This window comes from Mustela nigripes, chromosome 4, assembly GCF_022355385.1.
Source record: "Mustela nigripes isolate SB6536 chromosome 4, MUSNIG.SB6536, whole genome shotgun sequence".
In the NCBI taxonomy this organism is placed as follows: Eukaryota; Metazoa; Chordata; class Mammalia; order Carnivora; family Mustelidae; genus Mustela; species Mustela nigripes.
This window is the reverse complement of record NC_081560.1, coordinates 94,326-236,504: the sequence shown is the minus strand read 5'-3', so window position 1 is coordinate 236,504 and position 142,179 is coordinate 94,326. Positions and strand designations below refer to the sequence as shown.

General features: G+C 52.4%; 1 protein-coding gene across 1 annotated transcript; it reads right to left on the bottom strand.

Moving 5' to 3' along the window:
* Window positions 1-51,439: 51,439 nt before the first annotated feature.
* Window positions 51,440-105,371, bottom strand: VIPR2 (vasoactive intestinal peptide receptor 2). Its single transcript, XM_059395987.1, has 13 exons — window positions 105,229-105,371; window positions 102,768-102,867; window positions 83,103-83,210; window positions 79,912-80,009; window positions 64,262-64,359; window positions 63,206-63,347; window positions 59,257-59,407; window positions 58,512-58,572; window positions 56,864-56,933; window positions 56,275-56,366; window positions 53,192-53,321; window positions 53,080-53,121; window positions 51,440-52,454 (listed from the first exon to the last, which is right to left on the bottom strand). Exons 1-13 carry the CDS (start codon window positions 105,289-105,291, stop codon window positions 52,281-52,283), a joined length of 1,329 nt encoding a protein of 442 aa, XP_059251970.1. The 5' UTR covers window positions 105,292-105,371; the 3' UTR covers window positions 51,440-52,280.
* Window positions 105,372-142,179: the final 36,808 nt, after the last annotated feature.

The window sequence follows — 142,179 nt, the reverse complement described above, 5'->3', positions numbered from 1 at the left end:
ACAAGTGAGTCCCCGTCGTGTGACAGGGAGATCCAGGCCCTCCGCCCCTGTGTGCGGGGGGCATAGAGTCAGGCCCAGCAGGGCTGCTGGGGAGGGTGAGGTGGGCTTGCCGAGGAGACGGGGGGTGGCTGCGGTGGGACCTGGAAGTAGACTGCGGTGCTGCGTTTGTAAGACTGATTCAAAGGGGACCATTCCCACAGAGACAGGGGACCCACCGGACCTGCCACACAATATCCTGTTCTTTTACAAGCAAAGGTGTATGGACGTGTGCCGGGCGCTGTGCTAGGCCCCCGGCCGCAGGACGGAAACCTGTAAGGAGTAAGCTGTGTGCTCTGTTGGCCGATCCTGAAGCTCTCTTCGGGTCACCTGGCCACAGACCCCAGAAGCATTAGCTGCTTTCCCACCAGGTGGCCCGGGTGTCCGGGTAAGTCCTGGGGTGGTGGCCTATGGAGCCTCAGACTGCGATGCCTAAGCCGGGGCGTTCACTCTGCGGGTTTTATCATCACAAGGATGAGACGCGCTTCCGGGAAGTGCGGATGCTGCCATCCTGCCGTGGGGAAGCCAGTCTCGGGCATGGGGGTGCAGAGGGCCTGTGGGGGGCTCTGTCTTGGGGTCAGGAGCCTGTTCCTGCTGGTGGGAACTTCTGAGACGGTGCCCAGGATGAGGGCAGGTGCGTGAGCCACAGCCGGAGCGTGAGGAACCATGAGCTGTGGGGACAGGAGAGGGGGCAGGGGCAGACAGGAGGACCTGTGTGCAGGCCTGAGGGCCTGGTGTCACCCCGCTGATGACAGGAGCCTCAGGGGTAGCTAACGGTGAGGCTGTGGGAGATGAGGATTTCCCAAGCTTTCTAGAGGTGGACGCAGCCCAGGCCCACCCCGTCCCAGTGGAAAGCCCTGGGGAGAAGGTTGTGAGGTTTGCTCTGAGGAGAAAGCTGTAGGCTGACACCTGTGTCCCCCATCTACTGCCCCCCCGCCCCCAGACCAACACGGGGAGATGCTCAGCTGGCATGCCAGTGATCACCTGACAAGAGGGTCTGGCTGTGCTGGCTGTGCCCTGGGGTCTGGGGTCTGTGGGGAAGTCATGGGGCCACGGCTGGCATTTAGAGGGGAGGGGCTGGCTCTGTGTTTGCCCGACCAGGCTGGTCTTCCTGGTATGCAGCCGAAGCTCCGTGTGGTCCCACTGCTTTCAGGACCTGAAGGGTGACCCGGGGACAGCCCTCAGGACCTGAAGGGCGAGCCCTCTGTTCAGAGGGAGTCTGTGTGTGGATGTTCTGAGCCAGCCAACTGGATCATGAACTTTCTGCAAGAAATTCCCTGCAAAGTTTGTCTGGCAGATCTAAGGGTGCATACACCCTATCCACGAAAACCCTTTCTCAGACCATCAGCCCCAGATTTTGTGGAAGTTTTTTTTTTTTTTTTTAAGATTTTATTTATTTATTTGACAGAGAGAGATCACAAATAGATGGAGAGGCAGGCAGAGAGAGAGAGAGGAGGAAGCAGGATCCCCACTGAGCAGAGAGCCCGACTCGGGACTCGATCCCAGGACCCCGAGATCATGACCCGAGCCGAAGGCAGCAGCCCAACCCACTGAGCCACCCAGGCACACAGATTCTGTGGAAATTTTGAGGAAAAGTAATTTTCCTCAAGAAATGAGGAAATGTGGGGATGCCTGGGTGGCTCAGTGGGTTAAGCAGCTGCCTTCGGCTCAGGTCATGATCCCAGCGTCCTGGGATCGAGTCCCACATCGGGCTCCTTGCTCGGCAGGGAGCCTGCTTCTCCGTCTGACTCTGCCTGCCTCTCTGCCTGTGCTCGCTCTCTCTCTCTCTCTCTCTCTGATAAATTAAAAAAAAAAAAAAAAGAAATGAGGAAATGTGGATTTTTCCACAAGTTCCCCAGACTTTGTGGAAATTTTGAGGAAAATTAATTTTCTAATTAATTAGAAAAGGCGCGGCAGAGTCCTGACCCCAGACCGCCAGCCCGAGGCCGTTCAGCGGTTCGGTCTCACTTGCTGATTCTTCTAGCTGAGGGTGCTAAAGCCAGACTGGGCACCTTGAGGCAGGCCCCAGCTGCACTGGAGGCCTTCTGGCGCTGGGCGCCACCACACCACTTCCTTACTCCAGATGATGCTGGGACGGAGTCTGCGTGGAAGATCTTTGCAAGAACCCACGGCTTGAAGTGGCAAATGGAACAGGTGACATGGGCTGGGCCGCAGCCCCACCCAGGTGTCTTAGCCCCAGTTCCCAAACCATCACTGCCCTCCTAGAGGGAGCCAGGAGAAGCTGGAAGGGAGAGGAAAGGACCTGGAGTGCACGTCCCCATGGGAAGAGATTGTTTCCTCACCACGCTTGTCCCTTTAGCATCTGAGCTGCTCCCAGGCCATACAACGGACCCACACCCACTTCAGAGCACACGGGGCCCCGTGGCTGCAGGGTCCAGATCTGCCGGTCTCCCAGGGGTTCAGGCTGCTGGAGCATACAGTGTGCCTTCGGCTGCAGTCAATGTCTTCTCTGCACCCACTCCCACCCCCAGGCTCACTGGTCAGCATGACCAACAGCATTTCCCTCTCCATGCCTGCCCTGGACTGCTTGGGCATCATCTGCAATGTATTTTCCTCCGTGTGGCAGCTCTTTGATGGCAACTCAATTTCATTAAGATGCTAATGTTGGAAGCAGAAGGCAAGAGCACAGAGGTCAGCCCCAGAGAGAAGACAGGCTCATTAGAGAAGGGTAATGGGCCGGCCCACTGGGAGCTATCCCTGAGGTGCGGGGCAGAAAGCAGGTCTGGCTAGATACTTCTAGAAAGGTTCTTGGTTCCCTGCAAGCTGGCATCACTCCCAGGATTGCGCTGCCCTATCCCGTGAAGACGGAGCTCAGATTGCCTGTCGTCATAACTGCAGCCCGGACTGCAGTCACTCAGGGACTGTGTCCACACACATGCCCACGGAGCTGAAACTTTAATGTGTGTCTTTAAAAAATTGATGTTACAACATCAAGTGTTCATAATGAATATGTAATTCATATTACATAATGTTCATAATGAATATGTAATTGTTACATAATGTTCATAGTGTAGTGTTCATTAATGAATGTTCATAATGAATATGTAATTAGAAAATCTCCTAGAGCATTTAGGGACTTATGGCTCAAAATTCCCTGCTCTGGTACCTTCACTTTCTCTCTGGAAGATGTAAAGCAAGTGACCCAGAGTTTAGGGCCATGTGTAACATTTTTCTGTGGGGAACCCAACCGCTCTAGTTGCTTCAGAAATGACATTTTCTGAAATCCAATATATTGGAATAAAAATCCAAAGCCAATATTTATTGAGTTTTCTCAAGAAGAAATCTAATGATACTTGAATTATGGTCTTTGTTAAGTGGTTTAACTAGGCTTAAGTTCAGTAGATGACAGGTCAGAACTGACTGCAAGAAATATTCTATGTAATTACTTGGATTGTGATTTGGGAAAGAGACTTTACCTTTGGTGCAAAAGGAAGCTTAAAAATGTACATGTTGGTTTTTGTGGAGGGAGGAAGAGGAGGGTTACTCTGTCCATCCATCACTACACATCAGTCATCCATGCGCCATCGATCTATCATTCCGTCGATCTATCATTCCATCGGATCTATCATTCCATCGATCTATCAATCATTCCATCGATCTATCATACCATCGATCTATTATTCCATCGATCTATCATTCCGTCGGATCTATCATTCCATCGATCTATCATTGCATCTATCAATCATTCCATCGATCTATCATTCCATCGATCTATCATTCCGTCGGATCTATCATTCCATCGATCTATCATTCCATCGATCTATCAATCATTCCATAGATCTATCATTCCATCGATCTATCATTCCATCAGATCTATCATTCCATCGATCTATCATTGCATCGATCTATCATTCCATCGATCTATCATTGCATCGATCTATCATTCCATCGATCTATCATTCCATCGGATCTATCATTCCATCGATCTATCATTCCATCGGATCCATCATTCCGTCGGATCTATCATTGCATCGATCTATCATTCCATCGATCTATCAATCATTCCATCGATATATCATTCCATTGATCTATTATTGCATCGATCTATCATTGCATTGATCTATCATTGCATCGATCTATCATTCCGTCGATCTATCATTGCGTCGATCTATCATTCTGTCGATCTATCATTGCATCGATCTATCATTGCATCGATCTATCATTCCGTTGGATCTATCATTCCATCGATCTATCATTCCATCGATCTATCAATCATTCCATCGATCTATCATTCCGTCGGATCTATCATTCCATCAATCTATCATTCCATCGATCTATCATTCCGTTGATCTATCATTCCATCGATCTAGCAATCATTCCATTGATCTATCATTCCGTCAATCTATCAATCATTCCATCGGTCTATCATTCCGTCGGATCTATCATTCCATCGGATCTATCATTGCATCGATCTATCAATCATTCCATTGATCTATCATTCTGTCGATCTATCTTTCCATCGATCTATCAATCATTCCATCGATCTATCATTCCATCGATCTATTATTCCATCGATCTATCATTGCATCGATCTATCATTGCATCGACCTATCATTCCGTCGATCTATCATTGCATCGATCTATCAATCATTCCATCGATCTATCAATCATTCCATCGATCTGTCATTCCATTGATCTATCATTCCATCGATCTATCATTGCATCGATCTATCATTCCATCGATCTATCATTCTGTCGATCTTATCATTCCGTTGGATCTATCATTCCATCAATCTATCACCTATCTTTCATCTATCCATTCATACCGTCCCCTCCCCAGTTTCCTCACCTAAGCTCCATACCTACATTTTCTCCTGTTTGAATCCTTTATCTTGCTCGGTAACGGATTCTTGCTCTAAAATCCCTTGTCTCAATGAACGACACCCTATCCACCCAGCTGTCCAAACTCAAGATCAAGGAATCATCTAGGGCTTCTTCCGTTAGCCTACACACAAGTCCTGCTGATTCCACCTTCTCACTCTTTGAATCTGTCTCTTCTCCTCCAACCCACCTGGGTCCCTTCTCATTGGTTCTACAGATTCCCATAGGAACATCAGATGATTTTACTTTCCTTGCTTAAAATCTCTGATGGTTTTCAGCCTAAAATCCAGATTGCTTGGCTTGTAAAGCAAGTGGCCTCATGAACGTGTCCTATGCATATGTTATAGCTGCATTTTTCACCATCTGCCGCATGCCTCCTATGACCCATTCATTCAATACTCGAGAGTAAGTTTTGAGCGTCTGCTGTAAGTGAGGTTCTCTACAATGAACAGGACTGAACGAGACAGTCACTGCCCTTCAAGTCATTGTAGTTTAGAGGTCGAGCCTTTGTGGACGCCTTGAAATCTTCTCCTGCAACATCAGCCTGCAAGTGCTCGTGGGACCCTCCTCCACTTCCTCCCTCTGGACGGCCCCTTCTTGTGTTACAAGTCGTCTCAGGAGGTCGCCCAGGACCTCCGCCCTCACACCTGCAGTTCCTCTGGTCTCCTGCAGCCACAGGCACCTCCATGTCCCACAGGACATACGTGGGAAATATTGGTTTTGCAGGTTCATTATGTCACATTGAAATCTTCTCCCAAGTGGGAACTTGGTGGCCTTCTGAGAATTAACTTAGTGTGGATCAGAGCCAAGAGATGTAGAGTGACCTTATAGACAAAATGTCCCAGGCAGAGATTTGTGTGGAACTGGATTCAAGGTGAGTATAACCAAAGAGGGGGAAAGATGGTGACTAAGAAAACCATGTAAAGAGAAGAGCCCGAAGGGAGTGTGTTGTCCGTGGAGAGGGGCCGAGATCACTAAGGCAGTGCCTGGCTCTTAGACCCAGTCTGTCCCGGGAAAGGGCTGGGCTCTGCTGGCATTTGCCACCCCAGTTCCCTGCAGACTCCTGGCTTAGGTCCTTGGCTATGGATCCCCCGTCCCACCTCAGTCTGCCTTCCTGCGGGTTAGCCTAGAGAATGTATCACGGCTCTGCTCCCATTCTGACCGTGAATTAGTTCCGTGGCAAGCTAGTTTGTGTATATAAGTCTCTTGGGAATCTCATTTGGCAACTCTGGAAGGAGGGCAAAGCCAGAGGGTAAACTTGGACTATGAGATGCCATCAGAAGCTCTCAGTTTGGGAGCTGTTCACCCGTATACTCACCTGCGTCTACGTGCCTGTCTTCGCAGGGTCTTGCTCTGTTCAGGGAGAACATCCTGCAGGAAGAAGGCGATTATTCACCCGGGGTCCACGTTTTCCCAAGGCTTACCCACGTGCTTAGAATTTTCTCCATGTAATTACAGCATCTGACAGCTTCCCTGTCGTCTTTAGTGTGCACCGAGCTCCCTCTGCCCGGGACAGTCCAGTAGGGCCCTGTCTTGGGTCTTTGATGTCAGTCTCTCTCCTGTGGCCGCTGGAGCCTCCTCACGTGCAAGACTGTCCATCGGAGATCATTGTTTCCTTACATTTTTCTTGAGTTCTCCTGAAAAATGTAAGCCCTAAAACTTGGTTTTCTGCTAATAACAGAAAGAATATATTCCCCAGGTGTTTTTAGGCACAGTCAAACTTGCTTGCTGCTTGCTAACCTGAAATTGTTCAGAAATATAAATGTGGAAAGGGAGCTTTCCCTTGACTTACATCCTCAGAGCAAGTAAGCTCGCTGGCAGTGGGCAGCAGGTCAAGTGTGAGAGCTGCTTGGTGTCTGCTTGGGCCCGGCTCTGTCTCATCCGTGTGGGTCTCCAGATGCCTGCCCCAGCCGTACACAGCCTGCCTTGGAAGTCTTTGGCACTGCCGTGCCCCTCACCACGGGGTGGGGGTGACGGGAGGATGACAAACAGGATCACAAGCACTGGCTTCCATGACGCCGGAAAACCAGCGACGGGCAAGTTCTAGTCTAGCCAGCTCTCCCGACCCCTGAAACCACCCGTGGCCGATGCAGCCCCAAGTGGGCTCGTGGGTGCAGGTTTCCGGTTATTTCGGGGGACTGGATAACACTGAAGAGACGTTCCTCCCTCTACCTGGCCACCCCACGGGTCACATTTTCAAATGGTCCCCAGAGGACACAACCCTTGGGAGGTTGCTACTTGCTGACCTCGGATCTGGACTCTTTTGAGTTTAGATTTCTGATTTTAGAGTCACCGTTTTCTGACTTTCCCTTCATATTCTTTATCCTTCGGTTTTACAGATATTTGTGACCAACACTGCGTTAGACACCGTCTTGGAAATAGGGTAGCAGGATGGAACACCTGATGCCTGGAGGCGCGAGTACACAGTGGGGGTCACGGCACCCATCGGTGGCTTGGTCTTCTCAGAAAGGGCTCTGGAAGGGCTCTTTGAGCCTGCGGACCCCAGGCCAAGGCCCTCAGTGGTGCGGGTGTGGTGCAGATGCGTTCTCTAAGACTGGCTGCACAGGGTGGTTGGCTGTCGCGTGACCAGTGTGGGTGAAGGAGCACGGGGGGATGCTTGGCCCCCGTGGCCTCTGATCTTTCACATCGTTGCGGTACTGGGTTCAGAGTGGACATGCAGGGAGCTGCTTTCAAAGTGTTACCAGATAATTTGGTGCAAAAGGTTAAAGATTAAAAACAAGCTGTTAGAAGTTTTCTATTAGCCATTCGTGTAAAGAAATAAGATCCAAGCTTTAGGGTGCCCTACAGCCCCCAGATTCCCCTGGTCCCATAATTCTGAGCCCAGATGGGGAAGGGCTGGGTTCAGATCTCTGGGTCTGCTGCTCCGAGCTGCGGCGGATCCTAATCTGTACGAGGGGGTCACTCACGCACAGGCCTGTTCCGAGAGCAGAGGACATGCTGTCTTCATAACTCTCGTGAACGTCGGGCACTCATCAAAGCCCCCTGTCCTGCTTCCCGTTCAGACCCTCCTCCCCTGCTTCGGAAAGGCTGTGCGTCTTCTCACAGCCAAGCCAGAGCACTGCCCTTCTTTCCAAACACGACTGCTCCACCTCTGAAAATGTCACTTTTCCATTCTGGAGCAGATTTTTGGCATGATGATGACAGGTGTTTGTGCCGTCTGTTCTGGGCTTAGCCTGCCTGGCAGTGACTGGTAACGCCTTCCTCATGGAGACATCGAAGTGATGTCTCTACGAGGGCCTGCTGGACACCACATCCCACATTTGAGGCTTGACAGGTAGTTTCTCCCCATCATTTCCCCTGGGCGTTTCATGATGGCTGGAATAGTATCAGAATTAACTTCTCCAGGTAATGCCCTGTCCTCAGAGCACAGATCCTGGGGTTGGCTTACTGAAGTGACTTCATGCATAGTGACCCCAGGGCCCCTCTGCCTCTCTCCTGCTCCCACTGTAGAGGAGCCTGTGGAAGAGGCCCTGTCCCTGTGTGGTGGGGGCACTCTCCCTCCCCCTTGCAAGGAGAGGCTGAGCCAGGACATCCTACATCATTTCCAGGGAAGGTGGTTGATGGCCCCATGATGTCATCTGCTGACCTTCTGAATTCTGACTCAGAGTTCCCTTCTCTACGGCACCATGAGTCAAAGATTTCCATGGATATTTAAGGATTATAATTAGCGTGTAGATTGTAAGCTTTCCTCCAGAAATTGCCAAATCAGACAGATTATTAGTTAAACCAGCTTTCTTTCTTTTTTTTCTCCCCAGTAATCTTTACATCAAACATGGGGCTTGAACTCACGGCCCTGAGATCAAGACTCACATGCTCTACCTACTGAGACAGGCAGGCACCCCAAACCAGCTATTTTTGATAACTTAACGGTATGTAACGATAACGTATGGGGTTGTCCCCGGGTGGGTATTAGCACGGAATGGGTATAGACTTTGCATGTGTAAATGACAACTGCCAGACATGCAAAGGGCTGCACTTTCCTCTACGCCCCTCTTCTGGGTGCGTCTTCCCTGGAACTCTTCCATGGGAATGCAGGTGACAGAACTCTGCCTTTCTGAGGATGAGCTCGAGTGTTTGGGCCAGAAGCATGGGCAGGGAGAGAACGTAGCCCTGGCCCTGTCTGCTCTGATGGTCGGGGTACATTATTTCAGGCTTGCTTCATTCTCCAAAGTGGCGTGAATTTGACACCAGTCACCCACGTGGATTCTTCATCGTGGAGGAGGGCCCTGATTCCCTCCCGCAGGCAGGAGCTGAAAAGTGGGATTCCCAGTGCATCTGTCTGGCCAGACACTCTCTCCGAGGGGCCGTGTGCGTTCACTCAAGCCACTGGCTCAGCCAAGAGTTGGTAGCAAGGTCTGTGCACGTGACCGCTCGCTCCCCGAGATCTTCTGGACAGAGCTTCCCGAGAGAGCCCGTTTTTAGAGATGGAAGAAGTTGCCAGAAGAGCCACCCGGCACAGGGCTGAGAGAGCACAGCAGGGCCCTGTCTCCGAAGTGCGGAGCTGCCCCACTCTGACCTTCCCAGGCCGGGAGCATCCATGGAAATCCCTGGGAATCCTCCCCCGCAGGTGAGGGCTCCGGGGAGGTGGGTCCATGTGTAGACTGTTATTCTAATGCTCCAAAACCAAAAACAGAACCCGGAAAGTAACAGCATGCCTTCTGATGTGGCAGGAACGGTTTCTCATGGGCAGTCTGCAAAGAGCCTGCCCTTCAGGTCCTCCCTTTTCCTTGCCCTGTAGCACTGTGCTTCTGCCGCCCAGCACCCCGAGATTCACCCGAGAGATAGGGACAAGTCCTGCTTGCTTTGAGGCCCGGCGGGCGGGGAGAAAGCCCCCAGGACCTTTCGGTCCTTGGTCGGTGATTGCAAGCTGTCTTCAGAGAAGGGCCTCTCAGTGCGGCCCTGTGGTGGGCATGTTTCCTGCTCACGGCGCTGGGGACCAAGGCGGGCTGAACGCGGCTTCCCTACTCCCAGCAAGCTGGCGGCAGAGACCACGGGGAGCTGAGGAAGCTGTCTTCTCTTCAAGAAAAGCCCAGCGTCCCGCCCGGCTCTCTCCTGCTCAGGGAGCTTTTCTGCCTGCTCCCTGTTCCAGCGCGGACGGATGGAGTTGGAAGGGCTGACCGCTCCCTGCCTGTGTTTCAAAGTGGATTTTGGTTGTTGCATCTTCTGCTTCTGCCTACGGGTACTTCTTGTCAGGAACGGAACTTTAGAAATCTGGAGCAAAATCAGCACAAGGGGAGTTCCGGCCATAAACAGTCGTGCAGGGAGGTGATGCGGGGTCTGGGAGGTGATGCGGGGTCTGGAAGCTGAAATCGCCCTCTGCCGTTTTGCATTTGAAGGCAGTTTAGGGGCAGGTGGTCCTCGCGGTTTCCCCCGAGGTCCCTGCAGTCCAGCAGAGGTTAGGACGGGCAGCACCGGTGCGCTCGGGCTTGCATCAAGGGACTCAGGGTGGCCTTGGGCTGCGGGGGACCCAGGAACCATTATCACCGAGCGCGCCGAGAGCCTGGAGGCAGCAGACGTTAGGGGTCGCGTCACGTACGGCACGTGCCTGAGGTGGCAAATGCCCAAGCCGGTTTCCTTGTCGCCTCTGCGGCTGGAGGGCTGGAGCGCAGGGGCCACCTGCCCCGCGCCCTTCCTGCCGGCCCCGCCCCCGCCCCCGCCCGGGCCCCGCCCCCTCTCCGGGCCCCGCCCCGTCCGGGCCCCGCCCCATCTCTTGGCCCCGCCCCGCCCGGGCCCCGCCCCATCCCGGGCCCCGCCCCGTCCGGGCCCCGCCCCCTCCCCGGGTCCCCCTTGGGTCCCGCGTGGCCCGTGCGCGTCGGGGTCCGCGGACGCGCAGAGCCTGTTCCGAGCTTGCGGGGGCGCCGGGCCGTGAGCCGGGTTAGGGCGGGGCCGGCGGGGACAGCGGGGACAGCGGGGCCGGCGGGGACAGCGCCCGGCGGGTCCCTCTCGCGGCTCGAGGCCAGGCGCGGGCAGAGGCCGCGCGTGTAGGGAAGGAGGCGTCCGTGGCCCGTCCCCCGTGGCCCGTCCCCCGTGGCCGGTGCGCGCGGAAGGTCGGCGGGAACCCGGCCCCGGCCCCCCCTGGGCGCTGCGGCCGCGCGGCCGTCCTGGCACCACACGCGCGCGGGGCCGTTGCGGGACGCCGCCACCGGGGGCTCGTGGGCGACGGACGTGCGTGGCTCCGGGTCCAGGAGGCTCCCGGGTCTGGAGGCCGCCGGGCAGAAGGGGAGCGGCCCGGCCGTCGGGTCCTTCTCCCAGGCCCGGATCCCGTCCACGGGGCCCCCATGTCCTGGGCACCACCCCGTAGTCGGAGTTAACTGGACACTTGGGTGGTCAGGGCCAGGGTCCCCAACAAGAAGGCAAGAGAGCTGGGGCCGCTGAGGCAAAACCAGGCCCCCACCGTGTCGGACGGCCCAGACCAGAGCACCGGGGCATCCTATCCAGCAGCCCTGGCAGGAGTCGCTTTTGCAAAACGTCCTGAAACAGAACAGTCCACCATGAAACAGGGGTCGCCATCACAGGGGGACGCAGTTGGGCTACACAGGTCAGCCCAAGAGACCATCAACACGTGAACAACCACGTTTGGGTAGATGGGTGCGTGACCAGAGCCGACCCAAGTCAGTGGCCAGGACGCTCAACACAGTTCTACAAAAGAATTTATAAACCCCCTGGATTTAAATTCCAGAAGGGCAGCTCTCTCCGGCCCCCTCCCTCTCCAGAGGCTTTGTGTGGTCGCCTGATAAACGCTGCTTTGCTGCCCAGCACTCTGCCTGGTCTACCTCTGCATCCTTCCATCAGCGCGACCGAGGACCCCGGGTCGTGAGGGAACAAAAAGTCCTGTGACACTTACACCATCACCTTGGGATTAGGGTTTCAACACATGAATCTGGGGGAGACATAAACATTCAGTCCATGCATCCCCGCCACTTCAGTACTTACTGTCCGCAGTTCTGGGTCCCAGAGCAGAAAGTTCACATTTCATTACTCCTGAGTGTTTGAGAAAGGCCCTAATACGCTGACTTAGAGCCAACGCACCAATTTCCCGTGGACTTGCTTAGAGTTTTGTGATTTGAATTCAAACATGGTCTTACCTCCATATGTAGGTCAAAATAAATTCAATGTTGACCAAAGATTTCAATATAAAAAGTGAAACCAAACAATTACTAGAGAAAACATTTCTTGTACGCAGTAAAATCATTTCTAAGAACGACAAAAGCTGTGAAGCTCATGAAAGAGAGGAGTACATAAATTTGATGAAAGAAGAAAACTACAACACAAATGCCAAATAAAACCAAAAGGCAAAGTATAACATGAAAAACCTTTGCAACGCACAAAAGTGTATTTTCCTTAAATGTAAAGACAGCTCAGATGTATAAGAAAAGATAACAGCCCAGTCTGACGTCAGCCGACACAGAAAAGACGGTTAGGGTGGACCCATCTGATGACCAGTCAGCAGGACCGAATTCACAGCGTAGCTCGTAACTCAAGGAAGTTTTCAAAAGGACAACTGTGTACTGCTTTCCTCCATCTGACTGGCAAAAATGCTAAGCCTTCCTTCAACCCAGTGCCGGAACGTCCCTGGGAAGCAAGCTCTCCAGTAAGCCAGGGGAGGGGGCTGACGGGTCCTGCTCTTGAATGGACAAGGCATCCTGGCTTCAAGGTGCCACTCCCCTGCTGGGTTGGGTTCCAGGGCTGCACAAATGCACACACACACACACACACCTCTCTTCCCGGTGGCATCTGTGTGACAGCAGCTGCGGTGTCTGTCAGGAGGGAAACCAGTCCCGCGCTCATCATGACCATGAAACAGCGCGGTGGAGCCAGTGGGAACCACTTACCAGGAACGAGCTGAGTAGGAACCAGCAGGTTAGTTGCAGAAGTACAACACGACCTCGTGTGTTTAAACATTAACACCCTCCTGCTGTCCACAGAGGTGAGCTTGGTGGGGCGGCATTCTGGGTGGGTGGGAGGCGCTGGTGTTCTCTTCACTTACCCGTCCCCTTCATATGCATCAGTTCTAGAACTTAAAAACCTCCCGTCCTGTTTTTAAGGGATTTGAATCTTTAAACAAAGTTTAAAGCAAATACAGGAAGCTCTCCCCGCCCTTGCCAAACGGGCACCTCTCAGGGGATCAGAGGCTTGGGATGACCTTGAGGCTGGAGCTCCCGAAGGCCAATAATACCAGCTGATAAGGGTAAACTGAGCGGACACAGGCGAGCCAAAGAAACCAGGCTCTCTCTGGCTTTCTCTTTTTCTGTGTTTTTTTTTTTTTTTTGTTCTTCTGGGGGGGGGGGGGGGCAGTGTCTATAGAGTTGCGAGTTTTAAAAACGTTTGAAATAATACTAGATTTACAGAAAAGTTGTCCCAAAATGCGGCGTCATCTGCGCGTAGCTTCCTCTGATGCTGACATCTGGCACTGACATCACACAGTTGTCAAAGCAGGACATCCTGTCGGTGCAGTGCTGGTGGCTGGGCCTTGATGTTCTCTGGACTTGGGCCGTTTGGTTAGTGAGGTCCCTGCCGTGCGAGGGTCTCACCCAGGACTCCCCACCACGCAGCCGTCCTGCAGCTTCCCGTTCCTTCAGGCTGTGGCCCTCCTTACCCCCCTTGTCTTCAAGGGCCCCGAGGCTCTTTGAAGGGCTGCTCCCGGCCTCGTAGAACATCCTTCGATTCGGATGTGTCTGACATCACCCCACGATTAGTCTAACTTGGCGTCTTTGAAGAATGTCACAGAGGCGATGGCCCCGTCTCTTGACGTCCCATCGGGGACTCTATTGAGTGGATTGTGTGGTTCCTGTGGGTCTGCAGGTGGTTTCCAGTATTCTGCAACTGCAAACAGCACTTCCGCAGACACTCCATGTTGCGGCACTTTTGTATTGGGGGTGAGATGTTCTGGGGTGGGTTCCTACAAGCGGGTTTGCGGGGTCGGTCGAAGGGAAGTGGGCATGTGCTCTGTGAGAATTGCCTTATCTTCCTCGCAGAGGGTTGTACCGGTGTGCATTCCTGCCAGCAGCGTAGGAGAGAGCCTGTCTCCCCACGGCCTCACCCAAGGAATGTGTCGTCACTTCAAAATATATGCCTGAGAGCCATTTTTATGTCTTTCCCCCTGAATTGTTTCTTGCCCTTTCCCATGTTTCTATTGGACTTTTTGTCCTCTGATCCCTTATGGTTAAGAGTTCTTTATATGTGTTGTACATCAGCCCTTTATCTGTGGTATGTGCAGTGAATATTTTCTCCTGGGGTATCAGCTGCCTTTAATTTTGCTTATAGTGTTTTTAACATTTAATAAAAATTTTTTTCTTGTAGTCAAATTTATAGATCCTTTTTTTTGCATTGCCTTTGGATTTTGAGTCACAATTAGAAATTCTTCTCCTATGGTTGAAGAGGAACTTAGTGACGTTTCTTCTGGGCCTCGTATGATTTCATTGTTTGCGTTTGGTCTCCAGTCCGATTAGGAGTTTGTTCTTGTGTCTGGTGTGAGGTTTGGATCTAGTTTGTTTTCCACATGGGCGAAGCAGCCGTTCCAGCACGTTTTATGAGCAGTCGTTGTCCCAGGGGTCACTTGTGCCGTTTGGTGAATTTCCATGTGTGCTTGGGTGGTTTCTGGGATCTCTCTGTGTCCATCTCCTGATCTGTCTGTTTACATTCCAGTAGCTCTTTGAAGCACGTCTTAACGTCTGCCGGGCCGGTTCCCACTTAGAGCTGTATCTCTCTCAGCGTTTTCTTGGCTGTTTTTACATGCTTGTTTAGTAACAACTTGTCCAATTCTGTAAGTCAGTATTTTTGTTGGAACTGCATTAAATTTATAATTTTGAATCATCCATGCAAGAATGGGGTTATCTTTCTATGTAGTCCGGCTTACCATGACCTCAGCCAATAGGGCTAATTTTGCTTCTCTTTTGGGGGGGGTTCATTATTTTATTTTATTTCATTTTTTGGATTTTTAAATTTTTTTAATTTAAGTTTTTTTTCAGTGTTCCAAGATTCCTTGTGGATCTTGGAATAACTTTGCTTCTTGACTCATTTTTATGCCTCCAATTTATTTCTCTTATCTAATTGCATTGAGTAATATCTCTAGCAAGATGTTGACTGGTAGTGGAGATTGTAGGCATCGCTTCCCTGTTTTAAGAGATGAATTTTTACAGAACTGAGGTCTGTGTTCAAGATAGAATATGCTGCAAATGGCGGTAGTCACAGGAAGTCAAAATCGTCCAATAAGTTATGTGGCACTTTTTTGAACGGCCAGATAAAGCTCTATTAGGTCCCGGGAAGAAATGAGAGTTTAAAGGATGGAATGCCAGGTTTGGAAGAGAGCTTCGCACTTAGTCAGTCTGCATGTTACCTTGGGGCATGAATTCCCTTTCACCCTTCCAGGAGCAAAGACAGAAGAGGGTGTCGGCCTTTGCTCTGAGGATGCCAGACAGAAGTGTCCTGAAGAAAGATCTGACTAAGTGGGGTGGTACATTCAGGCGGGGAATCCGTGAGGCCTGGGCGAGAATCAGGCCGTCTGAGCCCTGTGAGGCAAACGGCAGCTTTTCAGAAATAATGCTCTCGATTTTCCATTTATTAAAATAGGATTTGCTAAAATTTGTCAAGTGGTACACCAAAAAGTCCATTTTACCATATGACTGTTTAGCAATTATTCAAAATATTAATTTTCAGAACTGCCTATTAATGGAATTGTTGTTAAACTCTCAGCAGTATACCCGACCCTGGGCACGAGTATCTGAGTATGAACCAGCTGGTAACGACGTTTGCTTCTCTCCGAGGACGGCTCAGGAAGGACTCAACTTGCTATTTTAAGTCTTTTTTATATGGTTTGAATTAAAAATGTGCTGCAAGGAAACTGCGAAACCGAGCAAGGACTCATGCCGGAGCAGGAGCTCCTGAGGCCACGTCACCGTGGGAGATGGGGTTGCCCATCGACCAGCTGGCTCTGAGCCTTGAGTCGAAGACATTCTCACCGCTTGTGTGCGGCGGGTTTGTGGGAGCCCACGCAAGTCTCTCGTTGTTGCCACCTGTGGGGAAGCAAAGGGTCTGGCTGCGGTTCAGGACACACGAGGCTGTGGAAGAGGCCACGAGACAATGCGGCCAAAGCTGGAGCTGCTTGGTCCTGGCACCCGTGTTTTGCTAAGTGCGACCATCTGGGCTTTTAAATGGGAAGGTTCCTGCAGGTGATTCTGTTTCTGTCCTCAAATATCTCAAATATCTCAGTTCTCTTCTGAAAACTACAATTAGTATCAAGAGCAAGGATTCGGGGAAGAGTCTGTGCTGGCTCCCTGGGGGGCAGGTGAAGGACAGAAGTCTGCCAGCCGTCCCCTTCGGCCGTGGAAAACATCTGTGTGGAGGGACATGGAGGGCCCGTGTCAGGGGAGAGCTGCACGTTTCTCTGTATGCATTCTCCTTCTCAGCTGAACCCAAACAAACAATTACAGTCATATTTGGTCCCTGAATGCCAGTAATGAAGAAAGCTAGCATTTGCGAAAGGTAGACTCTGACACCATCTACCAGCCAGACTTTGAGATATGATTATGGATTTTTCTGTGTACTGCCTGCTTCTGCTCCAAGTTCTTAAGGTGTCCTTGAATGTTATCACAGTAATCTCTGATAGCCGTCCTTCACAAGGGGGGAGGCTGGCAGCGATCATTTCTGTCCTCGTTTTTCTAGGGAGAAATGGGAAATCTGAGTTAAACACATTGTGCAAGGGAGCCTCAAGCTTGCATATCTGGGCCTGCGGGTCTGGGTCAGAGGGAGTCTGGGTCAGACTCTCACACATCAGGCTTGCCCAGGTGCCTACTCAGCAGGTGCTCGGGGTGGGCACAGGGGCCCGGTCCGTGCATACTCTGTCTGTAGGCTCTTCGTTTACAACAGGAGAGGCTGCATTGCTTGGAATGACCCTGACCACAGAGGCAAATAAATTGTGGTTGGTGTAAGCTAAAAACAATGAAATTTAAACATTTTAACCAGAAAAATGTTATTTGTATTTAAAATTGGAAACACTGGAAGCTCTTTCTGGAAAATAGAATAAATAATAAAAACTATGCTTTCTTTTTAAAAAATTTTTATTTTTAAAATTTCTTTTCAGTGTTCCAGAATTCATTGTTTATGTACCACACCCAGTGCTCCACGCAATACGTGCCCTCCATAATACCCACCACCAGGCCCTCCCAACCCCTCAACACCCCTCCCCTCTAAAACCCTCAGATTGTTTCTCGGAGTCCACAATCTCTCATGGTTCGTCTCCCCCTCCCAATTTCTCCCAAATCCCTTCTCCTCTCCATCTCCCAATGTCCTCTGTGTTATTCCTTATGCTCCATAAGTAAGTGAAACCATATGATAATTGACTCTCTCTGCTTGACTTATTTCACTCAGCAGAATCTCTTCCAGTCCCATCCATGTTGCTACAAAAGTTGGGTGTTCATCCTTTCTGATGGAGGCATCATACTCCATAGTGTATATGGACCACATCTTCCTTATCCATTCGTCCACTGAAGGGCATCTTGGTTGTTTCCACAGACTGTGGCCATTGCTGCTATGAACATTGGGGTACAGATGGCCCTTCTTTTCACTCCATCTGCATCTTTGTGATAAGTACCCAGTAGTGCAATTGCATAAGGAAGCTCTGTTTTTAATTTCTTAAGGAATCTCCACACTGTTTTCCTAAGTGGCTGCACCAACTTGCATTCCCACCAACAGCACGAGAGGGTTCCCCTTTCTCCACATCCTCTCCAAACACGGTTCCTGTCTTGTTGATTTTGGCCATTCTAACTGGTGTAAGGTGGTATCTCAATGTGGTTTTGATTTGAATCTCCCTGATGGCTAGTGATGATGAACATTTTTTCATGTGTCTGTTAGCTATTTGTATGTCTTCTTTGGAGAAGTGTCTGTTCATGTCTTCTGCACATTTTTGGATGTGATTATCTGTTTTGTGTGTGTTGAGTTTGAGGAGTTCTTTATAGATCTCAGATATCAGCCCTTTGTCTGTATTGTCATTTGTGAATATCTTCTCCCATTCCGTGGGTTGCCTCTTTGTTTTGTTGACTGCTTCCTTTGCTGTGCAGAAGTTTTTGATCTTGATGAAGTCCCAGAAGTTCATTTTTGCTTTTGTTTTCTTTGCCTTTGGAGATATGTCTTGAAAGAAGTTGCTGTGGCTGATGTCGAAGAGGTTACTGTCTATGTTCTCCTCAAGGACTTTGATAGATTCCTGCCTCACATTGAGGTCTTTTACCCGTTTTGAGTTTATCTTTGTGTATGGTGTAAGAGAATGGTCGAGTTTCATTCTTCTACCTATAGCTGTCCAGTTTTCCCAGCACCATTTACTGAAGAGACTGTCTTTTTATTGCAAAGAGAGAAAGATGGGAAAGAGAGGAGAAGTGAGACCCGCAGAGAGAAAGGACAGGGGGGTGCAACCCTCACAGAGCTCTCACCGACCTTTCAAAGGCCCTTAGATATGGGGCCATGTTGATCTTTGTAAAGCATGGGGGCAACACCTGCACAGCTGTTACATGACTACCTGGGGAGGGAGTCCAAGCCCATGACTGGTAGCTTCCAAAAGTTTCATCCTTAGCTAGCAGCCCACATGCACTGGGGCGGGTCATAACTTCGAGCCCCAGATGGAGATGGTAAGATTTCTGTGGACTGGCTTTTGGCCCAGAAACCAAGTTCCCTTAATGTTCTAGAAGTTTTTATATTAATATCAAGCCTAATTAGCCTATTGAGCCATTATTTATAATAGGAAAATGAACCCTTAATAATTTTAGTGGGAAGGAAGTAAACCCCAACTCACCCTGAAAGAACTTAAATTCTGAAGTTGATATAAAATTGCAGAATGCATAGTCCTATGGATCAGAATTCTAGGAACTCACACGCTCTGTATATGTTATGTGTGTGTGTGTGTGTGTGTGTGTGTGTGTCCGTGTTCCCAGCAATTAGGATCTGGAGGAGAGGCTCTGTAAGTACTTTTAAGCAAAGTATCTAAAAGAATAGCTGTAGTCAGGGTTGCACTCATCAGCCAAACTCGAAGCCCCAGCAGGCAGCGTGGTCCTTCCCCTCGCCATGTCCTGGGTCGGCAGGGCTCCCTCCTCGCAGTGACTCAGAGCTCCAGGTGTCCTCCATGTCCAAACACTGCACTGCAACATGTGACTTGCAAGGAAGAGAGTGGGCAGAGTGGGACACAGGCCACTGCGCCCACAGCCACTGGCCAGAGCTGGTCACGTGGCTCCAAGCCTGGAACACTGTGCCCCTGGAGTGGGTCTTGCCCGAGTGTCTGTGGAATCTGGGTCTGTGCTCTTAGGGCCGGATTCTGAGGAAGGGCGGGCAGCTGAAGACCTAGGACTGTTTTCAGTGACAGTTAAAAATGGGCACATTTTATAAATTCCTGACTTCTTACCTGTGACTCTGTTTGCTAGAAACCTGATACTGTCAAGAGTTTCTACTTACGGTTTTTTGCAAGCACACTGTTCATCCTCCTTTTAAAAGTGATTTCCAATGTGGGGTGGCAGGGCGGCTCAGTCGGCTGAGCATCTGACTCCTGGTTTTGGCTCAGGTCATGATCTCAGGGCGTGAGGTCCAGCGCTGGGTCAGGCTCCGTTCTGCTGCGGGTCCTGCTGGATCTTCTTGCTCCCTCAGCTCTGCCCCTTCCACTTGTGCTCTGTCTCTTTCTCTCCTAAAGTAAGTCGATAAATCTTAAAGAAAGTACTTCCCAGTGTATTTTCAAAACCTGGCATTGCCGTCAGTATTCCCACTGATCGGCAGCGTGGCTCTCCCGTGGAGCAAGCCGGCAGCTTTCTGATTGCAGAGTCACCCCCAGAGCCCCGGGGGCCGTGCTCCTCAACACCAGGTTCCTCGCCTGTGCTGGGTCGGACCAGCTGGACTCCCGTCTTCGCAGCGGCTCCCACACGTTAGGGAGACAGTAGCCCCTAGGCCTTGACCTGGTCCTCCCTAGGCTCAGGGCCTGGCTTTTCCAGGTTGCTTACCCTCCCAGGGCTGTGCCCCTGATGCAGAAAGGGCAGAGAACAGGTGTTCCGTTTTGAATTGTTTTTGAGCCCCTCTGCTGGAAGGGTCTGGGACAGTCCAGGCTTCTGGCTCACGGGCTGCTGGGCTACACATGCCTCCATCAACCAGAGCAACAGACCCATTTTATATATTGGGATTCTGTATTCCATTTTATTGAACAAAACGTCCCACCAGATGGAAACCACTGGGGAGGTCGCTAAGGGCCCACCCAACTCTGAGCTTCGTGTGCATCGGAAGCACAGGATGCGTTCGGTTTATGGTGCCTCTTCTTCCTGCTTTGGCTGCTCAGCTTCTGCCTTGACGTAGCTTTTCATGGGTCTCCTAGATGCCCAGGTCGTGGGGGCAGGGGCCTGAAGGACAACACAGACAGTCCTCCGGGGACCCTGAGAAGGGCTTGGAGGAAAGGAGAAGGTGACATTACGGGCACGATGAAGGCTTTGGGACATGGCAGATGCTCCAGTGTGGGCGCCTGCCGCCTGACATCTGGGAAGGAGCTCGCTCTGCCCCAGCTGCAGAGAGACCCACGAGTGTATGACTGGAGGAGCGCTCAGAAGGCCCGGCTGTCTCCCCATCCCCAGACACTTCGGATTTACAGAACTGATCTCTGACTCTTGAGACACGCCCTCTCACAGCGGCCGGCCCCGCAGCACAGAAAGCATCACTGAGATGCCCAGCGTGGATGCGTGCAGGGACCGCCCCTCTGGGGACACGAAGGGTGGAGAGGTGGAGGCAGGGCTGGGGACTGGGAAGGGCGGGTGGGCATGGCCGTTCTGGAGCCAAAGCCTGGCTCAGGCTGCTCACCAAGGGGCCCTGTGAGGATTTTAGGATGCAGGGTCAGGCACGCAGTCGCAGCTTCTGGCAGGAGAGCAGTCCACCTGGCGAAGGAAAGTCTGTGGGTCACGGGGAAGGGAAGAGTCGTTTTCGGGGAGACAGGCCCTCTGCGTGAAGGGTGAGCACAAGATGATCCTGAGTGAGTTCCTCCTTCTAGACTGCGGTCGGTTAACCACGAGTGAGTTAGTGGTAAACTACTTGTTTAATGTCTTCAAAAAATGAACATTGTTTTCTCACTGTGATGGAATCTGCGGGTTTGAAAAAGGAGTTGGCTGTGCCCCCGCGCTCGCTGGAGACCGACGTGGGGACAGGACCGCTCGGCCTCCTGGCCTCCCACGGCAGAGCGCTTCCTGCCCCTCGTCCTCCCCTTGGGGCTTCTCTTCCTCAGGCCCCCGAGCGAGTCTCCCAGGGCGTCTGCTCCTGTCTCTGCCCTGCGGCCTCTTCTCGGTCACCACCTCCGTGGTCGGATTGAAATCCCGCGTCCCCGTCGAGAGAGTCAGGCCAAGACTGCACTGTTTGCTGTTTTGTTCACAGGTGACAAGAGTCTTTGATGGGCCCATGTTTTTGCTCTGTCTTCAGAAATCAGGCAAACTCAGAAGATGTCAGCTCTGAAAGCTGACAGCGAAGGTGCGTCACGGTGCGGTGCACCAGATGCCTCAGGACTTTCCTCCCTCTGCCGGAAAGCTGAGGCTTCATAGGACCATAAGAAAGAAGTCCCAAAAGGCCAGGAATGTTTCCCAGAAAAAGTATTTGACCAGATAGAATATTCTTTCATGGTAGGAATGATCAATGAACTAGGTGTAGAAGAAGCTGGGCTAATAAAGACCGTCAATGGCAAGCCCACAGCTAAGACCACACTGAAGCTCGGGCATCAGGACCTGCAGGGAGCCGGGCGCCCACACTCACCGCCGGCTCCAGAGCTGGGAGCCCAAGCAGGACAAGCACTCACGGCAAAGACACAGGAGGCATCCAAACTGGAAAAGAAAAGTAAACTTGTCTCTGTTTGCAGATGACATAATTCTATACGTAGAAAACCCCGAGGACACCCCCAAAAGCTGTCAGAACGAGTACATGAATTCAGTGCAGTGGTCGGGCACCAGCACCAGCAAAGAACCACCTGACAAGGAGATTAAGGAAATCTCATTTACGCTAGCATCCAAAATAATAAAATACTTAGGAACCAACATCTTTATTAGAAATAGAAAAAAAACTCCTAAACTTCACATGGACCCAGGAAGGACTCAAATAGCTACAACCTTGAGAAAGGAGAACGCGGTGGGAGGCACTGCACACGAGATTTCAAACTACGTCGCACGGCTGCTGGGGCGGGCCCGTTAACCGGGGGAGCGTCGCTGGGAAGCAGCTGGCGGCTACCGCTGTGTGCAGCGCGGCGGCCGCACCATTGCCTGCGTGACCCAATCTTCCCAACACTCGACTCGGAACAGCTAATCTTCTGGATTTCTGAGAGTTTACATGTCCGTGAGCTGCCACCACGTCCCGCAATGGGTGAAGGACAGGAGCGCGTGTTGACCAAGTCTTTCCTTTGTAGCCGGAGCTTAGGGGAAAGACTCTGACCACACTGTGTTCTTCAGGCCGCCCGCAGTTAGATGCTGGCGGAGGACAGTCCCAGTCCTCCCGCAAAGGCAGCTGGAGTGCCCTGAGCAAGCCTCGCTGTCCACAGGCCCCACCGCATGTCACCTGCATCCAGACGGCACCTGTGGCTCCGCCTCTGATCTCCTCTGGGCTCGTGGCTCTAGGAGGTTTGGGGTCAGAATTAGTCATTCCTGCCTATAACTAAAGCTCCTGGGGCCTCCGTGTTCTGGAAGAGAATTCACCGGGACTAATGTGGACAGAGAGAGGAAAGGGGACGCCCGATGATTGATGAGATCCCATACTGGGATGTCTTCTCTATGAGGGTAAGGGCTTCCAAATTCTCAGTGATGAAGACCATTCTAGAACATTCTGCTGTCTGCATCTGTCTGTAGGATGTAGTACCACACAGGCCTCTCTCAACTTCTGATCAATTTTAGAGGCCTACCAGCTTTGGGTCACAGCTGCCACTGTCTAGATTGGTCTTTGATTTGTGGACTCAGGACCTGGGGCTGTGAGCCAGGGACCCTGGGGGGTGTGATACAGCCGTGAGGGCCTTTTCACTGCGCTGTGCCCCCTGGTTTCAAGCAGCTGAGACAATGGGGGCCGGCACCAGGCTCACTGCAGGCTTGTCTGGTCCTGTGGCCCCAGTAGGGGCTGACTTGTCCGTGTTGCCTCTGGGGTGGGCAGAGCAGACCTTCTGAGGCGACGTTTGTCTGTGTTTCTGCCCGGGAGTGCTTCTCTCGGGGGAGCTAGTTCACCAGACGTGCTCTGACTGATGAGCAGAAATGTCTTTAACAGAGTGTCCTTTACTTTTTAAATTTTAAATCCTTTGAAATATTAATGATGAAAGATGGTCCTTTCAATATTGAGTCCTTACTGGCCACTATTTAAAATGGGCAGCGCTTGGATGTCTCTCGAGGTCTGGAACTAGTAGGCTGGACCCAGGCCCAGGGCGGGCCTCCACGGTCCAGTCCCCAAGCTGGGTCCCTCAGAGCGAGACGCGGCTGGGGACATCTGTGCCAAGCACCGTGTGTTTGCCTGAGTAAACCTGTTGACCGTTCGCATGCAGCCAAGCCCGAGCCCACCACACAGAACATGCAGACGCGGGGTCTGGAGTGTCAGTCTACCTGTTCCAATGGCAGCAGGAGGCTTAGGAGCTGCCTACGGGGCTGACTGAGCCTTTGCCCACCAGCTTTCTGACTAAAAACTCGGTGGGACAGCAGACAGCACGCAACTGCCAGCATCTCGCGGTGGGAGTGGTGGAAGCAGACGGCCAGTCTGCGCCTGAAGGAGGCAATGCCAGTGTCCTTCGGAGAGTCTGCAGGCCTCAGAAAGGTCTCGGTGGCAGTGGGAACCCGAACCCCGGGGGGGGGGGGTGAGCAGCCCTTGGAAGGTTCGTGGACCCTTGTGGACCCGTCTGTAAGGCCAGATGCCTGTGGGGCCAACATGCTCTGAGAGAAGGTGTCTGACAGGCTGAGCCAGTTTAAGACCTTAAGGTTTATTTTAAAAAGAATAGCTCTTGAAAATGCTCCATTTCAAATTTCTTCACCCAAACAGTATGTTAAGGGATGATGACCTCATGCCCTCCATCTGCCCAGGGACTGTGGCTCTGAGGAGGACCAGGGTGATGGGTGGAGACGGGGCGGGGGGTGGCCCGCGACCAGGTCCTGCCTGGTGCTTCCGGGGCTGAGAACGGGCCTGGCCCCCTGGGGCTCAGAAGCCCTTAGCCAGTCCCTCTGCAGACCAGGGATCCCTCTCCCGGGAGGCCTCTCTGAGGCTCTCAAGAAGTGGCCGTCTGTTAAAATGATGTAATTCCCTTGATTCGGTGCCTTGCTACCCTGTCGGGAACTGCACGGACGAAAAGCTGGGTTTGCAGAACCTTCTGTGCTTCAGAGTGCCTGCAGCATGTTCCGGTCTGAGCAGGTGGATGGGGAAGTTGCTAGTGTTCCTGTTTAATGGGTCGGTAAGCCAGGCCAGGCTTCGATGATTTGCTGGGGTCGCACATGAGGTCAAGGGCAAGTCCAGAGCTTTAGCTGTACTGACCGAGTTTCCCAGCCAAAGGAGGGAAACTTGGTCTGAAGGAAACACATTTTCCTGTTCTCATTGCTTATTGAAAAAGTTCGTTGTGTTTACGAATGAAACCTCACTTGGTTATGACTTTCCTGACTCACCTTAATGACAACAGCGGTCAGAGTCCTGTGTTCTGCCAAGCCCATTCCCGGCCCACTCCAGAGTGTGCAAGGCGGGAGCCTAACCCGGGGAGGCCTCAGCTTCCTGTGGAGGGGACAGTGGCACATCAGGGTGACCAGGCGGCGGTGCCAGGCTGTCTTTCTGAGAAGATCCAACGGGGATGTTGGTTTGGGGTTTGTACCCACCCTCCCTTCCCCGGGGTGGTCACAGTGGCAGTTTCTCCTGGGACTTCCTGGCCACCTGCCTCTCTTCCTGCCACACAGATGGGACATTATTTCACCTTCTAACTGATGAGGAAGAGGACATTCCCTTTCAGTTCTGGCCTCTCTCTGGGCTCTGTGACTCGCTCGGCTCCCCCTCCTCCCCCTGCGAGCACTCCCTCCTGCTGAGGAGCTCACAGGGATGACGGTGAGGAGTCCTTGGGTTTAGCGAAGCCTCCGCACTTCCGTCCCGGAGGGCCTGCCTCTTACGTGGAGAGTGTCATGGTCTCTTGTGAGACCGGCAGAAACCTCTGAGCACGGCGGCAGAGCTGCAGAGCGGCAGAGTCTACTTCTCCCCTCCTGCCCCTTGTGTCTGAAATGTCACCAGGACGGTTTTCCTTGGTTTTATTTGGAATGATTTTATAGTTGCAAATTGCGGCTCCAGGATTTCTAGTGCTCACGTCTGCTGAGTGAAGAACGGCCTTTTTGATTCAATTAGAGACGCTTCCATTTTAGAAACTTAAGGAGAAGCTTCACCCCAAACTCCCGCCCCGCGGGAACCGGCAAGAGGTGGGGAGGGCGGCAGGTGACCGGCAGGTGTGCAGCGCGCTCGGTCCCGTGGTTCTGGGCCGGACGCTTACAGATGAGGCATCCAAACGGCGATAGCATCGGTAAACAGGCCGCGGGCCGCACGCTGGCCACACGGAGAGGGCAGACCATGACTCCCTCACTGGCGCTCGGAGGCAGATGAGGGACAAGATGCACCGCTCAGTGCCCCTGCCCAGCCTCACCTGCTCTGCAACCGGAAGCCGACGTGGAACCCTCTCGGGCTGGGGATGTGTGCTCTGCAAGGGGGCGCAGCCTGGTTTCAATGGCAAAGGTGGTACGTTTGAGTTTCCTGTGGACAAAGTAAAATTTTACGACCCATTTATTTAATGCTCTTTTGGAGTTGAGGCAGGTGCTTACTTGTCAGTTCTTCCCTGATTCTTCCCCAAGCCCTGGAAGTGATCAAGGCACCATGATCTGTCATATGCCAAAGAGACGTGTTGACAGGTGTCCCCTGACGACAGCATCAGGCTGACCCCATCCTGACCCTGGGAGTCTGGGTTTGGGTGGAAGAGGACGGGTTTTGGGAGGACAGGCCACGAAGGTAGAGGATCAGAATGGGGACGAGGTGGACGGGGGGAGAAGCCAGCCCGGCAGCTCCAGTGAGAGAGAGGGTACATGTGGCCTAGACGGGGAGACCCTTCGAAGTTAAGGCTCTACAGCCTAGAGAAGCAGGGTGATCTAAATGTCCTACCGAGGCCAGGCCAGGCTGGGCAGCTGGCCTGCCATGTGGCCATGGAGAGGGGGCCCCTCCTCCCCGGGCAAAGAAACAGGAAGGGCTGGTTGGGATCCAAGCTTCCCTCTAGATCAGAAGTGCGGGCCGTGAAGGGCAAACCATAAGTTTATCACTGCAGAAAGCTGAGAGGCTGTCTTCCTCCCAAAGCTTTCTGCTTTTCTCAACTCAGGAGCTAGGTGTCTAGGAGCTACTGTCCCAGGAGCTCACCGTGTTCTGTGTGAGATCTGTCAGTCTCTGTCCTCCATCAGGAGCACGGGGGGTTCTTCCCTAGAGAAAACAAAACCACAGAAGGAGGTATCTGCGTGCTGGAAACAGGTAGGTAAACACTGAAGTCTTTGATAGGAAATAGACGGAAATAAAACAACTAAAAATGATCCTCTGGAAAGCAAAGACAAGTCTGAGAACAGATCGATTGCTCAGAAGTTTTAAGAGCGTACTGATAAACACGAACGCCACGCCGCACGGAAAATCATCGGGGGATTAAGAAAGGCTCCTGGAAATCAGAAACATGATTTACAGAATGAAAAATTCAGTAGAAGTGTCGGGAGATAAAGTAAGGAGACAGCCAGAAAGCACAGCAAAATGACAAGACACGTAAACGAAGAATACCTAATTAGTAGGGATTATGGAAAAACGAATGGAGAAAATGAAGAGGAAAAATATCAAAGAAACGTAAGAATGATGTCCCAGAGTTAAAGGACACAGGTCTCCAGATTAACTGGGCTCTCTGAATGAATGAAGAGAGCCCCAAGCCCCAAATCCAAAGCAAAACCAAACCAAAACAACAAAAAACCCCCCAACCCAGGCAGAGATCCAGCATCATTATGTTTCAGAGCTCCAAGAGTCAAGAGAAGACCCTAACGTGTTCCAGGGAGTGGAGGGTGGCGGGAAAGCTCCAAGGAGGTGAGAACTGAGTCTGTAACAGACTTCTCAGCCCAGGATGTCGCTGGGACAAGGCTTTGCTAGTTCTAGCAGGAATGGCTTCCACCTGGAACCAAGGCAAATCACCGATAAGATAAAATAGCAGAAGTTTTACGTGGTCGCAGTCTCAGGTGATGTATTCTTTTTGAGAAAGCCACTTGAGGGTGTAACCAAAGAAAACAAGGTAGAAAATCCAAAGGAAAGAAGATGTGAAATATCCAGCCCTGGAGACAGGCCTGATGGCCCTCGGAGGTCCCCGGACATGGAGGGTCTGCAGGGGCACCTTGGGGAGGAGAAAAAGCCCCCAGCCTTACTGGAATGCTCAGCGTAGTGGAGTTTGCAGAGAGAACTAAGACACAGGCGTGGACAGAGCAACAGAGAGAAAGGCAACCAGCCTTGGAGACAAACCCTAACTGCTCAGCTCTGTAACGACCATTGCATTCTTGGAGCATCGACTCTGATCGCCTTCATTAAAGTCACGATTTAACAGCAGTAGGAGGTGTATGAAAGCCCAAGAAGGCCCATTTTAAGGAGCAGTGGGTGTTGTACACAGACAATGAATCTTGGAACATGGCATCAAAAACTAATGATGTATTTGATGGTGACTAACACAACATGATAAAACAATTAGACCATCACCCAGAAACGTGGAGCCCTAGGATCCCAGACGAGGCTTGCCAGTGTCTACTCCGGGGACTGGAGTGCCACTTGCTGACCGGACGCTCTTGGGTGAGTTGCCTGCCCTCACCGAGCTTTGTACAGTGGGGTAATAACAGCACCTAGAGCACAAGTGACAGGATGATGGATGTCTTTCCTGGTGTGTAGATGCCCTTGGTGAGTGTCACTATTGAGGTTGTCATTCTAGTGGAACCCTGCGAATAGTGGCTGGCGTGCATGTGGCTCCCATTCCCAAGGAGCCTGCAGGCCCTGGGGCTTCATACCGTCCAGGACCAGGGAGGAACAATCCACGGGCTACTGATCTGCGGTTTGTTCCCTTACCCATCCCCCCACTTCGCGCAGAAGCCTTCTGTTTGCAGAGCTCTCCTGGAGTACAGAGCGCCAGAGAGGGCGGGCAAGCTGGGGATGCCCAGGCTTTGCCTGGGAGAGCCCTGCGGCCGCCGGGAGGGGTGCAGTGTGGACGTGCCCCTGGTTCTATGTACAAATGTTGCTTGCTAGGTCCCTTGCCTTGCTTCTGCTCTGGGTCTCAGCTTCTGAACTAAGGTCTTCTAGGGCTGTGCTGAGATCCTAGCAGCAGCTTACCCTCTTCCCACAACAAACTTTCATCTTGTTTTGGGATGGAAAATTGTTTCATGCCATTCTATATTTTTCTTCACACTATGATTTATGGCACAAGCCCAAAGCTTGAGATCATCTAGTCTCTCTGCGCAGCTCAAGAAAGCTGTTCTCTCTTAAGAAACCTGCTCTTTCCATAGAAGCCTTGGATTTCGTGACCAAAAGTCTGAGAGAAGATTTAAAAAACTGATTTAGAAACCTAGCAGCTTTGGTTCTCAGCTTTATGCGAGCGCCCCATCCCCCAACCCTCGGCTAGCAAATCCCATGACTCATTCGGTTGCTGTGGGAAAACAAGAAAATTTCAAGGGTAAATAAGCCCTCTTGGTTATTTTGTCATCTCTTCCCATATTGAACCTTTGCACTTCTGTAAAGAGCTTTTGCTTTCTCCTAGGTACTTCTTCATCTAAGAATATGAGAACACGTCTCCGTTCTGAATCTCCCCCATTTTGGAATATTCCACCAGATACGTGGGTTATGGCTCTCAGAGGGAAGCCTTGTCTCTGGGGGAGGTTTAGGACTCTGCCACGGGTCAGCGGCCTCTGGCCTATCCCGAAGAAGGCAGGCACATCTTAGAAGTCAGTGTGCTCCTCCCGAGGGCTGCTCGTGAGGCAGACCCCATCTCTGTCCCTCCTCTGTGATAAAGTCCTTCTGGGATAGGTCCCAGGAACCCACAGTGCTCTCACAGGCCGCAGTGGTTCTTCTTCTGACCGATACTAATGTATCTGATGATGACTGGCAACCCCGACGGAGCTCGTCACCCATGGAGTCTGCAGGCAGCAGAGCGCCGGAGCAGAGCCGGGAGCAAGATGTAGATGTGGCCCACTGCGTAGACGAAGTGCAGCAGCCCGTCCGGCCGCAGGGCAGGCACTGAATGGGAGGAAGGGAAGCAGAGATGATGAGGCCGCACCGTGGCCGAGTTCTGGTCTTACCTGTCGGCCCCCATGGCTGCTGTGGCTCCCAGGCCCTCCTCGGGGCTGGACGGTCTACGAGGCAGGTTTGAGCTCCTGTCGCACCTGGCTGGTGGCTGCCGAGGTGGCATTTGCCCTCAACCTCCTTGTCCTTTCAACAAACCTCCTAATTCGGCCCTGAGTAGGTGTTTGTTCCTTGACACTGAGGTCACTCCGAGCTCCGAACCAGACTGAGTCTCTCCGTCAGAGCCGCTGCATCTCTTAGAAATGCTTCGGCCCCAAGGACAGGCTCTCATGCCTGGAATCGCGCTGGCTTCCTTACCGAGGGAGGAGCCCTTACCCACATGGAAAGAAGTCTGGGAGAAGGTGACCGCAGGCCCCTAGCTCAGCAACTGAATGATACCAGGGCCAAATCCCCGTCAGGTTTTCACGGTTCCCCATGCACCACATGTGATGGTCCCGGTTTTCACACACGTGGTGTAGGCGGGAAGAGGCAGGTTCAGGAGAGTATTTTGTAGACTGGCTCAACATCTCCCACCAGCAGATGAGAAGGAAATTATTCTCAGCAGTGTGGGTGGGCCTCCTCCAGTCCGTGGAAAGACCTAAAAGCAAACACTGAGGTTTCCTTGAAGAAGATCTTCCTCCGGACGGTCGCACAGATGTCTTGATTGTGTGGGCCGTCTGCCGGCCTGGCCTGTGGGTTTTGGGTTTTGGGTCCCGTTGTTGCATGAGCCGATTCCTTGAACTCCTCCCGCTGTCACTGTAGGTAGTAAACGGACAGGGTTCTCTCTCCTGGCTGGTTGGTGTTCTGCAGCTACGACCGGAAGAGTCACATGTTTCTGATTGTTTTGCCCTGATTTAAATGGCCCAGAGCCACCTCCCATAGTGATCCACCTGGAAATCCCAAGACTCCGCTTCAGGCGAGGCCACCTCCGAGCCTCCAGCCCCCATCATGTGTTTAAGGGGCCTTGGATGGAGCAAAATGACACACATTGAGGGCTGTAGAAATAGCTACCGCTCCTTGGAAGCAAGACCGGCTGCCCTTTCTGGTAAACTGCCCTCTGTGGACCCAAAGAGGTCAGACCTGTGGGGGAAGAGCAGGGCTTTTGGCATCAACGTTATGAAACGAGCTGTCCCAGAAAGTCTTCTGTAAGGCCTGTGTTGAGTGATCTCATAACTATCAGTGCAGGCCAAAACCCACTTTAGCAAATTATTTTATAATTAGTTAATTCTGTGTGATCAAAAAATGATTTATAATGCTTAGAATAGGGCACACTAATCCTAAAATCAAACCACACAATCCTAGGAAAAGTACTTAAATAATACTTGAACAGAATAGAAATCACCTACTTCTAGGGCCAAGCTTTCCTGAGATAAGAAGCATATGGGTTTGCACGGAGAGATGATAGATTGCGGTGGGTTGGGTGGACTCTGTTCCCCAGATTGTGAGCAACAGAGTAACTTAACCTCTTTCCTCTGGACTTTGTATGGTTCCCAGAAGGTCCACGCACATCGGCATTGAGATGCCCTCTCGGGAAGAGTCTGCATCTCCCAGGGGAGAGGGCACAGGCAGGGAGGAAGCTCGCAGGTAACCCTAATGACCCGTGTGCAAGGCACCCTTGCAACCAAGGCTCCCAATCCTGGAAGCACTCGGAAGTCCCTGGGGAGCTTTTGGGAACTCTGAGGCCCGCGCTGAACCTCAGCCTGACCGCCTGGACCAGTGGAGTGTGCTAAGGCCACAGGTCACTGCCTCTTGTCTCCTCCGCTGGCTGCACTCAGTAGGTGAGAGGGGGGCTGTGCTCTGCTGTGAGTCCCCAGGCTGGTGGACAAGCCTCTCTGTCTAGATCTCCGGGGGGAGTAAGGGGTACACTTGATGTCCCTCAGCACCCTCCATGGTAGAATCAAGGTAAGCTCCTTTCTACTCCCAGAACATCGCTTTCTTGCTGCTGTATCCCTGTTGGCGTTACTGTGGATATACCCAGGTTTACACTGGTAAGTGATAAATGGTTTTTGGCCTGAGAATGTAATAATTAAAAATGAAAAGTAAGTTAGGGAAAGGTATTTACTTTTAGATAATAGAATCTGAGCAGTATTTCTCAATGCGTCCTCTGAAATTTTCATTAAAATTCATTAAAATTCTGCTTAGAAGAGTCGTGTCTCTGCCAGTAGGTGGAGGTTAACCCGGACTGGGCTGACCCGTGCAGTCTTGGCCATCACGCCGTCTCGTCCTTACATAGGATCGTTTGGGGCCTTTCCTCTGAAAACTGCCCGGAGGCATCGCCCCTGTTTGCTGCAGAAACCTTCCTAACTCTCCTGCCAAATACAGCCTCTGCCAGCCTGTCAAATTCTGAAGACTCAGGAAAATGAGCCAAGGCAGGGCCAGTCCGGGCGTCGCTGGGGCCCAGGGTTTGAAGGTGCCGGCTCGGAGGTCACTACACTGGGGTGTGGATTCCTACCCTTGTTTCCATGAACGGGCTTTAGGGGATCCACGTCTCTTAAGCTGTACCCACCTACGTATCCGTTTTCCGGGGGTGCCGCGCATGGGTTGTGCCTTCCTTGTCTTCTTCAGGGATTTCTGTGTCTTCAAATGGCAGGATCTGTTGGAAACGTCCTGCCCATGACCTTAGAGAGGGAGCATGGATCCGAAGGGTGGTGATCCCTTCCGAGCGGGGGCAAGGGTGCGTGGGAAGGCAGGGCAGAGAGAACATCAGGAAACTTCAGAAAAATCATTTCTCTTCTTCCTCAGGAAGAACTCTCGAAACTTAGGGAAAAATCTTTTCCACCCAAATCTTCAACTGTTTCTTTTGCTTCAAATATTTAAATGTATAATTAGTTCAACAAATACTAACAGAGTGTCCACTGCGCGTCCGGCTCTCTTACAAATGCCGGGTAAAGAACCAAGTCCCTGCTCTCACGGAACTCAGATTTGGGTGGCTTTACCAAAAAATCACCATTATTTGATGAGTAGCCAAGTAATGAATAAGTTTTTTTTTTTTTAAGATTTTATTTATTTATTTGACAGAGAGATCACAAGTAGGCAGAGAGGCAGGCAGAGAGAGAGGAGGAAGCAGGCTCCCTGCTGAACAGAGAGCCCGATGCGGGGATCAATCCCAGGACCCTGGGATCATGACCTGAGCTGAAGGCAGAGGCTTTAGCCCACTGAGCCACCCAGGCACCCCAGAATAAGTTTTTTTTTTTTTATATGAAGGTGACAGACTTTCTTCTTTCTTTGTTTCTTTCTTTTTTCATTCCCGTTCTCCTCTTCTCTTCTTTTAGAAACTGATGAAAGGGAGAGGATCCGCCTTGAAATCTATGAAGAAACTTGAAAAAGCATTGTCTAGCTCTATTTCTTCACCAAAGCTGAGGAGTTTTTGAATCGTCTTAAAGTTTCAGGACTCTGGTGGCCGCGCTCCAGTCCAGGGAGGGGGTCACGCTGTCCTGGGAAAGGAACAGGCCAGGGAGCAGGCCCTGGGGACCGGGGGTGCTGGTGGTGGGCCAGACACTCAGGAGCTGCATTTCATTCTGGAGTGATCTGGAGGGACCTGCGTCCTCAAGACCCGCTCCTCGTTCGGTTTTGAGGGGTCTTTGAAAACACAAACCAAGGCAGACAAAGCCCGGGTTCAGGCAGCCCCAGCAGAGCTATGTTTCCCGGAGAAAGGCTTAAGTCTTGGTGCACAGACTGGTGCGGACGGCCACCAGCGGCCGCGGTGGGTGCCGGGCCTCCAGCACCGACAGTGCCCTCAAAGTCAGATTTCTGCTCCTGCTGCCATTGCAGAGTCTGGAGCGGCTCAGAGCAGGGGAGCCCCAGCCCTGCGTGGGACTGACTCCTTCTGTCTGGGTCCGTCCTGGAGCAGCGCCTGGAGCCCGACTTGGGCACAGCCGCTCACAGCACCATCTCGCTCTTCTGCCTGCTGCTCTCCGCTTTCTGGGGAAGCGGCACGGGAGCCAAAACCATCCTCTCTCCTGCTCTACAGAGAATTTACATTTGTTCAACAAAGATTTATAACCCTTAGATGCTTGGGGCGCCTGGGCGGCTTAGTCGGCTGGGCCTCCGACTCCTGAGTCCGGCTCAGGTCATGATCTCAGGGTCCTAAGGTCAAGCCCTGTGTTGGGCTCTGTATTCAGAGTGCAGTCGGCTTGGGATTCCCTCTCTGTCTTCCTCTGCCCCTCCCCCCCTCCCTCTCTCTCTCTTTTTTTATGTGACAGACAGAGATCCGAGGCAGGCAGAGAGAGAGAGAGAAGGAAGCAGGCTCCCTGCTGAGCAGAGAGCCTGATGTGGGGCTCGATCCCAGGACCCTGGGACCATGCATGACCCGAGCTGAAGGCAGTGGCTTCATCGACTGAGCCACCCAGGCGTCCCCTGCTTCCTTCTCTTAAAAAAAAAAAAAAAAAAAAAAAAAGCAGAGGCTCAAATAGAACAATCAAGTAGCAATTAATTAAGTCTCCACTTAGAAATATTTTCCCAGCCTTTCCCATCGGTGAGAAGTTGGCCGCACTCACACTCAGGAGACAAGTAGGTCAGGCACTGCCTAAAACCAAAGAGTTTGGTGCTGCTGGTGCCAACCCACCCCCTCTACTGTTCTCAGTCCCCCTAACCACCAGCCTCAGATTTGCTTCACAAGGCATGGGAGAGAGTGACTCCCCAGGGAAAGAGAGAGAGGCCCCTAGGACCACTGGACAGAAGGGGAATGTGCTTGGACATCCCTTCTGTGAAGACTTTTTGATGCTGGAGCTGGGGAGGACGGGGAGGGGTGCACTGGAACCCCAGTTTGCACCTGCAAGGAAGAGGCCCTCAGGCACCCACCGTGGGGAACTTCCCTCAGAGGCTCAGAGGTCAGTCCTGCTTCAGCCCCAGGCCCCTTCACATCCAGGAGTGTGTGTGTGTGTGGGGGGGGGGGCGCATGTCTGAGAGGTGCCTCCAGCCAGGCACAGAAACAGGGTAAATGCCTTCTTCCCCGAAGGACCAGTTCCTTCCCGGGCCCAAGGCTCCAGCAAATGTCCTTGTGCGTTCTGTCCTCTCCCCTCGCCCGAACTCCCAGCGCCTCCCTCCCTGCCGGCTGCTCCTTCACCCTGACCCTGCCTCCTCCCCGTTCTCCCAGCAGGGCTGCATCTTTGCGTGTCTGCTTCGCTTCTGCTCTGGCCTTCGTCTTCCTCTGCCGCCCAGGGGAGTGTTGGACCGGCCTGGACTCCCGCCGGGCAGGGCCTGCATGGTTGGTGGGAGGGGCTGCAACGTCCCGCATTAGTGATTCGTCTTGTCACAAATGGGCTCTTCTTAGTCCAGCCGCCGGGCAACCAGAAAGTTGCCTCATTAGCATAAGAGCGCGCGGGTTAGCTGTCCATCACGTTAGTCGTCCTCTGGCTTCCAATCCCATCCTCCTGCTCCGCCCACCTTCTTCTCTGCTCCGCCCACCGTCCTCCCCGCTCCGCCCGCCGTCCTTCCTGCTCCGCCCACCGTCCTCCCCGCTCCGCCCACCTTCTTCTCTGCTCCGCCCACCGTCCTCCCCGCTCCGCCCGCCGTCCTCCTGCTTCCACTGGTCATCCTCCCTGCATTACTTTTCATTGTTTTTGCCTGTGTTCTTTGCCAATATATAAATACGGAGATTTTTTAGTGTCATTTGTTTATTTTAGGTGTAACTTTTAAAAGTAGCAGATGGTTGGACTTTGGTTTTAGGTACAATCTGAATTTTATCTTCCAACAGAGAAATCACCCTGTAAATCATCCAGAATTAGATCTGACTTAAACAGTGTTCCATCATTTTAACAAAGACTTGCACACTGCTTCCTTCGTTCAGTGTATGAATCATGTGTTCTTTCCTTTAATTCCTCTGTCTTAGAAGCAATATTTACTATATTCAATGTTAACCAGGGATCACTTTTAGTTTTTAAAGGCTTTCTTTAGCCTGTATTTCCTAAATAGTAGAGTCAATAGTGAAATGGTGTCTTGAATCCCCTTCTGTAGAAGGTGTGAGTTTAGAACGTTCTTTCTCATCTTGGTGCACGTGCTGTCTTTATGCCTACAGCTCAGCATGTGTGGTCACATCTACTGCTTCAATGATTACTGGTGCTGTCTCATAGACTCTTATGTGATACGATTCAATATTAAGGGTTTTCTTACATCTGCATTTAACTTCAAAAGCACAGTGTGATTATTTAGATCGTCTCTATTTCAAATGATTGGTTACTGACAGTTTTTTTTTTTTTTTTTAACACCGTCACTTTCTCATTCTTGAAATTTTCCATTTTCTTCCTTTGTCCAATATTTGGCATGTGTCTTCGTAAAATAGTAAGTTACATTCCCCAGGTGACATCCGTGTTTGTATTTTCTGAATATTCATGTTGTCCAGTTCACATATGAAAAGGCTTTGGCTGGTTATAAATCTGACATAGAGTTTTGCAAAGAAATTTGAGGGTGGCTTGGTTTTTAACATTTATATGTAATTTGTTTCAATGTTTTTATAAGTTTTTTTTTAATTCAAAAAAAGATTCAGGGGGTTTAGAGGAGTAATTTGAAGTCTAATTACTACCGCTGGACATACTTTCCCTATACTTTTGTTCTGAATTATCACTAAATCCAATCGTTGTAGCCTGAATTGCATGAAGGAAATTTAATCATAACAAAATACATGATTTATAGATTTGGCACTTGTTTTTTTTTTTCTTTCCAAAATTAGTATATTCATATCCATTATTACTTAATTAAAGAAGCTTTTTTCTTTATTTAAAGCCACGTTCATAAATTATTACATGAAATTTAATGTGAAAACATAAATAAAGAGCCAAAGTAAATACCTTATTTGTTTCTTACTAAAGTCTGCAAGAGCTTGCCCTTTGCTTCCCCAGTGATCTTTCACTGTCTGTAGCTCCCTTCATGCCGAGGAGTGGATCTCGCATTCTGTGATGGGAGGAAGGGAGTGTCCAGAAGCCAAGCAGAGTCCTACATGGACGGCCATCTCCTGGTAGACACTCATTCCAGGAGAGGAAAGGAAAGACGAATTGCCATGAGAGCAAGCATACACTTGTACTTGAAGGCAAATGTCTGAAATTAGGCTTTTGGTTGGGAGTAACTTCAAAACAAATTATTTTGAACGAAATGAAAAGATTTCATTTCCACTTAAAAATTGATGATGGCACAGATTGCACGGAGCCCTGGGTCTTACATGCAAACAATGAATCGTGGAACACTGCATCCCAAACTAGTGCATACTGTGTGGTGACTGACATAACACAATAAAATAAAAAAGTATGATGATGACTGTAACTTACCAAGCGTACATTTTGGTTAATAAATTGTCTTCAGTATTTTACATTCATTGTCTCTAATCATCAAAGCCATATGCCAGACGAGGTAGGTGGTGATTCGTGGCAACATTATTCCATTGCAAATGGCAAGGACAATCACTTCTGGACAGTGTGTACATTACACGATAAGGAATTGCCTGTAAGCCAGATTTTAGAAGCTTTATTTCCATTGTGTTCATTGTATTTTCGCCTTGTCATCACAGTATCAGTGCTAAGGGACCTCACCTTCTTGTGGCCCTGATTTGTAGAGCAGATGTGGACTGTATCTGCTGTGGTCTGTTCTGACCTGCCTCTTGGCTGCTGTCTTCCCCAAATGGAATGTGGGTGCTTTGTTCTGTACACATCTGAGCTCCCAGTGCCCTAAGAACTCTGCCCGGTAAATAGAAGGCACTGTGCATGTGTTAGCTGAAAGTAAGGAAGCATGAATTTCTGAAACTGAATGCATAGTGTCTCCAAGAGTAGCCACCTTAATATCTTATGTATTTGTTTTTTAGTATTTTTAGTGTGTTTTTATATGAATGAAAGATTCTATATACAATTTAAGTGCTGGTTTTCTTTTCCACTTAGCTTCCTAAACATTATTTTTTATCATTAAAATTTCATGGATGTGCTTGGTCACAGGATACCCCAGTAAACGGGCACACTGGGATCTAGCTTTTCTGCCCAGTTCCGGCCTGTTTTCTCAGTTTTCGCTCTGTGTGCATCTTTATACATAGATATTTGCCTAGAATCGGATTTGTTTTCCTAGGATAAGAAGTGAAATTATTTCATTGAAGTTCACAAATATTTTTAAGTTAATGCTGTATTTGCTGGAATGCTTTTTTTGGTGAAAATTTGGACCAGTTTAGTTCTATTAGTAACAGTCTCTGTGGAACATTACTTATTTAACTTTACAAATTATTTTAAGTATTGGGAAATAAAAATGCATCACTTTACTTTTTTGTGACATTGAACAATTTTCATGTATTTATGAGGTATTTTTATTTATACTCTGTGACTTAGCTTTTTAAGTGATTTGCCCACTTACTCATGGAGTCTTGGCAGCTTGCTTACTGACTGAGCCTTAGGAATATTGACTCCTTTTCATAACTCTTGCAAATATTTTTCTATATTATTACTTGCCTTTTAATTCAGTGCATTGGTGTTTTTTATTTGGTAAGGAGAACTTTAAAATGTGGCACAACATAAGAACTTTTGTGCAGTAAAATGCAGGAATTTTCTTTGATATTAGGAAGAACTTTCTTAACCAATGGTGGAGAAATTCACCTATAAATTCTTTTAGCACTTTTTGGTTTTCATTTTTAGCACATTAACCCTTTCCTCCACCTGGGATTCCTATTTATCCACAGTGTGAAGCTCTAGCCCATGTTCAGTTTTCCTTTTTGGTTTTAAAGGTGAATCTGAACTCTGATTTTGATTTCCCGGAAAGGGCCCGCAAGAGCCCCCTGGTGAAACGAGCATCCGCACCTGCCTGGGGAATGCCTGACGCGGGGCTGGCGGGAGCAGGGCCGCGCGCCCGGGGAGGGTCGTCTGCAGGGATGGACCGGCCGGCGCGCGGCCCCGAGGCTCTGACCCTGAGGCCAGCGAGCCCCGCAGGGGGACCTTCTGGCCGGACAGCGCGGCCCAGCGTGCGCCCTGCCTGCCCCGGCGCGAACCACGTCGTCTGCGCTTCGAGAACGGAACGATCCGGATGGTCCCATCAAAACAAACCCAGAAACTCTTCCTCTGAAATTTCTGGACCATTTTCCATTCTGTGCAGGTTGCTATGGCAACGGGTGTCTTGCGCTGAGGCAGAGGGAAGGAGCCAAAGCGACCCGCTTGAAGAGAATGAGTCACTGGATTTTAAATTGGGCCTTTTCTCCCTTCATAGAATTAAATATTTTCAAACGTATTTCCAAGAAAATAGGCCCCAGGCTCCCGTAGTCGTGACCTAATCAAGAGCTGGACCGCGCCTGCCTGGGGTGGAACCGCCCGGAGGGGACACTTCCCTGGAGACCGTAACCCCCTCGGGATCCAAGGGCGGATGTGAAGGTTACTGACTGCGGTCACCGTTCCTGAGCAGCCGGGGCCGGAGGTCGCCATGCCCTTGCTCTGCAGCTCGTTCGCCTCGCTGCCTTGAGGAAGGATGGCTAGCGACACGCCCCCCCCCCCCCCCCGGGGCTTGGACAGGGGCGCTGCCGGCCTCTCCGACAGTCTGAGCTCCCGAGGAGGACGTCTGTCCTTCTGCCAGGCGCAGTGGCACAGCCGGTGGAGTTGCAGGTGCTGAACCTCATCCCACAGCCCTGGGGGCAGCTTGGCAGACTCGCCTTCAGGGACAGGTGCATCCGCTGCTCACCACCAGACGAGCAGGTGCAGACCAGCAGGACCAGCGCACACCGAGACTCAAAACATTCTTGAAGAACTGGCTCAAAATCCACTGGGAAGGATTCTCGGGAAAGCTCTCATGGGTTAGTCTTTAGGAACCCTATTACCAGGTAAAGGCTTTCTCTCTCTGAGTAGAGGAAAGTGTCATCCCTTCTGCACTTCCTCGGAAAGAACAGAGTAGGAGACCTGTAGGCAGTCGGTTTTTATGTATTCTGAAATAAGACCCACCGCCTGAGTTTAAGCTCCCAGGGGAGCGCAGCCGACAGCTGCTACCTTCCAACTTGGGCCAGACCCCTGCACCCTGCTGGAGCCCGCTCGCTGACCTCAACACTCACCTGCAAATCATGATGGGGCAAGTTAGCAGGGACCTGCTTTCTGCAGTGGCTTCTCAGGGTGGGGAGGCAGAGGTGACCGAAATGTCGTTCCTGTCTCAAGAACTCAAGAGTATAGGGGAAAAGGGAGACTAGAACATTCACAGGGAAACTTATCATTAAGTATGAAGGAGGTACACAGGGGACATTAGGAACAAGAGAGGCGCAGAATGGGGCTACCAAGCCGGGAGATGTGAAGAAAGACTTCCCAGGAAGGAATACCTGGTATCTCCTTGTGCAGCCGGCAGAGGAGGGTGTGCTGGTGGGGGCCACACCAGCTGTGAGGACATGGGGAGCATCAGCTGGTTGGGGTGGTGGGAGCCAAGGACCCGTGTGAGTCATTTGCAAGACTCCCACGTTTATGGTGGTGGAGGGCTACTGAAGGTGACAAGAACTCCAAGGTACGTGTTGCTGGAGGGATAGCATGATGTCAATGACATGCTGGACAGCAATTTCTGTGGCTGATTTGGGGAAGGGCTGGGGTGGTCAAGTTTGGCTGAGACCACTTAGGAGACTGCTGGTTTAGCCCCTTGCAAAATAGTGAGGCTACAAAGAGGGGAATGCGGAACCACACTGAAGAGCCAACAGGGAGACAGTGGTGGGGTAGTGATGGCAAGACCCTTGGGTGTACCGGCTGGATGAGGAAGAATTTTGGGTGCCTCCAAGGTTTCCGGCTCGACAGAACAAGAGAAAGAACAGACTGGGAAAGAAGCTGTTGATTTCTTCTTCTTCTTCTTCTTCTTCTTCTTCTTCTTCTTTTTTTAAGGTTTTATTTATTTATTTGACAGAGAGAGAGAGAGAGAGATCACAAGTAGGCAGAGAGGCAGGCAGAGAGAGAGGAAGGGAAGCAGGCTCCCTGCTGAGCAGAGAGCCCGATGCGGGGCTCGATCCCAGGACCCTCGGATCATGACCCGAGCCTGAGGCAGAGGCTTTAACCCACTGAGCCATCCAGGCGCCCCTTGATTTGTTCTTCTCATGAAGTGGAAGCAAGATCATTGATTTTTCTCATTTTCTTTGCTAATATCTATATTTTTTTATTTTAAAAATTTTTAAATTTTTAAATTCACATGTAATGTATTATTAGCCCCAGGGGTATAGGAAGTCTGTGAATCGCCAGGTTTATACTTCACAGCACTCACTATATCTATATTTTAAGTTTTAAAATTTCCATCGAGGATTTCTTTAGTTGCATTCAACAAATTTTGATACATTGCATTTTTGTTTTCATTCAGTTCAAAATATTTTATAACTTTCCTTGTGATTTCTTCTTTCATTTATTTAGACAGATGTGTTGCTTAACTTCATGTTCAGTGTTTTCTACTTGTTTTTGTTACTGATTTCTAGTTTAATTCCATTGTGATCAGAGAATCTACTGTGTATGGTTTTGTTCATTTGAAATCTATTGAGACTTGCTTCATGGCTTAACACATGGTCAAGTATCCGTGTGATCTTGGAAAGACACACATTCTGCAGTTGTTGGGTGAAGTCCTCTGCCTGTGTTCACTAGGCAAAGTTGGTTGATACTGTTCAAATTTTCTATATCCTTATTGATTTTTAGAGAAGTGGTTAAAATCTCCATTATGTGTGTGGATTTGTCTGTTCTTATTTTATTTTATTTTATTTATTTATTTATTTATTTATTTAAAAGATTTTATTTATTTATCTGTCAGAGAGAGAGCGAGCGAGAGTGAGCACAGGCAGAGTCAGAGGGAGAAGCTCCCATGACGCCGGGATGATGACCTGAGCTGAAGGCAGCTGCTCAACCAACTGAGCCACCCAGGCGTCCCTGTTCTTTTTATTTTTTATTTTTAAAAAATTTTGTCCATTCTGCTTTGTGCATCTTGATGGTCATTAGCTGCCTGCACATTTAGGGTTGTTTATATCTTCTTGACAAATCAGCTCTTCATCATTGTGAGACGGGAAGAAGATGCTGAATGTGGGATGAGCTATCAGGGAGGGTATCTGATGTACAAGTGGAGATATGAGTTGGGACCTCAGGAAGAGACACCGAGCTGTGTATGAAGATGGGTTCCATCCTTGTCGTAATCGAGACCCTGGGTTAGATGAGCTGGCTTTTCCTTTTCCAGTCCATTTGATCAAAGGTGGTTGTCTAAATTTCATCCTTGAATATTCTTGGCAGGTGAGCATTTGGATCAGATAATTTGCGTTGCACTCTTAATGGTTTGCTTGGTAGAGTTAATCATTACAGGGAGGCACAATGGTGAGTGTTTCCGGTTGAACCACCCAAGAGAGCTGTCTCAGGCAGTAAATGCCTCTCAGATTACACAGGGCAGCGACTTGTTCCTCCTGCTTACTTATGGTGACTCTTTCCCGTAATTTTGAGCTTGTTCGAGAATGTTCAGCCTGTATGTGGCTGACTCAGTGACTTTGCAAAAGATGGATTGGCACATGGCCCCACTTTCCTCATGGTACCCTTGCCCAGTGTGGACCTTCCATGTCAGAGTCTTCATCCAGTAGTCTAAATCACAGGTTATTTAATCATCCTTAAGTGACCCAACATTTTTATTGTTTTCAGTTCTCTGACATCGATATTATAAATAACATCATAATGACCATTTTTGTACATGAATCATTGTGCACAACTCTGAATATTTAATTAGGGAAAACCCCTAGAGATAAACATACTAACTGGAATGAACATTTTAAAGTTATAACAGGTTTATAGGGCACCTGGATGGTTCAGTAGCTAAGCATCTGCCTTTGGCTGAGGTCAAGATCTCAGGGTCCTGGGACTGAGCCCCGCATCCGGCTCCCTACTCAGCGGGAAGCCTGCTTCTCCCTCTCCCACTCTCCCTGCTTACGTTTCCTCTCTTGTTCTGCCTCTGTCAAATAAATAAATAAATAAATATCTTAAAAAAAAAAGATAAAGTTCTAACAGGTTTAATGTTTATAGAGGAAATAAATACAGGATAATAATATGCTTATATGGTATAATAGGTATATTGCCTTGTGGTAAAACTATGATAGATAATAAACCCCCCAAATATGAAATATATAACACTATACTACATAGTATAACTCTAACCTTGCATCATCATCACTGAATAGTGCCATTTTGGGAAATTAAGGTATCCAGTTTTTTATTTTACTTATGGGGGTGTATAACTTTTTCCTTATTACTGTTTTTATAATTTTTTGTTCTTTGATTATCTGTGTTGTTTCTGTTAGTCAGTTTTCTAAGTGTTGGACTTTTTTGTTTAATTATAAGCTCCTCATGGGAAGATCGACATCCCTTCAATTATGAAATGAGAAACTGCTAACCCTCAGTTAGCCCTTACTAAGGGTTGGGCCTGATTCCAGAGCTTCCTGCAGTTAACAAGCCCATCTTCTCAGAAGTCACGAGCTGCTCACAGGTCTGGCAGTTGGGAGGGGGTTTGGGGTTCACATCTCGATGCTCTGGACCCAAGCTGTCTGCTCACAGGGCACACTTGTAGGGCCTGTTCATCCCTTGTGGGGACTGCTGGGACATCTAGCAATAGTGTCTGCTGGAAAGTCATTAAGGCCCTCTCTGATCAGCTGCCTTTGGAGGGCTGAGAGTCAGGGAGGCTTCTGGAGCTTCTCTGATACTAGGCTTCAGGAACCTATTAGATTCCCATTCATTTGAGGGATTAGCTGTGCGTGGAGCCCACCTGAGAAAATCCCAGATCTCCCAGTCAAACCATTTCCTTTCTGCTTCAGAATGACTCCTGTTCTCTGGAGTGCATATCCTGCAAGGTTCATTTGGCTGAAACAGACTGCTTGAGGGCATTTCTGGAAGGGTTGGAAGGACAGAGGGAGCTGTAGGATAGGTGTGCCCAACCCCACAAGAGAATGTGCCTCCATAAGGCAGCACCAACAGCTCCTGATGCTGAGGCCACATGCTGGAATGGGGGCAGTGAATGTCTTCCTGGGCCTGGACCCTTGCCCCATCCAGAGGGAAGGAGAGGGGACTGGGGCTTGGATGAATTCTCAGAAACTTTATTCAGGTGAACTAAGAGTCAAATGCTTTGCTTCTCCAGTTCATTTTATAAATCAAGCAATTTTTTCAGCTTGCTCTTACATATATTTTGGGGTTTCTTTTTTAAAATTTAAATTTAATTAATTAACACATAATGTATTATTAGCTTCAGAGGTAGAGTTCAGGGATTCATCAGTCTTATAGAACGTCCAGTGCTCATCCCATCGTGTGCTCCCCTTTGTGGCTTCACCAGTTAACCCCTTCCCTTCAACAACCCTCAGTTTGTTTCCTATGCCCAAGAGTCTCGTATGGTTTGTCTCCCTCTGTGATTTCATCTTCTTTTATTCTTGCCGGGTTTGTTTCTTTTAGTAACCAGAATTGTGCTGTGTGTATCTTTGATGTGCGTGTTCTTAGCCTAGCACACTCCTTTTATCCATGATATAGTCCATAGAATTGGTGTCACTATTTGGATTGCTTCATTCTGCAGTTATAATTATGTCCACTTTTGTGCACAAACTTTAGCACAGGGGCTGCAATTTGAGGGGAAGGGTGTCAGTTTCAGTCCTCAATCTGTGGTGAAGGCATGTTGATTCGGCATTGAGCAGGCTGTGCATGTGACTTGGGGAGGAGGGAGGCTGGACTCTAGATTTCAGACTCACAGGCTGATGGCATCATTGTGATGGGAACATGGCTGGTTTTGCTCCTGGTCTTGAATTCCTTTAACTTTTGTTCTTCTGGGAAACTCTATCTCTCCTTCTATTCTAAATGAAAGCCTTGCTGGATAGATTGTTCTTGGTTGCAGATATTTTCCTTTTAGCACTTTGAGTATGTCATGCTGCTCCCTTCTGGACTGTAAAGTTTCTGCTGAAAAATCTACTTATAGTCTTATGGGGTTTCCCATGTATGTACCTGTTTTCCTTTCTCTTGCTGCTTTAAAAATTCTCTTTACCACTGCTTTTGGCCATTCTTATTTACTTTGTATCTTGGTGCAGACCTCTTTGGATTGGTTTTGTTGGGGGCTCTCTGTGCCTCCTGTATCTGGATTTCTCTTTCCTTCCCCAGATTCAGGAAGTTTTCAGCTATTCTTTCTTTCTTCTTTTTTTTTTTTTTTTTTTAAGATTTTATTTATTTGTCAGAGAGAGGGAGAGAGAGCAAGCACAGGCAGACAGAATGGCAGGCAGAGGCAGAGGGAGAAGCAGGCTCCCTGCCGAGCAAGGAGCCCGATGTGGGACTCGATCCCAGGACGCTGGGATCATGACCTGAGCCGAAGGCATCTGCTTAACCAACTGAGCCACCCAGGCGTCCCACAGCTATTATTTCTTCAAATAAACCTTTGCCACCTTTCCTTGCTCTTCTCATTCTGGGATCCCTATGATGCAACTGTTATGCTTGACTGTGTTGCTATGTTCCCTGGCACTCTTCTCATTCTGTGTATCCCCTGCCCTCTTATCTGCTCACCTTGATCACTTTCCGTGACACTGTCCTCCAGGTTCCTGATCCATCCTTCTACTTCCTCTTGTTTGTTACTTATTCCAGGTGGTCTGTTTTCATTTTCATTAAGTGAGTTCATTTTCTCTAATTGGTTCTTTTTAAGGTCTTCTATCCCTTTATGAAGGGTGTCAGGGAAGTCCTACACTCCTTTCTCAATTCTAGTGAGTACCTTTATGAGCATTGCTTTAAACTCGTTACCAGATGTATTACTCCTCTCCATTTCATTTAGATTCCTTGCTATGATTTTGTTTTGCTCATTCATTTGGGACATAGTCCTCTGTTGTCTATATCTGTTTCTATTTCTCTGTTTTAGGAGAGCCAGCGATGTCTCCCACACTTGGAAATAGTGGTTTTGTGAGGAAGAGGCCCTTTAGTGCCCCACAGGGCAACATCTCCTTTTCACCAGAAAATGGTGCTTCAGGGGTATCTCCTATGTGTGTTGCTACAGGGGTGTCCTGCCATTGTGGTGTAGCTCCATTTGCCTTCACTCTAGACTGTGATGGCTCTCTGCCTGTTGTGGGTAGACTCTGGTGCCCGTGGTGTTAGTGGGCTGGTTGGGGGCTGCCTTGGGCTTGAATTGAGTCAGAGTAGGTGTTTGCCAGAGATGCAGTAGCACCAAACTGTGGCACTTCCCCTGTGTGGTCCCTGAGAAGAGTTTGCTGCTGGGTGGGGCCTGCAGTCAGACCAGCTGCCTGCCCCCAGCCCACTGCTGAGACCGCAGTCAGACTGGTGTGTGTGGTAGTCCTCCCCTTTCCTGGGGGCAGGAATCAATTTGGAGTGATGCTGGCCCTCATCTGGGCTGCTTGTACACCACCCGCTGGTGGCACTGCTTTGATGGAACCTTGCCAAAAGTGATTAGAGGGGCTAGATCTGCGTCGTGGTGGCCTTTTGTCTATGCTTGGCTATGGAGAGTCCATGCTGCCAGGCTTTGGGTTGCTTTCTGGGTTATTTATGTGGATGTAGGTACTCTCTAGGTGGCCACATTGCAAGAGGTAAGCCCAGGGTTCTCTTACTCTGCCATCTTCCCAGCAGGATCTGCTCTTTCTTACATATATTTTTAAGAAGTTTGTTGCGATATGCTTCCCTGTGTGCTCCAGGCCCTGGGGCATCTGGAGGTTATTTTCTCTCTCAGTTCCTCTCGCATGGCCCAAAGCCCTCCCAACAGGCTGTCTGGTGCAGGTCATTTCTCCACCAGGAAAATATGCCGGGGCTTCCTTCTGAGCTCTCCCCTAGGGCCCAGCACCTTCCTGGAGTGACAGGCTCCTTTCTGTGGCTTCCCCAGGGAGCTCTCTCTCAGGTCTGCCAGCCACCATCTCCAGACAGGTGTGTTTGTTGGAGCAGGAGCCTGCTGCCCTGCTCACGGAGGGTTCCTGGGAATCCCGGCTGACCCAGACCTAGACCACCCTCAGGCGGGCGGGAGCTCCACAGTAACGTGCAGTGACGTGTCCTTGGTTACCTCTGGCAAACCAACCCACTTGCATGTCTTCACAGGGACTTCTATCTACATGGGTCAAGGGGGTGCTGAAGGGGCTGTGGGATACGCTTGTGGGCAGGTATGAGCCCTTGAAATGGGCAGGAGGGCTGTGAGGAGGCCATAGTCTTGCAGGGAAGGTGGCTGAGGCAGATTATTCAAGAAGTTCACCCCAAACCACCACAAACCCTGGTGTTCCCTAGAGCAGCCCTGACATTTTGGGAGCAGAAGTGTCACCTGGATCTCACTCTGCTCAAAGGTCCCCAGCATAGACTCTGAAAAGGTCCCCAGCATAAACTCTGAAGAGACTGAAGCCGGTGTCCTTTCCTGATTTCCTCTGCTGGACACTCACATCCGGAGAGCTGTCTTTCATGGAAGGAAATCATCCTGGCCTGGGCCCAGAAACAGGAGGGGACTGCATGGGGACCCCAGGAAGACCTTAGCGTGACTGGCCAGTGCAGGACCGGCTGGGTGGCTGCAGGAGGGCTGGCGTTTTTATGTATTGCTTTGTTGGCCTCCATCCCCAAATTCAAGGCAGCTCACAGTAGCAAGCAGACAGCGGGTGGCTGAGAGCAGGGCACTGTGGGGACAGTTCCAGGGATGTGTTCACCTTGGGGCCCAAGCAATGTCTGTGGGCTGTGTTGACCTGGGTGGACACTGTCTCTCTGTTGCAGGGACATCATATGGGTGAGATGCTGACCAGTGAGGCTGGCAAGCCAAGGTTGAGGGGGTGCCACAAGGGTGTGGAGTGGCTTTCCATGCCATCCTCAGTAATCCGCTTTGGCCCAGCTGGGAAAATGGGCTGTAATATGGACGCACCTTGTGGGATCGACTGGGAATCCCTGATCACAGGGTCCTCGAGGCACCCCTGGACCAGCCTCGTGCTTTTCCTCAACAGCACCCTGCTCGGCACAGTGCTGCTGCCCCCCACCCCCCGCATGGTGCCGTCGGAGACGGGTCAGAACCCACCCAGCCTGCCTGTGTCTGGGGCATAACTGTCCTGCTAACTGAACTTTTGCAGGTCAGACATTTAACAAACGTCCCCCTTCCTGTGGCCCTGACCTCCCCTCCACCCCTGGCTGCCTCTGTCTTGACTTCACGATTCCTGACATCGGCCTGGCAATCTGACCTGAACTTCAGCTACTGAGTCTGGAGGGTAATTCTCACTGACACACCCTCCCCTCACAGCCCCTCACAGCCCCACATACCCAAATGCCCCAAATAGGATTCTGGGGTTTAACTTCCATAAGCATACATTTTGACGTTGCTTACGGGAGCCTGTTGTGTATCTAGCTTGACAGCAAGTGGAGGTCAGGGAGGGTGGTTGCCTCAGGGTCCCAGGTTCGAGCTATGTATGGTCTGTTGAGCTGGAGACCCCATGGCGCCCAGAATTGCTCTCTGGGTTTGACTCAGATTCACTCTGGATGCTCTTTCTTTGTTTCGGCCTGAATCTAGTTGCGCAGATTTCGATGTGTAGCTCTCTTTCTTTGTGGTTTCTTACATCACCGAAAGCACGTTCAGAATCAGCGTGGCTTGGGGTTGTACAAACCCACGTGATCCCCAGAGTCTCTCCTCCATGTCTCTTATGATGTGAGTGGGTTTGTGATGCTGTCTTGTCAACAGAGGAGATCGGAGGGAAAGCCTGTTTCCCGCCTGGCCCTCGGACACCCTCCTTGGGGCTGCTGGTTCCGTCAGCCAGACTACTATTTGAGAAAGCCTCGCATTCATTTTATTCTGAAAGCGTCAGAGTAAACGGCGTGAACGCGGCGACCTCTGGCCCATAGCGTGCTTCACTGTCATGTGGGCATCCGGGGACTCTCCTGTGATCCTGGTGTTGCCTTTCAGCAAACTGTCCCACCACAGGTGTGGCTCCCCGGCTCCTGGCCTTGATAGCCTGTGCCACCTTCCCCTCCTGTGTGGACCAAGCTCACAGATGCTCCACGACACAGCCTCTTTCCCAGCCATCAGTTCGCTTCTGAAACACAGCCTCTGCCTCGTCATTCCCCAGCTCCAAAGCCTTGGGAAGCTCCCAGTCTTCAGAAGAAAGCCTGTTTCATCTGCTAGGGGCGTCTGGAGCCTGTCTGCCTGACTGCACCTCTGGCTTCCTTCCTGGACACAGCGGAGCGGGGCCCCTTGGCAAGCGGCTTTAGCCACATCGCCCTATTGTTAAGTTGTTCCCTTTATAAATTCCACATATCCCCTGTAATCTCATTTAATGCTGTCTTTTCCTCAAAACCCTCTTTGCCTTGCTGAACTCTTGTCTTGCAGAGCCATGAGCAGTCACATGGCCAGATGGACAGGCGGACAGTGGACATGGGGGTTAGGACACAGTGCAGACCAGATACATGTATCGATCTACGGTCCGTGGTCTCATTCTCAGGGAAGTGTGACATGTGATCAAAAGCACAATCTGTGCATCTCCAGGAATTTGAGCAGTTCATGCATTTTCTTACTCCACAGAGGCCCCTTGTGCGTGCTGGTAGCTCCCAGTCTTCTTTCTTCCTTAGTTCTCGCTCTCAGCGCAGAGCTGCGCCTGGGCTGTGTCATCAACGCCGCCCAGGGGAAGGCCTGGAGCGCAGGTCCCCATCTCAAAGCTCCAGAGGTTGTCTGACAAGGAGGGAGAGAAGAGAAGCGTGTGTGAAGCCAGACAAAATCCTACCCAGACAGCGGGAGGGGGGCAGGCGGGAGCACACCCACGGGGACGCGTCCTATCTCAGCGCGCGTGTGTCTGTGTGCCTGCGTGTTTCACACACGAAAACTGGGATGAAGTGTACAGAGATCATGACCCACACCTCCAGCTTCCATAGAGCTATAATAGAGAAGGGTTTTCTCACTGCAGGTTGGCAGACCTGGGAGACCATAATCTACTCATGCTGCGTGAAACTCTGCGGAATTACGAGTGACCTTGAAATGAGGCTTTAGTGGAGTGTGTTTTCAAATCAGAAAGGAATTGTAGTTATTTACGTCGTGATTTGGAAAACAACATTTGCGTATTCTAGATTCATAATTATAATTATTGAAACTATAAAATCTCGTGTTTCGGAGGTGTCGGGTTTATAGACTGCTGTCTTTGACTTGATCACCTACAACCTTCCACCCAGGAGAGGGTATGCATAAGCCGGAATCTTACACAGAGCTGGCATCTTACGTGACCCCACTGTTTCGTTTCCTTTCCCTGTTGTTCCTTCAGTTCTGGGTGTTGAACAGAAGCAGCTTTAGCAAAGGTCCTGTGCTAGCTGAGGGGTCGGTGTTCAGGCTACGACCTCTGACCTTCCGCTCAGGGCTCGCTCTAGGGCATCTGGAGAAGGTGGGACTGTTTTTCGTTTTGAGGAGCGAATCTGCAGACCGCCTCTGCCCGCTCTACTTCCCTAGGAAACCTTTAGTGACCATGAAGGAAGTGAGCGTCTTTCTTTCCAAAGAACACTTTTCTGTATAAAAGATGCCCTAAATCCTTTGTAAGGTCCACAGGCCGAGGGGTGCCTCTTTACGTGCTTGTCCGTTGAGACACAAACCACCCACGGCCTCTGCGGAGTCTCGGCCCCTGTTTCCCAGGAATAAAGAAGCAGGTTTGTAAAAGAGCAGCGGACCTGCATTGGGGGTGGGGGACGCCTGCCGGGGGCCGGGGGTTGGGGGCAGCCGTCTCATGGGGGATCAGGCTCCGCATTAATGCAGAACCAAGGGGCAGGTGCTCCTGTGGCTCTTGCCTGGAGGCCGGCAGACTGGGGCCCGGAAAAGAGGAAATGTCAGCGATGCTGGGGTTGGTGGCTGGGGACCGTCCCAGCTGCCACCGAGGGAGCTGTACCTGCCGCCGCTGGTCCACTGCGCTGGGCTGTGCCCAGCACGTGGGAGACCCTGTTCTGGGGGAGTCCCTGGGCGTGCGCACAAATGCTCGTGCGATACCTCGACTTGTATCGGGAGGGAGGGACGGGGAGCCCGGGCCAGTGACTGTTCTGCCTGTTACCTGAAAACCTGAAAAAAGGCCCCTTAAAAGCTGCATTTTTGGTAAGAAAGGAGCAGGCCCGCCGTGGAGAGGGTCTCCTTCAGCGTGGCGGGTGCACAAGCCCACACCGCTGTCTTCCTTGAGCGTCGGGACCGTGGTCCTCCCTGGACTCCCGGGGACACCCTCCCCCCCAACCCGGCGCTGTGCCGAGGCTGCCCTCCTCCCCGGTGGGCCTCCAACCTGGCTCTGAGAGTCTGCATTCCACGGCCTGCCCTGCTCCTCCAGAGGGGAGCGCGGGCTGCGCACAGACGGTGTTGACGCAGATCTTACGGGCCGAGGCGCACGGGGTCGGGGCACTCGCAGACACACATGAGCGTGCACATATGTGTCAGCCCTGCCCCTGCTTCTCGGCTAGGGTGGGTGCCGGAGCTGCTGGATGCTGGGTGGCCACTTCCACTGCCCTGGGTGCCCTGAGGAGGGCAACCTGGCCGGCAGCCTCAGCGCCCCGGGAGAGGTGGCGGCTTCCAGGGCCTTGAAGGCGCCACGGGGCTCCCGCTCGCCTTCCTCCGCGCAGCTGGCTGGGCCTACAGGGAGAGCTCGGGGCACGGGGACGGCCTCCGCTGGGCGCGGTGAGTCTGCCCTCCGCGTGGGAGCCGAGGGCCCGGGACCTGCAGACCAGTCAGTCTGGAGCCTCTGGACAGGAGCTCAGGTTTTCCTGAAGTGCTGCACCAGTGACTGTGGACGCCGCCGCACACTACAGCAGGTCAGCACCAGTGTGCTGACCCCGCGCTGCTCCTAGGAGACGCTCGCTCTCCCGGCCTCCTCCCCTTTCCCAGGCAAGACAGACCCGCCCACGCCCGCGGGGCCTCGGCGCAGGCCAGCAAGAAAGAGGCACGTCGGGCTGAGCACGAGCCGTGGCCCCGCGTGAGCCCGGGTCGGGCTTTCAGTGGTCACGGGGATCTGGGGACAGTGACTCATCTGAGGTGGAGGCCCCAGCTCAGGGACCTCTGCACACAGCCCCTGTTTGTCCAGGCTTTGCCTCAGGAAGAAGACCTCATGGCCTCAGGTTGGGGGGCGCCAGGAGCATAAATGGGGTCGGACTGCTGAGTGCAGCAGCTGGGGCAGCTGGACGGGGTATGGGCAGATGGTCCGTCTGTCCGGTGCTGCAAGGCCGGCCGGGCATGGGGGCGGACTCCCTCTCCTCGCCGGCCGCCTGCCGTCTCTGCAGCTGCTCAGCACTCAGACCAGCTCCCGAATCCGCAGACATCAGGGGACCTGGAAACCGGGGCTGCTGCTTGCCACGGTTGGACAGAAGCGCTCAACACGTTTTTATATTTTGTTTGAATAACCTCCGTTTAAGCAGAAATGGACTTTAAAATTATTTTCATTAAAAGATTATTTCATTAAAAGGAAAATAGCTTTCTGCTCCAGATAAAATGCCTGGTGTCGTACTTGCCCTGATGACCAGGTCCTACAAGCTGGGCCGCAGGTTACCCAATCTTCTCACGCCTGCGGGGGGAGGAGGCCTGACGTGGTCTCAGGGGGAGTCTCATTAGGCTCGGGTGCCCTTGCGGGGTGACACGCCACTCGCTGCCGTTGTGAACTGACAGCCTTCTCTGCACTTTTCCTGGTGGACCAGCAGGTAGGGGTGGCCCTGGGCCAGGTGGGGACGAGCAGGGGCACCCAGCAGGGGCAGGCTCTGCTGCACGTCCCTGTGTCTGGCAGATGAGAATGCTGTCCTACTGAGGACTGGGCAGGGGAGGCCAGAGCTGGGGGTTATGCAGGGGGACGCTCCAGCCCCCAGCTCAGGCCTTTGCCCCCTGCCCAGAACTGGCACCATTAGAAACCCACCTTCATTCCTTCCAGGGTGGAGTGGATGGAGCCAAGTTCTGGGCCACTGTGTCCCGTTTCAGAGACCGCTTCGTCTCCCTGTTCTCTCTGAAAACAGGTCCCCCTACTTGGCCAAACAGCATTATGAGGAAAACTGCCTACACACTGACGTTTAACAGGGATCAGACTGAAGTCCTAGCCGGTGCCCACGGGACCCCAGCTCCACGGAGGGGACAGGCAGAGACCAGCTCTGTGGAGTCACCCCTGAGTCACCCGCCAGGGCTCTCCCGCTGGGGCTCCCACATCTGTCCGCGCAGGCTCTCCTGGCCTGCGGCTGCCCACATCTGTCCATCTGCAATGGGGCACCCGTCTAGATGACCGAGGTCTCCGTCTGCAGGAAGGATGGGGCACGGGAGCCGCGGTGGAACTGCAGGGCGTTCTCTGAGTCGTTCCTCGAGACAGACGCGCGGCGGAGCCCGTGGTCCAGGCCGCAGGGCCATCCGGGGCACAGGCTGCGCCACTTCCTTTTCAGCTCGCTCTGTACCTGGGTGAGGACGAGGCGACGAGGAAGCGGGGGTCAGGCGGACGTGGGAGCTGACACACGCCCTGCTCTGGGGGAGCCGCAGTACGGAAGATGCGGCCGGCCAGGCGGCCAGCACCATGACGGGCAGCAGCAGGCAAGGGTGCTCGGAGCCAGGTGGGGTCAGGACTCGGGGACCCCCCAGAGCAGCGGAAGGGGAGCAGGCTCCCGGAGGGCATTTGAGCTGAGGGAGGGAGAGGCGCAGGGCTGGAAGCCTGGGGGCTGGGGCCACATGAGGCCTGGCAGGGGAAGGCACACGGGAACAAGCAGACCAGGGCTCTGCTCTGGGGGCCTCACGCACGTGCATCCTCACTGGCTGTGGGCAGGGAGCTCGGGGAGCAGGGCTCCCACCCCTGGGCCCGCCCCTCCCCATCCCGATATCCGGGTTCAAGGAGTAAGGCCTGGGCCACACCAAGGGCAGGATTGCTCTCCGCCTGCCGGCCGGGGAGCTTTCTCAGGAGCTTTCTCCCTGTGGGAGGGCAGGCTTGGTGAATGGGGCTGCCAGGACAGAAGACCTGAGCTCTCCTGCAGGTCGCGGGGCCACGTCAGGGAACCCACCCACGTCCCCCGAGCTGTGACGAGCACTTACTTCGCTGTTGAGAAAGCAGTACAGAACAGCCACCACCAGGCCCTGCGAACGAGAAAGGACTGTCAGAGCCGCGCCCCTACGCGGAGGAGGAACCGCCCCTTCCCACACGCACCTGAAACGACCCCATGCACAGCTCGAACAGAATCTGATACTTGGAGGAGATGCCGATAGGAAACACAGCAAACACCATGTAGTGGGCTCCGAACAGCGGGATGAGCAGCAGCGTGGACTTGGCGAGCCTCCTGCGGGACAGACAGACGCTGAGCGCGGGGCCGGCCCCTGGGCTCCGGGAGTGGCGGGGGTGGGGGGGCTCGCTGGCCCAGGGCCAGGGCCTCACCCTCGGAGCCCTGCTGCTCACAGACCGAGGAAAACCAGCCTCCCCCGCCCAGCCGCGGGCAGAACGTGCCGGCCCGGTGACAAACAGGACCTCCTAACGCTGCAAGGCTCCTCCGAGACCTCCTGCCGGGCCCCCACAAGGACGTGCGTCTGAGGGCAGCCTCCCCGCTCGGGTCGTCAAGTCTGACTCTGTGTTCACAGGAGCAGACTCAGCAGGGGGGCAGCCCCCCGAGCACCGTGTGGCAGCGGGACGGGCGCCCCGGGGTCTGGGTGCCCCCGGCTCCGTGGGCTTGGTTGACCTGGACCCGATGTAGCTGTTCTGTCCGTCGGGGAGTCACTGCCCCCTGATGGACACGCAGCTTCCTGCTCGCTGGGCTCTACGCCTGGAAGAAAGACCGCCGAGCTCACGGCCCCTTTCCTTTAGCTGCTCTCCCCAAGCCCCGGCAAACCGTCTCCTTTCTCTACTGGGGGTCCCGTTCGAAGGCCGGTTGCTGGCCCCACCTTCGCGGGGCTGGCTCTCGGGTTCCTAGAGGTGCTGCCTCTGCTGTCTGGATCCCACTGGAGAGCCACTGCTCTGAGCTGGGGCCTCTCCTTGCTGCGTGTGAGAGTCATCCGTGGAACCTTCTAGAGTCCTCAGTCCAGCCTGCCTCCTCACAGCGACTAAACCAGGTCCCCGCAGCGGGGCCCGCGCTGGCCGCTCTAAAGTGTCCTGGCTCGTCCTGGCCTGTGGCCAGATCTCGTCCTTGTAGCTCCAGCATGGACAGGAGCACTGGGGTCCCGGGGGCTCGTCAGGGGCACTGGGGTCCCAGGGGCTCGTCAGGGAGGATCCTGCCCCAGGCCAAGTCAGGCCACCCGGTGGAGTGTGTGCATATCAAGGCCCCTAAATGAACATCTGGTAGCCTCTGCAGGGACCCGGCGGCCTGATCCCGAAGGAACCCAGTGAGAAGGCTCCACTCCGCCCCTGCCCCGCCTCCTCCTCTTCCTCGGCCTTAACCCAATGCTTAGAAAACGTCACGAACTTCTTAACATATTTTTAAGGCACTGACCTCGAACCTAGCACTCAGAGCCTGGGATGTACGTTCTAGAAATGTGTCCATTTCTCCTGATTTCCCCACAAGCGAACCATATCCTGCGGTGTTTACAAGTGGGCCGTCCATGCAAACCCCAGAAGCCCGGTCGCTGTGCAGCAGGACGTGGTCCAGCCCCGTCGGCAAGGACAGCCCATCAGTGGGCGTCACACCGCTGTCCCCTTGCAGATCCAAACATCTAACCTCACAAGGTTGCTGCATTTCATCCTGTTTCAGCGCTAGCCTGGTGAGCCCAAGGTGGTTGTGTAGGGAGCTGTGCCCTTCAGTTCAGTGTGAGGCACAGAGTCTGCCTGACTTCCCTTAGGTACATGTGGAATCACTATCATGCTCATTTCTGGAGACAGATTTCTAGCAAGGCTGGACCTCTGGGACCCTGTTCGGGGACGTTTGTTACTGTTATAAAGATAGTTCCAGAGAAAAGACATCAAGATACAACCAGAGGGCAACATTGCAGACTCTGTTTCTTTTGTCATCCTGGGAAAAGAACAGATTATATTTTCCTACTTAATTTTGTTTCTAAAATAAAAACATGTATCTCTAAGACATACTGAATGGACACTCCCAGAGACCCCAAAGAAAAGGTCAGCACAGAAGCTAAACAAGACCAGCTGAAAATCAAAACTGAGTTCGAAGAGCAACGGAGAGCCGTCCTGTCCCTGCCGTGGGTGCGGGCGGGCTCAGGGGCCAGGACAGGTGCTGCCTGCAAGGGACGACATGGCTCTGTCCTTTGTGGTCTGATGTGGAATCTCGTCTGTAGGTCTGGCCTTCTGTGTAGCTTCCTTGAGTCGACAGAGCAGAGAAAGGGATGCCTCAGGTTGTGTGTAGCCTAGGGCATGGTCAGAAGGGTCTGTGCACAGATTTCCCCACAACACTTACTGGTGCCGGCACTAAATGTCTTTCCAGTACTAACTGTATTTACCCTCCTTAGAGATGATCATCATTTCCACTTTATAGATGAGGACACTGAGGCCCAGAGCAGTGAGGTCACATCCCCCCGGCCTGCAGCTGGTGTGTCAGCCCAGCACAGGGCCCCTGGCCACCAATGATGCTGCCTGTCCCACTGCCAGGCCCACCCCTGGCTGTAGTCAGGTCACCGGCCCAGGGTCACACAGCTCCAGGCGGCTGTGATTCCAGCTGTCTATCTGAGTCTGGGGCCCCCACTGGCTGGACCAACCACCCCATGCTGAGCTAGTTCTACTTGATAATAAGTTGTGGGCATTTCCTTTGTAAGTTCTGGACAGAAATTTATAGAATCTTCACGTTCTTTTATCGAGTCTCCAGGTCCTCATTAATTAGCCGGATGATTGTGGCATTACTTGACCTTTGATCTCTTTCCCACTGAACGGACATGATGAAATCCATCATGTAATCATTTGGCCAATAAACCACGAATTATTATCCAGGACGAGGCCTGGCCTTCGATGCCGGCAGGAACCATGTGGTCTGATGGGGAACAAAGAGTCAAGCATGAAATACAGAGAATGTGTGACCGAGGAGCAAAAGTCAGATTACGAAACAGGAAAGCGGGCAGAGGGCTTCCGTGAACCCTAGAGGGTGTCCGTGCTGAAACAGGGGAGGGGCTCGACCGGAGCCACCGTCACCGGCCTGGGAGAAGACACCGCCGCCCCAGCCATAAGCACGGTCCCGCACCCACAGGGGTGAACGCGGGCCTTCGCTGCGTGCACAGAGGCACGTCCTCCCCGACTCTGGGTTTCCAGGCCACGGGAGGCTGTGAGGGCAGCTGGGCTCTGGGACCCACACACAGACTCACTTGTACTGTGATGGGTCAGTGCCGCCGACATCTGGGGACGTCAGCTTCTGTAGTAAAATCCGTATGATACTAACAAAAAGGACAAAGTTGACCTGCACAAAGAGAGACCACGTGTGTGTGTGAGCTCCCGGTGGGGAGGTGGGTGTGGCCAGGTTGTCTGCAGCCCAGCCCGGAACAGGCGCTCTGCCCTGCCCAGCTGGTGGCGGGGGTGCCCTCAGAACCCCAGCGGACTGGGTCTCCCGGCAGCATCTCAGGACCCTGGCTGCAGGGGCGTCAGTCCTGAGAGCTGAGAGCGGAGGGGACACGGTGACTCCTCCAGTCGGGGCAGGGCTGGCCCCGCCTCCCTGCAGGGTTCCTCCCCGCCCCTCTGGAGAGCTTGCCTCTCTCTCCCCACTCCCTCCCCCTTCACTGAGCCTTCCTCCCGGAGGGGGACAGAGTCCAGGGCAGACCTTAGGAGCTGGGCCACTGCGTCTCTCAGGGAGCCACGTGGGACGAGGCTATTCGTATGTAAAACAGCGACGTGGGCTCCCTTTCTGCCCAAGCTCGCAGCCCAATGGATAGCTCACGTTTCCATACAGAGATGACTTACTATAATCGATATCAGAATCGGTGTCCGTATAACCCACCAGGGGACACCGTGGTCATTGGTATCCCAGCAACTAGAGAAAAGAGAGAAGGAAAACCATGTCACCTTCGATTCATGCACAAAGCAAGGGCAGGAGGGTCCACGCACTGCCTGTGGACGCGCCCCTTATGCAGGGCTGGCCACACCGGGCTGGCGCTCCAGCCACGCGGGCCTCTGGGCCTGGTGCGTTCGGAGACCCCTCTGTGGGACGGCGCATGTGGGACCGGGACGGGCGGGTGGCCGCTGTGAGAGCAGAGCTGCTCCTCGCTTAGGGACCTGGCTGCAATCCGCCCCTGGCCAGTGACCTCACTCCTCCTGACGCGGACGTCTGCTTACAGAGACGTGAAGCCAGAGCAGAACTCCCGGAGCAGGACAATGGGACACCAAGCCGCACGGAAGGCCCCTAACTAGGGAGCGGGGGTCTCATGCTCACTCCGGCCGGCGTCCGACAAAGGGGAGTTTTTCTACTGAAAATTAATTTCTTCTCCCCTCCTGAATGGTTTGTGTTTGGGTCTTGAATGAAGGTTTAAAATGTCTTCGGAGGAACTGAGGCAGGCACAGCTAGGAATGTCTGTCCAGCGATGTTCTCACTCCGGTTTCCAGGGTCAGGGCTGTCTCCAGTAGCAAGCTGGGGGTGGGTTGCAACGCCTCCATCTTTCCCTGTTATCCCCACCCCCAGTGGGGCTCTGCAGCCCCTCCCAGCAGGGGCAGAGGTCAGCCCTCGCCTCAGAATCCTAGTGGGTTTTGGCAATAAGATGGGGAGCGCTTGGAACCTGCAGGACAGAAGGGAGCCTGCCAGCTGGTGCTGCCCCCGCCCCGCCAGCCCTCGGCCAACCCAGCAGGGGCCCAGTGTGGGAGCAAGCCGGGTAGCGGCCAGAAGAAGGCCACGGGAGTCTGTCCAAGCTGCCCGGGCATAGGAACACACCCTAGAAACTGCAATTATGTAAGCCACTGAGTTTTAGGGTGGTTTGTTACCACTCGTAGAGCACTGGTAGACCCGGAGAGCCCTTCACGAGGTGCAACATTCATGGTGGGAGCCTGGGGCCTGATTCTGGGGCCCTGATCCTGGTGCCTGTGTCTGGGGCCCTGACCCTGTACATTGGGTTGGTTAAAAACAGAAAACAGAAGAACTTCAGACCCTGCTCTGTTGCGTTTTAGAGAACTATCTCAGAGAGCTGCACTCCTGCTGGCCATTTTAACCTCGTCTTCAGCTGTCACCTTTCCACACCTGGCCCCTGGCAGACGGTACGTGCCTTCTGCTCGGCTCCCGTCTGTGAACACGGCTTCCGCTCCCGGAGGTGCTGCTCCCGCCTCCGCCCGGTTCATCGCAATCCCAGCTCCGCGGCAGGACCTGGTTCAATGCCTCCCTCACATGGACCTTCTCCACGTACCGTCGCCCCAGCGAACCGTCACGAGGTCTGAGGGCTTCCCGTGGGCGGGCTGCTCAGACACTGCCGGTGGAGCTCTTCGCTCAGTGGCAGCCACAAGCACAGACCCTCCTTCCACCCAGAGAGCGAGCTTCTTTCTAGTTTCCAAAGACTTAACGATGCCGGCAACTTGGCCGGGACTGGTCCACCCCATTTTACGGGCAGAGGCGGGACAGAGCACTCACCCTGTGTCTTCTAAGGAGAGCCTGGCTGCCGTCCATGCAGCTGTGCAGACGGTGGGGATGCCTGCCATAAACCAAAGTCACCTGGTTATCCACAAGCCCACACGAGCTAACAGGGACTGCCCCAAGGGACAGAAGTGTGCACCCTCATCCACCAGGGGCAGCAGGAACCGGGGCTTTCTGATGGACGGGTCAAGTGGAAATGCTTCATAATCGCTCCGACGCTTATGCTCATTACAAAGCAGTGATGATACACGTGGGTTCGCAAGCTGAAGCCCCACCACCGGCAAAGCTTCGCCGTGCACCCTAAGTGCTGCTGCGGAGTATGGGAACCATGACGGCAGGGGGGCCCCTCGCCGCGCGCCCAGGGGGACCACTGCTTGCGCCCCTTCCAATTCTGGCCAATGAAGGTCCTGCTAACTGGTGGGTTGCCGGGACCTCCTGTGAGAAGGGCTCCCTGCCCTCCTCCTCCACGGCACTACTTTCTGACTTTCCAGCACAGGAAGTTTATAGCAGTTTTAAACTAGGTTCCTGGTTCCTAGAAATCTGAGGGTGCTGCCTCCAGGAAACTAGTCGTGCCAGGAAGGCTCTTCCTAATCTAACCAGAAGGGCATCCTACGGCGCAGCAAAGGGTTTTTCTGAGCTGAAAGGTCTGCATTTCTAGGTGAGAGCAGTGGAAATCAGGCACCTGGAGCGTTGGCAGGTGGCTGCTGGGGCATCGGGCATGCACAGGGGAAACAGTCCTTACCCCATCCAATCAGGAGGTAGGACACAAAACGCCGGCTGGGGGAGAATATGGCCACCAGGAGGGTGTGCAGGTACAGTCCCTCCACCAGCAGCCAGTAGAAGTTCGCCGTGATGCAGTACTGGAAGAACACCAGGCTCAGCTTGCAGCCGACCTGGAATGTCAGAGACAGAGGCAGAGAGACAGACCCCGTCGGAGTCAGGGACAGAGGCGGAGAGACAGACCCCGTCGGACACAACAGTCCACGGCGGGCGGAGGAGCTCTAGGACGGAAGGCACGCGCGCGTCGGGAAGGACCCGAGGGGCCCGAACAGTGGCGTCGGGCGCTGTGCTCACCGAGGCCCTCGGCAGCCCCAGCCCTGGGGCAGAACTCCCTGGAGGATAAACACGGCTGCTCGGACAGCCGTGGGCTGTGGCGTCGCAGCGGTTAGTCTCGCCGCCTGTCCTCCCCCCGCCGCCGCACGTCCGTGTCCTCGTCCTCTGCCCGCCCCCTCGCCCTCCTCCGGTGGTCCTCGACACCCGCTCAGCAAGAGGCAGAACAACAAAGGGCAGGATGAGAGAGTCCCTCGAGCACGCTATGTTCCCGGCATCTTGAGAGTTTTCCTGGGAGGAACCAGACCCCGCAGACCTTCTTAGAGTCCCACAGCGGTTTCAGCCTCTTGAGAAAACATGAAATTGAGGATTTTAATCAGCGAGTTTGTGTACGTGTGCTGAAGAACGGGACTTCATTTCTCTCCTGCAGCTTTGCTGCCCCCCGACACCACGACATGCGTGTACGTACAAACTGCATACGTGTACAGGCAGACACTCCCTTGCGGAGAGAGGCCACTTTACGTATGTGGGTGTCTCTTCACGTGGACACGTGAGCGTGTCTGCGGCCACATTTCCACACGAGGAGGAGTCCTGTCCGTCTGCACAGCGTGCACCTTGTACGTGGTGTCTGTACTGATACCAGACCCCACAGACACACGTGGGCACGCTGCACACACGTGTGTATGCACATGTGTTTTTATACGTGCGTGCGTGGATATACCGGCGCGCATGTGTGGGGGCGCTGGTGCTGACGGGAAAGTCACGGCAGCCCTTCCATGCCGGCGCCCGGGGCTGCCAGGAGCTTCCGCCAGGCGACCTGTGGCACCTGCCCCCACCTCCCGCGCTCACCGCGCTCCCACGCCGACCTCATCCCGGGTCTCTCTGTCTGCAGTCGGGTGAGCCCCACTGTCTGCGGGGCTGCAGCTACCAGTTCCTGCTTCCTGAGGCTGAGTGCCTGAGGCCCGAGGGGCTGGGAGTGGGGCTGGCACGTAGGTCCCCCCCGAACGTTGTGCCCCCGCACCCTAAGTGGAGAGACGCACTCACGACGCACTGTGGGATCAGGAAAACCAGCCGCGGTGAGCCTGGGACTCACTGAGGGCCACTCACCGGGACGCGGGCGTGTGCTCGGGGTGCGAGGGGAGGTGCTCGGAGCCCACCGACCCTGGGACGCCAGGGAAGCCGCGGCAGACACAGCCCACAGCGGCTCCGACTCTCGGGAAAGCCGCACAGTCACCGGCATCACAGCTGTAGAGCACAGAGCCCTTCGAGGCAGCCTGCATGGCGGCGCCCGTCGGACAGAGCCAGAACAGGCGCAGAGACTCGTGTTGCGGGGAGTCGTGGTGCCCATCATTGGCGCGGTGGTTCCACATGTGACATGTGCTGGGCCACGGCCGCCACCATGGACACCCCACCTGACCCCTCCCGGGGGCTCAGGCTCACGGGGAGCACCTCGGAAAGCCCGAAGCTAGGTTTCTCAGAGTCCCCATCGACTCCACATGTCGTCCGTTCTGGTCTCAGTGAGAATCAGCTGCTGGGGTTGCAGCCCGCCCGGGGCAGCCAGGAGGAGACACACTGAGCCCAGGGCTCAGCGCTGTGTCCAGGGTACGTGGGGAGAATGGTCCCGTGGAGGGGAAGCCTCCTCTTGGAAGGAAATAGACTCTGCCTAGTGCTCGGCTCCTCCAAATACCTTGAGAAACAGACCCTTCGGCCTACTTGGGGGAGATGCCCCCTGCTTGTGAGAATAACGTTGGTTTGGTACCCAGCTGAGAACCAAAATGTCCAAAAAATGCAACTGCAAGAAAAGAGGTTTCTCTGGTCCTCATGCTGAGGTCTGCCTGTCTCTCTTTCTCCAAACCTTGCCCTCTCTGGGAACAAGGGGGGAGACCCAGTCCCTCCTTTCCTCCTGCCTCTGTGGGTGCACATCTTGGTGACATCCTGATGGAGGGGTGCAGCGTCTGGGGACCCCTCTGGGAACTGGGCAGTGGGACTCTGCACCTGACCCCTGCTTCTCACACCTCAGTCCTTAGCCCTGAATCCTTGGACAACTTCAGTGCCAGGATGTGTGGGACACGTGCTGTCTGCATGCTGACCGCAGCCCCAGCCCGCTCAGGAGCCCTGCGTCCTGCTGCACAAATGGGCCGGCGGCTCTTCTGAATCATAGGGCCTCCCCAGCAGCATCCAGCCTGGCACTGGAAGGCTGTCGAGAAGTGGGGAGGTGAAGCCCCAACCCCAGGTGGGAGGGGGGTCAGTGACCTTCAGCGTAGGGGCTGGTGGTGCCGGGTGGCCGTGGCAGGGCCCTTGGGCTGCTGTCACTCCCCCACCCCTCGGGGAGGAGCCCGCCGGGTCTCGTCTGCATGGCTGGGAGCACAGGCCTGGGTTGGATGGTGGGGTCTGTGGCCCACTAGACTCACCAGCCCCTTAATAAGAAGCTCAGGAAGGGGGGCTCCTTTGAGCAGAGATTTGAGCTCCCTAGAGAAAGGAAAGGAGGCTTCTCAACAAAAGAAGAACCCGAGTGGCACTGGGGCTCACCCCTGTCGCCCACGTCAGAAACCTCATTGTGGGGCAAGAACCCCAGGAGCTCTGACTCCCACGTGGGGCTGGGGGTCTGCTGGGTGAAGGGTCTTGTGTTACTTTTATTACGACAAACTCTGCTGATTGACTCAGTCCAAGTATGTCATGAACAGATTGTCCCCAGAAATCTATTTACTGCCAGGCCTGCGAAACGCTGGTGTTCTACGGTGTTCTAGAAGGCTTTCCTGTCTGAAAACTGAATTAACTCAAGTCTGTTCCATCCCGGGCAACAGCCCAGCAGACGGATCCAGCTGCCCAGAGCCCGAGGGGGCAGTGGCCAGCGTCCCGGCTCCTCGTGCAGAGAGGGCTGTCCGGGAAGCTGTGATCACACCGACTGCCGGTTGGCCCGGGTGCCTGCCAGAGGTCCCGAGGCAGCCCTAGGAAGGACATGCACAGACCCCCGTGTCAGAGGGGCGCGGTCAGCGCGCAGCCCAGCCCAGCACCGCAGGCCACACTCAGCACCAGCGTGGCCTGGGCGGGAGCCTGGCACAGGAGTGTGCAGCCGTAGAAGTAACTAGCGTGTTCCTCCTCATGGCAGACAGCTGGGCCCAGCGTGGTCACAGACAGGCCACGGGGCTCCTGGTGGGGGCTGCAGGGGCTCGGGCCCCCCTTGGGAACTCTCCCCCGGCAGTCCACGGCTGCTTCTCTTTCTCGCATCTGGGAGATGGGGGGCGAAGACACTGGCTCTGTGCCTCTCTACCACACCGGGGTTTCCAGCCCAGAGCTGCCGCCGCAGCTCCCGTGGGGGTGGTGCCCTCGTGTTTTCCCGGCTCTGCTCGGGGGTGAGCGCTCGCGGCCCACGACCTCCCAGCCCAGGAAGGTGCCTGGGACACATCCCAGTCTCACCTGCCAACCTGGACCTGCTCTGAGCCCCAGCCCCTCGGGCAGCCCCTATGCTGCTCAGCCTGACCCTTGCCCTTAGCCCCGAGCACGAGCTGTGAGACGGCATCCCAGTGTCAGGTGGCAGGGACCAAGGGCCCGGGTGGCGAGGACGGAAGTCTGTGGGGCTGCGGTTCGCACTGGCCACCGTCCCCGCAGTGCGAGGACCCTGCTCCCAGGGGCAGCCTTACCCAGGAGGACGGCTGGTCGGGGCAGTGCCCTGTGCCCGAGCTGGAGTACAGCACACCGTCCTTGACCAACACGGAGACGGCTCGGAGGATGAAGGAGACAAACAGGTTCAGGTGGATGTAGTTCCGGGTGCAGTGCAGCTTCCTGCGGTGAAGACGGCAGGGGTGAGGGGTGAGGGGAGGGAAGGGGTGAGGTGGGGTGGGGGAGGGGGAGGCAGGGGTGAGGGGAGGAAGTGTGAGGTGGGGTGGGGTGGAGGGAGCCATGAACACTTTAATAATCAGATGTAATCTTAAGGCTTCTTGTGTTTTTATGGACGTTACTGTCCCTTACTGAATGTGTCGGATGTTCTCAGTTCTGCATTACGGGAACTATTTCTGTAGGTAAAACTTGGTCCTTTATTTCCATCTCCTGAGGCTGGGGCCCTGGAGCAGGACTTCAGAGCAAGAGTGGAAGCACACAGGGCCGCGGCGGCCTGTGTCCACTCCACAGATGTGAAGGGAACATCTTTGCAGCAAATTTCCTGCAAGACCCGTGTCGAATGCCCTGCCTGTGAACTTCACCTCATGTGATATCTGCTTCTCTAAAAAGTGCTCAGAACATTGGTTTGTAACGCCCCTGTTCCACTTCCACTCTGCTCTGCAGAAAACCCGACTGGTCTTTGTTTTGACTTTGACTTTTGATTCAGAGCCGTCAGGACACGACGCCCAAAGCGTAGGAGCATTTCTCCCCGCTTGCGGGATGGCAGGGGCAGGCTCACGCCTTCTGTATTTTCAAAGGATTTGTGCAACGGCTAGGTGTTCAGTAGCAGCAGCTGAACTGAATTCTTATCCAAAGTCGGCATCGTGTCTTTACATAAGAAATGCGGACTAGGTAAACAGAAATGTGAATATTAGCACCGTGTTTTGGTGTTCCACATGGGATTCTCCAAGGAGTTTTCCGGGTGTAACGGAGAGAGAGCCGGCTTGGAGACAGTGAATCTCTTTCCTCCTCGGATGGGCCCACCTGGCTTAAACCTACAATTCCTGGTCTCAGCAGAATGGCTCATTCCCGATACTTACCGGAAGAGGCACAGAATGAGGCTCCCGGTGGTAAGGGACATCAGAGAGACACTGTAGCCCAGCGTGTAAACGGCTTTCACCAGAACGTAGAACGTGATCTGCGAAGAGGCACGGAGAGATGCTGGTGGTCAGCCTGGGCCGGAGTGATGCTGCCCGGCCCAGGGCACGCCAGACAGCACCAGCCCACCTCCACTCTGGGCCCAAACGCTTTATTCACCTCTTTAAATGCCCGCCTATTTCCTTAAAATTCATTCTGAGTGACTCTTTGTGGAGCAGGGAGAGGGGTGATCTGAGGGTCCCCCACTTTGCCGTCTGATCACACATTACAAATCTGAGAGAAACTGCCGATGTCAAGAATATGGGTTGTTCATTACGGGGGACTCTTTAAAAATAAGCTGAAATTGTTCTAAAAAATATTTTTTAAAATAAGCTGATACCAGACAGGGGTTGGGGGGGTGCTTCCCATGAGAGAGTCCCAGAAACCACAGGGGGCTGGTTTTGCAAGTATGTCCTGACCTACCCAGGTTTATGCTGCACTGGCCCAGGAGTGTGGACCCAGTGGATGTTCCACACTGGCCCTGATTTCTCCATAGCCCTGTTCACACCAGCTTAGTATAAACCCTACTGAGGGGATGGTGCCCGCTAGGGAGGCACCGAGCTGATCCCCTGCCCTGGGGTCAGCGAGCAAACCCAGGTCCAGGCCGAGGCAGGAGGGACAGGCCTGCTCCTGCAGCTTCGTGGGGCACCTGTGGGCCAGTCTCCTGCAGGCTGGTCCACACCCCGTCCAGCCCCAGTGTTGTTCTTTACAACAAGGTGATGCCCTTGGAGGAGAGTTTCTGTCTCCTTATTACCCTTATTATTGAAGACTCAATATGGGTAAAGACGTATTTCAGAAGTAAATTGCAAAGTTTGGAAAAAATGAGTTTCTCGTTAATATTTAACGAGAAAATGAAATTGGTATAGCCTCTCAAAGACCCAGATGGGGAACCCGCCTGCAGGAGGGCGCGTCCTTCTTCTCTTCCTCCAGGAAAGCAGAGGCGGGAGGAGGGCCTTTCCCATCACTGCCACGGGCAGACGTTCCGTCCAGCTCTCCGCTCCAGCCGCCCGCCGCCACCCACACCTGCGCGCGGCTCACCCCAGCTCCTCCAGATGCTCCGGCTGCTGCCCCGGGAACCAGCCGCCCCTGCGGGCCGCACCGGGGCTCGGCAATGTGCCTACGATTCTTTACTTTCTTGAAATCTCAGCTGTGCCTTTTCAAGCAACACGGTTACACGCCATCTAGCATTTTCGAGTGATTTGTGCTGGGAATTGTTTTACCTCCAATTTCGTACAGAAGATTTTTATTTCTTGCTGAACACAGTTGGCATTGCCATTAGTTTAATTCACCCTGCTCGGCACATGTACCGGGCATTTCCTGGGAACCAGCGAGCGAGGTGCCTTGGGAACAGGGAGAGTGAGAGAAGGCTCCCACCCACGAGGAGTTGCAGGCACATTTTCACTCCTGGACGACTACCCCAGGACACAGCACGTGAACTGGAAATTGAGAGAGGTATGAATTAAGACGTTTTTTCTGTGTCCATGTAAAAAAAAAAAAAAGAATATCCACATTTTAATCTGTATTACTTTGCTTAAAGTGGTTTAGATTTCACATTTCTCATGTGCTCAGTCATTTAGAAGGTTTGGTCTGGTTATTTGCAAATTGCCTTTGTTAAGGGCTTCTCGCCCGAGCACACTCTGGGACAAGCTCGAGGCCTCAGAGGTGCGCAGCTCCGGGGAAGTCTCACCAGAACAGAACGCAGGACAGCCCCAGGGCTGAGCAACCCAGAGCCAAGGCTAACGGCCGCAGGGTGACGCGCTGTGTGAACAGGCGGGACGCTTCTCCCAGCCAACTTCTAAGAGAACGGGCGGATCACAAGGACACGGTCTGGGGCTCTGCTCGAGGACAGGGACGAACAACTTCTGGGGTTTCTGTGTACAGCCGACCCGTGTCGCTGCCGGTGGGGACAGAACTGAAGAGTAAGAATTCATGTTTAGAACATAGGCCCTAGAACTGTGCGGAAATGTCCATCTTTGATGCAACTTTAAATCGATTTTCATTAGGGGGCGCCTGGGTGGCTCAGGGGGTGAAGTCTCTGCCTTCGGCTCAGGTCACAATCCCGGGGTCCTGGGATCGAGCCCTGCATCAGGCTCCCCGATCAGGGGAGAGTCTGCTTCCCCCTCTGTCCCTGCCTGCCGCTCTGCCTACTTGTGCTCTCTCTCTAGCTCTCTAATAAATAAATGAAATCTTTAAAAAATAAATTCATGGATGCCTGCGTGGCTCAGTTGGTGGAGCGACTGCCTTCGGCTCAGGTCACGATGCCGGACTTCCAGGATCGAGTCCCGCATCGGGCTCCCAGCCCCACGAGGAGTCGGCTTCTCCCGCTGACCTTCTCCTCACTCATGCTCTCTCTCAAATAAATAGATAAATTCATTTTCATTAGAAGTGGCTTCTAGAACTGCACGGAGGGTCTACACGGGGCGTCTGGGTCGAGGCTCCAGGGTCTTCCCAGCCTCGGATTCCCAGTCCAGCTTCCTGCCTTGGTTCCCCCACCTGCGGAGACGTGTGCTCTGGTCCACGTGGGGTCACGCTGCTGTGCTGTGTACTGGTGGTTCTCCCGGTGTGACCCCAGAGCGGCAGTGACATCATCCCTCAGGAACGTGTCCAAAAGCAAACGCCCAGAGGCCATCAACCCCTGCCTGCCCCAAACCAGACCCTGCGGTGATTCCGATGTGGTTCCTTTCCGAACCTCGGGTCTACACCAGAGGCAGGGTTAAAATGGACACGTGACCCTTTTGGCGCTTGCTTAAAACCCTCTGCAGGGCCCCTCTGTTGGTGGGCAGAGCCGTGGGCCACACCGAGGTGGCCGGAGACCCCTCCTCGTGCTTGAGGCCTCTCTAACCAGACGGCGGCCTCCACCTGCGCCCTCACTGCTGCCTGGAGGCCGCCGGCGCTGCGTCTCCGCGGTCCCGCCCTTCCCCTGCCCAGCACGCAGCACTCTACTCAGGGGCCCCTCCTCAAGGAGCTGCCCTCCCAGCCTCTGTCCTGCCCTGGCCAGGTCACACGGCGGTGGCTGGAGCCCCGTGAGCGCAGGCACCCGTCCTGCCCGCTTCGCCCACCCCCGGCGGGCTGCTGGGAACCAGAGATCGCGGAAGTTAACGGTCTCAGCTCTCCCCCCAATGTCGTCAGATCTTCAGACCGAGGTGAACCCGGAGGTTAGGGTGACGACCTCTGCCCGGCAGGAAGGAGAGCTGCGGCTCACGGGCAGTGCGTACGGGGCACGTGGGTGCTCAGCGGGTTGGGGTCACATCCACGTGCCGGATGGATCTGGGTTTGCAGCCCTGGGCTGCGTCACGGCTCTGTCCTTGGCCCATACGACGGGAAAGGCAGCAGCGACCCCACTCCCTTTTTGGTAAGGACTCTCGCTTCAGCTCCTCCCAGAAGCTGACGGCACAGGGCCCTGCCCTCCGGGGCTTCCCCAAGGCTTCTCATAGGAGCGTCGGGGGCAACGTCAGGGCGCGGAGAAGTCACTGAATACAGCAGGCTGCTGGGTGGGGAGGACCCAGCGTGGGGACCCCAGGGCAGAGGACGAGGCCGGCTTCTCCTTGCCTGGCGGACACAGACTTCCTCCAGAACAAGGTTCTGTCCCTCAGGGGCTCTTACCTGCCTCTTGCCCCTCTTCCCAATTTTCCTAAGACCACAGAGGGTTCAGGCCCGCCCACCTACGACTGTGCCCTCCGCAGGCCTCCATTCACAGGGCACCGGCAGGAACCGGAGGGGGCCTCTGCTTCTGTGTGGGGCAAAGTGGTGTTGCTCCAGAAGAACAGCTGCTAGATTATTAAGTCCCCGCCATCCCCAGACAAGGGTGAGACCTGAAAGCCCAGTCAGCTCGTGGATCTGGCCACTGCAGGCCGATCGAGAGGGTTCTTTTCTCCGCTGACGGATGTTGTGGGTTTCCTCTCAGCCGCAAGCACGATGCAGGACAGAGGAGCCCAGCCTGGCGTGGGGCGCGAGCCGGGGCTCAGGGGACCTCGTGAGGGCCGCGACCATGTCTGAGGTGGCTGTGCCAGGAAGCTGAGGGAGCTGAGGAGGCAGGGCCTGGGCTGCCACCCCGGGAGGGCCAGGTGGTCGGGGACAAGGGGGCGGCTCCGTTTAAAGAGATCTCAGGGGAAGGGGGCCTGGATGTTAGATGCGTCAGGAACCTGGGATTTCATTTTCCATCACCAGAAAACATTCGCTTTGTGTATCATATGATATCTTTAATGTGGTCTTCCTTCCCCTGTGGACAGTCCCTACGATGCACGGCCTCGGCAGGGCCAGGGGGAAAATCTGGAAGGGGCAGCCTGGCTGCTGGAGGCATTCGCTCCCAGGCAATGCTGGCGTGATGCTTCCTTGCACAGAAACGGCTGTCAGTACCGCTCGGGTCCTGAGAGCCACAGCACATGTGACCGATGGCCAAGTTCCACACCCTGGAGCAGGAGGACCACCCTGAGTCCCTTGCAGATACACGGCCATGTGTTGTGATCACACGTCGAGGTTGATTTCCTTGGAAAGTCTCTCACCACCATCACCACAAATCAGGAAGACAAAGAAGTCCAGGAAACTTCCCCTTCTCAACACTTCAGTACTTGTGAGGAGCCAGCGAGGGTGAGGGGCAGGCAGTGGGGACCCTCCGCCCTGAGTCACTTCGGGCTGGGCCAGCAAACTCCCGCCTAGCTTCTGCTCGGCAGCCCTGCCTGGGAGGGGGCGACGTCCGAGACGGCGGCCAGGCTGGTCCTTCCCTGCCAGCCCGTGCTGGGGACCTGCCTCCTGAGCCGCCCAGCAAGTGTGTGGACAAAGTGATGCCCTCTTCTCACTGTCTACGAGTGCAGGTCTGTGCAGGTGTTGCCAGCAGACAGAGCTCCTCTCACGAACGCGGAGGGCCCAGCCAGTGTCGCCCAAACAGTGGGTCATAACTAGGGTGACGACGGACTACGGTTGGCTCAGGCCTGGCTTGCATCTGGCGTCTGGAGCTCTCATTACTAGCTCCTCCTTTCTCCCTCAAGAGGCCAGGTTTGGCGGACATACAATACAGTCACCCTATTACAAGCCGTTCGTAGGGTTTGCAACCAATTCAGTGGGCAGCGACCCACATTTGAAGGAGAGTAGCCTGGAGAATGCGGTTCTGTGAGATGTTCGTGCTGCCCTGCCTGTGTGCTGGGTTTCCAGCTGTGCACTTTGCCCGAAGGCGCCGAGAGACTGCTGGCCAGACCAGAGACCTCTGACTCACGCCAGCACAGTCTCAGAAGCTTTCTGGTAAAAGCTGCGCCGCCTGTCACCTCTCCCCTCAGCGAACTTGACACAGGAGCTCCGCGGCGCTCTCTCCTGAACTCACGATGCCTTCATCACACACCCCGCTGGGAAAACAATGGTCTCCCAGACCCCTCGCAGAACAGTTTGCCTGCGCATCAGCAAGCACCTTTGCATCAGGGGCAGAGAAAACACCACGGACACGCAGACCCTTCTTCTTAGGACGGGTCCCCCTTGAACTGGAAGGCACAGTTCCCGTCCTCAGGGCGCATGAAGTCCTGTCGGGTGAACAGCACCCAGACACAGCTGGGAAACGATGCGGGAGAGCTGGCCTACGCGTCTCACTCCGAGTTCAGACTGAAGAGCCGAGCTGGGGCAGGAACACATGGGTGGTGGAGCTGCCGGAGGAGAGCTCGGCGGGGAGGAGAAGCCTGGGGCTCCGGGGGGGGTGGTGGGGGCGGCCAGCCAGGTGGAGCAGGGGCTTCGGGGGACAAGACCACCACTAGTGACACTGGCTCTGTCCCTTCCCGACTCTAGGGCTCACGAAGTCCGACCCCCTCGTGGAGCAGCCAGCAAGGCTTAAGGGCTGTGCTTGCTTCACGCAGCAGGACACGCTGGAGTGTGATGGCCAGTCCAGGGGACGTCACCTGGGGGCGTGGTTTCTGGGGCTGCGGCAGGATTTCAGGAGCCTGGGGACTAGCAGCCCTCTGTCAGATGACAAGGACGTGCCTGTTCTCGCCATAAAAAGTGGAAACCTGAGGCTTTCTTTGTTTTACTAATTTGTTTATGACTTATTTATTTGTTCGCGGGGGAGGGGCAGAGGGAGAGGGAGAGAATCCCGGGCAGACTCCCACTGACTTGAAGTCATGACCCCAAGATCACAACCTGAGCCAAAACTAAGGGTCAGGGGCCTAACCTCGGTGCCCCAAGGCTTTCTTTGAAACAAACGTGTTAGAGATCACTAGAAACCACCCCCGATTTATGGGGAATGAGGTCCCAGGATCCATTTATTCCCCTAGTGCGCGGCAAGACATCAAAGTCCCACTCCCAAGACGTGCACCCCGTCTCGAGGTTCAGGGCAGAGCTCACAGCCACCTGTTGTAAAACGTCGCAAGCGGAGGTTTTCCTCTTGATATTTCCTGGGCAAGTGTCTTCTGAGCCCCACGTTGTCCACTAAAGCCGTTCTGCTCAGGCGACTGTGGCGATACTCAAAACCTTGGTGGAGGGCTCCCCACTTAATAAAATGTGACACGAAATTCATTCAGTTCTCCCAAGAACCTTGGGACAGAAGCAAGTCCCCGTTAACAGATGAGGGACATGAACTCCAGGAGGGGAGAAGCATGTTTAAGGATATGGGCCCTGAAGCTGCCGGCCGGAAACCCACGGTGCCATCCCCCACGAGGGCCACGGTTACTCTTTTGTTTTGATTTTATTCTTTAAGAGGAATTAGTGCTGCCTGTAAGGGGTGTGGAAGTTGCCACTTCATGCTGACAACGAACGAATCAAATTGAAAAACCAACCACCTTTCTTGGATCAGCAAGAGGGGAAGGACACAGGACCCGCGGCTGCCCCACAGCGGGGGACCGGGCGCCGTCACGGGAGTCCCTGCTTGCCGGGGCAGAGTCATGAGACTGACGACTATTTCCACGGCGGCCATCGAGGCGGCCCGGCACGGGCGAGCGCGGCAAGTGGGTAGGGAGAGAGAACAGGGCCCAGACAGAGAGCCATGGCGTTTGACAAAGGGGCAGAAGCAATCCAGTCACATGCCGCCAGGACCCGTGGCAACGTGCGCCCACCAGGACTGGAGGTTCAGAGCTCACAGTGGCACCGGAATGAATGCGGAATAGGTCAGAGGTCCTCCCGAGAAACACGAACCTAGGAAACTGCTGTTGGACGTCCGAGGGGAGAAGGAGACCACCCTGGCTGTGGCAGCAGAGACACGGTCCGAGAAGGGAGTAGCTAATATGCAGACGCATTAAAGCCCGACTCCCACTCCGCGATCAGCCATGCTGGAGAGCAGGAAGACGTGCACAGGCTGGGGACACCCCAATGAAGGACGGGCGCACAAAACACACGAAGAACTCTCAAGACCCAACCGGAAAAAGAGAACCCCTTTAAAAAAAACACCCATTTTGGAAAAACTAGAGCCCCCACCAGAGAACACGTACAGATGCTCAGTAAGTCACGGAGACACACTCCCCATGAAGCACGGAGCGTGGTGCCCGGGGACCTGGGCTTGTGCTCCTGGGATCAACACCGCACACAGGACAGCAGGTGCCCCCGGCTCGGGCCTACATTCCACGTCTGCTTCTCCTGGCCAGAAATGGTAACAACCGTGCTGCGTCCCTTGGCCTGTCGGGGATTAAATGAGACTGTCCACACAGGGCTTCCTAAATGCCCTTAGTAAGTGATTTATGTTACTTGGTCTGATTTTATAATGCAAACCGTTGTTACAACGAAAAAGATCTTAAAGTTTATTAATCCAACGATCCACGTCCTCCTTATCGAAGTGAGGAAACACTTGTCAAGCCTGTCCATGGGCTGCATTCACAGAAAAGGTCAGAACCGGCTGGAGAAGGGGCTTCTCTTTCCCGTCCAGTCCAGACGGGCCCTGCAGGGGAAAGGCAGGGCCCGCAGCCAGAGCCTCCCCGTGGCTGCTTCTGAGCAGTAAATCAGGGCCTTTTCTAGGTGTGGATGTGCTTGCAGAGTCACGAGGAAACAGGCACGGGTCCTGCCTGTAGCCGTCAGAGATATCTGGGCATCTGGGACACGTGTTGCCTCCACGTGGGAGCTGGGCTCCATGGGTCAGCGCGCACCACGGAGAGCTCAGTGCTAATGATCTAGGAGCTGAGGCGTGCGTATGCGCATGTGTGTGCATGGGTGTACGCGTGCATGTGTGTGACTTGCGTGTGCACATGCCCGTGTGTGTGTGCATACACGCCTGTGGCCAGTGCCCCACGCCCTCCTCTCCTCTGGGAGGGCGTCCTGGAAGATGCCCCGTGGAGGGGAGGTCGACGTCCGAGACTGTCCCAGACTCCTGCTCTGAATAAACGCTGCTTTCCCAGAGCACCTCGGCTTTGCTCTTTCTCTCAGGGCCCGTGGCGATAACGGTGACCTGACTTCGCCGCTTCTCCCTGCGCGGCTACAGGCCGACATCTGAAGGGGAGGCTCACGTCGCTCAGCTCGCTGGGCCGCCCCTTCGTTTGAGTCTCTACGCGGAGCGTTCCTTCGTTAGTGTGGAGGGCTCAGAGGAGAGAAATGACTTTCTTTTAAAATCCAAATACGACATTTCTGAGGTAAAGAGCCGTAGATACGGAGCATTTAATTCCCCTGACACCCAAGTGTCATGGTCAGAAACGTCAGAGTGAGCTCAGCTGACGCCGTCTCCAAGATCAGGCCGTCTACTGTATTCTTCAGAAACACATCCCGCACAGCAGAAAGACTGAGGAATGTTCCAGACTGGAAGCCGCTCACGCGTCACGACGAGCTGGTTCCGGGACCCAGCCAGCACTGGGGCCCAGACGGCAGACGGGTAGCAGCAAAAACGGCACGTTTCCCAAGCGGGGTTACAGTGCTGAGGTTAGAGATTACGCTCACTTCCATCACGTTTCAGGAGCCACGGGGAGCCCGCACAGCCGGCGGTTGGTTGGTTGGCTGGTGCCCACACAGCTCGGCGGTTCACGGCCAGCACCGCAGCCGTGGTGAGACTCTGCCTGGAGAGCGGGGGACGTGTGCGGGGCCCCCGCACCCTCCGTGCACGAACGGCACCACACGGACGCAGTGGGACAGTTGGGTTTCCTCACCTCCCAACAAAGCCCCTACTTAAAAGGCAAATGTAACTGAGAAATGATCTGACAAACCTGCCATACTTTTAAGAGGTTTTTCTTTTTGGACTAAAATTAGATTTTATTTGAGTACAAAAGTAACATATTCTTATTTCTGAGAAAGTCATAAATATAACAAAGAGACTTTTAAAGGGAGAACAGAGCTCTTACGAGGACCTCCTGGACCCGAGGAGCTTCTGTCCTTCGTCAGCGGCTCTCGTGGCTCTCAGGCCACGTCCAGCTGCAGACCCCGCAAAGCACACCGAGGTGACCATCCGTCAGCAGGGAGCTCCGTCGAACCTCCTCTTCCTCTTGCTAGGCCTCTGACAGAGCTCGCTCGTACCCAGTGGAGCAAATCCCGTCGACCCTCCCCTTTGTTCCATTATTTCAGTCAGTCCTAAGACGCGAACATCGAACGGAGAAATAGTCGGACTACTCGTTGAAGAGCTGGTTGTTCCCCGACTGCCGGGGACCCTCTGTCCTGCTCCCGCCTGTGGCATGGCCAGGACAGCTGGCATCCCGGCCCTGCAGACTGCCGGCCACCTCGCCTATCTGTCCCGGCAAGGCTGCTCACGGACAAGCCCAAGGGAAGCAGGGAGCCAGGAGGTCAGACCCTTCTCGAGAGCACTGTTCCGGGTCGAGACCCGTCTGGTGTCATTCGACCCGCTGCCGGGGGCCCCAGCCAGCCACCCGAGTCTGCCCGACACACCCAGGTCCGTGGATACAGCCAGTCCTCGCCGGACGGAGGCCTTGTGCTCCCCGGAGCAGGGCCCTGGGCAGAGTCTTCCGTCTCCTGGGAGACTACACGGTCTCTCTCCCTGTGACAGTCTGTCTTTATATTTCTTAACTTCTCATCCACATTCTTTTTTGGCCTTGGAAAGACGCATTCTTTATTCAGCAAGTATCACACATCGTTGTCTCCAGTTCAGTTAAAAGTAGCGTGAAAATAGCCCATAATGGTGCCTGTCTTCTGAACCCGCCCCTGCTCACGGTCGGATTTCTGCCCAGACCCGAGTCAGCCGTTCCCATGAGCTCGGGCCCTGTCCCTGTGGCTGCAGCTCCGGGTCCCGCCGCTGCTTCCGGTGTTCTGACCCAGGCTTCCTGACGGTGTTGCCCGCTCTGGGCCCTCGCTGGATCTCCGAGCCCAGTGTCTCTGGCGCCCGCCTGGCGGCCTGGCTCCCAGGGTCCCCTGAGCCATCCGCCAGTGCGGGACTCACGCGCCCCTGAAAGCCACAGTGGGAAGCTCGCTCCTGCCGTGCGACGGGAAGCAGAGCAGACGCAGCCGACGGAGCTGGGTCAGAAGCTGGATTAAACGGGGACCTGTAAGGGGAGCCAGCACGGGCCAGAGGGGCCCAGATCTCCGGTTAGTTGGCGTAGCTAGTTAGTCAGGTTAGTTGGTCAGGTTAGCTGGCACGCCATACCCAGGGCTCTCCTCCTGGCCCCGCGTCTCCCAGGCAGCTGCTCAGCACATCCCTGGGCGACAGGCCCCCGCGCCGCCCCCTCCCCCACACCGCCAGGCAGTGGGGTAGCAGCACACGCCCTTGTGAGGGCTGAGCGAAACGGTGCGGCCAGACACCCAGCCCTGGGGTCTCTGTTGTCAGAGTGGGGAGCCCCGGGAGGCCACACCAGCGGTTAGGCAGCAAGAGTTACTGGTGTGTCTGGAAGCTGAGAGGAGAGAGCAAAAATATTTTTAGAAATATGGCATAATATGGAAGAAATGTATCCGCTTGATGCATGGGGAGGCTGACGTGCCAGACAGCTCTGTCGGCTAAATTTAGCTGAAGCGCTCTTTCTTGAAGAACCGTGTTAGCAAATATACAATATAGGAGACACGTGGAGGGTTCTGTCTTGCGTGTCTGTGGCACACAGGACGCCAGGGTGTCATCGGGGGCTGTCCCTTGAAAGGGCAGACATGCGCTGGAGGGGAGAGTCATGCATGCTGACCAGCACAGAGCCGAGGGGGCAGGGGCTGCTCTGGGTCCTTCTGTGTTCGTCTGGAAGACTCCTGGTACTCAGGAGAGAGGAGGAACCTCCGACGCCACGGACACTTGTGGTTGCTGAATTTCTAGGTGTTTCCATGTTTCACCAGCTCTCAGCATCCCTGGAGATGGGATGGGGAACTGAGGCAGGGAGCCTGGCCTGAGGGAGTGTCCCGGGCTGGGGCCTCAGGACTGCCCGGGACACGCAGGAGAAAGGCCAAGAGACTGCCGTGGTTGGGGAGCCCCAGGGCAGAGGGCCGAGCCCGCAGGGACGGACGACCAGGCCGGAAGCTCCAGGAGGAGGACCCTCGCTGGCAGTCCCCCTGAGGCGGAGGGCAGGACCCTAGGACCGCTTCTTCGGCCCAGGAGACCCCCAGCTCCTGTGAGCAGGGATCCTGCAGACCCCCAGGACGGGGGAGGCTTGGGAAAGGACAGAGGGCCGCTCCTGGCGTGACCTCTGTGGGCCCCCGGGGGGCTCCTCAAGTCCCCTTACTGGGAGGAAGCACTTTGTGCAAAGATTCGAAAATCAAAGGCCTGAGAGGAAATTGCTCCTGAAGGTGGTTTTGGGGGGAAAGGGTCAGAGGCAAGGAAGCCTGGACCCGGAACCAGGACCTCGTGACAGAGAGAGGCTGAGCCAAGCCTGGCGGGCTTCACGGTCTCACCACGGCTCGCGATGCGAGGCCAGCCAAGCCCCCTGGGACTCGCGGGCTGCCTTGCTGCGGGGTGAGAAGCAGCTTCTGCAGGGGTTCCCGCAACCCTCTGAGCGGCCCCGGGGCTTCGGATCCCCTCACGGGCCTCCCCTGACTTCATTTTATCTTTCGATTCCCTCACCACATGGAGCCAAGCCTGTGGCTTTTGTGGAGGCTAATTTTTTTCTTGAATTTAATTAATTCAGAAACCAGCGAAGTTTGTACGCACGACACCCAGAGCACAGTCTGGCTGTGTGACAGCAGGAAATCCAATTAAAATCATAAAACCGGGAGGCTGGTGCGCTGCTGATGAGATGAGGAATGACATCGGAAGCAGAGTGTGCCGGGCTCACGGCCAGGGCCGCCCTCCCCTTGGCCGCCCGAGGAGACCCAGCTGGTGCCCCAGCCCCGCCGGGCCCCGGCATGACCGCCACGCCGCGTGGTTCTCGTCTTCCGCAGGATTCCTTAAACAAGCAAGTATTCAGAGCGTGCGAACGGCGGAAGCCGCTGTCAGGAAGGAACGTTACTCACTTTGGTTTTGTGCCATCATTGTCTTCGCGTCCCCATGTGAAAATATTTTGACTTTCTCAGCCATTAGTAGGGAATATGCATTCATGATATTTGTAGAATCTCTGAAATGTTTAACCAAGAGGAAAAATGGCTCCTCAGACTGGACGGAAATGCAGGAGAAGCAGCGACACCGCGCTTCACGCAGGCGTGGCCCGGCCGCAGGCCTCTGGGGGCGGGAAGCGTCGTCCGCCGGTTTTCCTGGGAAGGCCTCCGACGGCAGAGCCTGGCGGGTCACGTGTGCCCATGTGGCCTTGGACGCCAGCTCTCAGCCCTGCCCACGATCACGCTGGGCTCGTGATAACGGGACAGACTCACAGCACCGGGGTTCCCAAGAAATGACCGAATGAGGACGGGCCCACCCTCAAACCGGGATCCACCGGCCTGAAGAAGTGCTGCCTGGAGGACTGGGATGTTCTGCGTCCACCCGCCAGGGGTCCGGGGCACCGGCAGAGAGGAATGAGGGTTGTGTCAGAGCAACCCCGACTCCTGGCCAGAGGGCCAAGGCCATCCCTGTCACCGGGGCCTGTCCTCTTGCCCCTGAAATGGTCTGACCACGCCCATTAGGGTCACCTGGGAGCGGGTGTCACGGGCAGCTGTCCCGAAGCCGCTCCTGGTCACTGTGAGGACGGGCAATCCCCATTCCTGGTCATAACGCAGGGACGGCAGGACAGGGCCTGTGAACTCGTCCTGCTCCAGAACCGTCCTGAGGCTGGGGGTCGACTCTGTACCCGTTCAAGACCTAGTCTCAGAATGCCGCCAGGATGGTCTCCTGGTTTGGTCCCGCGGAACAGCTGAAAGCAGTTTGGGACGAGTCTAGAACCTGACATCCCCAGGCGTCTTCCTGTGAAAACGTGCTGGGAATCCCGATTTGATGTGAACAGGTCACGGACTTCAGGCCACACCCGGCGTCTGCCGGCCCCAGCGCTGCCTACCCCACGGGTGACCCGCGAGCTGACGTCCCACTGGGGCTTCTTGCAGAATCCCGTCAGGACGAGAGGAAGGACGTGGACTCTCACTCTGCCGTGTAGGATGCCGTGACCGGTGTGCCACGCCCGACGTGGGGCGATTCCCCCACCAGGAGGCTGCGGCTCGGAGCTGGAGGCTGCGGTCGGAGCCGGTGAGAAGGCAGAGGAGCCGAGAGGGCGCGTTGCGGCCTTCGATGCTGAGCATGTGTCCTTGGAGCGATCCTGGGAGCTGCTCTGCGTCTAGGCCTCCCTGGTCACACCCCTTGTGTCCTCACATCCGGCCCACGGTCCCTGGACAGCAGGGACACGCAGGCCCCATGGTGGCTGCCTGCTGGCCGGAGAGCAAAGGTGCCGACAAAGGCTTCACCGGAGGCTCAGCGGGTAGATCTGACCCAGATGCGTCTGGGATCGCACGACAGAAACCGAGCCAGGCCCTGACCACGTCGGGTCACAACCGAAGCTCAGCGTTTCCGTCTGAAAGGCGGGTGGTCATGCAGACGGAAGACCGGGGGTGGGGGTCGTGAGCGATGTTAGAAAAACTGTAGACTCTCAGCTCTAAGGGAGTAATAAGGTCCGTGTCTCACCCCCACAAAACCAAAATAAATAAATATGTGGGGTGACGGGTGATTGTTTGACCGAGAGATCACTTCACAGTGCGCTCATGTACACGCACCGAAGCACTGGGCTGTCACACGTGCCGTGGGGGCCGGTCTGCTCTGGGCCACGCCTGCGTGAAGCGCGGTGTCGCTGCTTCTCCAGCAAACTGGTTGGTGTCCTGACGCCTGTAAGGCTTAGGGAGACCGTCGCTTCTGAGCGCGCGACAGCATCGTGTCCAAGGAGACGACGTACGTACTTAGTTAAAAACTACTTTATTGTTAGAAAATGCTAATTACCCTCCGAGCTTGCAGCGAAGGCTACTCAGTGGTCACAGGTCACTGGAACAAGGATCCCAGGAAAACATCAGAACTACTGCCAGAACGAGCGCCACGTGACACAGAGAGACGAAGTGAGCAAGTATCTCTGGAAACATGCCCCACAGACAGGGCGGCGCTGCCCCTGTGGAAACACAGCATTGAGGGACGCCTGTTCCGTAAGTGCGTCTGCGTCCGCGCGTCCGTCCTGCCTCAATGGGGAAAGGGCACCCGTGATGACACGGGTAAGCGACGCGGCCCACAGCACGCGCTCGGCCACACCAACGACGCCAGCATCGTTCCCACGGACCGCGGGCCCCGTGTCAGGAAACTCAACCTTCGCTTAGTGAGACACTGGCTGAAGCGCGAGGTTCCTCCTTCTCCAGGTTTACAGATTTGTTTGTAAAGGAATTGGCTGCGAACCGTGAATCTTAGTGAGGAGAGCAAAGACAGTCCCACTGTACAAGAGGGGCACGGAAGGTGTGTCACCCCCAAGAAGCGGACCTGACCGTGACCCAGTAGCGTCTCCACGGTGGGGAGGCGGGTGCGGGGCTGGAGGTGCAGAGTAGCTGGCTGTTCCCCGAGGCTCTCCCAAGGGCCTCCAGCACCTTCCCACCCAGTGGGGCTGCAGGGGACGGGGCTGCAGGGGACGGGGAACGAGACACCAGGCCTTCACGTTGGTAGGGCGTTCGCCTGTCGCTAACGGGCGCTGGGGTCACGTGAAGGAAGGCGACCCGAGGGGAGGACGGTGACCTGGTTTCCCGGTGGCAGACCCAGTAAAACCACAATCCCACAGCCTCGCTGGCTGAACGAGCCGGAAAGAAGGCCACGCCAGACCAGCCCTGGGGCTCAGCGGAGCTGAGCAGGCTCCAGTCGACACAGCATTTGAACAGTCGCGTTCCCAGAGAAAGGGATCCCCCTGCGCACACCTCTGGGGCCTTCTGTGACACTCCGGCCATCAGCACACCCTGGGCACGGCCAGCCGGGAACGGCTGCAAGCTCCAGAGCCGGGCGCCTCTCCTGCTGCTGGCTCGCGGCTAGAAACCCCACTGCACGGCTTCTGGAGAGCCCGCTTTGTGGCAGAGTCCTAAACAGACCAAAGAAACGCATCGGCAGAATGGCGCTCATTAACGCTCCTCTCAGGCCCGCAGAGCCACTTAGCCTCCCTGGAGGCCAGCGACAGAGTCAGGCTCTCCTGCCTCCGAAACAACAGAACCCCAGACCGAAGCCAGGTGCCAGGCCCAGGACTGAAACAGGAACGCGGCCCACACTGGCCACGAGGAAACAGGTCTTTGGAGGCGTTTGTGTCCGGCAGCTCAAGGACACCGTTCCGTGGTCGCTTCCGGAAAAGGGTCTGGGAAGCACGGGACCTGCACGGGCCCTTACCTTGCTGTCGTCCTCGGCGTCACTGTAGCCGCACGCGTCCACGAAGTCGGGAAACATCTCTGACCAGCCGTGACTCGTGCAGTTTTTGCTTATGTTTCCTGGAAGACAGAGTGCGGGCGTCAGGCCTGCAGGTCCCCAACAGCTGGCCTGAGGGGTGACGGCGGGCACGGCCCCATATGCTTCCTCTCTCTGGCAGCGAGGAGCTCAGCCTCAGCCTGTTCAGCCACTTCACGGCGTGCGCCTTCAGCCCTGCCACCCCCGGGCTCCCCACCCACGGAAGTGGGGTTTGGAGGGGCCTCAGTGGCTCGCAGGTGAGCTTCTGGTCACGGGGCCCAGCGAGGTGGCTGTAACGGCTGGTTTCTGATTATTTAGGAGCACAAGGAAAGGTGACAGACTCATATTCTGCCCAGAAAGAGCGTGATCACCAAACCGCAGCCGTTCCAGAGTCGGCCATTCCCCTGCACCCTGCCCCGGCCAGCTCCCTCGCTCGGCCGCCCGGGGCGTGACCCCACAGGCAGCGCTGTCCCTGATGTAGACCCGCAGACGGTCGGGGAGACGCAAACCGCTTGAAATGAAGGCAGTGCTTGTCTCCTGGCACCACTTTCTTTTGGTCTTAATTAACGGAAACACGTATGTTAAACTCAGGAATGCCACGTTCCCTCTAAAAGAAGGTGTCAGACACCGGGTGTCTCAGCAGGTTGAGCCTCGGACTGTTTCCGCTCAGGCCATGACCTCCGGGCCCTGGGATAGAGCCGGGTGTCGGGCTCCGCGCTCAGCGTGGAGTCTGCCGCAGACGCTCTCTAATAAATAAATAAATAAATAAATAAATAAATAAATAAATAAAATTTAAAGGAAGATGTGGTGCTGAGTGACCTGAGGGCCGGACCCTTGGTGACGGCGGGAGCTCGCGGGCAGGCAGTGGGACGCTCAGGCCTGGGAAGGTGCTTCCCACCCTTGGCGCTGGGAGTTCAGCGGCCGACCAGCCACCAACTTCCTCCCTGACTCATGGCCCCCGGGGCTCTCCGAAGAGCAGAGCCCGACTCCGGTCGTCTCTGCCTGTCTTGGGCCAGCGCCGTGAAGCAGACTCGGCGGGCATCACGCTTCCCATTTTATAGATGACACTGAGGTTCAGTAACACACCCAATGTTCTGTAATGACTGAGTGGTGGAGTAGGTTTACTCACTCAAAACCCCGGGGTGGCCTGTGTGATCAGTCAGACAGAATCTAGAGCCAAGCACACTCACGCTGAGGTGATAACATGCGTGGGGTCGGACTCCGACGTCCGGCTCATCGCGGGGCTTGCGTGTGTCCTTGCAGCACAGGTGGGCGTGTGCTCCGGCCCCTTCTGTCCCCGACGCGGGGCACACCCACCCTCTCTGCCCCCACAGCACCGCGAGGTCTCGGCCCTTCAGAACAAGTCCTGCTCCTCTCCGAGCCTGTCCCCTGCCCCTTCACTCCGCAGCTCGCTTCCGCCCCTTTTAGAGACTCGTTCTGGTGCTGCACTGGGTCCTTGCTGGATGTCGAGACTTTTATCTCTGCCGAATTTCGTTTCTGGGGCCTCAGTCCACTGTCACCTGATGCCTGTCTGCTCGGACCCAGCCCTGCTCAGCCCCCGGCTCTGTATCACGCCCACGTTCCTCCAAGTGATTGCATGAATGCTCCAAGCCTTCCACGTGGGCCGTGACTTGTCAACAGCCTGTGTGAGCACCTCCTGCGTCACATCTCTGTGACCGGCTGAACGACAGACTGTCCAGCTGTGACTTAGGGAAACGCCTGCAAATCTCTGGTGGGAGAGATGCCCCCCATGATAGCAAGGCCGCGTCCTCCTCCCGCTTGGACAAGAAAAGAGCATCAAGCGTTTAACCCAAGACAGCCTGGGATTCTCATTCCCCAAAGCAGAGGATGCCCAGGGGTTCCACACACAGACAGGCTCTGAGTGGCCCCGGGCACTGGGCGCCCCGACGGCTCCTGTCTCGCAGAGGCTGGGCGCTCACACCAACGCCCCAGGAGCCAGAGCTCTTGTGTTTGTCAGCGTGAACCCCTGGCTGCCCGCCGAAGCAGCCAGAGCCATCTGATGAGGGGAGGCCTGGGTCTATGCTAGTTCGCTTGGGATTTCTGGGAGAACATTCTAGCTCAAACCATTTGGTAGAAACATTATTGACGCACAGGGTATTTTCTAAACTTCAGCTTCTCCGAGGTGATTTAGTGATTCTGAGCTGAAGATGACTGTGACTGAGCACGACTTCCGTCCTCTCTTCCTGTGCCACTGACTGACTCACCAAGGAAAGGTCCCCCCTTGCCAGTCACAGAGATGAAAGAAAGCCTTTTTCTTTCGAGCCTCCTTATTCTCACGCCAGTCTGCGCCCCGGCATTCTGCTTACGGTGCTTCAACAGTTCTGGTTCTCAGTGTCTTTACCCTGTAATGTTTGCTCGAGATGAAAACAGTTTTCTAGAGAACGCCAAATATCAGGACTTTCTAATTTCCAGATGTATCTTCTCTTGCCCATTTTTCCAGACAGATTTTCTCATATTATAAAAATCTGGATCGTGTAAAACAAAAAGCACAGTGCAACAGAACCCCCTTCTTGGGGACAAGCTGAGAGGCTGCACCGCTGTGCAGAAACCTGGCCTAGGACAGGCGGCAACCCCTCGTGGCCAGCCCCCTCGGACCCGGGAACAGAGACCGTGGGACCTGAGGAGTCAGTTGCGATGAATACGATGTCCCCTGTGGACAAGGAGCCGTCTGGGCTCCAGGAGAGGCTGGCCGCCGTCCCTGAGTGCCCTGAGCATCAGGGCTCCTTAGAACCTGTGGGGAAGGCTCCCTGAGAGCTCCGGGCAGCCACACATGGAGGAAAGCATGGAACCACATGCGTGTTCTCGGTGCGCAAAGCCCACTGGCCCTCATGGGCATTGCCACCTCCCCCCATTTTGGTGCCCAGGCCCCGTCTGTCCTGTATGGGGCTCATGGGTCCACGCTTGCCTGAGACCTGCTCTCGCCCGGGGTTTGCTTTCAGGTGGCTGACCCAGCAAGGAGCTTCTCCGTTCCCCTGCTCCTAAAACCAGTTCAGCCCACGAGGCACAGCTGTCCCGACTCCCTTCGTAAAGGAGACCGGCAAGCTGCTTCCTGGAGCCTCAACGGGGAAGCCAACCGCAGCCTCTGCGCAGGCTTCCACAATGCGGACAGACGGTACCTGGTTTGCTGTAAAAGTTGCTGAACACTTTGGGACAGGGCACGGTGACGGTCTCGCCGATGTCCGCGGGGCGCCAGCAGGTAATGTTGTCCCAGACACCAGTGCAGGCTGGAGGGAGAGACAGAGAGAGAGAAGGACTAAGGCAGCATTAGGGAAGCAGAGGCATCGCTGCTCCTGGGGATGCCCAGGCCGTTGCAGCAAGTCGTGGGTTTTAAAGCTTTGCAAGGAGATAGCCCGTTACTCAGATAGTTGTCTGACAAATTGCTTGCTTGTGGAAGAAGCCTGCGCCAGCGCTACGATGGGGAGTACTCTTAGCTCTGCATTAATTGTGCTCAGGCTGGAGGAGTCGCCGGGCGTGTGGCAGAAGGTAACTGAGCGTCCCCAGGCGTCTTGCACGTGGCTGACTGCTCCGAGAATGGTCAGTTACTTTTCTCCAGCTGAGGCGTGTCCCCCAGTGTGACCACATGGGTCCTATGGGGGTTTGTGTGAGTCCTGAAGGCTTAGGGTCTCAGGATGAACGTACCTGTGTGCTTTTAGTGTGTCTGACTTCAAGGGTGATATGCAAATTTAAATATTTGAAAAGCTCACTTGATTTTAACAGTTAAGACGGCATCTGAGTGGTGAAGTCTTAAGTCACCCCCCTGCAGGTATCAGATAACCTAATTTGTGTAACTTTTGCAGATCTCTTACTGGGTCTCGGCGAACACCCGCCCTGTGCGAGGCCTACAGACACACGCCTGTCATCCCAGAGGAAACTTCTCGCAAACTAGCACAGAATCCACACCTGAACCCAGGGCTTTTTACCCCAAGTCCCAGGTGTTTCTACAATATCTTACGACACTTAAAGTGCTGTATTTCACGTAAACATCAGTGTTGCAGGAGCAACGTTCTAGCCTAGGAGGCAACAATGACCAGCGGCTCCACAAGCCGCTGGGTCCCGTGCGGCTGGTGTCCGGCGCCGGCGGGTCTCCACGGTCCTGCCCGGAGCCCGGGAGTGTTTACTCTAAGGACGCAGATACCTCCCATACAGTGGCTGCAAGTCAAGCTTTGACTTGACTTGAAAGTACTTTCTAAAGGTTTTAAAATAAAAGTGAAAATATATTTATTCTAAAAATTTAATTATATGCCAATGATTAAATGAGTGCATAAATTCATAGTGTGTTAACATTCTCACATATGTAAAGAAATACTGCTTTGGAAGAAATATGCAGAAGTCAGCAAGGACCATGGGTGACGAGTGACTTCAGATGTGCACCTCGCGGCAGAGACCAGGCCGGACAGGCCCTTCAGTGACACCCCCGTGACACTGTCTGATGTCAGTGCAGGAGACACGTGGCAGCTGAGCCCGGCCAGGGCCAGAGCTCCCAGCAGAGAGCCCCTGGGGGACCGGTGAAGGTGTCCAGCTGTCCCAAGAAACACAAGCAGAGGCTGAGCCCCCACCGATGGGAAAGCAGTGTGTCTGAGCACTGGCCCCTGGTTATCGGGAGGGTCCAAGCATCCTCACCACAAAGACCACAATTTCTGCTTTAATAACGGAACCTTGAGGGACACACATTAGATCGACGGGCTCCTTTCCGTCAGTGTTCACGTCACAGCGGGATTTGATTCAAGCGCCGGGAGTCGGACGGGTCAGCCTTTCAGGTGCCGGCAAGCCTTCCCTTTGTGGGTTTACCGGGCCCCACGCTGCGGCTGTGCAGGACGTTACCTGGGAGTAACCAGCCTCTGGCCGGCAGCCCAGCAGGGAGAGCAGTAGGCCCAGCCCAGGGGCACGTGCGGGTGAGGGCCGGGGGCCGGTATGGAGGTGTTCACACACGTGGCCCGTCTGCAGGCAGGAGACAGCCGGTGGAGCCCAGAACTCCTCTCTTCCACGTCCCAATCCCACAAAATGACGTCAAGTTTGAAAGGGCAGCGCTCAGAGATGTCGGTCAGCTTGGAGCACAGAAAGCACACTCCTGTGCTGAGTAATGAGGGAGAGGCCGCCGGGCCTGTGGAGGGCGAGGAGGAAGAAGCAGGTGGCCTCCCTCCCACCAGGAGGGCTCTGGACACGGGACACCGAGCTCGGCGCGGGGAAGAATTTGGGAGCATCACGTCAAGTTTGCACTCTGAGCAGTGAGACCTGCATTCTTCCTGCCCTTGCCAGGTTCTTCTGGAGCCTGAGCTGGTCACCCAACTGCAGCAGAGCCCATGGGAGGCCCCAGACCAGCCAGGCCAGCTCAGGCCAGAGGACGGAGCACCCAGGAGAGATGCTCTAAGAAGGAAATAGCACATTGCGAGGACTTTGCGTGTCCAGTTGTCTTGAGAGTTACTGGCTGTCCTGGTGCAAAGTGTGATGCTTAATTACTGATACACAGACAATGAAGGAGCAGGAGAATTAGCCACTTAGTGTTCCCGGAAAAGCCCAAAGTTATACCAAAAACGACGATTACGTGGTCAGCCGCAACCCTAATAATATAAGCCAACAACTGTGACATGACTGTGCTGGAGGGCAGGTTGGAGGGGGACAGAAGTGTGGCCGCAGGGGCCGAGCCTGGTGAGAAGCAGGATGAGCAGAGACGTTACAGTTGGGAGAAAAGGCTGGTGTAGACGCGGTGAGGCCCCGGGAGCCCTCAGGCCGCACGCGGCTTCTGCTTGTGTCGCACGCGGCCTCTGCTCGTGTCGCGTCCTGGCGGCCTCCGCACCTGCTCACACCAGCGGACTCCAAGAGCCGCCCAGAAGCCGGAGCAGCGTCTCCTGATTCTCCAGAACTCGAAGAAGAAGGTAATGTAAGGAGACTGCTTTAGCATAACGAAGGCACTTGTTTCCAGGAGCGGTATGATTAGAAGTGAGGAAACCCGTGTGCACCCAAAGTCAGGGACCGGACGGGACCTCGCGATCACTGCTGTCCTTGAGCGCCAGCCAGGACTCCGGGCTGATGCAGCAGGTAATGGAAGAAGAACCCAGCGGACCACGTCGGTATGAAGCTGAGAAAAATCCTACAACCGCACTTTCCGGCAGGGCAACCACTGGCTGCATAGGACCCTTTCAATTTAAGTCTAAATTAGTTCAAATCAAACACAGTAACAGACCGGCTCCCCAGCTGCAGCGGCCACGCGTGGTCGGCGGCGACGGCAGCACGGTTCCCTCCACACGCAGCCCCGATCGTCACGGGAAGTTCTCATGGACGCACTGACCCCGAGCTGCGTCGAGGCCCACCGACAACCGACTGAGGAGCTGCTCTTGCGCATGATGAAGAAACGCAGAGCAAAGAGGACGCCCAGCACCCGTCGTAGCTGAACCGAGAGTGGAGGGTGAAGGGTCCAGAGACTTTCTCCATGCGGTGGTTTGTCCGCCGAACGAGTCCTCATAAACGCTCTAAGATACTTTATGAATAAATACAAGTGAGAACCTTCTGGTAAAAAATGTGTTTTTCACTTATCCCACAAATACTTTCTGTCTTTCAAAACCTACCAAGAAGATGGAGGAGAAACCCTCTTAATCAAATGTTGGTTAGTAGCTTGGTGAATCGAAAAGCCAGAAAAAATGCCTTAAACATCTATTAATTTAAAACACAAAAGTGTGTGTGTGTTCCTTCAACTGGGAGCACCCAGCCAGAGGATTTTTCCCTCGAGTACGGACTTGTCTGCTGGGCCCCTCGGTGTCCCTCCCGTGCAGACGCCCCCGGAGCCTCATCGGGCCTTCCCACGTGGAGCGTCCAGGCTTGCAGAGTCCTGCCCAGCTCGAGTTCCGGAGCTGACCCCAGGCGTCATTCTCACCTCAGCCCGACAGCGGCTCGGCAGGAACTTGCCTTTGTTAGTTTTCCCGAAGCACACACGCCAGGGTTCTCAGACCGAGTGCCTTGCTGGGACTCCGCGCCTCGCGTGCTGTCCGAGCAGCTGCCGAGCAGAGGACTGAGGGGGCGTCGGAGGAGGCGACGGGCCGGCAGGGAGAGCCCTCCCTGGGAGCCTGGCCATGCCACCTGGAGGGGACCTGCCCATTTCAAGGGAAAGCAGGTCCGGTCGCCCAGAGTGAACAACACTCTAGACTAAGCTGCTCAGAAAACCCACGGAGCTTTCTTAAACCTCACAGCGTTGTCAGCGAGCCCATACACGACGCCGATGGATATGGCGCAGGACAGGCTGCTTTTGAAACGTGCTCCCGGAAGGTCCCAGAAGCACAAAGAACAAACTCTGAGACTTGAGACTTGAGGCTATCTTGTCCAAGGGGGGAGGAATCTGACGTAATTGAGAAACGAATCCCCTCAAACCCAGTTCTGTCTCCAAGTCGGAACTCCCACCGACGAGGCCGCGTGCGTTGTTTCGAGTTTGGGATTTTGTTCTCATTTTCTCAAAGACATAAACACCCACTAATTCTCAGGCAAAGCACAACATGAACCTTATCCCTTTCAGGTTACACTTTCTGTAGGGAATGGATTCGTGAACACTCACAAACGTTCACCGGTCCGGAGCCACACATTCTCATCTCCGCTTGTCACTGCTCTCACCCTCGAGGGCCCATGTCCCCACCAGCCCTCCCAAGACCTGAGGGCACGTGCTTCCCACACTTCGGTCTTCCATGTTCGAGATACTGTGTTGAGAGTGCTGCACGGAGCCCAAGGCATGTGCCCGAGGCCAGGTTCCTCCTGAAGCCTCAAGTGGGACAGACACAGTCTCCCCTTCTGCGTGTGGACTCTCAGGGTTTGTAGCAAACGCTCTGCCTTAGGTTCCAGATGAGGCTGTGACCACGGCCAGACACATGATCCTGCCCTCTCTGTGCGAGGGTCCTGGGGTGCTGCGGGCACCTTCCTGCCCTGAGAGAAATCCAGTCCCTACAAATACCAGGTCAGAGGGACAGCTCAGGGAACCCGGGGGGGCTTGGCTCTGAGGGATGGACTTCGTGGTTCCCACATGCGTCAAGTGACAGAGCCGCCCACAAGGGCGCCTTTCTTCCTCCCAGCCCGCAAGTGAGGAGCTCTCCGCCAGGCTTTGTGGGAGGTCAGTGCCTGTCCACGGGCAGCTCCCGCAGGACGACGGCGGCCAGGATCCCGAAGAAAGCCAGGCAGACAGCCGCGCAGGACGACGGCAGCCAGGATCCCGAAGAAAGCCAGGCAGACAGCCGCGCTAGAGGAACTCCCATTGCTCGGGTGTGAAGGGATGTCTGCCAGAGCCCGTGTACTGGCTTCCACGGGCCCCACGTGAAACTCAGATCCGCCACGTCCGTGCGAGTGAGGACGCCAGACACAGCTGGCTGCCGCGAGACAGACACCGCCGGGAGAAGAGATCCCGCACGCGCCTGCCCTCCCCACCGCTGGCCGTCTCTGTCGTGCAGGCGGCCTGAACGAGGGGGCGGGAGCGGGTGGGTGGGAGGCGCTGGGAAGTAACTGCCGTTTAGCGGCAGGAGGAGAACGCGTCGAGGCCTCCAACTGGGACCCGCTCGGCTCAGTGGCTCCCTCAGTCCCCCGTGAGAAGAAGCCGCTGGTCCAAGGACCTCCATCATAGACAACGAGACCGCATTTACTTCTCATTTCTTTTAACCTTTGCTCAAGAAAGACCAGCAAGCCTCCCAGCCGGCTCTGCCCACGAGCCTGCGCCTGCCCTTCCTAACCCGCAGCTTCTCCCAGTTAGGAGGAGAACGCGGGTGGTCCTGTCAGCGGCAGACCAGGAAACGCTGAGAACCCAGACGCACTGACCCTGTGACAGGCACTTCACGTTCTCCCAAGGCTGCCATGGCACCGGGCCGCTTGGCACAGACTGGGGCTCCGGGACCCTCCCCTGACGGTCTCCAAGACCGTAGGAGCCGAGCCCAGCCGGGCCCGCAGATACGACCACTAAAGGAGAAGCAGGCGGCATCACAATGTGGACGCTGATCGCGGTCGAGTGGAGGAAACACGGCGTCCTCCGGGCTGCGCACACCCTCGGCTCTGTGGGCTTGACAACTCGTTCACGTCCCAGAACGCCGAAGGCCACTGGGGCGCATCTCACAGAGGACGAGGCTGCCCGAGAGCCCGATTCCATGGCCTGCGTGTCTCCCCAAGCCCTGGCCTACACAGCCTCGAGGCGACTTACCTGCGGTGGCTGGGGTCCCCTGAAGGGCCGGCAGGAGGGCTCAGCCTCCGACCACGCTGGGGCTCCACAGGGGTGCCCGCTCCACAGGGGCTGCGCTCCGGGCTCAAGCCCATGGCAGGTGGGGGGTGGGCTCAGCAGCGCAGCCGTCCCTGTGGCCTGTGCTTTGGTTCGGGGTCTTTGGACGTCTCTGAATGGGGAGGAACAACAAGAAGTGTCCCTCTCTGTCTGTCGCTTTGCCATTTCAGTCCCTTCAGGTAAGTACCAGGGCTCGGCCAGGGAGAAAGGGAAGTGGAAGTTCGAGGACCCACAGGGTCGGGACGGATCAGTCCAAAAGACGGCGGGGTGCCGGGGTCAGGAAGAAAGTCACAGCTCCTCTGAAAACCTCTGCTCTGTGGATGGGAGGTTGTGCATCGAAGCTGCCAGATTGTCTCAGGTCGTGAGACCCTCGGAAACACGTCCCAAGCCTCCCAGATCTGCTGTCCCACGTGTCTTACTCCAGGGGGACTCACACCAACCTGGCGGCCTGCAGCCCGTGGAGGACAGGGTGGGCGGGGCCGGACTCAGCGGCTCGGGTGGGGGCTGCCCACACCGTCTCTGGGGCTCGGGAGGCTCAGAGCCGGCCTCCTCAAAGGCACAACTGGTCTTCCTGTGGGTGCTCCTGGCCACGACCTCCACTCCGCTTCTCCGGACAGTCGGACAGGAAGAGGCACTGCTCTGTCTCCAGTCACGGCCCCCATCCCCGTGCACCCCTGCTCTGCGGCGGCTCCAGGGCGGAGGGCAAGCACGAAGTCAGAGAGCGGGATGAGGTCTTGGCCGGTGCCCTGATGGGAACTGCTGACGGCTGAGTCATTTTTATTCCTTGAAGACAAGGGCCCCCGCTTGACACCCAGTGTTCCTGCAGCAGAAGGACGAACGGAAGAGGAGCAAGACAGGAGCGGCACAGAGCAGGTTCTCACACGCTGCGGGCCGCCAGAAGGCCTGGGCCGTGTGGACTGCATTCTCTGTCCCTCCCACTGAACTGAGAACCAGAGGGACCCTGACAGGCACAGCTCTACAACCACCCAGGGCTTGGCCATGGGTCCTCTGAGCTGCAAAGTTCTAATTTAATGGTCTTTTAAAAAATGAATTATCTTCTTTTTGGTCATCAAAGCCAATGATCTGTTTCCTCTTTCCAGCCCCCTCTGTGCCTGTTACCAAATGAAAGAACCAGAAGCTCAAGGTGACTCACCAACTGAGCTGGAAAAAACCCTTTTTACAAGAGCTTTGTCTGTGAACCCAGCTGTTTGTTTGCACCCGAAGCCCCAGGCAAGCTGACCCCTGCCCACCTCCGGCCCACTGGCCCCACAGGGCTGGCTGCAGGGCTGTGCTGCAGATGGCCTCCTGACAGGACAGCGGTTTGTCCTTGCTCACCAGGTGCTCACTGGCAGGGGAGCTCACAGGCAAGCTTCGAGGGCCCCAGATCCCGGGAGACGCTGTGACCAGAACTCTCCCCTCACTTAAGAGGCCAGACACAGGGAGCATCCAGGATTTGAGAGGCCGGATGCGGACCCTCTGATTCCCCCAGTGCTGGTCAGCACACCTGAAGTGACCCTCTGACATTGAGGCCTCAGGTTACTGTGGTCGGCTGGGCTACTTGTGATTTCTGCTCTTGGCCCGAAGGCTGCCTTTGGAGCTTTTGGGGAGCGGCTGCAGTTACAACAGGGGGTAACTTGACAACCGTCCCAACCCTCCCTTGCTGGGACTTTCTGCTCAGAGACCGGCGCCTAGGACTACCACTCATGGACACTCAGGCCTCGGTTTCCTGGTGGCCCTGGCAATTGCCACCAACAAGCCGCCCCACAGAAGCCAACCAGGCTGTCCAAGACGCCGCCGGCTGACGACGAGCAGGGTCCCGCGTCCTCACCCTGTGACCATGATCCGGGAAACCCTCCGCTGGACCTGAAGCCTCCAAAACACACTCTCGCTTGTAAACTTTCCCGCCAGCCCCTCCCTCGGTTTGCTCGGTTTCGGGTCTCCTCTTCGGATATCTCTGCACACTCCCTGTCCGGGTGGCCTGTTACTCTAAGCCCCACGGACCCAGTTAATCTGAACACAAGCAGTGACGACCGAGTCCTACCAGACGAGGGATTCCTTCTTCCTGTCGTTCTAAGGATGAGCATTTACATCGTGTGCCCGTAAAATGCCCACCGGTGGGACACGGCGCGCAGCCTCCGTGGCTTCGCTGAGCTGGGCACAGTGCCGCCATTGGGAAGGACGACCCTGACAGCTGTGGGCAGAAGCAGAGCGGGAAGGAGCCTTTTGAGGGGAGACCCCCCAAAGCGATGATAGGTCAGAACTGACGTGCGTGCTTGTCTCAGAGACATCAGTGTGGGTCAGAGACAAGCCCATGCCAGAGGGAGCTGCGGGAGACGTCTGCAGACCAGCAGCCGGAACTGCATGGGGCGTCCTCGGGGCTGACGCCAGACAGGGCCGGCTCCCACGTAACTTCTCTTCCTTCCCGATGCAGCACAGCTTGTAGCTGAAAGGAGCCAGGCCCTCGCAGCAACCACAGAGACAAGTAGTCATTTCTTCCGCAAGTGCAGACTGCGCACCTGCTAGGCCCCACGTGGTTCCCCGCACCAGGAGGGCCCTGACCGAGGGCTCCTCCCACTAGCAAGCGCCGCAGGGGACTAAGTGTGCTGCAGAGACATCACTTGGGGCCGGCTCTTCCGCGTTCCTGACTTGCGCACGGGCCACAGGACAGGTCAAGCCTTGGTCCCTGAGAGAAACCACTAGGGAGGCCTTGACCGCGGTCGGGGCCATGCCACTCTCTCAGGGCGTCTGCGGGGCCCCCGGCCGGGGCACACCGGGTCTGCGGAAGACGCTTAGGGTGTCCAAGGGGTATGTCACAGACAATGCCAGGGTACGCCCATATTCTGCCCAATTAGGGTGCTGCGAGCAGTTCTCCCCCCTCAGGAGCCGGGACGAGAACTACAGCTCAGGTCTGCACATGCCGTCAGCTGGTCCGTGGCCGCAGGACTGCCCTGTGAAGATGGATCCTTTGAAAGTCTGTGTCTGGGGCAAGAGAGCTGTGTTCTGGGGTTGGCAGCGCAGGTGGATTCCGTCGGAGGGAGTCCTACTCTGGGACTTGAGCTCACACCAAACCTACACTCCAAGTCCAGAATTAACCAAGGCTGTGAAATGAACAAAAGGATTTTTCAAAGAAGAGGTCCAGTTTGAACCTATATATTTAAAAAAAACATCGAGTCCAATAAATCCTGAGCACGGACTGTCTTCCAAGTTGAGCCTGAGCCAACCCAGTGCCTGCGAGTGGGACTCTGTGCGGGCCCTGCTGCTCAGGGACGGGCTGCCAGTCCCCCCGTGGCGGGAGCAGCACCCACTCCCCTCCTCGGGCCGCCAGGCCTGGCCAGCCTCGGGCAGCTTAGGTAGGCCCTAAAACGGCATCTGTGAGGACGCCGGAGCGTGATAAATCGTGTGCAGACGCTGACGTCTTCCCTCACTACGACGCTTGCTGCCGTGACCTTTCGTAAACAGCCTCTATTTCCTCTTTTTTTCTAAAGATTTTATTTCTGTAATTTTGGGTGGAGGGAACCCATGGGCCGGGGGAGGGGCAGAGTGGGGGAAAGAGAGAGAATCCCAAGCAGACTCCTGCTGAGCACAGAGCTAGACGTGCGGCTGGATCTCACGACCCCGAGATCACCACCCAAGTGGAAACCAAGTTGGACGGTCCACTGACGGAGCCACCTAGGTGTCCCTCTTTCCTTAAAGGTTCAGAGTTTCAAAAGCCTTCCTCCCAATGTCTGTGACAACGTGAGGCCGCGGGAATGTCTGCGCGGGCCAGAGAGGCACAGGCAGATATGCAGAGACTTGAAGCTCAGGGAATCCTGCCGTGTTACCCCAGGATAATCTTCCACGGATTCATGGTCAGGACTTGGGTGACTTGGGATCACTCCAGGACGTAGACCTACAGTGTTAGGATGAGTGAGACAAATCACACTCGTACACAGCCTGGCAGACGCCCAGCGGGGTGTGACCACGTGTGCAAGGACCCACCCAGGCACAGGAACACTGAGCCCCGTGGTCCCACGCCAACAGGGTCTCTAGCTGCTCTATGGCCAGACCCTGTGGGGGCCCCCTCCTGGGCTGGGTGGGAGGCACGGCCCTGAGCAAGGTCTGCAGGACAAGAGGACAGGTATGCAAGTCACCCAGGGCCCGGGGTGTCCACCAGTCAGTGCCGTGGGCCCTGGTTCTGGTGAGCCCTCCAGCCCCCCATCCAGCCAGGAGGGCAGCCTCCTGTGGGTCCTGTGCATAAAGCCCTCTCCCTCCTCATTCTGCCTTCCCCGCCCGCCTCTATCTTTAGGTCTGCCCCTGGGCTCGCCTCCTGCCCACTCTTCCCTTCTGCTTCCACATGCGTTTGGGGCTCCCACCCAAGGTGCCTCTTCCTCCACCCTGTCCTGGGCCTCCTGCCTTTCCAGGGTCTCTCCAGGGCGGTCTGCCCCCTCTACCCAGCCGTGGGGACCTGCTTGGTCACCACCACTCTGCAGTGGGCAGCTGGTTGCCCCGGTCCGTGCAAACGGCTCTTCTCATCGCCCTCCGGAGCTGGCATCAGCGTCTCCCACCCGGATGTTACCAGAGGCTTCTCCGTTCCTGGGGCCACACTCCTTGTTCCTCTCAGAAGCCTCTGCCTCTTGAGCTGCCCTAAGCGTGGCTCGAACCCCACATCCCACGGCTCAGAGCCCCTCCCTCGGCTCCGCACTCTCAGCAGTCCAGGCTGTGGGGCGACTCTGCTCTCCCGTCCCTGTTCCCAGCCCCCCACCCCAGGCTAAGGCTCGGCACCCCTGACACATGTGTCTCCCCCTTGCTGTATGTCCAAAGCCAGCCTCTCCAAGCTCCGGCCCCTGGAAAAACACTCCCTCCTCTGAATCCCTGTGTGTGTTGTGGAGCCAGGAGACAGTCTTGCGAGGATCTTTTCGTGCCCCAGCGCACGGAGCCCAGGGTCTCACAGGGTCTCACTGGGGGGACAGTAGGACAAACATGTTGTCCTCGTCCCTCAGCGCTACGCCGCCAGGCCTCACCCCCGCTGTCCTCGCAAACAGGCCTCTCCTCCGGCCGCAGGGAAGGGCAGAGCTGTGCGAACTCACAGATCTGCCCGCTGCGGAGCGGGGGCCACTGCCTCTTCCGGCTGCTGGACTGCGGCCACAGCCAGCCTGATGCCCCGGGGGGCAGGGTGCAGATGTCGGCCACTGTGCCGGCCACCTGTCATCCCTGTCACGAGGTCTCCACCTGCGGACAAACCACGGCTCATGCGGCGGGGCCGCGCTTACACACAGAGAAGTCGAGGACGGACTCGGTCCCACCAGGGCCGGGATGACAAAACTCAGGCCAGAGGCACCAGGAATGAAAGATGGTCCTGTCCTGAGACCTCAAAACCACGGCTGCCGGCTGGAAGACAGGAGACACTGGTCCACGAGGGCTGGAGTGGGCCGTTGGAACCCCTTATCCAAAGAGGTGGCTTAGGCAGGACGCGCTGACAGTTAACGACGAGATGCAGGAGAGGTGAGGCTCCGTCCCGGCTAACAGATGGTGGAGTATCAAGGAACTTCTTCCCTTTGAAGCAGACTTGAAAGAGGAGAGAAGGTCTTTTCTAAAGCATCTTCACCCTAAGATGCCACACGTCACTTTGTAAAAAGAGCATCCGAGTGGGACCGGGGACCTGGGCTCTGTCTGCCGCAGCCTGGATGCCGTGCTCAGAACGCTCTCGGGTTTCTGCACTTCGATGCATCTCGACAGGGCGGCTGACGATTGTTTTCCCGATGAAGACTCGGCTCCCCTGCCAAGGGCTCGGTGCGCATCTCCCTGCCTTGTCCCAAGACGGGGCCCTGCACCACGTCTCGGGGCACAGCATGCTGGGCGCCTTCCCTCTGCCCTCAGCACCCAGTGAGATTTGCAGTCTATGCCTGACAGGAAAGGTCTCTCCAGCAGATGCTTATGTGCCAAGAAGCTGAGGAGCCCTGAGATGGGACCCCACGCCTAATGTGAATGGGGCCTGCGTTTGCTGCCATGACAGAAGCCATACGAAGGCCACATGAGTTGGAAGGGAGACCATGGGGCTCGGCTGGATGGGACTCCATCCCAGGGCTGAGCACAGGACACAGGAGGCCCAGCGGAAACCAGGACCAAGGTCACGGAGCAGGACCGCTGTGCGTAAGAAGCTTACGGCGAATGACCATAGTGCTGATCACCAATTAGCTCGAGCAAAAAACACCCATTACTCTGGGTCATTTTCCTGTCCATCCTGTTTCTGCCTTTACTCTGAGGAAAGATAACCTCAGTCCTCAGGCATCTTCCTATCATGGTTTTGGTTGCAAGTAAACTGATGTTACTGTGAGTTCACACTCGGGTTCCCTCTCAGAAATCCTACTGTCTCTCGACTCCAAGCCCTGCCATCCCTGCTCACCCACAGCATTGCCACTGGGGACATGATTCCCCATGGAATCACGTGGGGAGGACCACGCCCTGACCAACCTCTCTTCACGCCTTCTGTCCTGGGAGGCACTGAATAAAAACACGCTGCGGCCGCTGATGACAGACGGAATCTGCAGGTGCGTCGGGAAAGGACAGCCTTGTTCTCACTCAGTCTGTGCCACAAGCAAACACTCAGAACCAGGGACCCTGGCCGTGGAGCATTCCAAGGCAGTCCCTGCACTGGTGCCTGACTCAGAAAACTCTAGAAAGCCTTGCAACAGAACAGCTCCTATCTCCAAGTCCTGGTCAGGAAGGACAGCAGCCTGCGCGGATAATCAAAAACAGGCGAGATCGAAAGCCAGCTTGAAGGCGAGGAGGTCGTGTGGGAACGGAACCCGTCCTTCACGCAGGAACACAAGCCCTGTGCTCGTGGTTGTGGGTCCCGGTGGCCGAGGGGCCCAGGAAGAGACAGGGGCTGTGTCTGCCTCACAAGCGCTCCCATGCCGGCGGGGGTGGCGGGGTGGGGTGGGCTCTGGAGAGGAAAGGCAGGACAAACTCTGGGTCGTGAACACTGCACAGGAGATCCCAAACATCGGTGGACTTAGAACCCAGGCTGCCAGGGCTCACTGGGGGAGAAACCCAACTTCCACTGACCGGAAAAGCTGCAGAACTCGCCCCTGCTGCTGCGGGAATCGGGAGGAGGAGGAAATCTGAGCTCAGGGGGCCACAAAGCAGAGGCAGAAGCAGCGGGGATGGTCGGCCGGCCGCTGGGCCGAGACTTGGCTGGTCTTAGAAGGAAGGACGCAGAAGCCAACGTGGTCCAACCAGGGCAGCGCGAGTCCACTCCGAGTTCCCTCCTGTGATTTAATGGGCATCAGGTTATAGCTTTCTCCTTCCAAGCAAGATCAGTGATCACCGTGCTGCCAGGTGTGCAGAAGCCCTATCTGCTAGAAATGGGTTTCTGGTTTATGATTCCTGATAGGAGTCTGAACACAAAATTTAATTCAGGTTAGAATTTATTTCAGTGAGATTCATTTCCTCTAAAAAGTAAATTTTAAGTCATTATTTTCAGAAAACTCAATAAATAATTATTGGTTATTTAACTCTCTAAGGCTACCAGCTGATTTTAAGGAGTTTAGAATTAGGAGAAATCTAGTTTAAAAAAAAGAAAAGAAAAGACCCAGTACTAGGAGGGAAAACAGATCAGGCTCTTTACTTATCGGCTCACAGAGAAGTCTGGATCAGAACAAGGGCCAACTTACATCAGAGGGAGAGTGAAAGGGAAGGAGCAGGCTTTGGTATCGTCCTGACCCCGGAAAGGCCGCTGCCTTCTTTGCCGGACTGCCCGCTGACATCCCGAGCGGCTCCCTTCAGACGCATGTGGACAGACGGCCGTGTGCGCCCTGACCTGGGTGTCTGCTGAGGACCGGGACTAGCAAGTCACCAACACGGGGCGGGCTCTTCAAGGACGCACACTCCGCAGGGAGGAGGACCACCTCCGAGCGGAGGGCGCACGTGACGGCAGGGCTCTACCTGGGCCCCTCGGCAGAAACAGGCACCCCAACGGGCAGGCATCCAAGAAGAGGTGACACCCTCCCCCTTGATTCCCGGGAGGGAACCCATTCATGAAACGGCCTCGTTCCCTTGTGATGAAGCGGTGCGGAGAAGGACTGCGTGTAAAATGGGACGTAATCGCGTCTATGCTGTGGGACACGAACACAGAAATGAAGCTGTGAGAACGATGTGATTGGTCAAACGATTTCAGGATCAGTGGCTGGAAGCCCACCGTCAAACGCTGCTGGGATGTTTTACTCACAGGAACAAACGCGGTCACTAGAGCGTGGCTCATAAGCTACCCTAAGAGGCCAGGGGTCTGGGACAGACTAACGAGATACTACACAGCTCTTAGCAGGGTAATTACACCAGCAAAGGACCGTCAGCAAGTACACTGCTGAAGTCAAAACCAAGAAAGGAACCCAACGTACAGACGGGCGTAAGGACATAGGGTACGACACTTCCATCAGCAGCAGGAGAGAGCAGGGGCCATGTGCATCTCCCCTGGGCCTCACGTGGGGAGGGCAGCTGCCTCCAGGGAACTGCACGTCTGCAGTGGGAAAAGCTGTCATTAGATGTGTTTCTGAACGGGTTTTTTCCAGGTGCATGTTCGCTTAGTTTTTTAATTTACATATAATGTATTGTTTGCCCCAAGGGCACCTCACTTAGTTTTTAATGTGAAGATTCTCATTAATGTGTTCAGCAAAACCTTCAGCATCTTTTTAAATGCCAAGCGCTGCGTAAGACTTGGGCTGTGACGGGAACAAAATGTCGTCTCCCCCTTGAGGACAGCGTGGCGCAGGGCCAGCACGGCACAGGACAGCGAGCTGCGGTCACAGAGCCATGCTGCGGAGAATCTGCAGGGACTCAGCCCCGCTGAGCAGCCACTGTCCCGGAACTGGAGACACTTCTCCCCGGTGCACCCGCTTTGTTCCAGACTATCTGGGGACACCTGTCACAGCGGCTGCTGGACGGAGAGACTGCTTCCGTGTGGAAGGAGCACGGAGATGAGATAGCATCTTTTTCTGGAGCAAAGGCTGGGCAGGAGTGCCAGAAGCCTCCTTGGAACACTGGGGGCTCCTCAGCTGTGACACAGGCTGCTGTGGGCACTGCGCACCATGGCTGTCCTGCATCGCTCCCGGGGGACTCGGGAGAAGGGAGCCATGCGAACGTGGCTCCCAAGCTGCCCGAGTGCCGGGGGGCGGCCACGTCTGCCGGGGCCCAGAGTCCCGAGCCTTTGGCAGGTCTCCTTGCTAACCTGCCAGCTTGCAAGTAGGAGACTCCAAACCCCTCACCCTCACCACTCTTGACAAGTAGATCAAAGTCAAAGAAAAGGAAGTTTTTAAGTCTAGCACCTCCCATGGCCCTGGTCCTAAGCTAACATTCACCACCCTACCCCCTTCAGCCGTGCACCTGAACGGGACAGCTCCAGGTGTGGGGCTGTCGAGAAAACACGGGTCCCACCTATGTGGGGGACCAGGCCCGCAGGCCCAGGCCACAGGCCCTCCAGATCTAGGTGTAAACCACAAAGTCCCACAAAAGTTCCTCTCCACTCTGCGCAGGCAGGAAAACTGGGCAAAGCCCGACTGGCTGACTCATTCCCTGCCTGCCACAGGTCAGCACAGGCCACCGCCAGGGAACAGGGCTGGATTTTCACTCTCGTTTTAGGCACTGGTGGCCTCACAGCACCTCATACATCTATTAGGAGGATTAGGTTAGTCTTATCGGTGAGTCAATATTAAACAACAAAGCCCTAAATAGCTCCTAAGCTTTTCTTATACAGTGAATTCTTTAAAAGGGTTTAGAACTGAAATTGTCTTCTGTCTGGATTCCTGTGTTTGCATTTGCTTTAGACCCAGCGCCCAGGAAAAAGAACTCCTATCAGATTTATCCGCGTGACCTCATTAAAATGAAAGGTAGTTTTTCCTTGTTTCTGTTTTCACAGCAACTTCTTAATCCTATAGGATTTAAAAGCAGACACTACAGACCTTCTCACTTTTAATTCCATGAAGCAAATGTACACCCTCTTCTCGCCGGTCAGAAAGCCTTCACTTTCGGCTCCTGGTTTCCCTCATCCACAGTATCTTTATTCTGGTAACGCATTCCTATTTATATCTCTGGCATTTGAGCCATGCATATTTCAACGAGCAAACAGAAAAACGGACTTTAGAACACAAGTTGTTCTCCTTCACAGAAAGCCGAAGGGAGGCCCAGGACACAGTCACATGGCCGCTCCTCTCCTGAAGGCGGGTGGCCTGTAGCAGGCTCTTCCTGTAAGCCCGAAGGTAAAATGAGTCACACGCAGGTGTTTCTGCTCTAGAGCTAATATTAATAATAAGAGCCTTCCATAAAAGAAAACATCCAAGACAGATGCTCGTCACTGCAAGAAAACTGAGCGTGTCTTTCTGGACTGCTCCAACCAAGGAAGACTGTATACAACCTTCATCCCAAACTACCATGTTCTTTCTGCTCCAGCTGATGTCATGGCGAACCAGAGATTTTCAGAGACTCTGCCCTTAGATGTCGCCATCCCACTGTCTGATGTGGATCTCGTACAGATCGCCCCTGAGCCACTCTGAACCCAGGCAGGAGGTGCCTGCGAAGGAGACCTTGTTGAGCATTTAGGGTGTCCGAACCCCCCAGAGGTGCGTCCGATGGTGGGGAGAGGCCCGAGGGGCCCAGACATCCCGGAGAGAGCAACCCGACAGCTCCCGGGCAATGTCTGCCTGCCCCGCAGGAGGTCTGCCTGTCTCCTGCAGAACTTTTTTTTTAAAGAACTAGTTGCAAATAATAAACTGGAATATTTTAGGTAAAGTCTACATTTCTGATATTTTCTGAAAATAGGAAGCTGGGCAATTTGGCACCTGCATTTCCTCACAGTAACACAGTAACTCCGAGGCTTGCACGGAGTAGCTGCCAGTCGCCCCCAGCATCCCCACGGCCCCCCGCGTCGGCTCTGCCCAGCCACAAGGCCATCAGCTCGCCCTGGGCCAATACCTTATTCTCATGAAGGGTTGGTCAGGGACTAGGGGTTAGACCTGTGTCTTTGGAACAGAGTAAAACCAAAAGGACATTGCTCTGAATGAACTAATGCCACACTCCATCTATGTGAGAAAACCAGTAATGAAGAATCTTTCCTATACATTTAAAAGCCCCTGAAAGTGGCCTGTTTCATAATGGCAGAAAACTTAGCTTCCTGAACTAGCCCCATTTCGCATCACATAGCACCTGTCGGGCAAGCCACAGGCACGGACCTACAGATGCCCCTCCACGCTGCTCTGTGCACGAGCCAGCCAACCCCAGGCCTACTGTGAGGAGAATCCGCAGAGGGAAAGTCGCGAGCCGTATGCTATTTTTTAAATGTTAAGTGTTTCTTGTTGCCCACTGAAATAGTGCCAGTGTTCTATTTGTTAACAAAATGTCCTTGATGAATGTGGGGAGTAAAGAGCGACAAGAAAGAAGCATGAAGTATTCCCAGAGTTTTTCCCTAAAGCATCAGCTGTGAGGGCATCGAGGGAAGGGGAGCTGTCGCCCAGGTGCAGGCTAGGACAGGTGTGCCGCTGTAAGGACCGGTCGACAGGGACAAAACGGAGTACAGCGGGGTCTGCAGTTTCATGACGGCCCCGTGCCAGCGGTGTCGGCAGCCTCTTCCTCCCTTCCCCATTTGGGACAGTCTGCGTGTGCCCGTGGCTTGTGGCAGAGGCTGGGAAGTATGGCCTAAAGAAGGCAGCAGGAAATGGCTGCGTTCAGCCCCACAGAGCCCCGTGAACCCTGGAAGATGAACCCCGCAAAGACATGGTTCTGTTCACCGTGGCTCCAGGAGGACAGTTAGTACCCGTGAGTGAATGCCACTGTGGGCAGCCTCTGGGCAGCCTCTGAGCACACCAGTGCCCGGACCACACAGTGACGGCGTGAGGGGTAGGGTTCTCACTCCCCACGCATCTTCAGATGGCCGAGCATCACCTACTGAGAATGCAGCAGACAGCGCGCTGGCCCACCTGTCTCTGAGCTGGAGATATCATGGATGGTGCTGCTGGGCCTGGGCTCACCAGACGCTCACCAGAGGACTCTAAATTCTGGCTCCTGTCTGCACTGATTTTTCCTAAATATCTTAATGTTCGCTGAAGGGAACGGACCTCAGTGGCCACGATGATAGCTTTGTCTTGAGGCGCTGGCTAGCAGGACCTGTGTCTCATCTATCCTCAGAGCTGGCTAATTGGTCAGCTCATGGCTTTGCACAGGGTGGACGCTCAGCCCACCTTAGCCATGGGGTGAGCCACATCATCTGCCTCTTCCTGCTCAGAGCTCCCCTAGATCATTTGGAAGATGTGGCCTTGGGACCATGTACGCACTGCCAAAATCACAGATCTTTAAGGCTGCAGAGATCTCATTTTTCAGCTGAGGAAGTAGAGGCTCCCCAGGGGACTAGAAAGGGCACAGGATGCCCATCTTAGTAGTGGTCCGAAGCCGTCCTGTCCCGCGTGGGGGCCCCTGGCTGCTGTGAGGACACGAAATGAGTTGGGTCCTCAGTGTTTGTGCTGTAAGCGCAAATCAAATCCTCATTCCTAAGACTTAGTATAAACAAATTCAAAGTTTCTTATCAATATTTTATATTGATTATAAGTTGAAATAATAATGGTTTGGATATTTTTGGATAAAGTATATTAAAATTAATCTCCCCTTTTTTCACATTTTAATGGGGTAACTAGAATATTAAAAATTATCTATGCGGTTCACCTACTATTTCTTCTAGGCAGCACTGGTCTAGAACAAAGCCCATGTGCGTAACTTCTGGTCTCAAGTCCCCCTGCAGGACACCAGCCTGTTTTAACACGTAGTCTTTGATTTCACTTTTTGTCTTGAAAATGAATGAAGAAGAAAGACAAAAGGTTTTTGCTTCTGTTAGAATGTGGGTGCTATCACTGAACCTTCTGAATTTACAGACTGTGAATGTGCCTAGCCAGAGTACAAACGGTTCCAGCGTGTGCAGTTTGACCTGGAGAAGGTAAAGTGAGCAAATCTGCTGTATTCACAATAGGTCTGTCTTCAGGAAAACAAAAGTCTCATTTCCCTGTTTGATTTCTGGTGTTTCCACATTCCTAACTGGACTAAAATCATCTGGGATGTGACTAAAATTTTTAAATGCGAGAAATCAGATAAAAATACTCATTCCATGGATAATGGAGTTGCTTTTGCAAAGCATAACAATGCTCATGAAATTATTTTAGTAATTCGCTCTTGTGTCAAACCACGGGTCCTGTTACTGGTAAGGGTTAAGGCTTGAGGAATAGGGCGGCTGGGGATGGACAGTGGGGAGTGTGTGCTGTGGTGCGTGCTGTGAGATGCGTTAACTCTGACGATTCACACGCCTGTACCCCTGGGGCTAATAATACATTATATATTAATAAAAATAACTTTAAAAAAGTTTATTATGGGAAGGATTCCCTGGCCCCCAGCAGTGGAAACAGACCTTTTTTTTTTTTTTTTTTTTTTTTTTTTGGAAGATGCAGGTGACTTTAAAACATCAATTTTCAGAGTGAGGGGGAGCTATCAGCCTGCCCGGTTTCCCAGCTGAGCCCCTGTACTCACCAAGCGGCTATCTTACCTTTGTATTTTCCTGTTTGAGTCCTTAGAAGCTCTGTGCATTTTGTCTCTTCCTCCTGTATTTCCAGATGAAATCGACATTCTGGGTGAACACTGTTCACCTGGTCAAGGTTTAAAAAAAGGAAGTAACTAAAAATTTCACCATAAGAGGAAAGTCAAACAACACTTCTACAAAACAAAACAAACTGCTCATGGTTCTAAACTGCTCCCCAAATAACACTCACTTAAAAGCAATCACCTTCATATTTCTGACATCATTAAAAAAATCACTTTGTAAAAGACTTATAACACAAATATAAACCTAACAGAATTTTTTTCTGAGCAGAAAACAACTTACTAACATAACTAACGTAAACAAGTTAACAACAACTTAACATAACTAACATGAACAACTTCCTAACATTGTATTTTGTTTGTACTAATTTGGCAGCAATAGAGTTTTTTAATCCAATGATCTTTCAATATTTGAGTCCTTCATTCATAGCCCTTGATTTAATTACAGTACATACATGTGTACTCTTAAGACTATTCTTAATGACCACACGCTAGCCCAGACGCCAGCCCGCCTCATCTGCGGACAGCCTCTGCACTTGCTGGACAGACCTCTAATAGGATAACCTTGTTTGCAGAGCCCGAGGTCACTTCTGAAAGTTTAGAGTTTGGTGTGAAGAAGATTTTCAAAAAGATTAGAGGGTAAGTATGGAGAGGAAGAGAGGGAAGAGCGGTATGCCCCCCGACCAAGAGGGGTGATTTCTCATAGTGACCTGTCGCGGAACTAAAGCTGTGGGACAGGGGTGGGGGCAGTGATATCGCCTGTGAGCGCTGGCAACAGACAGAGCCCCACACTTCAGTCTTGGAAGAAAAGAGTCTCTGAGCTTTTATGAAAATCCAACGTTCTCTCTTCTTTATTTCTCCCCATCCCAAGTATTCGTACTGCAGGCTGGAGCAGCACAGCCCTGCTCGGTCTGAAGAAAATCTTACTTCCCCTGGGAGGCTGTCGTACTCTGGGTAGGTGACGGCCACCTGTGTTCACTGACCCTACTATCCAAACACTGGATATAACGTTTCTAAACAGAATTAAAAGAAGTAAATGCTGATACTTTTGCCACAATTACCCTCACTTTTAAAAAGATACAAAGTGTCCTCCCCCGCCCCATTACTACTGGACAGCCACCCACTATAGAACCTCCTAGTTTCGGACACACTGTACTTCTCCTGTATGAACAAGTCCATGGTCTTTAAATTTTAGAATTGGGAAAATTTTGTTCACTTTACAAAATGTTTGTCAAGGGATAAAAAGACGCTATGGTTCCTGACATTGTTGAACACGCAGAGCAACGACTGACTGGGACACCTTAGGGATCAAAGCTGCGTTAGCCGGAGTAATCCTGGTACTTGTGACGACCAGCTCTTTCAAAGCATTAATGACTAACAAGGGTCTTCTTCTTCTTTTTTAAAGAAAGATTTTATTTATTTACTTGACAGAGAGAGAGAGGGGACAAGCAGGCAGAGCGGCAGGCAGAGGGAGAGGAGGGAGCAGATCCCCGGACCCTGAGACCGTGACCCGAGCCGAAGGCAGCCGCCCAGCCCCACTGGCCCCCCGGCGCCCCTAACAGGGTCTCCCTAAGCCCCGTTCCTCCGCAGGACAGACCCGGTGGCCTTCAGCCCAGACGAGGGGCTTTCGTCGGTTCCCACGCCCTCAACAACGAGACACAACGTCCGCGGCTCCAGCCCCGCGATCCGGAGGCAAGACGGACACACGGACGGACGCGCAAGCCCGGCCTCGGCGCGGGAGGAGAGCAAGAACCGGGCCGACCGTTCCTCCGGACACAAGGCAGCGCTCTCGGGAGCCGGAGAAGCGGGTCGCGCGGTCGCGAACCACCCGGTGCTCGGGCGCCCCGCGCCCCCCGCGCCCCGCAAGGAGCCGCGACGGAGGCAGCGGCGCGCGTCCGAAGGGAACTTGGCCGAAACACGAAACAAACACAAAGCAGCGACGAGACCCAGGAGGGGACGCAGCGGCGCCCGTGACAAGGCCGACTCCGGTCTCCCTCGGGGGGACATGGCCTCGCTCGGGGCGACGACGTGACCGCCCCGCGCGCCCAGCCTCACGCCCCCGGGAAGCAGCGGCCAAAACAGCGCCTCCTTGACCCGGTCCCGCTTCCAGCAAACCGGGGACCACGCGGACGGGACCGACAGCCGCCCCTTCCCCGCCCGAGCCCTCGTCTGGCCCGCGGGGGAGGGTCCCGGGGCTCCTCCGACCACCCCGTTCCCGACCCGGACCCCCGACCCGGACCCCGGACCCCCGACCCGGACCCGGACCCCGACGAGCGAGGATCCTGGGCCGCCCGCGTGCCCCGCGCCCGGACGCAGGAGAGGAGCGTCGCGGGCGGGAGCCGCGCCCCAGTCCGCGGAGGGAGGACGCGCGTGGGCTGCGGGAGCGCGGGGGCCGCGGACGCACTCACGGGGGCGAGCAGCCAGCCGCAGCAGGTCAGCAGCGCGGGCGGCAGCAGCGCGGGCGCCCTCATCCCGGCTCGGCGGACGCCAGCATGGGCCGAGCGCGCACCCCCGCTCCGGCCCCGGCTCCGGCGGTCGGAGCTCCGCGCGCCCTGCAGCTGCCGCGGGGCCGCCGGAGCGCGTGGGCAGGCCGCCTGGTCCCCCCCGGGCCGCCGGCCTGGCTGCTCCCCGCGCCCGGCGACTCCGCCCCCGGCGCCCGCGGCCCCGCCCCGCGCCCCTTCCTCCCCGCGGCCCCCCACTCGCCCTCCGCCTCGCTCCCAGCGTCCCCAGCTCCTCCCCTCCCAGCCCGGCGCGCTCCCCGCTGGGCCCGGCGCGCTTCCCCCTCCGCCCCGCGTCCCCGCCCCGCGCCCGCTCCCACCGCGCACCACGTCCTCCAGCCGGCCCGCGCGCCCGGCGGCTGTCGGAGCAGAGGGACGAGCGCAGGCAGGCGAAGGGCTTGCGGTGGCCTCCAGGCTGCACGTGGAGAGGTCAGCGGGAGAGCGACTTGGGAGTGACCCTCTTTGGGAACGAGGAAACGGCTCTGGTCGTGGACCGCCGCGGGTTTGCACCTACCTACGTCCTCCTCGTCAAAAAATAAGCTGAAGGCGCCCCCCAAAATGTCCAGAAACCCAGTCAGGTTGGGTGTGCTGCCTTCGAAGCCAGTGGGGTTGGGTCGGGGCAACTGAAACGTAAGAAGAAAGTTGGGGTGCGTTTGGGTGTGGGCGGACCCCGCATGTCGGCGGGTCCTGCCCAAGCCAAACCAGGAAAGCCATTTTGTCCTCCCGAGTGGCGAGTGGCCAGTGGCGAGTGGCGAGCGGCGAGCGGCGGCAGCAGAGGGGCCCGAGATGGAAATGCGCACATCCGGCAGCATCCCCTCAGCTCTGAACACCCCAAAGGATTATTTCAGCGCTAGAGCTGGCTGCTATCCAGCAGATAGAAAAGCACCTAGAAATGCAAAATGAAACGGGTAATTTTTGTTGTGGTGTTAACTTCCCGTGCGAAAATAACTGCTTACACGAAGCCTAGAACAAGAAGAGGACGAAGTACCCCCTCGCCCTCTACCCAGATTCAGCTGGGAAGTGGCACCCCCTCGGCTTTTTATCACTTGTGTCCTCTCTGACCACCCTACCCCCCCCTGTATCAATTAATATCTATCAGTCATCTGTCTGTCATCCGTCTAGCAGTCTGTCTGTCATCCGTCATTCTCTCTGTGGGGGAGCAGTCTTAGAGGCCAAGACCAGACGTTCTAGGTGGGTAAAGCGTGTGGTCTAGAAGCGTGCTGACCTTGGGTCCTATTTGATAAAGATCCCTTTTACTCACTACTCAACCGGTGACAAACCAACAGACTTCCTGAGTGATATGCCCATTTGTAAATGAGAATAATGACACTTGCCTTCTCCCTTGGAGGGTGGCTGTAGGAATCAAGATCATGACTGCGTCCGTCCGTGTTTTGCTGTTCCTCAAAAGTACTACCCTGGGTTCAAGGCAATGTGTAGGAGTTCGTGTGATGGGAAGTAAGTGCGACCATAGTGAGACCTAGGCTAATGGGAGAAGGAGACGTTGACTGCCTTTGGGAGGCCCTGGAGGAGAACATGCGACTGGTTAGGAGAACGGTTACGGGTGATCAAGGGTGGAGAGAGGCAGCATCTCAGAAGCACCAGGGAGCCACGAATGTGCTGAGAGCATCACAGACATCAAGAAGTATGGCCCATTCGTGAGGCTGGAGAACGTGAAAGACTGTGTTGGCCCGAGGGAGGGTAGAATCAGTGTTGTGTGCGTCCTGCTCCCTGACACCTCTTCTGACCACACCTGCCCTCAGCGCCCGCACCTGACTGTGTTCTGAGGCGTCTGGGAGAGGCTGTAACTTTTCAGCTGCCCTCCCCACCTCCTGCCTGGACACCCCTTCTGCCAGCTAGCTCCCCCTTGCCCACACAGCTTACCCGGCCTGGCACTGTTTTTGCCAGTGGCTTCCCTGGGTTTTCCTGGCTCAGCTCTGAGCCCACGGTGGAAGCTGAGCAGGTCAGAAGCCCAGAAACCCATTGGTTTAGTGAAGGGAAGCTTTAGGGCTTTGTGGTCAGAAGAGAGTGAAATAGCTCAAAACTAAATACTTTCCAAAAGAGAAGAAAAAGCTTTGAATACTCATAACTCTGAGGTCCTTTCAGTCCTTCTGCCAAGAATAGATGAATAACTCAGGACCACACCTGTTAGGGCGGAGGGTCATGGCCACACTGCACGAGGCCATTGTTAACTTGGACCTGTGAGGAAACTCACCGTTTGCTGTCCTGCAATTTAAGTGTCTTTTAGAAGCCTGGATGCTAGAGGTCCATAGAATGCACACTTTCTTTTCCCGCCTAAGAAAGCCTTGGGCTTTGGGGAACACTTCACGTCATTCATGAGCTCACAGCGGTGTGTTGGGGAGAGCAGCAGAGCTCACAGGAGTGCCCTTCCGGACCCAAGCCCTGGCCCCGCACCTCTCGGGTAGAGCACATGTCCCTGGCCCTTCGACGCCCTGACTCTCAGGGAATCCTGGAGCACAGCTGCCGCGTCGCCTAGTATCAGGAGGCTGCGTCAGCTCCCCAGGCTATGCAGTACCGTCCCCAAGATGCGCATGGCCTACTTCTCAAGGGATTCTGAAGATAGAAATCAAACATGAGCCACGGAGAACACTCGCACACATTTTTAAAAGTATATGCATGGGAAGTGCTGCTTTCAGGATGTGCCCCCCTCAGCCCCAGACCGGCCTGGGCTTCCTGGGTGCACAGATGCAGTGTGGACTCAGGCTCAGGATGGGTCAGTGGGATCTGGGCTGCTCGTCTGTGCAGGCCGTTTCTGGCCCTTCCTATTTTCAGCCACAACCAACCTATTCAATGAGATGGATTCCTTTGAGTAAACTTCCCTTACGCCTGTGGCTTTGTGACACCCTGGCAGCCCTCGGTTCTTTCTGGTGAGGATCTCTTTTCTAGATAGAAAAGGCCCAGTGCTGTGGGTTAGCAACACCTTCAGCTGCTTAATCTAAAATTCTCACTTCCCTCCTCCACCCTAGCCCCGTCCTGCACCAGCTGGAACCCGGGGCCAGAACCCAGTGCCGGGAGCTGTGCACAGCACCATAGGGTAGGAGCCTCCCCTCCCCGGACTTACCCGCACACCCTTCTGCACTGCAGCCCGGGCATCCTCCAGAGGGCGGGTGGGAAGCGTCAGGAAGCCCTACTTCCCCAGCACAGTGAGGTCTGCAGGCCTCCTGTGCTCCCACTGTCCTCAACACCCTACAGCTGTTGCCCCTGGGTGCAAAGGGTGCCCCTCAGGATGGTCTCCCTTCCACTGGGATCGCCTTTCCTCTCCAGACCATTTCTCCTGAAAGTCCGTCTGAAGATGGTCCTTGGGAGGCGACAGCTGACTAAGGAGACAAAAACGTGACCTTTGTTTTTCAGACAGAGGCAGCCAGCCAGATGCAGCCTCCTGTTCAGACTTCCCAGGCGTCAGAGTCACGGCTGCTTCCTTCAGAGAACACAGGCCGAGCTCCCCAAATGGGTCTTGAGGTGCTTCACCTGGGTCGGGGGAGAGGAAGCACCCCAGCTCCCTGGTGGAGCAGGGCCATGTTGAGCACAGTGGGGTCTCCCCTAAGTCTGCCCTGCTGGCCTCCTTCTCTCATTCAGCTTGGAACAGAGCTTGGCAACCCCCCGTCCATGGCCTAGCATCTGACTTTGAAATGTGGGCTGCTCCTCACAGCTCTCTGGCCTTTGGGTTTCAATGGCTGAGCCACCCTCAATGTTCTTCCAGCTCTGCTGAGCCTGGCCCAGAGACCTTCAGAAGAGGGTCTGTCCCTGGGGAGGCCGCAGAGTAAAGGAAGCATGGTAGTGTGTGTAAGCCGCACCTGGAACGTGCAGTTTTGTAAACAGCTTCGTCTGCCAAGTAGTTCACGCGCAGCAAACCTGGGTGGGAGGAAAGGGCTCCTGCATCCCGTCACCTTTCCAGCCAGTGTTCTTTTATTCCCTTTAAAATTATTTTTATTAAATCATACATGGACAGCAGCTTCTTAGCTCTACACATGTATCTACGTTTTTTTAAAAGAAACATCCTGGCTAATAGCTTTTAAGATCTTTAAAAAAAAAAAGATTTTATTTATTTATTTATTCAACAGAGATCACAAGTAGGCAGAGAGGCAGGCAGAGAGAGAGGAGGAAGCAGGCTCCCCGCTGAGCAGAGAGCCCGATGCGGGGCTCGATCCCAGGACCCTGGGATCATGACCTGAGCCGAAGGCAGAGGCTTTAACCCACTGAGCCATGCAGGCACCCCAGCTTTTCAGATCTTTGAGAAAAATCTTTAAAAAGGTTTCACATGTCACCTGAAACCTACAAATTCAGCATTATCAAAGGAGGAATGCTTCTACACTCTTTCTTAGTTCTTTCTTAGTTCTTTACTAGTGTGTAGCCTTTTTAGGTAGGCTTCTTTCACATACCAACCTGCATTTAAGGTGCCTCCGTGTTTTTCTGAGGCTTGTTAGCTCAGTTCTTTCTAGCACATTCCACTGTCCATCTGTTCCACAGTTTAGCCACTCACCTGTTGAAGGATGTCTTGGTTACTTCCAAGTTTTAGCATTCTGAGTAAAGCTGTCGTCAATATTCATGAACAGATGTTTTGTGTAGACATAAGTTTTCAGCTCACTCAGATAAATATCTAGGGGTGTAATTGTTGGATCGTATGGTAAGAATATGTTCAGTTTTGTAAGAAACTGCCCAGCTCTTCCACAACGGCTGCACCGTTGTGTTCCCACCAGCAACCAGTGTGAGTTCCAGTTGCTCCACTTGCTGGCCAGTGTTGGGCCTTGTCAGTGTTCCAGATTCTGGCCATTCTAGGAGGTGTGTAATGGTATCTTATTATCTTACTTTTATTTCCCTGAGACCATATAAGGAAGAGCATCTTTTTATATGCTTATTTGCCATCTGTATATCTTTTTTGGGTGAAGTGTCTCTTTCAGATCTTTAGCAATTAAAAAATGTTTTAAATTTAATTTAAATGTTAAAAAATTGTTTTCTTACTGTTGTTTTAAAATATTTTTGGAAGTTTTTGTAGTCTAGTCCTTTATCAGATAGGTGGTTTGCAAACATTTTCTCCTGGTCTATGGTTTGTCTTCTCAGTTGCTTAATGTGTCTTTCACAGAGCAAAAGTCTTTAATTTTACTAAAGTCCCACTCACAGTTTTTTCTTTCTTGGATTGTGCTTTTGGTGTTGTATCTAAAAAGTCATCACCAAACCCAAGGTCATCTAGATTTTCTATTTGTTATCTTCTAGGAGTTTAATAGTTCTGCATTTTACCTTTAGGTCTATGATTCATTTTGAGGTAGTTTTTGTGAAAGGTGTAAGATATGTGTCTAAATTCAGTTCTTCTGTATGTGGATGTACTCTTGTTTGTTGTTCCAGTAGTATTTGATGAAAAGACTGTCCTTTCCTTATGAATTCTGTCTGTTCCTTTGTCAAAGATGAGTTGACTGTTTTTGTCTGGGTCTATTTCTGGGTTCTCATTCTATTCCACTGGTCTATTGTCTAGTCTTTTAACTGTCTTGTCTTTTAACATAGTCTTTCAACGCTGTCCTGATAACTGTAGCTTTAAATTAAGTCTTGAACTCTTAATAGATTTGTATTAGTCCTTTGAGTCAGTTCTCCTTCAATACTGTGTGGCTGTTCTGGATCTTTTGCCTCCATATAAATGTTAGAATCAGTTGTCCATATCCACAAAATAGCTTCTTGGCATTTTGATTGGATTTGCATTGAATCTATAGATTAATTGGGGAAGAACTGACCTCTTGACAATATAGAATATTTTTATCCATGAACAGGGACTATCTTCCCATTTATTTATTTCTCCTTTGATGTCATTCATTGAATTTTGTAGTTTTTCTCAGGTAGATCTTGTACATATTTTGTTTGACTTCTAGCTAAGTCTTCAGAGGTTTTTTGGTGCTAATGTAAACAGTAAGTTTATCTTCCAGTTGTTCATTACTGGTATATAAGAAAGCAACTGACCTTTTTTTTTTTTTTATTTGACAGAGAGAGATCCCAAGCAGGCTCCCTGCTGAGCAGAGAGCCCGATGCAGGGCTCGATCCCAGGACTCTGGGATCATGACCTGAGCTGAAGGCAGAGGCTTAACCTACTGAGCCACCCAGGCACCCAACTGACCTTTGTATATTATCCTTGTATCCTGCAACTTTGCTATAATCACTAATTGGTTGTAGGAGATCTTTTGTGTTGTTGATTCTTTGGGATTTTCAATCTAGACAATGATGTCATTTGTGAACAAAGGTAGTTTTATTTCTTCATTTCCCATCTGTGTACATTTTATTTCTTTTTCTTGTCTTATTTCATTAGCTAGAACTTCCCTTATGATGTTGAATAGGAATGGTGAGAGGGGATATCCATGCCTGCCTGATTTTAGCAGGGAAGTATCTAGTTCCTCACCATTAAGTATGATATTAACTGTAGAGTTCCCTCCCTAGCCCCCCAATCTTTTTTAAATTGAAGAAGGTCCCCTCAATTCCTACTTTATTGAGAGTTTTTATCATGAATAGGTGTTAGCATTTGTCAAATGCTTTTTCCACATCTATTTTATGTAATAACATGATTTTTTTTTCTTTAGCTTGTTGATGTGATAAATTATATTAATTGATTTTTAAATGTTGAATCAGTTTTATATACCTGGAACAAATCCGACAACTTTGTACAGTATAAGTATTTTTATAAATTGTTGGATTTAGTTTGCTAATATTTTGTTGAATATTTTTGTATCCATGATCATGAGAGATATTGGTCTGTAGTTTTCTTTTCTCACAATGTTCTTGTCCAGTTTTGGTATTATGGTAAAGCTGGCCTTATACAGTGAATTAGGAGTAGTCCCTCTGCTTCTATCTTCTAGGAGAGATTGTAGAGAATTTGTACAATTTTTTCCTTAAATGTTAGGTGAAATTCACCAGTGAACCCATCTGGGCCCACTATTTTCTGTTTGGGAAGGTTATTATGTATTGATTTAATTCATTTCATAGATACAGGCTTATTCAGATTTTCTATTTCTCTTTATGTGAGTTTTGGTAAATTGTGTTCTTTAAGGAATTATTTCATCTTACCTAAGTTATTGAATTCATGGACATAGAATCATTCCTAATATTCTTTTATTATCCTTTTAATAGTGATCAGTAGTGATGAACTTGCCTAGAAGTTTATCAATTTTATCGAACTTTACAAAAGAACTAGCTTTGGGTTTCATTGATTTTTCACTAATGTTTTCCATTTCATTGATTTTTGTTCTAATTCTTCATTTTCTTATGTTTACTTTGGACTTAATTTACCTTCTCCCCCTCTAATTTCCTGAAGTGAAAGTTTAGATAACTGACTTTATCTTTTATCTTCTCTAATGTGTGCTTTCAATGCTTTAGACTTCCTCCTAAGCCTTATTTTTCCTGTATCCCACAGATTTTGATAAGTTGGATTCAAATCCATTTTCAAAAAACACTATACCACGACAAAAGACACATCCTTGTATAGATATAGTGACAAAGAGCAGGAGAAGAAAAAACACTGAAGTCAGCAGCTCCAGGCTTGCATCCCAGTGAGGACTGGCCACGCTTTCTCTCAGGCCTTAAAGTCCCCATCTATGAAATAAAGAAGTTGGCCATGACAATCTCTCAAGCCCTCCTCTGGTTCTAACACTTTGAGACTTTAATATGTCTCTTGGGGAATCTGTTAATGCATGGAAATGTCCTGTTCAGTAAATTTTTCCTTAAAGTGTAAAAAACCTCCACATTATACCACTTTATAGGTAGAACAACTACCTTATAACAGAGTATCCTCAATAAATCCTTCTGTCCTTTATAATTTGTCTTTCAATTTATGTGTTCATAAGCTATAACAAAAAGCACTTCTATTAGTATTTTGAACAAATTGTTATTTGTTAGATCAATTGGTATTTAAAAAAAAAAAACACCCAAGATTTAGTTTTACCTTCAGTTCTTCCTTCTCTAACAATCTTCTTTATGGGGATCCAGGTTTCTAACCTATACCATCTTCATTTTCAACAAAGAATTTATTTTAATATTTCTAGCAAGGCAGGGCTACATGCAGTAAATTCCTCAGTTATATTTGCTTAAGAAAGTCTTTATTTCTCCTCACTAGTGAAGGTTACTTTTGATGGATACAGAATACTCTATTGGTATGTTTCTTTTCCATTAGCACTTGAAAACATTTCACTACTTTTCTTTTTGCTTGCATGGTTTCTGGTGAGAAGTTGACTCCAATTCTATTATTTATTTATTTATTACTCCTCTATATGTAAAGTTCTTCCCCCCAACCACATTTTCTGGCTTATTTCAAGATTTTCTCTGTTCTTAATTTTCTGCAATTTGAATATGAGTACTTCCACCCATTAGAGAACTAAGCCCAAGCTCCTTAGGACAACATTAAGGCTCTTCAGGACATGACCTTCAATACCTCTTGTTTGGTCAATAGGGAGAGTGCGGGCTTCAGAGTTAGGTGCTAGACTCTTATGTCTCCTGCTGGCTTGCTGAGGGTTCCACGATCAACTAGTTAAGGCCTCTGAGCGCCAGCTTCCTCAGAGTACTATGAAAGCATAGAAGTCACACTGACCTTCCTTGTGAGGTCAAAATGTCTCATACCCTTCCATACCTGCCCAGGTGTACACTTCCTCTTCCTCCTTCCATATATCCACATGGAGGGGGCACGGAGAGAGAGAGGGGCACAGAGGGAGAGAGAGAATCTCAAATAGGCTCTACACCCAGTGCAGAGACCAATGCAGGGCTTGATCTCAGGACCCTGCGATCATGACCTGAGCCAAAATCAAGGGTTGAACGCTGAACTGACTGAGCCACCAGGTGCCCCCTCCCTTCCATATGTTCTGTTACTTGTATTTCACATGGCTTTTCTCCCTCACATCCCCTACCATGAATAAGACTGAATGTTTAATAGGGGTGTGGGCTGCATGTCTCTCTTGCCCCCATTTCATCCCTGTGTCTAAGTGTAGATTTTTTTGATACTTATTCTGCTTGGTATTCTCTAAATTTCCTGGATTTTTGTTTCCCACCATTAATTTTGGAAAATTCTCAGTCATTATTGTTTGAAATATTTCTTCTCTTGACTTCTCTTTTTCCTTTTCTCTGTCTTCCACTATGTGTATGTTACAGAGAAATGTTCTTGGAAATTCCTTGTTCTGGAAATTGCTCTGGAAAGTTCTTAGACATTTTGTTCCATCTTTTTCATTCTTTTTTCTCATTACATTATAGTTCTGGAAGTTTCTATGGACATTTCCTCAAACTTACTGATTCTTTCTTCAGTAATGGCCAGTGTAATGATGAACTCATCAATGCATTCATTTCTGTTAATAGTGCTTTAATTTTCTAGCATTTCCTTTTGATTCTGTCTTAGAATTTCCACTCTTTGTTTACTTTATCTATAGGTTCTTTTATGTTCTTCACTTTTCCCCTTAAAGTCCTTAACATATTAATCATAGTTGTTTTAATTTCTAGGTCTAATAATTGCAACATTTCTGCCATATCTGAGTCTGTTTCTTATGCTTGCTTTGCCTCTTCAAACTGTGATTTTTGTCTTTTAGTATGTCTTGTAATTTTTTTTGTTAGAAGTTGAACACAATGTACCGGGTAAAGGGAACTGAGGTGAATGGGCCTTTGGTATTAGTTTTTATGTTATCTGGCTAGGAGTTGGGTTGTGCTTCTGTTTGCTGTAACTGGATATTGCAGGCTACAGTTTTCTCCGGTACCTTGTTATTTTCTGCTCTGCTGTCTCTGGATTTCTTAGAGACTTTTAAAATAAGGTCTGAGATGTGTAGTTCTTCCAGTGTCTTTCCCTGTTGCTATATAGGAATCTTACTGATGTGCAGAGGTGAGGTGGGGGAAGGGAGGGCTGCTATAGTCCTAGTGTTGGGTCTCTGTCTTTTGGGGAGTCTGTGCCTCTGGACCATCGACTTCACTAGAACGTCTCAGGTTTTTCTTCCCCTTCAGTGGGATAGAATGGGTGGAGTGGGCTGCAGTCGAGTAACTCCCTTTCCTCTGCATAGGTTAGGCTCGGAGAAACCCAGCAAGTTAGGGTTAGCCGTTCCCCCTGAGGCAGGTCTTACTAAGATCAGGGGACTCTTATGTTTTTAAAAACAGGTTCTTTCCTTCCCCCACTGCTGGAGGCATGAAGGGATTTTTCTTTGATGTTCACTGTGAGAACCTGATCCATACCTGGAGGTAAGTCATCACTGTGAGGCCCCAGGCCTGGCTCTCCTGCAGGCTTTAACTCACAGATTTGTCCACAGTGAATTCATCAGTTAATCAGTTACAGCTTGGGGTCCCCTCCCACACACTGGTTCCCACAAAGATTTCTGCTCCTGGGATCCTGCTCATGGAAGCTGTGATTCTCTGCATCAGCCTGTCTCTTCAGTTCTGGGAGCAGTGGTTTGCTCTCTGACCTCAACTCTGTGATGAAACTAAGACACATTTTTGATTTTCAGTTTCTTCAGCTTTTTCTCGTTGAGAGGACAGGAGTGATGCCTTCCAAGTTCTTCACATGCTGAATTAGAAATTAGAAATCTAATGAAAGCTGTTTTCTTAAAAAAAAAAAAAAAAGTACAAACCAGAGGTTAGGGTGGACAGAGGTAGGGTAGAATGCAGCATATTTTTATAAATGTACTGGATTATTTTTCAAAGTATTTTCCAGAGTCTACATTGGGTGGACTCCACTATTTACGTAACATGTGGTTAAGTTCAGATAGAATAAATCAGCTGATTACTGATCAGCACGTTAACTATAAATCAATGACAAGATTTTCTCTACTTTTTTAAACCAGGAAAGCCTCCGTAGTTATAACCTTAATATTTTCCACGGCAGGCTGAATTTATGGAGCTAATAAATTGCACCCGAAAGGCTGAAGATTAAGAGCTTACAGACCAGAGTGACCTCCCCTGAACGATGCCTTTTACTTCTGCTGCACTCACTCCATTTGGTCTAGAATCCTTGGAACTAGTTCAGGCTGTGCATTATTTCCGGCAAGAGAGAAGGGGAAAAACAGAGCAAACGTTCCAACACACCCAACTCTACTTGGCTTCTGCAGCCCGCGCTCTGCAACTCTGTTCTGCCTTTCTCTTGTGTCTTAACACACATTATCCCTCAGTGGTGCAGTCAGGGCTCTGAAGCCGCTACCGGCCGTTGTGCACCCCCCGTCGGCACCGAGGCTCCTGGAGCTTCCGGCAGGGCAGAGCCCCAGGGCTCAGGCGCGGCCCCTCCTCGCCTCGTCCTTTTCTGCTCCTGCCTCTCTCCCTGTCGCAGTCTCCTCCACGTGCAGCTGGAATCTCCTGGCGCTTCGTCTCTTCCCTGACTCACAAATGGCATTGGTGTCCTGACATCCATGTATTTCTGTTCTAAGGGCCCAAGCCTCGGGCAAGGGATTTAATGCTTTTCATAGCCAGATGGTCCAGGGGGCAGGGCCAGGCTTTCAGATGTGTGGACCCTTTACAGGTAAGACTGGCTCTGGTGCTTCCCCTCCCCGGGCGCTCACTCCCCCGGCCCCTCCAGGTTCCACCCTCTGAGGCCGGGCCCTGGTTCCACCGCCCACCACAATCGTGAGCGGACTGTGGGCTGTTGGAGCGTGCAGAATGTGCCTCTGGCCGGTGCCCTCTCCGGTGGTGCTGCCCTGCTTGGGTGATGGGACGGAGAAGGGTTTCCGACTGTCGGCTCCTGGACCCCTAGCGCCCGTGAGAGCAGGTCCAGAATATCCCCCAGGGCACATAACAGTCTTTACCACCAAGAAGCTCCCTGACAAGACTGTCAGCAGAATGGCTTGGGGCAACCTGCTCACAATTGGAAGAGAAGTGATGCGTTTCCACGGTGAAGACTGAAGACGGTGTGGGCTGGGTGAGGGGTGTCGGAGGTCTGGAGGCCCGGCTGACCTGTTTTTATAAAAGCAGTCCTGGCCACAGGGGAAAGACGTCACAGCACCAGGGAGTGCGGCCTCATCAGCGAAAGTCAGGATCTGAAAGACTGTGTTGCCTTTCAGAATGGTTTGTGTCTGTTTTTTAAGGAGAAGAGAAGAAAATGAACAGCTTGAGGGAACACAAAGTAACGATGTCCTGTTTTTAACCACCTATTCAGCAGAAAGGAGAATTAAGAAGTAAACTGGTAAATGGGACTTGGTTTAAAAGTTTTCTTTTAGGGGCGCCTGGGTGGCTCAGTGGGTTAAGCCTCTGTCTTCAGCTCAGGTCATGATCCCAGGGTCCTGGGATTGATCCCCGCATCGGGCTCTCTGTTCAGCAGGGAGCCTGCTTCCTCCTCTCTCTCTGCCTGCCTCTCTGCCTACTTGTGTTCTCTTTCTGTCAAGTGGATGAATAAAATCTTTAAAAAAACATAAATAAAAGTTTTCTTCTAAAATGAAGGGGAAGGATCAGTAATTACTCCAGTGTCCTTGGAGAATCGATAATGTCCCCCAGGATCCGTGGATGGAGCGCCCATGAGGGGTCTTCTAGGCTCACCCTTCTGCAACACAAGACCAGAGGCAGTAATGTCCTTTCATTACGGTAGTGTTGCATGAGTTCTGTCCTTCAGGAGTTTCCATCCATTCTGTGGGTCCTGCCTGCCTGCTTGGGAAGGGGGGGAGGGGCCAGGGGCCAGGGTCTGCATCTGGCTCCTAGCTCCCGAGAGCTGCACCAGGCCGGCTGGACGTCCCCTAACAGCAGGCAAGGAACATTGCTCCCTCGGACTCAAGCACCCAGGGATTATTTTCATCCTGTGGTAGCTGAGGCACAGGAGCCTTGGGAACCTCGGTTTTGCCGAAGGTCTCCCAGACAAGCCTCCATGTTCATTACCTCTTGGGACATAAGTGTCCTCATTTACAGAATGAGTTAGTGAGCAGTCTAGTCGACGACTCTGACTTCCTCCAACACTCTGAAAGCAAGCTAAATTGAGATTTAAAAATTAGAGTTAGGTGCATTTTCATATTTATTGCAGTCTTTTAAAAGAACAAAATGAGGCTTTTTACCTGCTCTGCTGTCAAAGCTAGAAATGCCTTCCTTTCTTCTATGTTAGGCATCTGTAGAAGACAAGAGTTCAGGACTGTGTTTACACGGAGAACCAGTGAAAACTCTGTTATTTGGCTGGTCCTACCCTGCAAACCAGTGTCAGTTCATCTGAAAGAGGAAAACATCCCTGGGACCATTCAGTTACCAGAGACGACCTTTCTGGGGGAATCGCGGCACGGCAAATGCCAAAGGCAGGAGAGCTGTATAGGTCTGTCCGCAGCTGGGGTGTCCCTGCTCGGGCCTGTCTGCTCTGCTGTGATGGTGTCTGAAGCTCGCTTGTAAGACTCTTGGGGGCTAAGATCAAGGCAGCTGAGAAACTTAGTTTGGACACACGCTTACAACCATAACAAGTTAGAGGAGCAGATATTAAATCTAAGAAAATGACACAGGGACTAAAAGATGATGCCGGTGGTGTGTCACTGCACATAGGTGACATTACGTGATCGCCCACAGACAAGGCTGAAGAACTGGAGTACGATGCGCGCGTGACGCGTGCAGAAAGCTGAGACGAGAGGAGACGGCTGAGGTGTCTTCCAACCTTGGGCTCCGGCGGGTCAGGAAGGACTGTCTCCTGTGGGGTGTCCTGCTAACGGGCAAGGCCAGGCAGGCGGGGCAGAAGGGGCCTGTTTGGGAAGGCAAGGACTTCAAGGACCCAGGAGGGGTTGAAAGGCAGGAGGCTGCACAGCTAAGGTCCGAGGGGCCTCTTAGATCTGTGGTGTCCGAGTTGTTTAAGACATACGTGTGTTTTACTTTCCTGTTGGCATCGAAGTGCATACGTGGAGATGTGCTGTCACATTCGTGCGTTACTATCCAAACAATTCATGAACTGGCTGGAGTGCCTTCTGAGTGGGCACGTGCAGGGCCCCCGTGCACGGTCAACACTTGTTTTTGGCTAAAGGAGGTCGGACTGATTGTCTTGATTTCCAGAGGGGGACAAAGCTGACTCGCACAGTCTAGAGGGGTCCTTAACTTGCCTGTTTGGGTTTGGTGGGGGCCCCTCGTCTTGCTGCCAGGTGCACTCTGCATCACAGAGTTGCGAGGCCTGGACCAGCCCTGCCTGAGGGGGCCTGTGTGAGGCTGCCAAGGTCCAAGGGCACAGACGGGTGTCCGATGGCTGCCCGACGGCTGCATATTGATGGTTTTCAAACCACAGATCCAAGTTTCTGAGCTATTTGGACAACGTCATTGGATTTAGTTGATTCTTCTATCATTAGAAAGATGGCCACATGAGGCATTTCTTAACAATAAGCTACTAGGGGACACAGCAAGGAGTGACCCCAGGACCCTAGTCACCCACCATTGCTCAATCATCACAGACCCCAGCCCGGCTGCCTGGAACTCCATGGACAGGACTCCTGGTCCAAGGTCAGCATTGAAACAGAGACACTGGGTGGGAAGTGGGAGCCTTATATTGGGCAGTGAGGAGGGTCGTGCCAAGAAAATGGAGCGTGAGCCATGGGGGAGCGGGGAGATGAGGAGGAGACCGTCTGAGGATGAATTCGTCAACTTCGGATTCAAATTGTCTGTGACTTTACTCTCAATTGAGCTAGTTTTGTGCTAATTTTGTACACTAAAATGCAGAGCTCTAATCTGGGTCTCTTGTATTTTTTTTCCTATTTCTGTGTATTTTTGCTAAACTTTCTAAACAATTACTTTATAAACAAAAATGGAAGTTATTTTTGAAGTTTTTAATGGAACAATATATACCTGTAGAAATACATTTTCCTTGGTTTAATTTTTTACGTAGTTTTGCCTATATTAAGTTTCATAATGTCATACATTTGTTAGTCTATCCACTGTGCCGTTAACCGAGCCAGGTGCTGGGAAGCGTGACCAGCCACAGGCTTGTCTCTGCCCACCAGGGGCGGGCATCGTGGTGCCAGCTCAGACTTTAGGGAAAAACGCGCACACACACGTGGGCACACACCACATGCCTCACAGAGAAGCTGAACGATTTTCTCTCTCGTTCCAGGGCTGAGATGATCAGGAGACTTTGGGACGTTGCTTTCCAGCTGGCACGATGCTCTTCAGCCCCAAATTGTAGGGGACGGGGATTTACGTGCTTTCACTGAATGTGGAAAAGTGTCCGAAAGCAAGACTTGTCTTCCAGGGGATTATTGCATTAGTGACAAATTTTGAGCTTAGAAACACCAGATGAAAAAGTCCCTGCTCAGGTGGGTAAGAGACAACAAGTGCTTCAAGCTGTTCAGGCCAGAAGCAGCTGGTGGTGTGTTTTCCAGAAGCTGGTGCCTTCTCCAGCTGGTGATGGTATTGCCAGCAAGGTTTATTACCAGAAATACACAAGTTTCTGGATTCAACTAAATGGTGCACATGTCTGTTCTTTGAAGCACATTCTCTCTCTTTACTCTCTAAAGCTGAGTCCGAGGTTGCGCAATGTGTGTTTTACGTATGTGTGCCCCGGTGGGACCAGAGCTAGAACATTTCCAGAAACCAGGGGGCTTCATGGCACCCCCTTCACTGTCCTATCTCACCACCCAGCACAGTTGTATCAAAACCACAACGTGGTGATGAGTAGAACACTGGTTGGGCCTGGTCTGATGGGCCGTCCAGGACCAAGACCGTGGCTGGAGCCCGTGTCCCTCATTTTGACATCGAAGCTCATGCTGGTGACGTGTCTAGAGCTGTTGGTCATGTGGCTTCACCTCCCAGCTGGGTGGTAGACTCACCAAGTTTGGGCCATGACCCACATTTCTGCCGCTCCTGCTTCCCACCTGGCCATATTTGCCGTGGATTCATCTGCACCGTTCCACCACCGACCAGCCCATCCTCAGGTGATCACAAAGATGGGAGACCTCATGGTCCAACAGACTCGTGTATGAGCATGAGCGCGTACTTAGCGGGGGTGAAAGACGTCCTGAGAACCAGGGACTTGCTGCAGGCGCACGGGGTGGACAGATGTCCCATAGTCGCAGGAAGACCACACTTCGCTCTCATACCTCAACTAGACCATTCGTCACGCAGGGTGAGTCGCTGGAATTCGCGGCACGGTGAGGACGGGCAGATGGTACGTGAAATTAGTACTGAGCTTTGACTCAAAGGCCTCGATGCGCCGCCTTGGGCGTCGCGGGGCTGCAGAAACGGGAGGTTTGTTGATCCACAAACCGGCCCATAACTCCCCGGAAAGTGTTCCTTCATTTAACTGAGAGCTCTTAACCGATTCCTGAGAATGTCCCCTCCTTCAAACAGGTCATAGCCGCTTTCGTTTTCTTTACGGACAGGGTTGTCGGATGTGTTTGACAGGATTAAAAATAGCGTGTGGAGAAGCTGGAAGAGCTCGTGAAAAAGCAGAACTCAGAGAGCACGGCTAAGCGGGCCTTGTGTTGCTTCTCCCACGCCGCCCATGGGAGGCAGACGGCTTGGGGAGCGGCCCTTCCGATCGTCGCTCCACAGGCCGTGTGTGTGGGTGCCGGCGTCGGATTATAGGAGCTTGGCGGACCCCACGATGCCGTCGCCTGTGCCAGGCTCCCCCAGGGGCTCCGCAGTCACACCACCAGGTAAAGCGCCACAGGGGCCGAGGGCCCGCCACGCGCAGGGCACACGCTTGCTGGCTGGAGGGTGAGGCGCTTTCTGGGGAACACAGGGCCCCAGACTGATTTCCTGACCCCGGGCTGCCCACTCCCCTGACCGTGGGGCACGAGGGCCCGGAGCACATCGCGACGCCCCAAGGTGCCCTGTCCTCGGCGGTCCGCTCCGAGACGGCCGGTGCAGCTTCTGGGAAGGCTGTGTCAAGCGCGTCCGGAGACCCACCCCAGGGCCCTGCTGAAGTACCAGTTTCCGCTCCGGGCAAGAAGAAGTGGCGGCGTACGGGCTCACAGGTATCTCCACGGCGACTTGGAGTCCGGCTTCTCAGCTCCGGGCAGGGGCAGTGCAGGGCGGCACCCTCTGGAGGGACTGTGCTCCCCGCCGCCTGCTGGCTCTTCCAGGCCGCCTCCCACAGGCTCCGCCCGAGGGCCCGGCAGCCAGGTGCTGGGCACGAGTATTTCGTTCAAGCCCGTCGCGCCCCACTGAGTAAGTGTTACTAGTCTTCCTGTTTGAGTGACAAGGAAACAGAAGAGAGCGGGATGCAGATGTAGTCCGTGGTCAGGCCTGAGACAGAGCCCCAGGCTCCTCCTGTCAGGGGCTATGACTTAAAGTCGACCTCCCACTCCCTCCTGGTTTTAAGATGTTTCTTTTCTGGGTTTCAGAACGGCAGGAGCGAGCCACCAAATGGGTCCCACTGAACCTCTGCCCTCCGACGGACCGGAGCGGGAATGACCCTGGCGGCCCACAGGCTCGTCCAGCCACTTTCGGACAAATGGGGACTCACCGTGGGGGGAGCTGCCCGGCAAGGGCCAAGCCTGGGTGTCTCCCTGCCAGGCCCTGGTCTCGCCTGTTCTCGGGAGAGAGAATCCCACGACTCCACATTCAAGTCGTTGCCTGGTCGTCAGAGAAGAAAACCTTAGTTATCCAGAGACCATCATTAGACTTTAGAAAACATGCCATTTGTTCATGGAGAGACAAGGCCCAGCCGGCCTGCTGCCAACACCACAAACCTGTTTTCTTTCTCTCCCTCTCACTCCTTTTTCCCTCCCCCCCTTCTTCTTTCTGTCTTTCTCTTCTTGGAGAAAATAACTATTCTTAAAAAGAACCATTGATTTCCTACGCACCCAAATGGACGAACCAGCCTGTGGCAAGCCCCTTTATTTCAGGAAAGGGAATCAGAGTAAGTTAAGGGTAGATTTAGGAGATTAAAGAACCCCATTAGAAAACAGGTCACTATGACCTTTATTAATGCGCTTTTGCTGCTTCATATTCTCTTCCCTTTGAATAAAAAATATTTCTTTCAATATTTCCATTTCCGGGCAGTTCTTTATGAACAGAAGCGGATAATGGTGTACACCGAAGTCCACTTGGGGAAAGACTGAGATCACTAACATTTCACCTTTTGGATTCTTCTCAACCAGTTGGTGGATTTTCCTTTATATGTTAGACATTTCGCATGACTTCAAGGGAAGTCAGTGAAAGTGTGACGAAACTGAAAGCCAAAGAAAATACTCTCTGAGGAAAACAGCAGGCACCGTTTCATAGCAGCACTCTGCGGGGAGCTACAGCTTTCTCTCCACATCACGAATAGTGACGCAGCGGACTCTGGGCAAGGGGTTTAATCAGGATATGCCGAGGGGCTAGTAGGGCCGTGGGGACCAGAGAAGGGAAGAGAAAGGTCCTTTACAAGCAGTTTGCTGCTGTCGGCACCTGGGCTCAGTCCCACTGGCATCCCTGGGAGGTGATATAGAACGTGCCTCAGAAGTGCCCCATCCAAGGCCAAGCATTCACCGTGCAGGTCCCATGGATCCCTGGTGCTCCTGGGGCAGAACTCTGCACCAGAGTCCAAGTGGAGACTTGGAACCGCTTGAGGCAGGCATGCCCCGGAGAGAGGGAGTGGGGGCCACGATGGTGTCTCCTAGCCAGCATGAGCTCAGAACATCAGAATTGTTTCTATCTTATATCTGAAAATCAAAATGCATTCTTTTTTTCCTGCCAGCACTTTTCCTTTCATCACAAATCTGCTGTTTAGAACCAACATGAAGTGGAGACAATCACTCAGGCATTTCGGACAGGACCTCCGGACTCCTGATGTAAAATCTTACTTGATTTTGGTTCAGATGAAACCCTCTCCTGTGTGTCTCACTTACGGGGGGGGGGTCTGCCTCTTTTCTCCCCTCTGGGGTCCTCCTCCATTCAGAGCTGCTTCCGTCTCACACAGCAAGTTTCAGCTGTTAGGACTCAGTGAAGACCCTCCCCCAAGCTAAAGTTTCAGTTATTTCCAGTAGAGAGAGACATTTTGAAAAGAAATTTTTATTCTTTTCTATTTGAGCTTGTAGCCAAAACTCAGTTCAGACACCAAACCCATACTATGGGCAGAGCAGGGCCCTCCTTGGGGTTCGTCCGAGGCAGAGGGGCCGAGGGGAAAGACCATAAGGAGAAGCAACTGATCTGAAATTGCATCATTCCAGCCAATACCCACAAGATGTCTGGGCAGCTGGACTGTGCAGGAATGTGGTCGTTGGCCCTGGGAGATTTACTGTTGTCCGTTCCTGGCACTGTCACATCCTGGAACACGTTCTGGGGAAACATCTGAAATGAAACCAGTCTGATGCTAGGCCTGGTACTCCGGTCTGGTTTGCTGACGGTGGAGATGAGTTGCACGATGCCCAGTGTGTCCCTTTGCTTTGCCCTTCTTGTGGCATTGGCTGTCACATGGGATGTCACTGAGAGTCACTTACGAAGATCGTTCTCTGTGATATTGTAGTCTACAGAGTTGGCAGTAGGGAAAACCATCCAGTTTGCACTGCGTCAGCAGTAGAACATGGTCTTTGACCCAGAGCATGAACCTAGGGTTACCCCAACGCTTTCTGGTCCCTGTGTGTCAACTTGCTGAGGTCCCTTAATCTCTAGAAGGCAGAAAAGGCCCTTAGCAGCACCATGAAGATCACAGCAGTGTCTCCGAAACAGGTTAGCATGAAGATTAAATGAGATGAAGCGCACAGAAACTCGAGAAGGGTCCGGGCCCAGTGCAGGCCCTCAGTCGGTCTCTGCTGCTGCTGCTCCAGGCATGGCTCAGTGTCCCCTGAAGGCTCTTGGCCTCTTTCTCGCCGCTTGTTCAGTCCTCCCTGTGGCGAGCCCGCCTGTTGTTCCCCGCCTCCCTCAGGGCACTTACCCGTCCCTGTCCTCTCCCGCAGATCCCCGTCCTGGGCAGGCTTCAACCCCACAAAGCATTGAGCTGCTAGTGGGTGGTCACAGCCTGATGTGGCAGCCCACTCAGGTGACCTTCTACTTCTGGCTTTTTATAGCAGCCTCCAAAGAGTCAGTTTAACCCAAAGAAGTTGTTCAACCCAAAGGAGTCAGTCAAACAAGCAAACAAACAAATGAATAAAGCAACTTAGGGACAGAGGAGGGTAACCCCCTAACACTGCTAATGTGTCTTCTAAATGTTCACCTAGATCTTGGCAAACCTTCCTTCCTAACCAGCCCACTTAGGCCCAACACAGCTGCTGCTGAACAGCAAACATCTCAACTCTCAGACCTAGAGGCCCCTGTCGCTCCTGGCTGGAAGCAATGCCCCCCCCCCCCTCCGTTCTGCAGACGGAAGGACCCTGGAAGCAATGCTCCCCCCGTCTGTTCTGCAGACGGAAGGACCTTGTTGGAACTGCCCCTCATGCCGGGGGATTGCCAGCAAGTCACGTTGCCTCTCAGGCCTTGTTAATAAAACAAAGGGTTTGAATCTTGATATTTTCCCTCTTCCTGAATGCCGAAGGGTCCCTGGAAAGCACTATCATGCTGGATCCCTTCTCTATGACAGAAACTCTCGGACACCAAGCCAAAGAAAATGGCTCTGAATCTCCTGTGGGTGGACTGACACGCACAACCAGGATTTATGATTTTATTTTCCAGACAGAAGAAAGTCTAGTTTCTTAACATTTGAAGATTTTCCACTCAAGAATGCAGGAAAATATTCATTGATTCCAGGGTCGGTCATGGGCCCAATTTTGAAGCAGGTCATTGAAACCTCTTGTGTTTCTTTCCTTGCTTTCTCCTCTCTGAGCTATCTGGGACCCCCTGGGGCACACTTCACTGCCCGAGCGCCCTCAGTGCAAGGCATGTGGTCCCCGAGGGAAGCCAGAGTGCACGTTACACTTTCCCGCTCCCTTCTTTGGGTGGCCTGTCAAAACTCCTCTGTCCTGTATCTAATTTTTTCAGAAAATTGTGACCGGCTTGCAAACCCTCTGCAAAAGCAATCATTGCTGAGGTAAGACATCTGATAATGGCTTAATACTGTAATTTCTGATGAAGCTTCAGTAGGCATTGGCCGTGATGATTTAACATTTCTGGGCCCTCTTTTTTTTATTTTTATTTTTTACCATGTTGATGTAAAAGTAATAGATACAGATATAATTCTCAGGGAAATTTGGTATTAAACAAGCTGTGTCTGTTTTTAAAATGTGACTAGAAATTCTCCATATTTTTCCCATGAAGAAGTGAGATCTATGTTTCCTCCCCTTTGATCTGAGCAGGCTTGTAACTCCTTTGACCAACTGAAGCTAGCAGGAGTGCTGTAGGTGACCTCTAGGGCTGGGTAACAAAATGCTGTGCTGTTTCTGTCTGGTGTTCCCTTGTGAGCAAGTGTCCTTGTGGGGTTCAGTTGCCATGCTGTTTGAAGCTCAAACCATGTGGAAACCCACCAGGTTAGACCAGCATCAGTGCCACATATGTGAATTAAGAAAGCTTCTAATGGTTTCAGCCTACAGACTTTCAAGTCGACCCAAAGGCTTGAGTCTTCCCATTGAGGTCCTTCCAGACAGGATGAGCTGAGACTAGTCCTACACGCTGCACCCTGTCCACAGTCGAGCCACAGAATGGCTGAGCAAAGTAAACTGCTTTATATCACCAAGCTTGGGATGCTTACTCAGCAAAAGATAACTGAAATGTAAGTCCAAACTTGAATCATGGGTAGACAAGTCATCCTTGAACTTAACCATTTGGGAAAATTTTACATTTCCTGGAAGGATCTCATCTATCGTTTCTCATGGAAACATTGATTCCTAGAATCTGGGACGTGGCAGTTCTGAAATAAAAACTTGGAAGAATCATAAAGCAAATATTCTTTTTTTAAGGAGGACTAATCTTAAAATACTCTAGACATTTATTATACAATTTTTTTTTTTTTGAGAATGTGTAACATGCAAGTCCTATTGACTGACCATGTTCTCCCCCACGATTTAAAAGTTGAAATCCTTACCCCAGTGTGGTGGTGTTGGGCGGTGGAGCCTTTGGGAGACGATTAGGTCACGAGGGTGGAGCTGTCATGAAGGCATCACTTTTCTTACAAAAGAGACCCAAGAGCTCCCTAACCCTCTACCATCCTGTGATGACAGGGCGGGAAAGTTGTTTTTGAATCACAAAGGGGGCTGCTGAATCTACCGGAACCTTGATCTGGCTCATCTTATAAAGCAAATATTCTAAAGTCTAACACACTAAGGGGATTTAAAAACAGCCTTAAAATAATGTGACTTATATCTGCTTGGAGGCGAAACTTAGGTAACAAGGTTAGAAGATTAAAACACTGTGGGGTAGAGATACCAGAAGTTGCACATTGGGTGTGGGTTGGCTGGGAGACTTCAGAGAATTGGTTCAGCTAAGGCACTAAACAGTAAACTGCTTAGCAACCAATCACTCCAGGGAGGGGGAAATAAGTAGTGAGTGTTACTATGATATATTATTTAAAACTTTTTAAAACAGAAATTCAATTTTTAACAAAAAGATTGTGAGTTATACAAAGAAACAGGGACGTGTGACCCATATACAAGAGTAATAGAACAGGTAATAGAAACTGCTTTTGCAGGGGCCCAGATGGTCGCAAAGACTTCAATGTAGCTATTATAAAGGTGTTCAAAAAACTAATGAAACCATACCTAACGAATTTAAGGAAAGCATTACAACAATGTCTCATTAAATAGGGATTATGAACAAAGAGAGAAATCACTGGAAAGAATGAAATAAAAATTCTGGAGATGAAATTACAAGAACCCGAATGAAAACGTCACTGAAGCATCTCAGTAGTGGGTCTGAGCTGGCAGAACAAGCTGTCAGAGCACTTGGAAACGGGTCGGCAGCGGGTACTTACCCCAGAGACAGACGGAGTGAAGAGAAGGGCCGTCTGCACCCCAGTGTTCATAGCAGCGATGGCCACGGTCGCCAAACTGGGGAGGGAACCAAGATGCCCTTCAACGGATGAATGGATAAGGAAGATGTGGTCCATATACACTATGGAGTATGATGCCTCCATCAGAAAGGACGAATACCCAACTTTTGTAGCAACATGGACGGGACTGGAAGAGATTATGCTGAGTGAAATAAGTCAAGCAGAGAGAGTCAACTATTATATGGCTTCACTTACTTGTGGAGCATAAGGAATAACACGGAGGACAAGGGGAGAAGGAAAGGAAAAGTGAATTGGGAGAATCAGAGAGGGAGACGAACCATGAGAGACTGTGGACTCTGAGAAACAAAATGAGGGTTTGGAGGGGACAGGTGTGAGGGGATGAGGGAGCCCGGTGGTGGGTATGCAGGAGGGCACGTATGGCATGGAGCACTGGGTGTGGTGCATAAATAATGAATTCTGGAACACTGAAAAAATTAAATTAAAAAAAGCAAAAAGAAAAAAGGTCAGTAGAGATTATGTAACTGCAGAATAATGAAGAAAAATAAACGGCAGTGCCGAGTAATTGGGGCTGCATTAGGTGAACCAACATATGTGCGATGAAATTACCAGTGAGAAGAGAAAGAGAAAGGAAATGAGGAAGTATTTAAGAAATAATAACTGGCAACTTTCCAAATGTGATGAAAATATTAATCTCTCTATCCTAAACATTAAAAGAAATAAAAGAATAATAAAAGCCAAGTCATCCACACCTAGACACATCACTGCCAGAATATTGACAACGAAAGGCAACACAATCCTGAAAGCAGTAAGAGAAAGATGACTCATCATGAACAAGGGAACCCCGGGAAGATTAAGAGTTGACTTCTCTCAGAAACAATAGAGGCTACAAGGAAACATGATGGTATATTCCAAGTGTGGGAACTAAAAAAAAGTCCAGTGAAACTACCTTTCAAAAATGAAGTCAGGATAAAGGCATTGTCAGATCAACAAAAACCAAGAGAACTAACTGGTTGCAAGAAGACCCACCTATAAGAACTAAGTTCTTCAGGCTGAAAATGAGTGACACCTGATAGTATTTCAAATCTGTACACACAAAAGGAGCACTAAAAAGATAATTATATAGGTCAATACAAAATAAGGTAACATTGCACAGTTTTTCCCTATTCTTCTTTTGATTGGCTAAAAATAATTGCATAAAATAACATGACTATATTATGGTATTTGTGAGTCAACTACACAGTGAAATGTAGTCTACTGGACAGGAGCTGCACGTCGGACTGTGGAGGAGTGTGCAGGACCACGTTATATCACAGTAAGGATATGACACTGAACAAGAGCTCCGGTCCGCAGGAAGAACTTGAGAAAGCCAAAAAGAATAAATGAAAAGCTTCCCATGACCAACTCTACAGGAAAGTGCTTGTCTTTCCTTCTTTTTTCAGCTTCGACAAAAAGACAGAAGATTATATGAAGCAATAATTATTAAAATGTATTGCTGGACTTGGAACATATGTATATAATATATATAACACTAAAAATCACAAAAAATGAAAGAGTGAAGATATACATAGGAAAAAATTTCTGTATTTCACTAGAATAAATTCAGTATAAATTAGGATAAATTGGAAGTAGATTTTGATGTGTTACGATGTATATTGTAAGCCCTAGAGGAACCACTAGGAAAAGAACACAAAAATTATGTTTTACAAAAATAAAGGAGTTGAGGTGTGCCTGGTAGCTCAGGTGGCTAACCGTCAGACTCTTGATCTCAGCTCAGGTCATGATCTCAGGGTTGTGAGATCAAGCCCCATGTCAGCTCCCATTGGGTGTGGGGTCTCCTGGAGATTCTCTTTCTCCCTCTTCCTCTGCCCCTCCCCCTTAAAATGAATAAAAACAAAGGGATTGAAATGTTACACTATATACACTTAATGCAAAAGAAGGAAATAAAGGCAGAATATATGAACAAAAAATAAGAAACATAAAAACAAAATGGCAGATATAAATCCAACAATATTAATGATAGCATCAAAATTAAATAATCCATTTGAAAGGTAGAATTGGTCAAATTAGATTTAAAAAAAAAAGATCCAATCATATGTTACCCATAGGAGACACACATTAGATTGAAAAATACAAATAGATTACAAGTAAAAGAATGGTTGAAAATAAACCATACACGAAATATAAAAGAACTAGAGTAGCTCTACCAATATTAGTCAAGACAGACTTTATTTTATTTTATTTTTAAAGATTCCAGTTTTTTCTTTAGATTTGTGTTTCGGTAATATTTTTTTAAATTTAACTTTATTTTTCCAGTGTTCCAAGATTTATTTGCTTATTTGAGAGAGAGACACAAAGTGAGAGAGTGAACATAAGCAGGGGAACTGGGAGAAGGAGAAGCAGGCTCCCCGCTGAGTAGGGAGCCCCATTCGGGTCTCGATCCCAGGACCCTGGGATCATGACCTGAGCCAATGCAGACGTTTAACAACTGAGTCACCCTGGTGTCCCCTAAACAGACTTTAAAACAAACAAAAAGGTTACTGGAAATAAAGAGAGACGTTGTATAATGATTAAAACGTCAACCAACCAGGAAGACATAGGAATTATAGCATACATTCACCTAACAACAGATCTTCAATATACATTATATTAAAACTGGTAGGATTGAAGGAAGAAATAGAGAATTCAAGAATAATAGTTGGAGGCATCAGCATTCCACACTTAACCCCGGACAGAGCATCCAGACAGAAGAGCAGAAGGAAACAGAAGGTCTGAGCAGCATCGCGTTCTGAGAGACATCCGTGGGGTACTGTATCTAACTGCAGCTAATCTATATTCTTCTCAAGTGAACAGAGCGTTCACCAGCTGAGCCCATACACTAGGCCATAAAACAAGTCCTGATAAATTTAAAGTGGTTGAATTATAAAAAACATCTTTTCCATCTACAGTGGCATTAATTTAGAACGAATCATTAATAAATGAGTAACAGCAGGAAATCTGGGAAATCCGGAGACGCGTGGAAGCGAGAGAACGTCCGTCTCACCAGGGAAGGGGAGTCAGGAAAGGAGTCGTCAGGGATGCTAGAAATGCTTCGAGATGAATGAAAATAGAACACAAGATACCAACACTTCTGACAGCTGAACTACATCTTAGATGTAGTAAATGCCTGTAGGCAAAACAAAGAGAGCTCGCAGGTCTAACTTGGCCTTCCAGCGGAAGACACAGGGAGAAGAGAGGGGTGAAGGCAGAACAAGGAGAAGCAGGAGGCGACAGAGATCAGGCGGCGCTGGCCCTGCAGGGGCGACAAAGCAGACAGCAAGACCGAGAGTCAGGTCTTCGAGAAGACCAACCAGATGACAAGCCTTCTGGGGCACTGATGGAGAAGAAAGAAGAGACTCAGGCTCCTGACGTCAGAATGAGAGCGGGGACACACCACTGGCCTTTCAGAAATAAAAGGCTCTCTGCTCAGCAGGGAGCCTGCTTCCTCCTCTCTCTCTCTGTCTGCCTCTCTGCCTACTTGTAATCTCTCTCTGTCAAATAAATAAATAAATCTTTAAAAAAAAAAAAAAAAAAAAAAAAAAGAAATAAAAGGTGGTCGGAGGAAGTGCTTGAGCAAACGCACGCCGACAGCCGAGTACTTCCGACGAGACCAACTGGCTCCCAGGGACACAGAAGCTCTCACGGCTGACAAGCGAGACTCTGGAAGACCGCAGTGGCCACCCCGGGACCTGGTCTCTCCACACAGACACCCACACTGACAGAACTTGTCTGGTGTAACTATTCTGGAACTTTGGGGCCTATTGAAGCCTTGAACATTTTTCTCTTTTCCCCGTTTTGGGCGCCTGGCCTGGAAGACCAGGACATTGAAGAACTGCGCGCGCGGCTGTGCACCCAGGGCCTAGTGCAGGCTCTGGAAAGATCTGACGAGAGCTCAGGCTTATCCTCGGCACAGACACAGCTTATAGCTGTCGGAAAAACAAAAACAATAAGCAAAACAATAACTAAAGCAGCAAAACTTCAGGAAGGGGGGAAAATCTGATTACCAGATTATTAGGTTCAAATTTACAGCTTTTGAGAACAACAACATCAAAACCACAAAGCACACCGAGAAACAAAATGTATGGTGCCTCCAAAGGAAAATGAGTAAACGCACAGCAGCTCTCCGAATGCACCGCACCTGTACCTGATGGCAGGCACAACGGAACCAGAACTTAGAAGAAGTTTCTTAGAGATGCTTGAAGAACGAACAAAGATGTGGAGAAAGTCAAGGTCTTACCACTTGTATTCAACATCGTATTGGGGTTCTAACCAGAGCATTTGGGCAAGAAAGAGGAACAAAACGCCTTCATAGTGGAAAAGAAGATGTAAAACCATCCCTCTTTGCAGATCTTGAATATATAACATCCAGGAAATCCATGAAAACTGTTACAACTAATAAACATGTTCAGCTAGGTTGTAGGATACTAGTCAAGTATGCTATTGATATTTTAAAAAAATCAATAATATTTTGTACTCTGGCAATAAAAATCCAAAAATGAATTTAAGAAAACAATTCCACTTTATCATTAGTACAGCATCAAAAAGAATAAAATACTTAGGAATAGATTAAGAAAAAAGTGCAATAATTGCATACTGAGAAGTAAAACACATTTGAAGAAATTCAAAGACTTAAATAAATCGGAAGATGTGTAATGTTAATATATTGGAACACTGAATATTATTAAGATGACCATACTTCACAAAGTGATCTACAGATTAAGGCAATCCTTATAAAAATTCCAGTTGCTTTTTTTTTGTTCCAGAAATTAAAAAACTGATTTTAAAGTTCATATGGAATGCAAGAGATCAAGAATAGCCAAAGCAATATTTTTAAAAAGGAGAACAAAATGGAGATTCAAAAACTTACTAAAACCACAGTAATCAAGACAGTGTGAGTTTGGCATAGAGATACATACCAGTACCAGTGAGATAGAATTGAGAGTCTCAAAATAAACCCTCACATTTATAGTCCATTTACTTTTGACAAGGATGTCAAGAAAATTCAATAGGTGAGAGAATAATCTTTTGAACAAATAGTTCTGTGACAATATCCACATGCAAAAGCATGCAGTTGGAATCCTATTTCCCAGTATACACAGAGATTAACGCAAAATGGATCATATAGCCAAATGGAGGCTAAAACTATGAAACTCTTAGAATGAAATAGAACAGTAAATCTCCTGGCTTCTTTAAAAACTAAAAGCATAAATGACAAAGAAACAAGAAGAGAAATTAGACTACTAATATCTTGTGTGCTGCAAACAGTACCATAGCGATACCACCGAGAGAGCGAAAAGCCTACAGAAGAGAGAAAATACAAGTCCTACATCTCTTCAGGGCCTTATACTGAGAGTATAAAAAGAACTCTTGGGGCACCTGGGTGGCTCAGTGGGTTAAAGCCTCTGCCTTTGGCTCAGGTCATGATCTCAGGGTCCTGGGATCGAGTCCCGCATCGGGCTCTCTGCTCAGCGGGGAGCCTGCTTCCTCCTCTCTCTCTCTGCCTGCCCCTGCCTACTTGTGATCTCTGTCTGTCCAATAAATAAATAAAATCTAAAAAAAAAAAAAAAAGAACTCTCACAACTCAACAACAACAAAAAAGGCAAATAGTTTAATAATAGGCCAAGTATTTGAACAGACAATTTTTCACAGAAGGTATACAAGATACAATGGCCAACCCATGAATGAGAAGATGTTCAGTGTTTTTAGTCACTGTTACAGAGTGCATAATTCGTGTGTTGTGTCCTCCCCAAATTCATATGTTGAAGCTGGAACTCCCAGTGGGATGGTATTAGGAGGAAGAGCTTTGGGTAGTGATGAGGGTTAAATGAAACCTTGAGGATGGACCCTCCCAGAGGAGATCAGCGCTCTTACAGGAGGAGAAAGAGGCTAGAACTTCGGGCCATGTGAGGACCCACATAGGGTATCTTTTTTCAGTGCATAGCATTTGGAACCTGCATAGCTTAAAAGGGGGCAGAATTTAGAAGATACATTCTTGATACAGTGGCTAAGTTTGAAAGTCTATGATCTTACTTCAATTCTCATTTCTTTCTCATTTACTTATTTTTATTTTTTAATTTTTAAAACTTTTACTTCCAGTGTCAGTAACATGCAGTGCTGTACTAGTTTCAGGTGTACAGTTCGTGGACCCGGTGATCCCGTACGTCATTCTGCTCCTTGTGGTAAGTGTCCTCTTGATCTCCTCCCCAATTCATCGGCAATTCTCATTTTTTGAACTAAAGGGGCTGAATATTTCTTTGTAAAAATTCTACTACTCTCCCCACCATTCTAACACAATCACTATTGCGTGAAGAATGCCTTAATGTAATGGGGGTCAATATCATATATCGAAAAAGACAACAAAATCACAGAAAAATTTCAAGGCATTATCTGAGTTCACTCCCTACACATACTAACGGGGAAAGTCTAGGAGAAACATTTGGTACCTTCTGCCCCTTCTGGGTTACATATACGTGTGTTAATAGTCGTCTCACAGTAGCTCAGCCCCTCTCCAGCCTCGGTTTCTACCCCTGGTTGTGGGTATTTTAGAAAAGACAAAAGCAGGCCAAAGAGGTAGAACTGGTTCTCACACTGCAGGACGGGCGGGTGGCCTGGGGACGCCAGGTCCAAGCCCAGGTTCCTCGGATTCCTCTTTCCGCAGGCTCGGGAGCGCGCTGGTGAGGCGTGAAGGTCGCGGCAGTCTTTCAGGCACAGGCGGTGAGTGTCCTTTGGGTTAAGGAAGCAGATGCTCGTCTGCACTGGACACCGGGCCAGGAGCGCGGTGGCTTCTTCAGAGTTGATTCACCGCAGTTGTTTCACAATCCTTTTCTGGAGTTCGCGTTTATTTAAAGGGTTTTATTTGAGTGGAAGAGAGGAGGGAGAGGGAGAGAGAGCGCACAGGCGCAGCGGGGGCCAGGGAGGAGCCGGCCACTGGCTCAGGACTCCGGGGCCATGACCTGAGCCGAGGGCAGGTGCTTCAGCCACTGAGCCACGCAGACCCCCTCACTTTTTCTTTTAATCTGAACGAATCTCCGAATACTCCCTCTTCCGTCCGATGCTGCCGTGTCGGAGGTTCCCGTGAACCACCGCAGGGCCTCGTGCTTGCTGTGCGCTCTGCAGGAGGGTGGACGTGCCCAGGGCCCTCCGGGGAGCCTCACCCCGGGCACAGACGCACCTGCTGGTGGAAGCACGGGGACGCGGGAAGGAGTCAGAGGGAGCAAACCGCGAGCCACTCCTGACTCTGGGAACCAACTGGAGGTGGCCGGAGGGGAGAGGCGGGGGCTGGGTCACTGGGGGCGGGCACGAAGGAGGGCCCTGGTGGGATGGGCGCTGCGCGTCTAGGACTGAGGAGCCCCTGACTACTGCAGCAGAGGCTAATGACGTGCTCTCTGTTGGCTCGTTGAATTTCAATAAAAAAGAAAAAAAAAGACGAGGGGAATCGGGGGCGGGGGGGGGGGGGGAACCAGGGGGGGGGGGGGCCCCGGGGGGGGACTCGGGGGGGGAAGGGGGGGGGGGGGGGGGGGGGGGGGCGCGGGATGGGTCGCCCGGTGGCGGGTGTTCCGGAGGGCACGGGCCCAGGGAGCTCTGGCCGGTACACGCAAGCGGTGAGTCTTGGAACCGGACATGGAGCAGTAATGACGGACGGTGACGAATGTAACACTAACAGCAAAACAAAGCCAGAAAACTGTGCGGCTGACGGTGGGACCTCCGCGTGGTCCCGTGACTTGTACCAGACTTCTCTTCCTCCTTGGTAGCGGAGAGTGACCCGCAAGGGAATGGACAGTGAAGAGAAGCAAACCCGGGGAAAGAGAAGGGACACGACGCTGCTGGTTGGAGTGAGTCTGGCAAGCCCGTGCTGACCAGCGAAGAAGAAGCCTCAGTTAGGGGCCGCGGTGGTTAATTTTCTGTGCCCGCTTGCCTGGGCCCCCGGGTTCCCAGACGTTCGCTCAAATGTTATTTTGGGTGTTTCTGTGAGGGTGTTTTGAGTGCAATTGATATTCAAATTAGTGGACTCTGAGCAAAACAGGGTGACCTCCAAAATGTGGTGGACCTCCTCCAGGCAGCTGGGTTTGCCGGCCTCATAACCACATGGCCCAACTCCTTATAATAAATCTTTTTCTCTGGATATGCATGTCCTATTGGTTCTATTTCTCTGGAAAACCCTGATCCAAGCGGCATTAATGATTTATTTTCGAGCTGTCATTTTAAGGAGTCAAATTGAAAGGGACTCAGTTTCTTTGGTGCAGCATGAGAAGGGACCCCAGGGGACACGGTGGGGTCACACTGCAGGGACCACCATGCTTTGACTATCTTCTTCCAGATTTTCTAAGTCCTTTTCAGTGGTTCAGGCAGGTGCCTTGAGCCTAGACCAGGACCCACATGGGTCCCACATGGGTCCCAGTCTTCCCCTTCCCCTTCAAGACATTCTCTAGCTTCTCCCAACCCCAACATACAAGCCTACCTCTAGCCATGTTGATCAGATGCTGATGATCTTTGAAATTGGAGTGTGTGGGTCTTGGGGGTCCCTGAGCCCAGGCCCTGGTTCCAGAGGGTGACATGTTAAGCAGATCACTCTTGTATGTTTCCTTTTTATTGTTTTGATTTGACATAAACATGAAAGCCCCAAACTGATGCATCTTCTGTACTCCAAATATATAATGAAACCCACAAATGCCCACTGGCCTTCCAATAAAACATGAAGCCAGGCCTACCCATCCCATAAACTTATGAGCAAAGGCATTGTGAAAAATTCGAAACTACTGCCAGAGACCCAGTGACAGGACCTCAGCTGGCAGCTTGATTAGTTTTATGGGCTAAAATCTTCTTAGCAAAATACCACTAGAATTTGTTGATGTGGCCTTGTTAGTAATTACACAAACTATTTTGTCTCAGTAAAATCTCAGTTTCCCTGGTGACACAGGAAATCTGACTCAATGGAAGGACCTCGTTTCTGAAGACCAGTCATCAGCCTCAACACAAATAGTCACTGTCCTGCCATTCCTAAGAGGCAGCTCTGCCCCAGGATCCCCTGTTGCCCAGGCAACCTGTGTTCCAGCGCCCGGGTGCTCAGTACTCCCGCTCTGGGCCCCACGGGGCTCATGTCATACTCTGATGCTGCTTCCAGCTGATAAGGTTGTCACTGACGTTGCTTTTAAATTCTTTTCTCCCCCTAATCATGGAAATATTAACATTCGCTGCAGAAAACTTGGTAGACACAAAGAAAACTAAAATTTCCTAAGTTTCTATCTTTCAGGGATCATCTCGTAATGTTTAGGTCTATGTTTTCTGCACCCTTTCATATATATGTTCATTATTCAATATGCATGTAATTATGGGTGCTTATTATGTAAAATGGATAATCTGAAGGTGTGGGAAACACAGTCAAGTTCCTCAAGGTGCTAAAAAGATCAGCTGAAAGACCTCATGTACCTATATGATTTCATTTCACAAGCATTTGTAATTATCCTGTATGCGAGTGTCCCCAGGTAGCTCAGAGTTTGGGGTAATGGTGGATGTAGAGGATAATGCGATGTGTGTGCAAGCCCAGGTAACAGGCATGTGAGCAAAAGCAGGTTTCAAGTGTAGATAATGGAGTGAATTTTTTGTCCCCTAGTTCTACTGTTCTACGCTGTTACACTGTAGTCCGAGATAATCAGGAAAGAGATGTCGTATGGCCAAATTTTATTAACTGACAAACAGATGATAAACATCGTGTTTAATTAAAGCTGAATTGAGATTTTTAACAAGGGCCTCCAGGAGTTGAAAAGGCAGAGATTGCCAAGTGAACAAGGAAAATTAAGTGGTAAATGCATCATGATGTTTTGTTTAAATGTAACTAACCCTAAGAAGAACTATGAAGTTATTGGTCATTGACCCCTTTTTGGGTTTACTTAACTGGCTAAAAAAAAGCTCCAGATGGTATCTCTGATGGGTTGGGAAGGAAGATCGAGAGTGAGGGACAGCTGAGGGGGGGTTCTGGAGAGTGGGAGTTTGAGGAGAGGGAGAAACACCAGGAAGACTGGGGATGCTGAGACCCCTGGGTCAGCCTTACCTACATGCTTGTTCCAAGGTGTTTGACTGACAATATAAGGCTATGAAACAATAGATCGGTATTTAAAAAATTCCTGAAAACTATTTTGGTGAACAGTGTGTCCACCTGGGCAAGAAGCTTTCCAGTTTATAGGTTGTTCACTTGGACACATATCAGGACTCCTTTCAAGGCCCCAGCTTTGCTGTGGACATGACTCCTAAAAGAGCATAAAATAAAATTCCTCAGTCTCCATCAGTTCTCGGCATTGCAGGGTGCACCTTAAACCACAGAGTACGGACCCACGAACCCTCCTCTGACTTCCCACCTCTGAAGCACAGCAATGTCTCCTGCTTCTGTCCAGCTGGGGCTTCCCTTCCCTGCGCAGAGTCTGATACATTCCCTGCGGCATGATCACCCGCTGTCTTGTGGTACTTTGGAGAGTTGACTCTTGGCCATCCTCAAGTTCTCAGTCCCCTGGTTGTCATGACCCATACCCTTGACTCAGAAGTAATGAGCCCCACAATGAGATAAGTCTTGCACTAAGGCTGAGTGAGACAGCCTCACTTCTTAGGAATATTTTCACTATTCAATCAGATTTTCAACTCTCCTCATTAGTGTAGTCAACACTATACCTGTCTCTTTCTCCTCCTGTCACTTTTTCTTGTGTGTCTATAAAGAGGACATCCATAAGAAGAGGATGGACATATGCCTGATAAGATCGGGCAAGGACTGGTGAGTTCAGATTTTCAGATTAGAATTCTTTGGGCAGAGTTAGCCTTGACTACCCTAACCCAATCCTTACAAGTGCTCTCCGTCAACTCAGTTTATATCCCTTGGGTCTGCTTTGTTCAGTTTTGTCTTTCTGGAGATGATGGTTTGGGCCTATTGATGACGACTGCATGTTGCTCTGGCTCCAGGGGCATGTAGTTACAAACAACATTTTATTAATGATTGCACTTTCTTGCAGGTTGTCACAGACTCAATTCATACGTCTTCTGGGCAGGACCCCTGCTTCTTACCTGTGCGCATGCCCAACTCTGTTCTTTACAGGGGTGCTGTTTCCTCATGGATAATTCATGCTTGCACAGGCCAGTTGGGGAAATGTTCAATCTAAGCAAAACTGTTCATTTGAACTTTGCCTTAGAGCAAAGAGAGAGCGAAATCATGCACACCCATGGGTCTATATTTCCTGACGGATAAAGGAAGATTTTAACAGACAGACACATTTTGAAACGCTTCCTTAAATTATATTTCTTTTGGATCCCCCAAATCACAACCTGAACTTAAAAGCTGTCGTCTGTTTCTCCTTACCAATCTCATACTTTCATTAAAGAATTGTGCAAAGTGCAAAGTCTTCTCACTCTCTCTGAAATGTCACTATTCCCATCGACCTCAATCTTTAAGAAAAGCACATAGAGCTGAGAGCATATTAACACTCAGAGGCCAAACTGTCTGGCAGCCCCAGACTTCTCTGGACAGCAGTGTCCCTTCCAGCTCTTGCGGCCATGAGCGGCACTGCCTCCCACACTCAGAATCACCTCACAAGCATGAACAGACAGTGCTGGCTTTTACAGGTGACAGGTGGACTTTCTCCTAGTTTCACTTTGTTTGGGTTGACACCAGATGTGGGTCTTTCCGTCCATCACATGCCCCTCAATCCATTAGGGTCCAAATCTCCCCTGGATCCAGTCCTAACTCCTCAGGTCTCTCCACATTGCCCTCATTTTTAATACAGAACAGTTTAGTTCTTGCCTCCTTATCTCCATGTCTACATTTATCCCTCCGCAGTCAACACACTTGAGCACTCTGGTACCTGGGACTTGCCGCTCATTAGAATAATACAAGGTAGCAGCTACAAAGGGATTTTAATCTGTCTAGCATACTGTAAGCTGAATAAATGCAAGTTGTTGTAGTTAGGCTGTGTCATTAGCCAAAACAATTTTATCTTAATAAAGTAATTCTGGGATCTGGGGGGATGACAAATACATTTTTCCCCAGAAGTTAAACACGTCATGTGGTCCACTGGGGGAAGGACTACCTGCTCTGTGTACAGGTGACCGTGAGGCACTGTTTATGTGTCCTTGGGGAGAGGCAGCAGGGTTTGAAGGACACTGAGAATGAGACTATGTGGAGAAAACGGTCCTTGCGCTCAGCGTTGTAACCAATTTCAGCCACTTTCACATCTAGGCATTTTATGAGTCTGTAAAGTAGAAATGGGCCAAAAAGGCACATTTAATATTTAAAATAACTCTTCTTTCCTGCCCATTTGGCATAAAATTTCAGTTGGTTTTCTTTAAGGTTTGTTAATCCTAGAACTTCCTAAGGCACTCATCATTGACTCCCCAAGCAAATGGGAATTTGCTTAAGGATAAGGAAACCTAGCGATCTATGAAACTTAACTGTAATGATAATAATACGACCCATTTCCTAACTAAAGAAATTGCCATCTTAAGCTATTCTATAACATCTCACTGTCATAAGATAGAGTTCAAATTTACATTTGAGAATAAAAGGAAAATAAAGCTAAAACCAATTTATGTCTTATTCTTGTGTTTACTCTGAAAAAAATTAAAAACAGAGAAGGGGGAAATTTCTGTCCAGTTGAAAAAAAAAATACCATTTAATTTTTTTTTTTTTTTTAATGTGGGGAGAACACTTAACGTGAGATCTACCCTCAACACATTTTTAAGTGCACACTATATTGTCAACTATAGGTACAATGTTGTATAGCAAAACAAACAAACAAACAAACAAATAAACAAGTGTTTTCTCTGAAAGGAAAACTATGGTTAAAACAGAAAATAGAGACATAGTTAACGTAAACTCAATGATGCAATGGATCCTAATGGGATATTTTGTTTTGTTAACCCAGGCCCTTTTGTTCTCCAATTGTTTGAAAGAAATAACCCACAAAGTCTTAAACATAGCTCTGGAAAGCACAGAGAACACTTTCATAGTAGGTAAAGGCTTTGGTTGAAGGTGAGACCACCCGAGAAGTCTCTGGCAATGAACTCCATCTTTAAAACAGACATACTGTGATCACCAGTGAATTTTCACTTGGATAACAATAGACTCATATTCAGATGGAAATTAAGAGAACCAGAACTCTTATCTATATTTAAACCACATGGTCTGAAGTGAAATGAGAACAGACCTCCTGGAAGATCTATGTTAGGAGAGTGGAATGAAACATAAGGGCTTTTCACCTAACCAGATTCAGAAGGAGATGGATCTGGGCTGTAATTCAGACTCTGGCTTTCTCTCCAGCACTGTTTATACCTGTATCTTCTGATGTTTCTCCTTCTTTGTTGACATACTGTGGCTAGGGGCATTCAGGGTGCGCCCCTCTGAAAAGGAGTTCTAAGAGGAAGACATTGAGCAAATATTGGATTGGCTTTTCTTTTCTTTTCTTTTTTTTAAGCGGGAGAGAGGTGGCAGGGAGGGGCAGAGGGAGAGAGAGAATCTAAAGCAGGCTTCATACTGGGCATGGGAGTGGGGAGGGTGCTTGATCTCACGATTCTAAGATCATGACCTGAGCCAGTATCAAGAGCCAAAGAGGCTGCACCAACTTGCATTCCCACCAACAGTGTAAGAGGGTTCCCCTTTCTCCACATCCTCTCCAACACATATTGTTTCCTGTCTTGTTAATCTTTGCCATTAGAACTAGCATAAGGTGGCATCTCAGTGTGGTTTTGATTTGAATCTCCCTGATGGTTAGTGATGATGAACACTTTTTCATGTGTCTGTTAATCATTTCTGTGTCTTCTTTGAAGAAGTGTCTGTTCATGGCTTCTGCCCATTTTCTGACATGATTATCTGTTTTTTGGGGTGTTGAGTTTGAGGAGTTCTTTATAGATCTTGGATATCAGCCCTGCCCTTTGTCTGTAGTGTCATTTGGGAATATCTTCTCCCATTCTGTGGGTTGCCTCTTCATTTTTGGAGATTCCTCAAGAAATTAAAAATAGAGCTTCCCTATGACCCTGCAATTGCACTACTGGGTATTTACCCCAAAGATACAGATGTAGTGAAAAGAAGGGCCATCTGTACCCCAATGTTCATAGCA

Coding starts and splice junctions, on each gene's coding strand:
- VIPR2 (XM_059395987.1), bottom strand. CDS start 105,291: ATGAGGGCGCCCGCGCTGCTGCCGCCCGCGCTGCTGACCTGCTGCGGC. Junction 59,408..63,205: donor CCGACCAGCCGTCCTCCTGG/GTAAGGCTGCCC, acceptor CTGACATTCCAG/GTCGGCTGCAAGCTGAGCCT. Junction 56,934..58,511: donor CTCTCCTTAGAAGACACAGG/GTGAGTGCTCTG, acceptor TCTTTTCTCTAG/TTGCTGGGATACCAATGACC.